A 144,179-nucleotide genomic window follows, 5' to 3' on the forward strand; every position below is an offset into this window, starting at 1 on the left:
TACTCTAACATCATAATTTCATCACATCTATGTAGATTATTTATATTGGGCATGATTCTTGTCCATTATTTGCTTGTCAAAGTTTGTAAAATTTGTCATGAGACATCTTGTGTTGGAAGTGATTGCATCAATTGACATATTGTTGTGCATATGATTGAACTATATTCATTCTAAGTCTTCATCTACCTTTATTGGATTTGATTTAAAACTTTGTTTTTTCAAATCGGTACTTTTATATATGAACTCACTTATTTGAAAATCAATTTCCGTGAGTATTTTTTGCCTTCTTTTGGCATTGTTTTTTGTCCATCATAGATTTTTCTAGGATGCGCCATTTATTTTTGGCCTTGTTGTTGGGTCAGAGTTAGCCGTTGAGGTGAGTTATGTGTGCACCTCATGTCATCTTACTAGTCTAGATTCCCAAAGGTTATGAGTGATGTGTTGTCACTTGTCTTGGGTTTGATTGGTATCTACATCCATGTTGCTTTTGTTGAACAAGAGATGCTTGTTGGGGTGAGTTGTGTGCACCTTGGTTTTCTTATCAGTATAGATTGTCGCCTTATAGTTTGGCTCTAATTGACGGTTGTTTGATCTCTAGTTCTATGAGTGTGTTATATCACTCATTTGTTTATTTGGACAATGTTATTATGAATACTTATAATTATGTTTATCTGTGATGGTTATCTATTTTGAAAATATGGTGTTTGAAAGATTGTTAAAATTGATACATTTATCCTTCTTGATGACATTAGTTTGTTTTTATTACAAGCTCTCTTACTTCGTGTCTTCCCCTATTATGTCTCTTATTTAAAAGATATTTTTGTGGTGAGTTATATGCACCCATTGGTTATTCACATTTTGTGTGTTTGTATTATACTCTTATTCTAGTAGCTGATGCATTTGAATATTGAGGTTTGTCTCTTATTTAAGTGTCATTTTACGTAGACAAGAAAGATTTGTTTGCAATGAGTTAGGTGCACCCATTGGTTATTCATACTTTTTGTGTGTTTGTATTATGCTCTTTTTCTAGTAGCTGAAACATTGAGGTTTGTCTCTTATTTAAGTGTTATTTTATATAGATGAGATGTTCACACTTTTTGTGTGTTTGTTAAGCTCATAAGTGGCATTGTCATTGATCTCTTGTTCTAGCAGCTATTACACTTGAATTTTGAGGTTTGAAGGTCAAGCGAGGTAAATTGTTTATGGTGGTCGAACTATTGTGAAGGTTTGCAAAATATCATTTCTTGATATTTGTGGGATTTTCAAATCTCTCCACAAAATTTCTAAAAACAATTCACTCATTTACCCTTGTCTGGGAAATGGTTATTGAAAATTCTTCATGCATTTTGCATTGAATATGTTTTAATTGCATGCTTAAAGATATTTTAAATGTGTTCCATGATTAGTTATCTTGGGTGATTTACATCATGATATGCCTTGGTTGCATAGGATGCAATATTTTGAGTGTATTTATAGATATTGTTTCTATTGTTGAGATTTAAATTGTTATTAATATTTGTCATTATTACAAAATATCTCTTGTTATGATTTGTACGTGGGATTTTGAACTTCCCCATTATTTCTGTTGTACATTTAATATGGCTACTTGTTTTGAAAAACCCTGCTTTATGAATATTTTTTGTGTGGGTTAAACTCTTTTGTGAGTTATTTATTCATGGTATTGATGTGGTTTGAAAATTCATATTTCATGCATTAATGTGCTTTTCGAGATAGATGTGTGTATTGACTTTCAATAATGCATGTTTTCATGAATGTTTAAAGTGATGAATGATTTATACGTTTATCTTTGAGATATTTTATGCATGCATCTCTTCTTTTGATAATATGCAATTGTGTTCTCTTATAAATCAAGAACTATGATTTCGTAAAATTATCTATTGAGGTGAGACTCTCAATGAATATTATGTATAAAAATTTAATGACTTTCAAAATTGATGTTGAAAAATTTTCTTACTATTAAAAGATTTTGAAAATTATTAAAATGTCTTATTAAATATGTATTGTATTTTTGGCGTGTTTGGTCATTTATATATATAAATATATATATATATATATATAGAGAGAGAGAGAGAGAGAGAGAGACAGAGAGATGGGTGTGTACGAAATGAAATATGCGAATGAAATGTGCTAAATGGGTTTTTCTGCTCTTTTGGTGTGGTTTTTTTTTTTTGCAGTTCTGACCCCATAAATGTGTTGGGCATGGTCAATTTACGAGGAATCCACACTTGGATCATGTGTTTTCGATGAAAAAAATGATATTTGGAGCCTAAAAATTAACAAAGATTTTGGAATGGTGATTTTTTAAACGTTATAAAAACCCGCTCATGTGTCAGAATCGAACACTTAAAGAGTTGAACCCTATAAAATCAAGTACATAGATCACATTTGTACGATTAGAATTTAAAAATAAAACAAAAAAACCCTGAAAAACTCATTTAGCATGTTTCATCTAGCATATTTTATTTAGCACGTACCCATTACTCTCTCTCTCTCTCTCTCTCTCTCTCTCTCTATATATATATATATATATATATATATATATATATAGTTATTTTTAGTTGGATTGCTCCTTTTGCACTCTTTAAAATATTGGCATTATTGATGATTCTAGAGACCTTTCGAGCATATCAAGGAAGATCTAGAAGCTCCTTCAAGAATTTGTATTATAGAAGAACATGTCGATATCTTGTGTAATGGGATTCCTTTTGTAATTGCAAACTTATAGTGAGTCAATGTAAGTTTGAGCGGGGGCGTTAACATATATCATGGTTGCCAGTCGAGGAAGCAAGAGCAGGAAGCGTGGCACTTTCAAAATTTTACGAAGCGAGAAACGTGAGACTACTTAAAAGCGAATCAAGAATCATCTTGGAAGCGACCTAGGAAGCGAACCGGAAGCGACCTACGAAGCGAGGGGGAAGCGAAAAAATAAAAATAAAAAAAAATGAAAAAAGGGAGGAAGCGCAGGAGAAGCGCGGGGTAAGCAACGGGAAAGCACACTTCTCAAAAAAAATGGTGCTTCCCAACGCGTTTCGGAAGCACAACATTTCGTGCTTCCACTAGGCTAGGTGCTTTCGGTAACTCTGATATATATACTTTAAAGTTAAGTCAACTTTGGTTGACTTGGACTAGTTGTTTGACTTATGGTCCAATGGTTAGTGTGGTCTCCCTTTTTCTCTCCTTTAATCTCTCTCTTCTTCCTTCTTTTCTCTATAAATATGGGTGGGTGGGTGCCTTTGTAAGGTGAGAGAGTGATGAGTAGTTTTAGGCAGAGTTACTGGAAGCACCTAGCCTAGTGGGGAAGCATGTTTCGGAAGCGTAAAACGTCGCGCTTCCAAAACGCACTGAGAAGCGCCAATTTTTTTGAAAAGCGCATTTCCCATTTATGGGAAGCGCATTTCTCTTTTATGGGAAACATGCTTCCCATTTATAGGAAACACACTTCCCATTTATGGGAAGCACGCTTCTCCTTCGCTTTCCCTGCATTTCCTTCCTTTTTTTGTATTTTTATTTTTATTTTATTTTTCGCTTCCCCCTCGCTTCCTAGGTCGCTTCCAGATTCGCTTCTGGTTCGCTTTCGAGACGATTCTTGATTCGCTTTTAAGTCGTCCCATGCTTCCCGCTTCCTAAAATTTTGAAAGTGCCACGCTTCCCGCTTCCACTTCACATATCGCTTCCCGCTTCCTCGACTAGCAACCATGGTATTAGGCTTCTTGTGTGTTTTTTAGTGTATTGTAATGAGGATTAAAATGTATTTTTTTTGTATTTTTACTGTTCTTTATTAATGAAGTTATTTACTCACATTCTATTGTGTTTCATTTTAGTTCTTATGTTTTTGTTCAAATGCATTATGTTTTGACCCTCGGAGTCCATTATGGAGGGTATTGGGATCCGTGCCATTTTGTGACAAATATAACCTCAACCAGGTTTATCCAACTGCACAGAAAATATGAAAGAATTTTCTATCAATACTAAAGTAAAGCAAACTAAAGCACACAATGAAACTTTGGATTAACACTTCCACTCACACCTGTAATACAGACAAGTACAGCCCCATCAGAACCAGTATGGTGTTGGAGACCATTAGAATATAGGTAAACCAGATTGTATAAAACTTTCATTCAACAGATAAATGAATGTGCTTCTTCGATCAACCAAAAAACAAAAAAGTAGAAGAAAAACTCTCCATTAGTCAGGCATTTGATTATATAAGTAACATTTAAATTTAATTGTGTTCCAATTAAAATGTTCATATTATCAATCTAAGAATCTGAAAAAGGAAAAAGTAGATATCATTCAATGTAGATATTTGCATCCTAAGTCCACCACTGGAAGTATAATTTTTAATCAATAATGAAAATAGCATAGGAATATCATAAATACCGCTTTACTGTCAGGACTCCAACTAACAGCATAGATGCTACCATTGTGACCTTCAGCAGATAGCTCCCCAATCTTTTCTCCTGTCCTCCCATCATATAGTATACCTTTCTTATCTGAACTTACACTGATAAACCTGCTTCCATCAGGAGAAAACCTTACGCAATTGACAAAGTTGGAATGTTCCCTGCACTTCAAACAATAATTTTTCCTTTACATACTACCTCTGTTCGGTAAGACACAATCAAGAACATCTTCCTCAGCACATTATATTTTATTATGGCCACAAGCCTACATTGCTACAATGCCATGAATGAGTTTTTTATCATTGACATAAAATTAAAATAATGACTACATTTCTCCTACAAGAAATTTTGAAAAAAAAAAAGAAAAAATACCAAGCACTCGATGTTAATTAATATGAACCCTAGAACATTTTTCCAGAAGTTTTGCATTGGACTCTGCAAATCAAGGACACGACTGTTGCTCCAAAATAAAGAGTATGCTTCAACAATTAATGGGGAAAGGCATCTTGTAAACAATGTAGCCAAATCACACCAATGCACAATATTTGATGGGCCAAACAAGCAATGCAAGGAAACTTGAATAAATGTTATGTTTCTGCGTTCTATCTTGAACCAAGAGGCTACCATGAATTAAAATCTTAGAAGGATGAAGACATCTAACACTCAATCCAATTGCATCGATCAGAAGATGGCAGGTTTAGTGGATACTTAAGGGAAGTTTTCCACTTTTTCACTTTTTCTGTTTTGGTTAGCTTAACTGGAGTGCAGACCAGTGAATTAATGAGGTAACAAAAATAAAGGGTTCATATACATCATGATGACCAGTTTAGAGGTTTATCCCAGGGTTACCGGAAGTACCATAGGACATGGGGAAGCATGCTTCTCCGAAGCGTATTTCGGAGGCGCGAAACGTGGCGCTTCCAAAATGTATCTTTTTTTCCTTTTTTTGTTTTTTCCTTTTTTCGCTTCCCCCTCACTTCCCGCTTCCGCTACCCGAATCGCTTCCCCAACTGGCAACTCTGGTTTATCCTTTGAAGTACAATATGTTATAAGGAAGCATTACATGAGAGTCAAAATTGATTGGCTAGTGAAGTCCTTTTTTGTATTCAAGACCCAATAGGTCAAAAGATATAGTTATGAAGGGCATTTTTGTAAACTGACTTAAATTACCTTTATAAGGGTCAATATGAGAGGGATAGGGCACGATTCCAGCCCCTATTCTCTTTCTCCCTTGTCTTTTCTCACTTCCTCTCTTTTCCTATATCTTCTTCTTCCTCCTCACTCACTCATTTCTCTCACCTTGTTTCACAGTTCACACACACCACATATTCTTTCACACATCAAAGGAACATAATCATGTTACCATCAATCTGAAGATGGTATCAGACCAGATGAAGATATGAAGGGAAATTTTGAAGCATACATCAACCACAAAATGACAAGGGGATTCATGACCTGCCACATGGGAGCTCCAATCAGTTTTGGTTGCATTCATGCAGATAATATTTCAGAAGATTTTGGTTAGGGAGCTCCAAAATCCAAAATTCAGTTTTTAAACATTATAACAAAAAGTATTCTTAGGTATTTCCAAAAAATCTATGTAGTATAAACCTCCTTCTTTACAGCCTTCTCCAATCAGCTTCCCTGAGAGACGATCCCGCACTCATAAACCAATAGAAGAGAAAGAAACATTATACCAAAGGTCACATAATTAAGAGACAAATAAAAGATTTAGGCTTAACTTGGGAATATATCTAATTTTTTGAATAAAAAATCTCTTTAAAATATTTTCAAAATTTCTTATTCCCTTTATCTCAAGAGATATTCTATCAACAATAAAAAACATTTGACTCGCTTAAGTTATGACATCCAGATAAAATATCACAATTTAGTGTCATATGAAATGAGGCACATGAGCCAAGAAGCCAAAGAGACTTACTGGGATCAAAGATGCCAACAGAAGAGACCGTAGCTTCGATTGGTGAAGCTCCTTTGAATAGAGGTTGAAGAGCTTCTACAATTTGAGTCAAGGACATGCTCTCAATAGTTGATTCTTGTGTAGCTTTGAATTCACTTGACTCTTGAGCAACGGAGGCTACCTTCTTCTCATAGAGTATCTTTAGTTTAGGACAATATATCTTGACATACCCTGGTTCACGACAATAATAGCAAATAATTTATTTTTTTTTCAAACTCATTGTCTTGCTTTCCATAGCTATCATTGTTTGGTCTCTTATAATGTGATAGTTATAATGTAGTAGTTGGTAAGCATGGACATGGTTTCTCAGCCTAGACACGGCTATGACCGAATTATCATCATCTTTAAATGTCTTTTTTTTAGTCTATTTTCTTTCATACTTAGCTCTTCAATAGAGAGAACTTCTCCTTTATGAAGAAAAGCCGATTTAGTAGACTCAAACTCCGGTCTTAGACAAATGTTTCACATCAATTTGTCTTTGACGGAGTTCTATGTCTTTGGGATAGTGTCATTGTGACTCAAGAAGAGCAAACTCATTCCAAAGGTCGAACAACTTACTAAAATATTCTCTAATACATTTTTCTCCTTTGAATCATAGTGTGTACCTTGTCTTACAAGTTGCAAATGTGGGTAATATCTTTAAGACTATGTCACAGGGACTCTTCAACTAGGTGCCACACTCACATCGCACCCGCACCCGATGCGATCTACCTGACCCTGGGTGCAGTCAGGGTCATTTATGTCCAACTTTTTGCCGCATCCCCGCACCCAAGTTTTTTTAAAGTGTCGCACCCCTGCCCCTGCACCTGCATCCATGTGACATAGATTTAAGAGAATACATTTTCTTAAGATAGTCTCATGCAAATATTTATTTGCATGTTCAAATTTAGCTAGACTCAAGCACTTCTTGATATCAAGACTACTAATGACCCAAGACATAATCTTGGCATGCCCCATTCTCCATTCTTTCCATTTTTTCTCATATGTGGCCATAGCCATAAAGATTCAAATAGAGATACATGTTTAAATTACTTTGAATAGAAAGCTAATCTAGTTTGATCTAATTTCAAATCTAACAAATATGTTAATCAAATCCTCAAACTGTATGAATCCATATGTATATATGAAACTTAAACCTTTATGAATGTGCAATTAGATTTTCTAGAGAAGCGTCATTTGTTAGTAGCCTTTTCCCTTATCGGTTAACTTACTCTTTTATCATTTATATATCCATAACCTATGTTAACTGTTAAGAAAAAGAAAGTTTGCCAAGCCCCTCATGTTCTTGTCATATTTTCTGCTTTTTGCCATTTTTATAACCTTCCAGCCTTAAACACAGAGGGAGAGAGACCTAAATTAGTAAGTATTCCTGATGTGCTCAGACTAGATTCATAACTATATCGCTCTCATGAAGGGGGCTTGGCAGTTATAATGTATTTTGAAGCAATATTATCAAGATATGAACTGTGATCTGGAAACCAGCAGGGCCCATCCTCTAGGACAGAAAAGCTCTCTAGTTATGGCTTGAAAAATCTGTTTAGATTTTTGGTAGAAAAAGTGGTAGTCCTGTCCCTACAAGAACAAAGATCAATTATATTAAAACATTTACCTAGACGGTGCAGTTAATTTAAACCTGTGTTGGCCATTTTAGGAATAATAGTTTAAATGTTATCTTCAATACCCTGATATATTCCCTTTGAATGTTATTAGTTAATTCTCTTACTAGTTTTAAACAGACTACACATCAGATAAAGGGCAGGTATACATCTCCCTCACTAGAGCACATAATTCCTTACAATTTGGAGAAAATATTATTTACATCATGTGCATTGCTTTTGGAAAATGTCATTCAAGCATGAAGATACTAGGAACACTTATTTATACCATGATTTTATATTCCATTGCAAGTTAAACGTTATAGTAATGTTTCAAGCCAGAGTGCACTCCTAAAGTTTGAGAATGGTCATTATTTACTTAAAAGCTAACACATCATATACTGAATAGCTATTAGAATTTCATTTGCTTCGACAGGCTAACATGTCACGCTTCAGTTCCTGCATTGGATCCTCATACCTTTACCAAAAAAGAAAGACAATGTACCAAAGGATTCTTCATACAAAACAATTATGTTAAAACAGCTGAACCTTTAGCAAATTTGCACTATCCTTGACCTAATATAGTATAAATCAATCTCTTAATACCATAAACAAGACTAACCTTTGTGACAGTTTGAACCTAAATGGTGGTCCCTCATAGAAATTCACCAAGTAATCTTCTCCACATGTAACAATACGAAAAGGTCTTGTAGGCTTGAATGCACAACTTAAGACACGTCTTGAATGACCGTCAAACTCACCAACAGTTGATCCTGAATCCCACCTACAAACAAAAACAAAAAATACAACAAAGAGAAGGAGATCACCATGACAGAGATGGATTAAACTATAAATTGTGCAAAGCACAAAATACAACCGAAACAAATTTAAATGTAAAATATCAAGGCAATCTCAATCAAACTTCACATATGGTAAATAATGCTAGAAAAAAAAAAGATATTATCTCTATCATAAACAGAATGTCAATGATAGAAAGACAAAAAAATCACCCTTTCCTTACTCTTTGAGGTATCAAAAGAAAATGGAATTAGCAACATTATGCATGCTTGCTTTGTCAATTTTTAATTGTGTGCAAATGATTCAATTATAAATAATAAAATAACTACATGTGACGTGCACTAAATGGAATTAGCAACATTAAACTGTTTAAGAGAAAAAAGTTTGTTCGGTTCTGAGTGCCAAACGTGTAAGCCTGTTAGGTTATTAGTGGACAGGGTCACACGCATTTACTTTTTTTTTCCCTTTTTTTCGACAGTACCATTGGGATTCGAACTTACAACCAACACAAGTGACGTGCACTAACTGCTCTTGCCAGATAAGCGGATCTCCCGTTGGTATCTATTTTTTTTAATTTTTTTTCTATTATATTTTTTTATAATCCAAAGAAGAATAAAAAATCATCACCGACGGCAGATTGTCGGTCCCTCATATTTTGCTTGCACTCTGAGACTAGGCCATGGGTTAGATTTAGATGGTGCATTCATTTATGTGAATCCATTGGCATTCATAAACGATAGGACGAACTCGGTCTGGATTCAAGTGGGTCCGGCGTCCTACTCTGTCCTTGAGGGACCTTTTACCAGACTGGCTTTTGAGAAAGCTACGATTCCGAGTCGACCAGACGTTTGCTGCATGGATTGTCAAAGTTGGGCCGCATTTAAAAAATGTGACGTCTCTTTTTCTAGTCTTTTGGCTACGATGAAACAAACATTTAGCGGCGTTTTCTTGTCAAGGAATAGGGTTCTGCGGCACTTCTTTAGTGGATTCCTCTGCGGCGGAAACTAAATGGGACCCACATGAGAACAGTTTTTCGAGAAAAATGAGAGTTAAGTGTGTAAAATGACACACCCGTCGAGGCATTTTTCCATACGCCATGTTTGTTTTGGCATTGTAAGTTCTGCAGAAACGCACGCCCATCGATGCATTTTTTGCGAAAAAACTTGAATTTTCCATGACACACAAACACCCCCTTAAACATCACAGTTAAAATTGTCATGTTGGCATCGGTGAGTCTCAGTTTTTTTTTTGTTACCTTTTCTTTCTTATTTTTAATAAGCAAGATGGGGTTAGGCCGACTCCACCCGTTACACTACATACCATTGGGTTTTGAACTTGCAACGTTCCATCACATGGTGACTTGCACTAACAGCTCCTACCAAACAAGCAGAGCCCCCGTTGGTTACCTTTTATTAATCCTTTCATACTTCTCTCAATTAAATTGAACTGGCAAGAGCTTTTAAAAATCGATGCCTATTTTTGTATGATAGATCATTCCCATCCATGAAAATGGAACAAACAGGTCTTTGAAATATAAAAAACATTATTTTTTGACAAAATATTATTATGTAATATATACAAATTGGGGTCTCAGGTTCATGGCGTTATCCCTCAACTTGCTCATCAAACAGCAAAAAAAAATAAAAAGAAAAAGACAATTCTCCCTCAATCAACACAGCTTATTTGTCTCTTCTGGTTCATTTTTTATGTTTGTAGATGTAGCTATGAGAAACTCAAAGTTAACCAAGCAATGGGTCAAGTCAAGCTAGATGATGGGTTCAGGGCTAGTCAAACTCTTCCTATTTATTTCTTGTCCTAAGTAAGATTATGTTAAGACGTTGCCAAAATACATATTTGCTCCTAATTAAGTGAGTCATTAGTAGCCAAAGCTGTGTTGTTGGTAGGAGCTGTCAGTGCATGTCTCCTTGTAGTGGGAAGTTGCAGGTTCAAAACCCAATGGTAGGTTGAATAACTGATGGGGTCTGCCAAACCCCACCTTGCCTTTCAAAAAAAAGAAGTGAGAGCCATTAGTCTCTTAGCCTAGTTGATCATGTCTCATTAATTTATAACCTTAGGGAGACTGGTCATGCCCTTCAACGGACAAGATGGCGTGGATGCCAATTCCTTGGGTGGTAAGTCATGGATACAAATATAGTAAGTAGCAAGTCATGGAGACGTGGATTGGTAGCCCCAAAGGGTTTTGTGTAATGGAAGGCCCCTTGGCTGCTAGGCGGGTGGTTAGAGTTTCTCACAAATGTCAGCCCCTTGCATTATGAAGGGTAAGGGTATCATGCCTTTAGCTCGTGCCGAAGCAAGACGACTCCCTAAAGACAAGGTGTGTCTCAGGGGGTTTACACCGTGGTATCAACGGCTGAATGTGCGATATGCATAGCCAGCGCAGGGTCTGATTTCGCAGGTGGTTTCAACATTCCTCATAAAAAAAAGACTTCTTGATGTTTAATAGAGTCTTCCTTTTATATATATATATATAGTTAGTTAGTTAGTTAGTTAGTGGAGATGTGCATACAATATATACATAGTTAGTTAGTTAGTTAGTGGGGATGTGCATACAATATTAATGAGTTGAAATGAGCAATATCTCATAGCTCGTGTTATTTTATGTGAATCTTTATAGATATGATCTACATGGTCTATTTGGTTGGGATCAAATTTTTTGTTTCATGGGAATCCAGTTTATGCAAGTGTTTTTTTTGGTGATTCAAAAATCAATGGTCACAAATGCTCAATTTTTTCATAGCTTAAAAAAAGTTTCTTTTGTTGAAAAAATGTGATCGATATAAAACTCGGTTGTTAGAAAAAGAACACTGTGGATTATCATGGGTTGTAGATTTTGGACCTTCTTTTAGTTGGACGGTCCCTCTTCCTATATATAGAGCACCTACTCCCATCTAGTAAAAGGTTTGGGTTTTCCAAATCTTGTAGTTTTTTTTTTGTTGATAAGACCTTATAAATGTGATCTATATGCATTTTTAAACAGAAAACAAGTTTTAGATCATGCGATTGTAATCATTGTATAGGTTTTTTAGGACCTTAAAAAAATCAACGGCCTAAAATGTAGCAAAGTTTCATGATTTAAAAAATCTTATTTTATGTCCAAAAACATGATCCGGACATGATTCTTATCAAATAACTATGTTGAACACGGAGTCCGATTGAGAAGATACTACATCTATGATTTTACTATGTGTGTAGGTAATCCCGAAGCAGCTTAGCATTACTTTATATATATATATATATATATATATATATAGGAAGATGGGTCCGTGCTAAACCCATTTGGTGCTAAACCGCATGCTAAATGGGTTTTTGGGCTTCTTCGGTGCTTTTTATGCAGTTTTAGCTCTATAAATGTGTTGGGCATGGTGGATTTACTAAGGATCCACACCTGGCTCTTGTGTTTTCGATAATGTTTGGAGCCTAAAAATTTTACAAAGATTTTGGACCGTTGTTTTTTTGAACCTTATAAAAACCCACCCATATATTGGAATCAAATGCTTCAAGAGCTGATCCCTATAAATCAAGTACATAGATCACATTACGGTCAGAATTTAAAAGTAAAATGAAAAAAAGGACAAAAAAACCCATTTAGCATGTGGTTTAGCATCAAATGAGTTTAGCACAAACTCATTAATATATATATATATATATATATATATATATATATATATATATATATATATATATATATATATATATATAACCTTGGTTCCATTCGCAGGTAGATCATAGATCAACCACCAATGGGGTAAAATTCTGAGGTCAAGACTTTCGCCCTCGCGCCTATGCTGGGCTTTGGCTTAAGTAATTCTTGTTTGATTAAATTTCACAATTTATCCCCTACTGTTTGGTGCACTGAAATCTATTGTCAAACAACCGAGGCATAGAAAGTAAGGTCGTAGCTCTAGATCATAGGGTTTTATTGTTGTTGTAACTTGCAATTAATGGGAAAAAATCACAATCACATTAGAAACGGTTGAAGGCATACATGTATACATTATGTTTACACTTTAAAGTGATAATTTCCTACTAAAATTCTAATATATGATACAAAAGGGCAGCCTTTAATTTTGCTCCCAATACATCACTAAGCCATGCCTGCGTATGTCAAATCGACCTCTTTCACTTTCTTACTAATATTATATTTCCATGCCTCTCTCTCTATTTGGTAGATTTTTTTTTCTATAAACTTGAGTAAGGCCCTGTTTGGAAGCTGTCAGTATGTGGCAGGAATGGAAATTTTTGTGTGTATATTGTTGGGGTTAAAACGGATGTACTGGGTCTCCCCACGAGTGTGAATTGATGGAAACAATACGACGATGACACTGGTAGAAAAATAAACCAAAACAAACCAGTAGCGAAAATAAAAACAGCACACAACGATTTACGTGATTCTCTCTCAACTGAGGTACGTCCACAGCGACCAATAGGTCAACAACTTTTACTATCTTCAAACAAAGATTACAGAGTGGCCAAAAGGCATAAGCCTTACAAATACACAAGGTGTAACGAAATGAACAAGAGGATATACCTCACTGAGGAACAAAGAACGAATGATCTGAAGAATCAGCTTGACAAAGTTGTCCTGAAAGAAGTATCGTAGCACTTCTTGCTTTTTGTTCCCTCCGCACCTTTTCGGTGCCCTAAAAGTGTTTCTCACACTCTCTCCCTAATGTTCTGCCTTTTTTGCTCTCTTCCGCTGCTTTTGTTCTCTCATCCATCCCCTAAATAGAGGACGAGACTTGCATTAAATGTGGAAGACTAAACGTCCTGCATAACTTACGATGTGCCTGAAGCGCCTTATCACAAATCGCTATCCAGTGATAACCACAATTCGTCATCCAGCTGAAGCACATAACGTTAACCACAAATCGCTATGCAGCTGAAGGCACTCACCACAAATTGCCATCGACAACTCGCTGAGCCTCAAACTCTGAACAACTAAAGCATCATTCAGCTGAGAGGACTTCTACAAATCACTATCCAACGAATACTCCAAATCGTCCTCGAAAAGATCAAGCATCGTGCTTAGAATTCTGCAGCGATACTGAATGTGCATCGAACCAATGGATCCCACAAAGGAGGAAACCGCAACAATTCTCCCCCTTCCCGACTTATGTGGAAGCTTCTTCCATTCCTGCTAGGAATCGACACTTCTCATGCTTGTCCTTGGTCAGCATATCTGATGTATTGTCATCAGTATGCACTTTCTCTAGTTGCAGCAATTTTTTATTCAAGACATATCGAATCCAGTGGTATCAAACATTAATATGTTTCGATCTTGAATGAAACGAGAAATTCTTACTCAAATGAATAGCACTTTGACTATCATAATGAAGAACATACTCTTCTTGCTTCAAGCCCAACTCTTGCAAGAATTTCTTCACCCACAACAATTCTTTACTGGCTTCTATAATGGCAATGAACTCAACTTCTATAGTGGAGAGAGCTAGACATTTCTGTAATTTCGACTGCCATACAACTGCTCCCCTGCAAAAGTAATCAAATACCCAGAAGTAGACTTTCTACTGTCTACATCACCAGCCATATCAGAATCTGTGAATCTATCAAGAATGGGTTCACCCTTTCCAAAACACAGACTCATCTTTAATGTGCCCTGAAGATACCTTAGAATCCATTTCACTGCTGCCCAATGTTCTTTCCCTGAATTTGACAGAAATCGACTAACAACTCCAACAGCATGAGCTATGTCTGGTCGAGTACAGACCATAGCATACATCAACGAACCTACTGCCGAAGCATAGGGAATTTTCTGCATCTTTGTTCCTTCTTCATCATTTGTAGGACATTGTCTTGAGCTAAGTTTGAAATGGCCTGCAAGTGGACAATTAACAGGCTTTGCTTTGTCCATGTTGAACCTCTCAAGAACCTTTCTGATATACTTTTCTTAAGATAACCATATCATCTCATGTGATCTGTCATGAACGATTCTCATCCCAAGAATCTGCTTTGCTGGACCTAAATCCTTCATGGCAAATGTCTCACTTAGCTCCAACTTTAACTTGCTAATCTTGCTGATGTCTTGGCTCACAATCAGTATATCATCCATATAAAGCAAGAGAATGATAAAATTACCATCTAGAAATTTCTTCACAAACACATAATGGTCTGTGGAGGTTCTTGAGTATCCATGCTCATTCATAAAGAAATCAAATTTCTTATACCACTGCCTTGGTCTTGCTTCAATCCATACAAGCTCTTCTTCAACTTGCAAACTAGGTGCTTTTTACCCTTGTCAATGAAACTCTCAGGTTGCTCCATATAAATTTCTTCTTCCAAGTCACCATATAGAAATGCAGTCTTCACATCAAGCTGCTCAACTTCCAAATTCATGCTTGCAGCTATATCAAGCACAGTTCAGATGGAGGGCATCTTCACAAGTGGTGAGAAGATCTCATCAAAGTCAACTCTTTTCTTCTGAGCAAAACCTTTCACAACAAGACGTGCCTTGTATCTAGGTTGAGAGTTGTTTTCATCAGTCTTCTACTTGAAGACCCATTTGTTCTTTAACACCTTCTTCCCTTTAATTGTCTTTACCAGATCAAAGGTGTGATTCGCATGCAATGAATCCATTTCTTCTTTCATTGCCTTAAACCACTCAGACTTGTTTTCATCCTCCAAAACTTCTTCAAAAGTTTCTGGCTCACCTTGATCTGTAATCATCACATACTCATTTGATGAGTATTTTTTGGATGACTGTTTTTCTCTAGTGGATCTCCTTATCGGAGTCTGAGGAAGTGACTCTTGGGGTGTTGGCTCCCCCTCAATTTCTGACTCAACACTTCCTTCCTTTGCATCATTGCGAGGAGGTGGAATCTCCTCCACGAAATCATGAACAGTCGGCGCATCTAGGGGATCTAAATCAATAAGATCACCTGTACTGGACTCTGATGGCTCAGACTCACCAATGTCTTCAATGGTCTAATCTTCCAATAAGACAACATCTTGACTTCTGACCACCTTTTTATCAATAGGGTCATACAGTCTGTAGCCAAATTCTTCATGTCCATAGCCAATGAATATGCATTGCTTGACTTTTGGATCAAGCTTGGACCTCTCTTCCTTCGGAATGTGAATAAATGCTCTACAGCCGAACACTCTTAAGTGTCCATAGAAAGGTTCTTTTCCTATCCAAACTTTCTCTGGAACATCTCCCTTCAAGGGAATAAAAGGAGACAAGTTGATAAGATCAATTGTTGTCCTCATTGTCTCACCCCAGAAAGATCTTGGCAATTTAGAGTGTGACAGCAAACATCTGACTCTCTTAAGAATGATGTGCTTCATCCTCTCAGCAACCCCATTCTGTTGAGGTGTCATCCTTATAGTTCTTTCATGCTTGATGCCATGATTGGTGCAATACTGATTAAATGGCCCAATGTATTTGCCACCATTATCCGAGCGAACACACTTTAACTGCCTGCCAGTTTCTTATTTAGCCATGGCCTGAAAGTGCTTGAATACATCTAGAACTTGGTCTTTAGTCCTCAGTGTATAAGCCCAGTCTTTCCTAGAGTGATCATCAATGAAAGTCATAAAGTACAATGCACCACCAAGTGTCTTGACCTTTAAAGGTCCACACACATCAGAATGTACAAGATTTAGAACATGAGATTTTCTAGATGCAATGCATCTATGGAAAGAAACTCTATTTTGTTTACCATGGAAGCAATGAACACAAGGTTCCAAAGATGTACCTGCTGTACCTGTCAGGAACTCTTTCTTAACTACGACTTGCAGCCCCTTCTTGCTCATATGCCCAAGCCTTCTATGCCATAATTTTATGGACGAGCCAGTCTCCACAACATTCACAACACTCTTCCAGATCTTCGCTTACAAAGTGTAAAGGGAACGAGCCTTTGTTCCTCTGGCTATCACCAATGAGCCTTTGGTTAGCTTCCACCTTCCATCACTTTAGGTGTTGTTATAGCCCTCATCATCTAACTTTTCAGCAGAGATCAGATTCAGTCGGATGTCTGGTACATGCCTCACATTTTTCAGCAACAACTTACAGCCAACACTTGTTTCCAAGCAAATGTCGTCCATGCCAACAATCTTTGACACATCTTCATTTCCCATTCAGACATTACCGAAATCACCTTGCGAGTAGGAAGTGAAGAAATCAACCCGTGAGGTAACATGAAATGAAGCTCCAGAGTCAATCACCCAATCGGTCTCCTGATCGATCAAATTTATGCTAGTGCCATCACAGACAACCATGAGCTCTCCATCTGTGACTGTGGCACCTTATTTTTCTTCTGAGCTCTTCTCTCTGTTCTACTCCTTAAGCTTGAGCTTCCTGCACTGTCGCTTCATATGCCCCTTCTTGTGGCAATAATAATACTCGACGTCTTTCTTTGAGCTCGAGTGTGAGTGGCCTCTGGATTTGCCATGGTAGTGCAGAGCCCTGCTCTTACTTCTGCTTCTCCCCCTGTTTTCAATCACAAGCGCCTTTGAGGTAGAAGGACCTAATGACTTTCTCCTGGACTCTTCATTCAACAGACTGCTGGTAACTTGGCTCATCGTTACCATTCCATCAGGTGCAGAGTTACTGACTGTGACCACCAAGGTTTCCCAACTCTCAGGAAGGGAAATAAGAGCAACAAAGTTTGTAACTCATCATCAAAAGTGATTTTCATTGTGGCCAACTGATTTACAATGCTTTTGATCTCATTCAAATGCTCTGCAATACAGCCGCCCTCTTTATACTTGAGGTTCACAAGCTTTCGAAATAGAAAGGCCTTATTCACTTCTGCCTTTCTATCATAAAGGCTCTCTAGTTTGGTTCAAAGACCATGCGTCAAAGTTTCTATGGATACATGATGAAAGACACTATCATCTATCCATTGTCGAATGAAACTGATCGCCTTTCGGTCTAGTTTTTTTCATTCGACATCTTTCATCTCTTCTTGTTTGCCTCTCACGCCGTCTATGGGTCCATCCAAATCTTTATAACCCAAGAGGTCTTCTATTTTAGTTTTCTATGCCATCCAATTTGTGCCATTCAAACTGATCATACGCCCAATGTTATTCTCCATGACTTCACACACAAATATACTAACCAAATCTCTGATACCATATGTTGGTGTTAAAATGGACGTACCGGGTCTCCCCACAAGTGTGAATTGATGAAAACAATACGATGATGATAGTGGTAGAAAAATAAACCAAAACAAACTAGCTGCGAAAATAAAAATAGCACACAACGATTTATGTGGTTCCCTCTCAACTGAGGTATGTCCACGACGACCAATAGGTCAACAACTTCCACTATCTTCAAACAAAGATTACAAAGTGGCCAAAAGGCATAAGCCTTACAAACACACAAGGTGTAACAAAATGAACAAGAGGATATGCCTCACTGAGGAACAAAGAACGAATGATTTGAAGAACTAGCTTGACGAAGCTGTCTTGAAAGAAGTGTCGCAACACTTCTTGTTTTTTTTTTCCTCCGCACCCTTTCGGTGCCCTAAAAGTGTTTCTCACACTCTCTCCCTAATATTCTGCCTTTTTTGCTCTCTCCCATTGCTTTTGCTCTCTCATCCATCCCTTAAATAGAAGACAAGACTCACATTAAATGCGGAAGACTAAATATCTTGCATAACTTACGATGCGCCTTATCACAAATCGCTATCCAGCGATACCACAAATCGCTATCCAACGATAACCACAAATCGTCATCCGACTGAAACACATAACGCTAACCACAAATCGCTATGCAACTGAAGGCACTCACCACAAATCGTCATCGACAACTCGCTGAACCTCAAACTCTGAACAGTTGAATAGTCATTTAGCTGAGAGGACTTCTACAAATCGCTATCCAGCAAATACTCCAAATCATCTTCGAAAAGATCAAGCATCGTGCTTGAAATTCTGCAGTGATACTGAATGTGCATCGAACCAATGGATCCCACAAAGGAGGGAAACCCAACATATATCTCATCAAAGGGTGTTATTCTATAATATCTGCCCAACAGGTCTCCCGCTAACTCGAGTGAGCATTCAAATATTTGTCCCACATTCGTTCGTGAAGGTACTCTTAATGGATTGAATGCCATATCAACTGGTGTCCCATTTTACAAATAAGACATATCCGGTCTAGGCAATTTTTTTGAAATGAAACCTTTTTTCCTATGACTTCCGACTACTTTATCGCCCACTTTGATTTTACGGGAGATTTACCACTTCACATGTGCATCTGTTTGGAATGCAACTAAAAAGTTGGAAATAATACTGAAAGAACGTTAGGAAGGTTGTTGAAGCAGTCACCTGTGTGAGATCTGGTGTAGTATTTGGTAACTACCACCTCATGTAAGTGGGATGTAAAATGTGGAATTGGACGTGTCAAATACCATCTCACTTGCATCATTTCTTACAACTCCATCCATCACCAACAATTCTGGTGTTGGTATTCCCACTCTGGCTACTTCTGACAACTAGTTTCCAAACATCGCCTAAATCTATGAAACCCATCCATTTGGATGGGCAAAATTTCATGTTTATGCATCCGCACAAATATACGTGTGGTGTTGTAGTTTCAGTTTGGGTTACAAACTCTGTAGCGCATGTACAAGAGAGAGAGAGAGAGAGAGAGAGAGAGAGAGAGAGAGAGAACATTCACCATTCAACATTACCAAAATACATCCAACAGAATATTGGATGGGAGAGACAAAAGAGAAACATAAGAGCAAAACAGCCACAATCTAGATGGCGATTGTACATAGTTTAGAGTACAAGCCGATCAGCCCCTCCCCCCTACTATGTAATTTAAGAGCCAGATACACATCAGACATGACCCGTTGTCGAAGCCTTCCGAAATCGAATTTGATGCCCCTGAAGAAGATGTCGTTTCTTTCAGTCCATATGACCCACCATGCTGAAAGCAACCAAACCCGCCACAGTAATCTCCATTTTTTTTGTGTCATACAATCCTGGGACCAAGCAAGAGGTCCCGAATAACGAAGCACGGACGAGTTTGAACAAGTGGCGCACCCCAAGTTTGAAAAAATAAGTCTAGAATGACCGGGCAGAGCCAAAATAGGTGAGTCGTGTCCTCTACAACCTTCTCGTAAAGAACACACATGCTTGGAAATTGAATCCCCCGTTTCCTGACATTAATTTGGGTTTGAACACGATCCAGAGCCACAAGTCACGCCAAAGCTTTTGCCCTTGGAGCTGGCCCCTTACCCCACATACAATCACTGGGAAACCAGTTCATCCCGGATGGCAACAAAGAATGGTAAACTTGCTTAATGGAGAACCTATCTCTGCTCGCCATGGCCCAGTGAAGCCATGTCATGCCATGGACAGGCCTAAAATCTCTGCCACTGAAGGATCGAAGTGTCTTCCGCCACTCTAGCCAGAGGGACGAATGACACACTGAACTGGGCGTGGAAAGAAGGGATTCATGTAGACTACCATATTTTTGCCTAACAATCATAGCCCAAGAAGATTGATATGTGGAAGCTTCCCAAGCCCACTTCAAGACTAAAACGATGTTCCTCTTTCTCATAGTTGGAATCTCTAAGCCACCTTGGTGCCTCGGAAGCACGATCTGTTGACAAGAAACAAGCAGGTACTTTTTGTGCGACACATTCCCAGACCAAAGGAAGTGCGAAAGTAAACGATTGATCGTCTGCTCTACTGTCGTCGGTATAATAGACATGCTCATTCGAAACTCTGGTAATCGGGCTAAAACATGGCGAATGAGCATCACTCGTCCCGCAAAAGATAAATATTGAGCCTTCCAAGCCTGCAATCTTCCTTGCACCCGCTCTATGGTAGACATCCAAGTAGAAGTTCCCGCTGATTGTAGAGAGTGCAACGATGGACCCAAGAAATTGACAGGAAGTCGGATATTGGGCAGTTAAAGATCCTTGCAGCAGCCGATTGGAGAAGAGGGTCAGCATTGAGTAAGACCAGAGCGCACTTACTCTCGTTCAGGCGAAGGTCTGAAATTGCAGCAAAGACTTTAATAATGAAGTATAACCTAGACATTTGATTAACATTCGCATGTCCAAATATTAAAGTATCGTCTGCATATTGAATTGTGTGACCAACAAAACTAGGAATGCCCAAGGATTCCAAGAAGCCTGTTTCTTCTGCCCTTTTCATGAGAATAGGTAAACCATCTACCGCGATATTAAAAATGATAGGTGCTAGAGGACAACCCTATCGTACACCTCTAGCCAACTTGAATTCTTCCCCTCTCATTCCATTGATGCAAACTGATGATACGGATTTTGTGACCAACTCCTTAACCCATGCTATAAATCGGCTGCCAAGCCCCATATTTGTTAGAGATTCAATCAGAAAATCCCATGCCATTCTGTCATAAGTCTTGTGAAAATCCAATTTTAGCATGAAGTGCGGTGATCCAGTCGACTGTAAAGAGTGAAGAAGCTCAGTTGCACAAATAAAGGATCCTTGCAAACTTCGACCTGGAATAAAAGCACCCTGGTTCGGACAAAACAAGTTGATCAATGACAGCGCGCAACCGATTAGCCAACACCTTAGATATAATGCGATACAGAGCACCCATCACCGAAATCGGCCTAAAGTTGGATATGTCTGATGCCCCTTGCCTCTTAGAAATCAAAGAGATGAATGCCACATGATATGGTTTAGGCAGCCTCACATTACAATAGAATTCATCGAACAAGTGGAGCAGGTCAGTTTTTACAGTTGACCAAAATGCTTTAAAGAAGTCAATGTGAAAACCATTAAGGCCTGGTGCCTTCCATCCCGATAGTTCGCTAATAGCATTCGAAATCTCCACTTCAGTGAATCTAACCTGCAAAGAAACAAATTGGTTTGCCGCCAACTGCTTATAGCCCATATCGCCGATGACCCCCCTGACGCCTAAGTCGGCCGAATACAACCTGGAGAAATAAGAAGTAATAGCTGGCAGGCAATTGTGCAGACCAAACTGGCATCCATCGATCTCGATAGAGAGCATACAGTTCTTACTGTATTTATTTGATGCGTTCATATGAAAAAATTGTGTATTATCATCGCTATTAGCCAACCATGCAACTCTAGCCCTCAACTTCCATCTAAGCTCATCTCGTGCTCTCCATTCTGCAACGAGAGTAGAGAGTACGACGATACGCTCCTGCAATTGAAGCACTTGACCCTTCGGCACACCAACAAGATCGACCTGACGTTGGTCCAAATCGGAGAGCTCAGCTTCCCACTGGCCGATGAACCTAAACTTGTTCAGGTTATTAAAACTTAGCCATTCCTTAATACGTTTCCGAAGACGAAGAAGCTTAACATGGATGCGGATGGCCACCCAAGATCCCGTAGCAGGTTGAGCCCATGATTGACCTACCAACTGCTGAAAGTCTGGCACCCGAAGCCACCATTCCTCAAAGAAGAACCTACGACATGCCTTGAAGCCTGCACCCCACGAAACAATCATTTGTCCATGATCGGACATGGTCCGTGGCAGCAGACAAGCAGTGACATCCGGAACTGCGTGAAATAGTTCTGGGGAGAGAAAAACGCGATCAAGTATCTGCAAGCAAGGGCGAGACCTCATATTTGACCACGAGAATTGCTCCCCTACAAGAGCGAGAGAGAGAGATCTAAAATGGTTTACAATTTAAGTACTTGATTGCCAAATTATTCGAGATCTAAAATGGTTTACAATTTAAGTATTTGATTGCCAAATTATTCTAATGGCTGGTTGACATGGTGAGTTGATTCACTTTCTGGGAAGCATATTGATTTTGTCAGTTATCAAGTTTGAACTGAAAAGTTTACTTTAACGATAGGGTCGCGAGATCGAAACTCAGAGGAATTGACAGGGGCCTGCACAAGATTTGAATTGCTTATCCGGTTCGGGCGTCAGGTGTACGGGGGACATAAAAACAATGAAAATATCAGATACAATATAATTGCACCAACATTAAGCACCTGATCACCCTCCATCTTGAGGACAGCCTGTCAGTTGTGGGGCCCAGGGCCTGATGGAGGGCAGTCAAGTGCATAATGCACAAATTTTGTGCCATGTGATTGCACCCGATCAGAATCCACAAAATAGGGTGGTTGTGTCTTAATCTTTGAGGGTCTTATATCGCAGTGGGCCGATCCCATTAAGCGACCTGGTCTTCGATACGGGTTTTCTTGTCATTAAAAAATAAAGTTTAGATTAAAATATTGTTAAATTGTAAAATAGATGCCGTCATTATCCTAAAGAATTAAACATTAAATTTTTTTAAATATTTTCTAAATAGTCACTTTTTGAGCACACAATGGTGAAATTTGTCCTTAGCGACCTGTTCCAGCACACAGAGACAAGGTCCTACCCCAGAACTACCCAACAATTAAGCGCACACTCTATCCTACTGAGAAAGTGGAAACTCACTATGACACTTTAGTGATTGGATGTCATCCAAGAAAGTTTGCTCACAAAAAAACCAGGACCGTTTTATGGGACAATATTTGCTACTCCTCGTGGGTAAGGAACCCCTCAGTGAAAAACTGTAATATTTTTATTATTTTTTGCACATTTGACACGATCTACATGTTTAGTTTAGTAGAAAAGGACCTTTGAAACATGTTATTATAACATGCATGTGAGATTTTTTTAGGGTTAAAAAATCAACGGCCTACAATGTACCAAACTTTCAACCTTCAAAAAATAATATTTTTACATAAAAAAATATGATCTAAGTGTTCATTCTTACGAATTCGACCATGTTGAATACATTTGCTCAAACCAACCTTCTCCTGTGAGTTCCAATTAGAGGGTCAAATGCTTTCCCCATCTTATATTGCCCTTCGTAATGATGCATCTACTCATTCAGGAATCATGTCAGCCTTTTACATTAATGTTAGACCGTGGTTGTTTTTACTTTAAGCTTACGACATTGTATGTAAGGGTGTCAATAGGTCGGCTTTGGTTCGACCTAGGTGGAACCAAACTTGGATCAGATTTTTGGGTAGGATACCGGGTCTAGACCCAGGTCTAATCGAGCCTACTATAAGATAAATCATACCTAGATCCAATAAGAACTACATGAACTAGACCCAGATCATACCTGATAAAATAATAATTTTTTATCATTTTTACATTGAAAATTTATGGTCTTAATCAAAGCTTGAGTCAAGCTTGGGTCTGGTATAAAATTTCACAAACTATACTCGGGTCCATATATTAATCGGTTCTTCAAGTCGGGACATGAGTCTTAATCGGGTATTCTTTTTTGTCACCAAACCCGAACCCTATAGGGTTTGGTCGAAGTAAACCCAACCCGTTGACACCCCTAATTATATATAGTCAAACATATTACTTTTCCCTAACAATTATGAGGGTGTGCTTGAGGGCCGAGATCTTGTAATATCGTGTATTAAATTTAGAGATATTTGAGGTTTTGGCTAAGTGCCATAAAAAAATCGATAAATCCTCGATTTTAGGTAGCGTCAATTGAGTTTGGGTTTGACCCATGGGTCATTGATAAGACCTAAATGAGCCAAACAAGATATGATAAAAACTTTTATTTTTGACCTTTAAAATCAAGCAAAATTTGAGCAAAATTCATGTTAAATTCAAGTTATACATCATTAGATGTACCTCAAAATGTTGAATTCAACTATATTTTATTTTTCTGAACTCAGGCTATGGTCTGCTCGAAAATCATATTTTTTAAAAAAGGGTCTGTCTCGATGGGACCGGGTCCAGATTGGATCAAACTGAATCCAATCTGTATGATCCAAGTTAATATGGATCTGAACTCAATCCAAAACCCATATTAATTAGGATCTGATCCAGTTCAAGATCCATATAAATATTGGATATGAATTTGCATCTTGGATCTGGACCCAGATCTAAAGTCTAGGTCCAACAAAATTAAAGCTTTCAATTCGGTATAAAGGTTTAATTTAAGGAAATTTAAGGTTAAAAAGACTCCAAGATGGATAAGGCACTCTATGAAATTTTCTAGATATTTATTAATTATTAATTAATTAATTCCAAATTTTAGTTATATATGGTAGTTACCAAATAGTGAGGTCTCTAAAAGAGTCCCTTTGATTGCTTTAAAAAAAAATTACTTTTCAATAGGGATGAGTTGGGGTCGCTACAGGTTTGGTATCAGAGTCGACCATAAAATATTATAATTTAATCATTTTTGTGTACCAGAATTTTCTTTTGATAATCAAGCCATGTCCAAATTTTATCAGAAAGTCATGACTTGTATTCTAGAGCAGTCTCCATCACTAGTAAGGGCTACCTGGTATTTTTTTTTACTAATATCAATTTATTTAAATTTCATATGATAGACTGTGAGAATGGCTTAATTTAATTCCTTTTTATGTGAATTAGGAATTTGATGTGAATATGCAATTATGATTGTTGAGGGGATCAATCCTAAGGGGGTAGGCTTGATAAGGGTGCAAATTTTTTAACTATTTTTCATGTTTTAGATGTATACCCGCTCCCGAGCTTTGACTTCTGGTGCTCCCGCTGATTGACAGGAGCAAAGGGACTTCATGTTGAATGCCCTGAACACCTTGACAACGATAGTGACCACATACGTCCAGGCACAGGTGGCGCAACAGATCATGTGTGTCTATCTTGCCGAGGTCACTCCAAACCCCACCGTGGTGATGTTCAAGAAGTTTCTTAGGTTGAATCTCCAACCTTCTCAGTGAAGGCCGACCCAGAGGCAGCTGAGAGTTGGGTTGAGGAGACTAAAAGGGCGTTTTGTATCCTGCCTGTGCCTGAGGATAGGCAGACTAATTTTGGCATGTTCCAATTGAAGGGTGATGCCAAGAAATTGTGGGACACCCTGTGATGAGTGAAATACGACAGAGTGGAGGTAATTCCTTGAGTGACTTTCAATGAGAATTTCTTAGATGCTTAGTTCCCTGCTTATGCACGAGAACGTATGTAGCAATATTTTTTTGGGTTTGTTCAGGGGAACATGAGTTTGGTGAACTATACCACCAAATTCAGGAGTTTGGAGCGCTACTACTTGAACCTTTTTACTAATGATAAGGCAAGGGCAACGAAGTATGTTCGTGGGCTGAAAGACGGACTCCAGGTTCGTGTGATGATGAGTTGTCCTACTATATTCAGTGATGTGATCAAGTCTGCATCCATCTTGAATGAGGAGTGGAAGAGGTTCAAGGATGAATCACAGAAGAGTGGGGGGTAACCAGGGCATCACCAGTGGCGAAGCGAGGAAGAACCCACCTGTGGGTGGCAGGGGGTAAGGTAAAGAGGCAGAGGACACAACAAGGGCATCAGAAGGGTCGACCCCAACAGAGGAAGCAATAGGGGAAGACTTTGTTCATGTGTCAAAGGTGCAACAAGAGTCATCATTAGGGCTCTTGTCCACTCTTTAAGGGAGTCTGCTACTAGTGCCAACAGCCCGAACATATCGTTATCTATTGTCCGAACAAGCCAACGACTCATGGAGGACAACAATAGTAGCAACATAGGCCTCAACAATAGGCGCAACAGAGGACCAACAGGAGAGTGTACGCTGCAACAACTGCCACACAGGGTAATCAAAATGACCTGCTCGAAGGTATTTTCGTAGTCTTTGAACACTATGCTCGTGTGATGTTTGATTTGGGTGCTACCCATTCTTTATATCCTCCTCCTTTGCGAGTTTGCTTGATCTTGTTACATCTAGCCTCGAGAAGGCTTTTTACGTGATGTCTCCGATGGGTACATCTTCTTCTTGCAAGAAATATTTTCCTACAGTCTGAGTGATCATCGAGGGGCATGAGTTGTTTGCTGACCTGATCATACTGAACATGACTTTCTATGATGTCATTTTGGGTATAGACTGGTTGTCTAAATACAATGCTACTCTTTAGTGTTGGAGAAATGAGGTTCCGTTAGAGCGCCCTGATTTGTCTGTATTGGTGTTTTAGGCGATTTGATCAACGAGCGAGGTGAAGATTGTCTCGACATTGAAGATCTCCAAGTACCATAAGCAAGGTTGTATGGTGTTCTTGGCCAGTGTGTCTGCGACAGACAGTAAGGTGACACATTTGGAGCAGTTGGACGCGGTTCATGAGTTTTTGAACGTCTTTCCCGAGGACTTGCCAGGTTTGCTACCTCACAGGAAGATCAAGTTCTCAATCGAGCTAATGCCTGGCATGACACCAGTTTCCTGAATACCGTATCACATGGCACTTGCAGAGCTGGTTGAGTTGAAGAAGGAGCTGGTTCTGTAAGATAGATCTTTGTTTCGGGTACCATCAGTTGTGAATCAGGGCAGAGGATGTTCTAAAGACCACATTCAGGTCCAGATACGGGGACTATAAGTTTTTGGTGATGTCTTTTAGACTTACCAATGCCCCTGCAACATTCATGGACCTGATGAATCGGGTCTTCAGTTTATGGTTGGATTCTTTTGTCATTATATTCACCGATGGCATTCTTATCTACTCTGAGAGCGTGGAGGAGCACTGAGAGCATCTGTGGATTGTGTTGCAGACACTGAGAGAACATCAACTTTATGTTAAGTTCTTGAAGTGTGAGTTTTGGCTCCACAGGGTGATGTTTCTCAGCCACGTGATCTCTAAGAAGGGCATTGAGGTCGATCCAGCCAAGGTGGAGGCAATGTTGTCTTGGAAGCAACCGAAGACAATTTTAGAGATCAAGAGTTTCTTGGGATTGGTGAGCTACTACTGTGAATTCATTGAGAACTTCTCTCGTATAGCGGCTCCAATGACTCGACTTTTATAGAAGAAGATAAAGTTGGTTTGGTCACCTCGATGTGAGGAGAGCTTTCAGAAGCTGAAGAGGAGGTTGACCACGGCCCCAATATTAACTTTACCTTTTGGGACAGGTAGATTCATTGTGTACAATGATGCTTCAGGGACCGGACTGGACTGTGTCTTGATGCAGCACAGAAAGGTGATCGCGTACGCTTCTCGACAACTAAAGGTGCATGAGAAGAATTACCCCACGTATGACTTGGAGTTAGCGGCAATTGTCTTTGCACTGAAGATCTTGTGTCACTACATGTATGCGAAATAGTTTGAGGTCCTCTCTGATCATAAGAGCCTCAAGTACATATTCACACAATGTGATTTTAATTTGAGGCAACACAAGTGTTTGGAGTTCCTGAAGGACTACAAGTTCTCCATCACCTACCACCCTGGTAAGGCAAATGTAGTGGCAGACACGCTTAGCAGAAGGCTTTAGTCATGATACTTAGCTTAATAGGGCATATTTGGGATATGATCAAAGAGTTTGTGAGATGACAACCATTTGCAGATGATTCTGGATGCATCCTTTATGCGGGGATGCAGGCGTAACCTAAGATTATAGACCACATTGAGGAGCTTTAGTCAATCGATCTAGAGTTTGAGAGGTTGTGCATGAGTGCCCAGAAGCATGATGCATAGTTTTTTCGTGAGGAGGATGAAACCATCATGTTCAAAGACAGATGGTGGGTTCCAAAGGCACTGCAGGAGGAGCTGATGAGTGAGGCATACCGGTCGAGGTATTTTGTTCACCCAAGTTCTACTAAGATGTTCAAGGACCTCCAACGGATGTATTGGTGGAACAAGATAAAGCAGGACGTAGCAGAGTTTGTGTCTCGGTGTCTACCTACCAGTAGGTGAAGATCAAGCATTAGAGACCTGGTGGACTTCCTCAGTCATTAAACATTCCAGAGTGAAAGTGGGATGACAACTTAATGGACTTCATCATAGGGTTGCCGTGGACCCATTGTCAACACGATGCCATCTAGGTGATAGTGAACATGTTAACGAAGAGTGCCCACTTTCTACCGATCAAGATCAGTCAAAGCTTGGAGAGTCTAGCAGACCTCTATGTGGATGAGATAGTCTGGCTTCACGGGGTGCCACATTCGATCATGTCAGATCGATACCCTCATTTTATGTCTCATTTTTGGCACCAGTTGTAGAAGGCCCTTGGTGCCACATTGAAGTTCAACACGACTTTTCACCCACAAACTGATGGTCAGACAAAGCGCATGATACAAACACTAGAGGATATGCTTAGAGCATGCGCGTTAGATTGGGCAGGAGAGTGAGATAGGCTGTAAAGCTTGTAGAGTTTTCATACAACAATAGTTACCCTGCCAGCATTGGTATGGCCTCATACAAAGCTCTGTATGGCAGACCATGTAGATCCCCAGTGTGCTGAAATAAGGTTGGAGTGAGAGCAGTGGAGTCACCAGAGGCCATCAAGCACTACTCAGACCAGGTACGGTTGATCCGACAGAGGTTGGTCGCAGCACAAAGCAGGCAGAAGAGCTATGCCAATCAGCGGCGTAGGAAGCTCAACTTTGCCATGGGTGACCACGTGTTTATACAGATCTCGCCCACGAAGAGTGTCTTCCGGTTCGGGAAGAAGGGGAAGTTGAGTCCTCAATATGTTGGACCCTTAGAGATCCTTGAGAGTGTTGGGTAGACCGCATACCGTGTGACACTTCTCCCTTAGTTTTCTTAGATTCATAATGTCTTTCACGTCTCGATCTTGAAGAAGTATGTGACTGACCCCTCACATGTGATCCACTATGAGGCGGTTGATGTACAACCTGACTTGATGACATAGGAGAAGCTGATGAAAATTGTGGATCGCCAGGAGAGGACACTGCACAGTAGGACGATTCTATTCGTGAAGGTGTGTTGGCAACATCACAGATTGGACGAGTGCACTTGGGAGCCCAAGGTCGATATGCGTGAGCACTACCCACACCTATTCAGTACGTTCTAATTTTGTGAATGAAATTCTTTTAAGAAGGTAGGGATGTAATATCGTGTGTTTTTACACAGTCAAATTCAAAGATTTTGGTTGTGTTGCAGAAAAATTGATAAATCCTCAATTTTAGGTGGTGTCAATTGAGTTTGGGTTTGGCTCAAGTCTCATTGACAAGACCTGAACGAGCTAAACAAGATATGATAAAAACTTTTATTTTTTACCTTTAAAATCAAGTAAAATTTAAGCAAAATTTGAGTTAAATTCATGTGAAAATCGAAGGCAAAATTCAAGTTATACATCATTGGATGCACCTTGAAATATTGAATTCAATGATATTTTATTTTCCTGAATTCGAACTATAGTTCGCCCAAAAATTACATGTTTTTAAAAAGTGCCCATCTCGATAGGATCGGGTTCGGGTTGGATCAGACTAGATCCGATCCGCATGATCCAAGTTAATATAGATCTAGACTCAGTCGAAGACCTATATTAATTAGGATCTGATTCAATTCAAGATCCATATGAATATTGAATATGGATTTGGATCTTGGATCCAAATTCAGATCCAAAATCTAGGTCCAACGAAATCAAAGCTTTAAATTTAGTATAAAGGTTTAATTTAAGAAAATTTAAGGTTAAAAAGACTCCTAGAGGGATAAGACACCCTCTAGATTTTTTGAATAATTATTAATTATTAATTATTAATTATTAATTATTAATTATTAATTATTAATTAATTAATTAATTATTAAAAAATAATTAATTTGAAATTTCAGTTAGATATGGTAGTTACCAAATAGTGGGGTCTCTATAAGAGCCCCTTTGGTTGCTTTAAAAAAAAAGTAAGTAATTAGAAAGAGGAAGGAGTTGGAAAAGTCAACAAAAAAAATCTAGAAAGATTAGGAAAGGAGGTTGGAGATAGAATCCCATATGGAAAATTCTGTCTCCTGTCCATGTGAGGAAGCCCTAGAGGGGCGTCACCCTCTAGAGGCCCCCTCTGATATAAAACTTGAAAAAGAAAGAAAGAAGAAACAAAGAGAGAGAGAGAGAAATCATGGGAGAGAAAGAAAGAGAAGAAAAAATAAGAAGAAAAGAAGAAGGAGAAGAAGGCTCTTTTTCTCTCCGATCATTCGATCTTTCTCCTGGTCTCTTTTGAGCTTCAAAAAAAGGTACAGGCTTCCTTCTTGATTCAAATGCAGAGAAATAGCACAGATGAGGTTTATGTAATGTTTTTGGTGGAATGAAAAAAGAAGAAAAAAATGAGAATATGATTTTACTAGGTATATATATATATAGAGAGAGATTGATAGATAACATTACATTAGTTTTATATATATATATGGTTATAATATATATATATATATATATATTATAACCATCCATAAATTTTATTCTTTTAGCCTATGCATGCTGTTTCGATTTTCGGTGCATATAGTTAGATTTGTTCCACTATTCACAAGGATAAATCTGTCCTACCATGTGTATGGACAAATGTGGATAGATCTGCCTATTGTAATGGTGGACAGATCTGACAAGCCTCATAAACGTGCAAATTTGGTCCGGATCTACGGATGTCAATGATTGTTTTTTTTTTTTTGGCCTGTTATGCGATAGATTTTCAGCATGTTACATAACTAGATTTTTGGTCTGTTACATGATTAAGATATTGGTCTATTATATGGCTGGTTCTTGGTCTGTACATGATCAGTTCTCGGCCTGTGGCATGATAAGTGTTCAGACTGGTCATAACATACTAATATAATTGTTTAATGCATTATATAAGACTGTTCATGTTTTACATTATGTCACCAAAACCCAAATTTCGTAAATTATGGTTTTAAGATTGATTTTCAAATTTATTTCATTTTTTTTATAAACTGTGAACAACCTAGCTGACAAAAGTCGGCTGAGCAGTTTCTCTAGTACACAGGCCCATCCAAGTGTTGTTAGCTGAGCAGGGTTCAAAAAATAATACGAGACACTAATATGCCCAACCAACTGCAGTCGACTAAGTATAATTCAAATACTTCTGTGCCCAACCAACTACAGTTGGCTGATCATATTTTATAATCTGTCATGCCCAGCCAACTGTAGTCGGCTGAGCAGTTTCTAAGCCTGTCAAGCCCAACTGACTGTAGTCAGCTGAGCAGATCTCATGTGTTACACTCCAGCTGACTGCAGTCAGCTGGGATAGACTCAAACAAAAAAAATGATGAAATGGAGTTGATGTCAGTGGGTTTTAGCCCAGTCGATTATCATCGTTTAGGACCCATATCCAACTTTGTTTGATGCTGCCATTTAGGCCAGCATCAAAACAACCTTTAAAGTTTCATCTTGAACTCTAAGTTAAGATCAGGTATGCTGCCACTGTTAGATTGAATATGGCTTGTTTTGTTGCTGCCACATGAACTGTAGTAAGTCTGATTTTTTTTGGCCTATTATATAGTTGATTTTTTGCATGTACATTACCGAATTCTTGGCCTGATATATGACATATTTTCAGCCTGTCATATAGTCAATTTATGGCCTGTTACATAATAAAAATTTCAACCTATTATATAGTCAGTTTATGGCCTGTTTCATAACAAAAATTTCAGCCTGTCATATAGTTGATTTTCAGCTGGTTACATGACAAATTATCGGACTGGTTAAATACATAATCATGTGACTGTTCATGTATGTCATGATAAGACTGTTCATGCTTTATAAAACGTTACATAATGTGTGCTTCTATATGACTGTTATGCACACTTTTACAGGATTGTCATGCCTTATGAATATTACTAAAAATATGTTATGTGACTGATTATGCATGCTTTTATGTGACTGTTCTTGTATCAAAAAATGTCACAAAATTTTTATATGGTTGTGTCGTAAAGAGACACCACATACGTGGAGAAATTAATATGAGACTGCATATGGTTATCGGTTGAGGCTGTGATGGTTTTGCCTAAGCCTAACCGATTGCCAATGAGGTCTTAGTGTTATGCCGTGTATGATTAACATACCTTCGGGCTCAGTATGTTTTGATTGGTAACCCGAGCATACTCGAATTTGGTAAAGATGTGGTTGTTTACATATGCTCATGAACTTGAGTTTTGTGTTGGCTTAAATATGCATATAGTGAACACGTGAATTCTGAAATTACATTGTTGTTGCATCAGCATGATCATGTGTACGTCTGTATATTATGCATGAGATGAATCATGAAAATAAAAATGTATATTGAAAGCATGTGTTCATATGCATATGTAAATTGTTTATTCATGCACATTCGTATTGTGTGTGAATGAATGTGCATTTGTGAACATGTTTGGATAATTATGTGATCACATGTTCACTTTGCATAAGATGCACCAGTGGTCAGATGTGATCCACTATAGGCCATGTGGACCATGAGCAGGTGTTGCTCTAAGTTTATTCTATGCATTGCAAAAATCCATTTGAAACTATTGATTTCTGAATTAATTGCACTGTTAAATTTTGTAACGGGCCAAGGTCACATGTTGTATTTTGCATGTTGATTTGTAAAATAAATCTTTTGAAAAGAATGTCTTTTGATAAAAGATAAAAAAGATAAAATAGTGTAATTAATGTTTCTTCTTGAATGTTCCTTTTACATTATGGGAATCCTAGATGGCGGTTTTGGAGAACCGTAAGGATACTAAAACTCTGTGTGCGATTGTGCTCCTAAATATGATATGGTGGTTCACCTCTCAGCCACGATTTAGGGAGTTTCTGTCACTTTGCCTGAGGGTGGTGTGCAGACATAGTTATTATTGGTATACCAAGAAAGTGATATCAGTAGATGTTGATTTTCCTGGTGTTCCGACATTAAATGTTGATTTCTAATGTTCTGATGTATGACATTGATTTTTGATATCGGTCGAGGGCCAAATCTGAAACCCATTAATAAAACACAAATTATGTGTTAAGCTATAACTAGGATATCTTGAACTTCGAGAATTGTTGTGCCCATTTTTTCATATCCGCAGGTTTTAATGAAAAGTGAAACTAAAATTGTGTACATTTAATAGCGACATGCATACAAAAGAAAACTCTGACAAGAATTTAATAAGCTATTCATGCATGTGCATTGATATCATGCATATTTACTATTCTGAAATTAGTTTATGCACCTTTACCTATTTTCATTTCATGTGAGATATTGTTGTTGCATGCTAATTGTTATTAAATGCATGATTGGTTGTTTGGATTATGAGATAGTTGTAGTCATGTTCCTCTAAAAATGTTATATGAATTGATTTATACTTCTCTTGCCTATTTGTATCTTTAGAAAAATTCGTACACAGGATCTTTAATTTTGACCCTGTGCTCTTTATGTTTTTCATAGGTCCTGAAGCCCAATGATGAGGACATCTACTATATGGGGCTTATGAGGCTTCATGACTACTTTCTGATATTTTGTTTGGGACAGTGTGGCTCTATAATTAAGGACATTTATTTGATTATGTTCTTAAACTTTAATTATTGATGAATAAAGTTAATTAGTCGATTTTTGGGTTAATGTAAGATCCCTTGTGGTTTGGATTGTGTTATATCTGTAAGGCTCCGGATCTCTGGGTAGAGTTTCCACAATTATAAAAAAAAAAATCCACTTTTCAATAGGGATGAGTTTGGTTTGTTACAGATCTCTGGATTGAAGTCAAATTCGACAGATGCCAAATCCTTTTTTTTAGAAAGGCAAGATGGGGTTAGGCATAACCCCACCAGTTATTGTTCAATGTACCACTAAGGTTTTTTAACCTGCAACATCCCACCACAAGGAGACGTACACTGATAGCTCTTACCAACCACGCCGAGCCCCATTGGTAACTCATGCCAAATCCTCCAATTACTAAAATGAGAGATCTCAAATCCGTGGATCTAAAATCTTCAAAACTGCCAAAAATGCAAGGCTTTTTGGCAAGGGGGTCAAGCTAAAAATCCTTTGAGGATCCCAATTTCATAAGATGTTAGAGCAGTATTTCAAAGAATGGCTAAGTGCCATGGCTATTTGACACAGGCAAACACATGACAACATTTCACGTGGGGTCTAAACTTTGTAGTTGTGGGCCCCATGCAATGCTGTCGTGTGATTGGCTAGTGTCATATAGTCATGGTTGTTAGCTGCTCCTTTAATCTCAAACTCAAAGAGACTTGTGCACACTTACATATTTTTATTAGTTTTTTTACACCTAATGGTGGGTTTGACCGATTAGATTGTGCCTTGCTGGTGACTGATTAGATCTTGGTACTAGCCCTTGTGTGTGGATGTAGAATTATTATGGACCAGCAACTCGAAAAATGATTTTGTGGATGTGCAATCATGTTAAGGGGGTGTTTGATTCACCGAAGAATCTCTTGGAGGGACACCACACTCCCTGCTGAGGTGTTGTCCCGCATTTGATTCACCTATCATGTGTGTTCTGTGCTCAATTTAATTGAGGGGATGCAAAAGTCCAAAACATTTGTCTCTCACTCAAGATTCTTATATCCAGAACATTTGTCGCTTTGCTTGTTCGACCGACAAATGTTCTACATGGCAAACACTTTTTAAGAGTGCATTGATGCCAATATGTTTTAAGAGGGGCAGAAAGGGAGATAATAAAAGTATGAAAAATTATCATAAGTATTGTACGACAAAAATGATGCATTTCACGAAAAACCTTATAATTTTCAAAAATTTGTTTGATGTCCAAAATTGCAAATATCTGTCATTAAAAAGACCATTTTAACCTTTGCATGAGTGGTTTTCTTTCAGATATGCAAATTTTCCCCCAAACATGTTCCCAAGTATTGCATCAAAGATTTATGACAGACCTTATCACTGATTTTTTACCTAAAAAATAAATGATTTCAAAAACACACACAAAAGAACAAAGAAATTAGACATAAATACCATTTCAACGATACCTAATTCGCTGAAAAATTGTGAACAAATGTTGAGATACAACCCTTACAACATTTCTAAACAGGAGATGAAAAGGCACGACTGTGGTTATCCTTATTATTCTATGCTAATGACCACCTGCAGTAGAAATCTGAAAAAACAACAAAAGGGACAAAGACAAATCGAGGCATTAACTTTCCAATACCATAAAGATCACCTTAATCTAATGAGTGGTTGGGGAGAAATATCCTTTGAAAGATAGACTGTTTGGTTATTCTAGTCTGCAGAGCATGTTTTTGTTTCAGTTTTAGAACTCAAAAACGAGAATCCTAAAGGGGTTTTTAGTTGTTACACAAAACAAGAAAGTTACATGCATGTATCTCATTTTCAACAACTATAAAAATGTAAATTTTCAACATCATATCAGAGAGATACATATCAGAGAACAAAGACTGTCATGCAAAAAATATGCAAATTTTCTTTAAAATATGTGAATTTTCTCCCAAATATATGAATTTCCTCCTAAATATGTGATTTTCTCCTACATATGTGATTTTTTTTCTAAATATGTGTCAAAGTATTGCATTTAAGATATGTGTTAGAATTTGCCATTAATTTTTTACTTAGAAAATGAAGGATTTTTGAAAAATACATAAAAAAACAAAGAAACTTGACAAAACACATTTTCAACGATTCCTAATTCGCTAAAAAACAATGAACAAGCATTAAGAAACAACCCTGACATGATTCCTAAAATAAGAGATGAATAGGTGTGATTGTGTTTATCCAGATTATTCTATATTATTTTCTGCCCACCTGCATCAAAAATCCAAAAAAATAATAAAAAGAAAAGAGACAGATTGAGGCCTTAGCTTTCCAACACCACCAAGATCACCTTAATCTGATGAAAGGTTGGAGAAAAATATCCACTAGAAGATAGATTGTTTGGTTGTTTCAGTCTGCAGAATATATTTCTGTTCTGATTTTGAAACTGAGAAAGGGGAACCCTAAAGGGCTTTTCGGTTCTGACTTAAAACAGAAAAGTTACAGTCTTGTGTTTTCGCTTTCCAACTATTATAAAAATATAGGTTTTCAACTTCGGATATGAGAAATAAAGATTTGAGAACAAAAATTATTCTGCAAAAAATATGTGAATATGCGAATTTCATCCTAAATATGTAAATTTCCTTCTAAACATATGAATTTCCTCTTATATATATGATATTTTTCTCTTAAATATACAAATTTCCTTCTAAATATATAAATTTTCTTCCAAATATATGCATTTTTTCTCAAATATACAAATTTTTTTCCAAATATGTGAATTTTCTCTTAAATATGTGATTTCTCCTAAATATTTGAGAAGAAAATCATATATTTAAGCAAAAAATCGCATATTTGAAAGAAACCCACATATTTATGAAGAAATTCACATATTTAGGAGGAAAATCATATATTTGAGAGGACATTCACATATTTGGTAGGAAATTTGCATATTTAGGAAGAAATTCATATATTTGAGAGAAAAAATAAATATTTAGGAGAAAATTTATATATTTGGAAAAAAAATTGCATATATAAGAGAAAATTCACATATTTAAGAGAAATTTCTCATATTTAAGAAGAAATTCACATATTTAGGAGAATATTTTCATATTTGAGAGAAAAAAATACATATATAGGAGAAAATTCACATGTTTAAGAGAAATTTGCATATTCACGTATTTTCTGCAAAACCATTTTTTTTTCATATCTGTATCTCTCTGATCTAATAATGAAAACCTATATTTTTATAGTCGTTAGAAGAAGATATAGGCCTGTAACTTTCCTGCTTTTAGTAAGAACTGAAAACCCTTCTAAGGTTTATGTTTTCGAGTTTAAAAAATAGAACAGAAATATGCCCTACAAACTAGAATAATTGAACAATCTATCTTTCAAAGAATGTTTCTTCCCCACCACTAATCTGATCAAGCTGATCTTAGTGGCATTAAAAAGCGAACAACATGATCTCTCTGCACTTTTTATTATTTTTTTAGATTTTTGGCACGTGGCTAGAAAATAGCATAGAATAATCAGGATAGGCACAATCACATTTGTTCATCTTTTATTTTAAAAATGTTATCAGGGTTGTATCCCTGCATCCGTTTATCATTTTCTAGCAAATCAAGTATCGTTGGTAATGTATTTATGCCTAGTTTGTTTGTTCTTCTTTATATTTTTTCATAATCTTTCATTTTTTGGGTAAAAAATAAGTGGTAAAGTCTGTAGCAAATCTTGGATGCAATACTTAGACACATATTTAAGAGAAAATTTAAATATTTGAGAGAAAAATCACATATTCAGGAGGAATTTTGCATATTTAAGAGGAAGATCGTGTATTTAGGAGAAAATTCGCATATTCGCATATTTACAAATTTTTGTTGAACATTCATTGTTCTCAGATATGTATCTCTCTGATTCAACGTTGAAAACATATATTTTTAAGTTGTTGGAAAGTTAAGATACATGTCAATAAGTTTTCTATTTTGAGTCAGAACTGAAAACCCCTCTAAGGTTCTCGTTGGAGTTACAAAATTGGAAACGAAACATGCTTTGTAGACTGGAACAACCAAATAGTCTAACTTTTAAAGGATATTTCTCTCCAACCACTCATTAGATCATGGTAACCTTGGTGGCATTGAAAATATAACACCTCGATATGCCTCTATTCTTTTTATTATGTTTTTGGGTTTCTAGTATAAATGGCTAAAAAATAGTATAGAATAATTGGGATAGGAATAACCATGCTTGTTCAGCTCTTGTTTTAAGAATGTTGTCAGGGTTGTATCTCGTTCGTAGTTTTTCTGCAAATCAGGTATCGTTGAAAAGGTATTTTTGTGTAGTTTCTTTATCCTTTTATTTAGTTTTATGGAATATGGTGCACACCGACAATAAGTCAGTTCGTGATCAAGACATCGAAATAAAATTCTATTGCAAAAGCAGTCAAAGTGAAATTTTATGGAATATGACAATGACTGATACTACTAGAATTTGACTTAGTAGGTCACTAAATTTGAAAAAACTGATTAACAGAGAAAACACAGAAAACAAAAATATCTTTCCAACGAATCAATAATTGTAATTTTTTGATATCGGGGTGCCATGATATGGTATGAATAACCGGTCTGAATGATGCACCAGAAATACAGTCACTCGAATGACTGTACTCTTTGTTCAGATCTATTTTTGGTGACTGCAAATACAAAATCTGTCAGCGGACTGAACACTGGAAATATAGGAGAGTTCATTAGATTTTCAACAAATCTAAGTAAGCACAAAATAGACCTATATCTACGAAGATTGTAACGCCCCGGATTTCCAAAACAAAGCTAAGTTAAAATTTTCATGAATTTCTTTTTTTTTTTCATTGCAGCGGAACTTAGAAAAGCTTTTAGCAGCGGAATAAGACGATAATGAGTCGTCAGTTTTAGAAAACCCCGAGCACGTTGCAGGTATGTGGCCAAGCAACTCATTGACCACCAAAGTGTTCCATTTTATCGAAAACCCCTTGTTTATTACAACATCACTGCTTGGAAAAGCAGTATAGGTTCAATAAAAGGAAGCAGTACAACTCTGTCTAGAGAAACCCTGGAACTCGATGCCGCCTTGCTCCGCATATCGCCACGCAGGTACAACACCTGAAATCCCCATTTAAACGGGGTTAGAACCACTGATGGTCTGGTAAGCATGCAATCATGTAACCATTCAACTCAAGCACGATAATGACCACTCATGGTCGCAATGCGCAATAACGACGCTCAAGCCTCCAAGACTTAGCGTATATCGCAAGAGCCTCCTCAGGGCTATGAGTTGAGCATCCGCTCGAGTCCTCATGACTTAGAGCAAGCCTTTTCAGGGCTGTGATTTGAATAGCCGCTTAAGTCTCCACGACTTAGCCATGACCTCTTCCGGGTCTCAAAGTGATGTCTAGCTCAAGTCTTCATACTTGGCACATCCGTATCCCACGCATCTAAGGACAACTCCTCGAGCTTCGCTTAGTCGTGCGGATACAACACGGGTCTTTGCCCAGTCGGTCCAGTAGTATACCGAACATGACACCTTCACAAAGGTTATGCAGGACTGACTCAACACGTCATCCACTCATACATTCAAAGTAGCGCTGTACCTAAGCTAATGCTTTGTTTCGATAATTGCACCTCCCCCTAGGCTTAGAGGACTCATATCTGGGTGACAACGCGACGATCTGGGGGTTGATTATTCTATGTATTTTAGATACCCCAGAGGCCTGTTGACCCCATCCCCCTAGTAGGACGGTACAACATACCGGAAGAGATCCTTACTAGGTATCCGAATGCATTCTGCTACTGCAGTAGTTGGGTTCAATCCTTAGATATTTAAGGATAACCACGACCTCCATACCTCTGAGTGACGAAGGCCATCAATGAACTCTATCAGGTTCGGGTGAAATATATGTCACTCAAGGCTGCGCCATCACCGTCTTCCTCGGTGAGAAATTCTGAAAGGGGCCTGCCGGTCTTACAATTACTTGACGAGCATTGCATGCCTATAGGGCAGCCTTTGAGAAGTATGTACCCGACCCCAATCAACCACACGGTTTTCACCGTGGAACAAAGGTTTTATTCATATGCATGCTTAACTCTGCTCTCGGCACTTCGGCCTTGACGAGCACTTCACCTCTTTCGGTGGAAACAACACACTCCGGCTCAGCGGCCCTTACGAGTCTGGTTGTCTGATAATTCTCAATGAGCATGCACATGACTCGATCTCTACGGATCGGCTACTCGGCGTATTTTTACGCAACGAGCTCAGGACCTCGTCAAGGCGCTACCACTACTTTGGCGCAACGGCTCTTACAAGTATGATGCCCTTGCAGGTGTCAGGGAGACGAGTCATTCTGACATCGTTCCAACAAAGGACATCATTGTGCCACTTAACTGGTTTTGGCAGCTCTTCTGCCAACCATTCTGTCAACACCTTCTCTGCTCTACCGGCAGTGGTGCGACGAACCTTTCTACATTGTAGAAGGCGTTTCATAACTGGGTAGCACTTCTGCTACGTTCTTTCTGAGCCATTCTTAGCTCCTTCAGGAATTTCAGCAGCACTTCCTCTCTTTTACGGAGAAAGCGTGCGTTTCTTTTATCCATTTCAGCGGCATCTCCCCTCTTTGGTGGGAAATCGCTACGCTTAACTCGGGAAATGGATGCGCACCGTTGTGCGTACTTTGCATCCATCAAGGTTGCAGGAACCTTGGGCCATAGCTAGGCCATACGTAATTGATTTAGTCTTTACGTAAAGAGCATTTTGCCAAAAGGCGAAGCCTTTCCAATAGGGGCTTCATTCGTCAAGCAGAATCTTGTACGAGGAGCGGTAAGGGAATCGCATGGGCGATTTTGGAGTTGATCTCCGTTTGAACGCTCTCTTACGCGCCATATATGTAATATAAGCAGAAGCCTGTGCTTTATACAGCGGCGGCGTAAAGGAAATGCATATACTATTGTTCAGGGTGTGTAACTGAACGAAATATTCTACATATATAACAAAGCAGAAGCCTTGGCATCGTTCGACGCGACGGCGTAAGTAAATACATTGCAGAAAGCAGGAGCCTTGGCATCGTTCGACGCGACGGCGTAAGTAAATGCATAATCGGAAGTGCAGTAATCGGAAGTACAGAAAGCAGGGAGCCTTGGCATCATACGACGCGACGGCAAAGGTAAATTACATGGCCTGTGCGATATAAGACGCGTCGGCAGTATCAGCAGATATACACCTAGATCTGTATCCAACGATAGTTACGAGGCGAGCGAGTGAACACCGAAGTGTCCTAGAGGGCTCAACCAAGAACTAGGGTGAGATACTATTTTGAAGAACGCATATACTGCGTGTTTGAACATATATATCCGACGATAGTTACGAGGCGAGCGCGTGAACACCGAAGTGTCCTAGAGGGCTCAACCAAGAACTAAAGCAAGATACTACTTCAGAAAGTATATTCTATATACAAACAGTCAAATACTTGAGAGAGATGGATCAACGAAGCGAACTTACTTCAAATCGTGGAAGAAACGGCTCCGGGTTGCTTCTTTGGCTTCGAGCCTTCCTTCGAGAGGTCAGACTAAGTCAGATGAAGCTGACTTAGTTGAGAAAGAGGTAGAGCAGGTCAAGCTACTCAACCTAAGTGGTTTGAACCTAACAGGGTTCAATCCAAGTCAACTGGTGTAAGACCCGCAATTTTTCAGTATCTTTCTGAAGAAATTCACGAGGCATTTTCAAGTAAAAATAACATCTGAACCCGAAATACAAATCAGATCGATTTGTACGAACCAGTTATACTTGAGATATTCGTCGCTTTGCGAATATATGCTCAAACACTCTGGAAGCCATAACCTCTTAACTAAACAAAAACAAAGGATTTCCTCGAGCCAACTTTTTTAGTTACGTCAATACGAAGAGAATGGCGTACTCAGAATTTTTCGGAAAAAAATCGCCGAAAACCCAAAATTCTTGCGGGACCCACGGAAATATTGGTGGGACCCACAGAAATATTCCTCAGAAAATATCTTGTGGGACCCACAAAATATCCTATGGAAATATCTAGTGGGCCCCACCTCAAAAGGAACCTCCTGGAATTAAAATAAAGCTCAGGGGCAAAAGGGGGATAAAAATTCCCAAGAGGAGGTGGGCTTGGGCTATAAATAGCCCTCCCCACTCTCTCTCTTCTCATAATTTCGACCCCCCCTCTCTCTCTTGCCTCCTCTCTCTCTCCTAAACCTCCCCTAGTGAGCCCAAGTGAGTCTGAGCCCACCTGACCTGGCCTGAACCCACCTGACCTGGTCTGAGCCTGCCTGACCTGGTCCTAGCTCACCTGACCTGGGTCTGAACCCACTTGACCTAGTCCAAACCTAGTTGACTTGACTTGAACCTAGTTGGGTTTAAAGTCAAAGTCAAAGTCCGTTTTGGTCCAGATTCCGGTTTGGATTTCTGAACCCAGACTTAGCCTACTTGAGCTGAGTTCGAACCTGCTGAACCCAGTTGACTTGGATCGAACCCTGTTTGGTTCAAACCACTTAGGTTGAGTAGCTTGACCTACTCTCCCTCTTTCTCAACTAAGTCAGCTTCATCTGACTTAGTCTGACCTCTCGAAGGAAGGCTCGAAGCCAAAGAAGCAACCCGGAGCCGTTTCTTCCACGATTTGAAGTAAGTTCGCTTCGTTGATCCATCTCTCTCAAGTATTTGACTGTTTGTATATAGAATATACTTTCTGAAGTAGTATCTTGCTTTAGTTCTTGATTGAGCCCTTTTTGGACACTTCGGTGTTCACCCGCTCGTCTCGTAACTATCGTCGGATATATCTATGTTCAAACACGCAGTATATGCGTTCTTCAAAATGGTATCTCGCTTTAGTTCTTGGTTGAGCCCTTTAGGACACTTCGGTGTTCACCCGCTCGCCTCGTAACTATCGTTGGATGCGGATCTAGGTGTATATCTGCTGATTCTGCCGACGCGTCTTATATCGCACAGGCTATGTAATTTACTTATGCCGTCGCGTCGAACGATGCCAAGGCTCCCTGTTTTCTGCACTTCCGATTACTGCACTTCCGATTATGCATTTACTTACGCCATCGCGTCGAACGATGCCAAGGCTCCTGCTTTCTGCAATGTCTTTACTTACGCCGTCGCGTCGAACGATGCCAAGGCTTCTGCTTTGTTATATATGTAGAATATTTCGTTCAGTTACACACCCTGAACAATAGTATATGCATTTCTTTACGCCGCCGCTGTATAAAGCACAGGCTTCTGCTTATACTACATATATAGCGCATAAATGAGCGTTCAAATGGAGATCAAACTCCAAATCGCCCATGCGATTCCTTGACCGCTCCTCGTTCAAGATTCTGCTTGACGAATGAAGCCCCTATTGGAAAGGCTTCGGTTTTTGGCAAAATGCTCTTTACGTAATGACTAAGTCAATTTCGTATGGCCTGGCTATGGCCAAGGGTTCCTGCAACCTTGATGGATGCAAAGTACGCACAACGGTGCGCATCCATTTCCCGAGTTAAGCGTAGCGATTTCCCACCAAAGAGGGGAGATGCCGCGGAAACGGATAAAAGAAACGCACGCTTTCTCCATAAAAGAGAGGAAGTGCTGCTAAAATTCCTGAAGGAGCTAAGAATGGCTCAGAAAGAACGTAGCAGAAGTGCTACCCAGTTATGGAACGCCTTCTACAATGTAGAAAGTTTCGTCGCACCACTGCCGGTAGAGCAGAGAAGGTGTTGACAGAATGGTTGGCAGAAGAGCTGCCAAAACCCGTTAAGTGGCACAATGATGTCCTTTGTTGGAACGATGTCAGAATGACTCGTCTCCCTGACACCTGCAAGGGCATCATACTTGTAAGAGCCGTTGCGCCAAAGTAGTGGTAGCGCCTTGACGAGGTCCTGAGCTCATTGCGTAAAAATACGCCGAGTAGCCAATCCGTAGAGATCGAGTCATGTGCATGCTCATTGAGAATTATCAGACAACCAGACTCGTAAGGGCCGCTGAGCCGGAGTGTGTTGTTTCCACCGAAAGAGGTGAAGTGCTCGTCAAGGCCGAAGTGCCGTGAGCAGAGTTAAGCATGCATATGAATAAAACCTTTGTTCCACGGTGAAAACCGTGTGGTTGATTGGGGTCGGGTACATACTTCTCAAAGGTTGCCCTATAGGCATGCAATGCTCGTCAAGTAATTGTAAGACCAGCAGGCCCCTTTCAGAATTTCTCACCGAGGAAGACGGTGATGGCGCAGCCTTGAGTGACATATATTTCACCCGAACCTGATAGAGTTCATTGATGGCCTTCGTCACTCAGAGGTATGGAGGTCGTGGTTATCCTTAAATATCTAAGGATTGAACCCAACTACTGCAGTAGCAGAATGCATTCGGATACCTAGTAAGGATCTCTTCCGGTATGCTGTACCGTCCTACTAGGGGGATGGGGTCAACAGGCCTCTGGGGTATCTAAAATACATAGAATAATCAACCCCCAGATCGTCGCGTTGTCGCCCAGATATGAGTCCTCTAAGCCCAGGGGGAGGTGCAATTATCGAAACAAAGCATTAGCTTAGGTACAGCGCTACTTTGAATGTATGAGTGGATGACGTTGTTGAGTCAGTCCTGCATAACCTTTGTGAAGGTGTCATGGTCGGTATACTACTGGATCGATTGGGAAAGAACCCCACTGATATCCGTACGGCTAAGTGAAGCTCGGAGAGCTGTCCTTAGATTCGTAGGATACGGATGTGCCAAGCATAAAGGCTTGAGCTAGACATCCATTCGTGACTCTAAGGAAGTCAAGGCTAAGTCGTAGAGACTTGAGAGGTTATTCTAACTCACAGCCCTGAAGAGGCTTATGCGAAGTCATGACGACTTGCGTGGATGTTCAACTCATAGCCCTGATGAGGCTTTTGCGATATACGCTAAGTCATGGAGGCTTGAGCGTCGTATTACGAACTGCGACCCTGAGTGGTCTATGCATTTACTTGAGTTGAATAGATAGGTATTTGCCTACTTACCAGACCATCAGTGGTTCTGACCCCGTTTAATGGGGATTTCAGGTGTTGAACCTGCGTGGCGATATGTGGAGCAAGGCGGCATCAAGTTCCAGGGTTTCTCTAGACAGAGTTGTACTGCTTCCTTTTTATTGAACCTACACTGCTCTCCAAAGCAGTAGTGTTGTAATAAACATATGTTTTCGATAAAATGGAACACTTTGGTGGTCAATGAGTTGCTTGGCCACATACCTGCAACGTGCTCGGAGTTTTCTAAAACTGACGACTCATTATCGTCTTATTCCGCTGCTAAAAGCTTTTGTAAGTTCCGCTGCAAAGAAAAAAAAAGAAAGAAATTCATGAAAATTTTAACTTAGCTTTGTTTTGGAAATCCGGGGCGTTACAACTGGGTTCAGCAGGTTCGAACTCGGCTCAAGTAGGCTAAGTCTGGGTTCAGAAACCCAAACCGGAATTAGGACTAAAAAGGACTTTGACTTTGACTTTAAACCCAACTAGGTTCAAGTCAAGTCAACTGGGTTTGGACCAGGTCAAGTGGGTTCAGACCCAGGTCAGGTGGGTTAGGACCAGGTCAGGCAGGCTCAGGCTAAGTCAGGCAGGCTCAGACCAGGTCAGGTGGGCTCAGGTGGGCTAGGCTAGGTAGGGGAGGTTTAGGAGAGAGAGAGAAGGCAAGAGAGAGAGGGGGGGTCGAAATTATGAGAAGAGAGAGAGTGGGGAGGGCTATTTATAGCCCAAACCCACCTCCTCTTGGGTTTTTCCATGCCCAAACTACCCCCTTGGCTTCTTTTTAATTCCAAGAGGTTCCTTGGTGTGGGGCCCACTTGGATATTCCATGGGATATTTTTGTGGGTCCCACCAGATATTTTCTGAGGAATATTTCTGTGGGTCCCACCAATATTTCCGTGGGTCCCGCAAGAATTTCGGGTTTTCGGCGATTTTTTTCCGAAAAATTCTGAGTACGCCATTCTCTTCGTATTGACGTAACTAAGAAAGTTGGCTCGTACGAATCTATTGATTTCGTTTAGTTAGGAAGTTATGGCTTCCCGAGTGTTTGAGCATATATTCGCGATTCGACGAATATCCTAAGTATAACTGGTTCGTACAAATCGATCTGATTTGTATTTCGGGTTCAGATGTTATTTTTACTTGAAAATGCCTCGTGAATTTCTTCAGAAAGATACTGAAAAATTGCGGGTCTTACAAAGATACACTCTGATTATCAGGACTGGGTCAGACAAACCAAAATGCATAAACACACATCAAGCACAAATGCACAAGTTTTGATTTTCGATTTTAATTTTTTGGTGGTTAAAATTTGACCTGCACAAAAAATATACTTCCAATGGTGATTTATCAAATTTTCAACTGCCCTTTCTCTGAAACCCAACTCCGGTTAGACAATGCTCAACTCAAACACGAAAGATAATCAGCCACACAAGCTTTCAAGAAAATAACTTAACAAATCTGTATTCATTCAAAAGACATGCATGTTTCAAATATGGTGCAACACAATCCAACTCTAACAATGAGATGACAGATTTAAGAAGCAATAACAACATCCACAACACAAATTTAATAGAGCAATTGGGTTTTAGCCAAACTGATGGAGACAAAAATTGGCCAGTTCAAGCCACAAACATGTTTCTTCAATCCTAGTGGTCACAAGATAAGAAGTGTAATCTAAAATTGCCACCAAGGAACACATGCAACATTATGGGTCACGAACAGTAGCAGAGATGCACTTAAAACAACAATGGTGGATGCCCTTCATGTCCATCATGATACCATGAGGATGGAAGGCATCCTACTCGGTTCCTCCAAGCTCGAATACTCCAAGTTTGGCTCAAAACACAAAAATTGCCATTCTTTCTCCAAGTTTCTTATCAAAACTTTTGCAAAATTCTTCAAATTGTTGTACATATATTGTATTTGAATCGTTATACCAGATAATGTCCTTAAGTGATTTACACAATGACATCTATGTCGGAGACAACGATTTACCTTTGCTACAAATAACAGTCCAACTTATTGACGTGTTTAGTAAAATTAATTTTTATTTCAACCCAGAGAGATTTACATAATTTGTTTGTTATATGTTCAAACCACAAACTCATCATTTATAAAGGAAATGTCACTTCGTCTATTCTTTACTGACGAAGCAAAGCGAAGCGACACCCTCCTAAACTTGTGCGACCTGTCATTCATTTATAAAGGAAACATCGTTTCACATACCGCTCATTTTAAAAAAGCGCACACAAATAAATTGCATTGCACATTAATTAAAAAACATCATTTCATTTGCCTTTTGCAAAAATGAATTATAATTGATTGCAAGTCAATCAATATCAAGCAACAATATGCCTTTGTTTGTCTTTCTCAATGAAATCGATTTGTATTTATGAAGTTACCTCGATTTGTATCGCTGAAGTTACCTCAATTTATACTTTACTAAGTCTAAACATTGTGTCGATTTGTTTGTTGTTTTTCTTTTCTGCCTTTTATGAATCAGTCATTTTGTAAATCGCGATAGGACATATCATTCATATAGACAAAGCTCGTAAAGGCAAATCGTAATAGGATATTCAAATGGATTTGGTGGGATGAGATGTATTTGATTGTCATATGGGTTTAGGTAGGGGAGTGATTGGATTGGGTTGGATGTGAGACCTATTTAGCTCTCATCAAATTTAAACCCAATCTAAACTATTATATATAGAGAGAGATACAAATTTACATATATATATTTTAATTAAATTTATTTGGGTCTCAAATGAACCCAAAAGTTATTATATTTAAGTATGATCCATTTGGAATTTAGATAGATCAAAAACTTATTATATTTTAGTAAAATTCACAGTACACTAAAATGATTCATTTAGATCATAAGTGAATCCAATTCTTTTTTTCTTAAGTAGGAGTTATTTGGACCTCGAATTGAATTCAGATTTAAACAAATTCATTTTACCTTCATGAGAACCATTTAGGTCTCAGGTAGATCCAAAAGCCTTATTTACTTACTGGAATCCAATTGGATCTCCAAATGGGTCTAAATGTTAATATACATAATGAGATCAAATTGAGTCTTTAAGTAGATTCGATATCTTATTTTCTTAGTAGGATCCAATTTGGTCTCTAAATGGATCTAAAATACTTTTACATTAGATTAGATTTATTTGGGTCTTAAACGGATCCAAATCTCTTATAGGTCCAGTCCAAACCCTGATCTGAGTCTAAACTATTTCCATATCCATGATGGTCATGTATTGTATCTAAGCCAAACCATTGATTATGATGTATTATAACTAAATACTCATATTTTTTGTAAATGAATGTGGTTGTAAATCACATCGATTTGTAGTTATGAAGTTACCGCGACAATGATATGTCTTTGTGAACGAAATCAATTTGTATTTATAAAGTTACATTGATTTGTATCATTGAAGTTAACTCGATTTGTTCTTTACTAAGTCTAAACATCGTCTCGATTTGTTTATTGTTTTTCTTTTTTTACCTTTTATGAATCAGTCATTGTGTAAATCGCGATATGACGTGTCGTTCACTTAGACAAAGCTCGTAAAGGCAAACCCAATCTAAACTATTATATATATATATATATATATATATATACACATTTACATATATATTTTTTAATTAAATTTATTTGGGTATCAAATAAACCCAATTTTTTTTTATTTAAGATGATCCATTTGAAATATAGATAGATCCAAAACTTAAACCCTAAACCCCAAACCCCAAACCCAAACCCCAAACCCTAAAGCCTAAACTACAAACCCTAAAACCTAAAACCCTAAACCCTAAAACACTAAACACCAAACCCTAAACCCTAGACCCTAAACCCTAAACCTTAAATTCTAAAACCCTAAACCCTTAAAACACAAAAACCTAAACCCTAATCGTGATAGGGCATATCATTCTTATAGACAAAGCTCGTAAACACAAATCACGATAGGACAAATCATTTTTGCTTTATGTTCATGGGTGTACAGATCGTGATAGAACACTTCTTCTATAAAAAACAAATCGCGATCTCTTATAGAACTGATTGCAAGCCAATCGGTATCAAGCAAATCGCGATAACATGTAGCCTTTATACGTACAAATCCTTTCAGCCTTTTATCATTTTTTGTGTAAATCACGATAGGAAGAAAGGTCGTAAAAGTAAATCATAATTTCTGTAGTACACAACGCTAAATGCTTCTTCAATTTTTTTTTATGAAGGCCGAACATTACAACAATTTATTCAGTAGCACTTGTGTGTTGAACTTATTAAAAAAAGAATTATATATTTATAGAATGTCACATTACAAAAAAGAATTATAGAATTACAACAAAGAATTATAGAATTACAATAAATAATTATCGGGATACAAAAATCACATAATGTTTATTCAGTAGCACTTGACGACTCAGATGGACTATGATATACAAATCGTCTCTTTCTTTTCCTTGGTGGACTCTCTTTTCTCGGTGGCCTCTTGGTTTCCTCGAACTTATTCAAACCACTGGTAATCATCTCTACCAGTGTACCATATTGTGATCGCATTTATCTCTCCAAATTCTGCACCTACTTCCGTAACTCCTTATTCTCTCTCTCCAACATCTCTAACCTTGTGACAGAGACTACCTTCTTTTTTATGAGTTGTGTTTGCTCCTCACCGTGTACTACAACTGAGGGAATCGTTGTTGTAGGCAGAGGGACACGATGAACATTTTTTCTATGCTGGGAGATGACATGTTGGGGGACGGGAGGGATGCATGGGTTCCCAATATTTTCACGTTGCTTCTTCTCAATCTCCAGATTTTGATGCATGGGTTCCTAATATTTTTTAAAATAGTTGAGGTCATATTGTCGTTCTTTATAATCATATGCTATGTTACAAACACCTCATTTGTTCCAGCTATCCAATTGTTTCCTAAAGCGTTCGTGCTAATTCTCGTTCCTGACCCCACCACTATTCATCTTCCTTCTCACTTCCACAAGCTGCTTTGGGGTAGACTGTCCCAAGCTAGCTTACAGGAGAACTTGACTACCATGCTGCAACTTGGCTTCAGATTTGCTAAATAGCCAAATATTGCAGCCAGACAGTCTCGCAGCCTCAGCAATAACCTCTTGGTCCTCGTCCTCCCCATCTTCATACAGTCTCCACACAACCTGTACATTGGAGATTATGGTTTAGGTATAGGCATAATTATTCATGCTAATGAATGCTAAATATTAAAATGATTTATAATAACGAGTGCTAAATATATTACAACGATTGTTGCTAATGAATGTTTTGTATTAAAATGATTTACACTAATGAATGCTACATATTACAACAATTTACAATAATGAATGCTAAAACGATACCGCTTTGTACTAACGAAGACAAAATCATTCAACGATCATTACTTAAGAATGCTAAAGATTATAACGATTTACACTAATAAAAGTTAAATGCTAAAGCGATAACGATTTATACTAAGGAATACAAAATCCTGCAACGATCATTACTTAATAATGTTAAACATTAGAACGATTTATACTAATGAATGCTAAATGCTAATACGATAATGATTTGTACTAACGAAGACTAAATCCTACAGTGATGATTACTTAAAAATGCTAAACATTTCAAAGATTTACACTAATAAAAGTTAAATGCTAAAGCAATAACGATTTGTACTAAGGAATACAAAATCTTATAAGCAATCATTACTTTAGAATGTTAAACATTAGAACGATTTATACTAATGAATGCTAAATGCTAATGCGATAATGATTTGTACTAACGAAGACAAATTCTTGCAGCGATGATTACTTAAGAATGCTTAACATTTCAACAATTTATACTAATGAATGATAAATGCTGAAACGATTATAAACGATTTTAAACCATTTACCTCATTTAATTGCAGACCATCTAAAATGAACTTAGCATTATCCTCCTTGACATTTATTGTAGCCTATCGGTCGATCTTGGAAAAACCATAAATCGCAGGGCCACACTGAGGACAAAAGGCGACAATATGCTCTCATGCTCAGGCCTACAAAAATAATATATTAGTAAGACTATAACCTTCAACGACATTAGTCTATAACTACCAAATATGTAATAAATAATTACCTTAACAAATGGCTAAAACCCTTCGACGGTTTTTGTACCCTTACTCACACGGTAAAGTTGACTGCATAAGAATGCAAGAATAGTAGCACCCCATGCATAGTTGTCTACTTCATCGAAGTCTTTCAAGAACTGCAGCCACAGGTAACTTAACCTCGAACCAGACAAATCCGAAAATAGAGTAAGTCCAAAAAAATAAAGAAGGAAGCTGCGCAACTCTTGGTCAGCTCTTTCAGATGCACATGTAGCAGACCGCCCTTCCCATTTATTACGAAAAGAAGAAACTTTCATTAATGTGAAATTGCTTTCACCAAAAATACATTGACCCCAATCCTCCATCGACATTCCTAGAAGGGTCGTGCACTTGTCCCTTGCATTATAGTTTGAATCTCATGCTAGGACAACAATTCTATGGCACTTAAGACCCGTAATTTGTGGCACATCTTCTAGGGTCATGGTGATCTCAAAAGAATCAAACTGGAATGTGTTCATCTTATGATTTCACTTATTGACCGGGTGGGTCATAGTGTTCCAACACGAGAAAGCCACTGAAGTGCATATTTCATAATTGATCATTCTGATATTCACTCAGATGTCCATATTACGACAGAACTGCAGGCCACTGACACCGCCCTTTGAGCTTTTCACCTGGCGCTCTACTTATCTTCTGACCTCTGTGTAGCACAAAATAACATATTATTTGTATCAAATCAAAATTACTCTCATTTGTACTTTTACATGTCGCTATACACAGTAATTCCTATATATAATAATCGTTGCACACTCGCTATCACTGTAATCATATACACAATAATCAATATCAAAGTAATCGCTATACGTACTAATCGCTATACATAGGTCACAATAATCACTATACATAGTAATCGCTAGCACGGTAATCACTGTACATAATAATACCTATCACAATAAATCATTACGTAATCGCTATATGTTACATATTAACAGATTCAGATATCCTTCAAATTTGGATATTTATCAGATTTGATAGCAAAATCAGAATCGAATTATACTCGAATAGTTTTAGCTTATCAAATGCAACTGAACAATCAAATTTGGTCGGATATAGGATCAAAAATATGATTCACTGAGTGGCAGTTGTGCCAGAGAATGATGTTAAGGCACTTTATGCATTTGAGAAAGGAGGTGAGACGGCCTTTGTATTTGCATTGAAAACTGGATTTAGCAACTACCACCTCATAAAATGGTAGATGCCAAATCCAGAAATGGACTGCTGCCACTTTGTCAAATGCATAAACTCCCTCCAACTACCAGTTCCCATATGGAGACTTATTTCACATTCTTAAGATCGAAATATCATCAAGAGGGCATTTATTGCATCCCCACCCAAGGGAAGCCACTTCTTGAAGGGACGCATAAGAAAAAGTTCTTTCCCATGGGAGGAAGGTGTGAACCAGTGTTGTCGATATTGGCCTGAATGTCGATGCACCACAAAATACTAACCTGAATTGGCTATTTTTTAATAAAATGTAAAAAATAGATTAAAATTAATTTTTTATATTATTTTAATGGCTTTAACATGTGTCACGTTCTGATTGACACAATATTTTTTAATTATTTTTTGGCCAATTCAGAATAATTCACTTGAGAATGGATATTGGAGGATTCACCTGAATCATTGGGCCAAACGATACAAGTCCGATTCCGATACAGACAACAGTGGTGTGAACCCATTTTGACAGGAAAGATGCTTGTTTGCCTTTATTATGTAAACACCACCACATGTTTTCCATGGAGATGTTTGTTTCACCTCCCTTAGTAAAAGTTCTCTTTATTACGAAAGAGTGTCTCTTTCATCCCCCCCCCGAAAAGAAAGCAATATCCATGCTTGAACAAAGAAGAGAGTGCGAATAGGCCAAGGGATTAAGCATTCTATTATTTCATCACAATTCCAGCAATGAACATTGCATACACAAATATGATCATGGAAAATATTTAGGTGTATGCATGGCTGATCAGACCGACAAAAGGAGAAGGAAAAAAAAAACACCCAATATAACCCAAAAAAGGCGAAAAACTCACATCAGCAAAATCATATCAAAACACGAGCCATTCTGCTATGTTCTTCTAGTCTTCAATCAAAGACAAACTGGAAAGGGTTTTCCTATAAACAAAACAGAGAATTCTTTTGACGAAGACTGCACAGAGCAAGAAATGTAAGGCCACACAACTTGCTTCTAAAACCAAATCAACCACCAATTGCAGTTACGATCCCGTTACTGCTGCACTAATCTCCACACACGAATGCATGCATCTTCACCAGAGCTTACAACAGTGCAATCATCATTGAAAACTAATCCATAAACACCTCCCAAGTGAGCACCCTTTATGGTTATACGACTTGAAGCTGGCTTATCAACTTCATATATAATTATGCTTGTGTCTAGAGATCCCGTAGCAACCATTGTGCTATCAGGAGACCAAGCCACACAATTTATACGAGCAGTATGGTACAACATGTTCTTAAGCTTAACCTGCAGAAGATAGTCAACTGGTTAGTGAGACAAATGTTCAGGAAGTTAAAAATCAAACCTTGGTAATTAACATTACATTTCTAAAAAGGATTAATGCGGAAGGGAAAGGAAGAAAGAGAGATGGACTATGCAAATGGGAACCAAAAGTTAGAAGTATGAACAACTTAAATATAGTGACAAAATCTATCAAAAATAAAGAAAAAAAAAACATGGATGAAGCATGACAACCTTCCACTACTTTAATGTGTGTAAAAAGAATTTAGGAAACAAAAAGAAAATTAAAAAACCATATAGGATTTACATTGTGCCTGATAAATTGAACCATGGCATTTTGCTATGTCACATGGGTGCGGGTGCAGGTGCGGGTGCGACACGGGTGCGGCGCAATTTCAAAAATTTTGGACACGGGGACTCGGCTATATATATATATATATAATTCTAGTAAACAATTAAAATTAAGTAGCCAAAACTATGACCTTAATTTTTTCGAAAGTTTCAATTTGGCATTCCCATTTCTTTATGGTAGTTCTTAAGCTAGCTTTTCTAATACTTGTGAAACTAGTATTTTTTTAAACTGGAAAAGCATTTATTTAGCTATCTCAAATGGTTGGGTTACCTTTTATCGTGTTTTATACATATTTTTACATAAGTTGTGACTTGTGAAATAGTCACACAAACTGTGCACACAGTCTGTGCAATGCAGTCTGTGACTGTGCAGACTGTGCACAGTCACACAGACTGTGTGCAATGACTGTGCAGTTGCAGTTGCACAGTCTGTGACTGTGCAACTACATTGCACAGTCTGGTTATATATTAAAAAAAAAGATATATAAAAATTGTTTTTTTTTGTTTTTTGTCTTAAAAATGGATATTTTTGGACTCGGTCAAAGTTGACCGAGTCCAAAATGTGGACGGACGCAGCCTGGACTCGTTGACCGAGTCTGACTCGGCGTTGACCGAGTCCGGGCCGAGTCCGAAGCCGCACCCGTGTCCGCACCCGTGTCGGGGCGTGTCGACTCGGGTGCGGCACCTCCCTAGCCGAGTCCGTGTGACATAGGCATTTTGTAGTCTAGGAAAACAAGGGTAATTATAATACCGCACACAAGGCCATAAATGCTTAAGAATTTTCAAGGTTTTTGGATCTAGAATGCCATTGACATACAATAGAATGAATGTCTACTACATTTTTCATAACAGGGATATTGCGCCGAATCAATTCATTCTAGGTCTTGATTGCTTTGTCACCTTCTCATGAAAATCCAGAACATGCAATTAATAGCAAAGTACACCATTATTATCAAAACTGGTATTTGTCTTATGCACCACAATTTGCTTTGTAATCCCATTGTTGCTTAAAGCTAAACTTATGGTCCCCAATAGTAATATTCCTGCTTATTGCTGATCTCCAATCTTTACTGGGCTCCTCCTTTTCCCAGTTCCTTCAACTTGCTTCATGTCAAATTTTTTGTGTTCTGTAATTTCGGACAGCTTGAAACATGCCCATTCTATCCTTGACAATGCTCATCTTTCTGTTTAATTAACTCTTAAGGACAAGATGTAAGGATACGTGGCATTTCTTCAATATGTGTTTTTATTTTTGCTTTACATAACATGCATTAGTATTGTATCATTGTCATCAATGGCTCGGGTAATTGATTTGTAGTACCAGTTGGAGTCACACTATCTCAACCGGGCCATATTCAGGCAAACCTAGCTTGACTAATAAAAAAAAATTAACTCAATCCTAGTGAGGATTAATCTATTATGAGAGATCATCCCATGTGATTAATGAGTTGGGACATCAACCTGTTGTAGTTGGAATATTCATTTTCTCTTTCCTATTTCATTGAGTCAAATTGAAATGACAAAAATTGACACAGAATTAGAGCAGCCATGACGAAGTGATCTATTAATCTCATCTTCATGCTTTTTCCTCTAATCTTCTAACCTCTTTCTTCTCTATGGATTTAATATTTTTCAGAAGATTTCTTTGTTTTGAATGTTAAATTTTAAAACACTTACTGGAATCATAGGCAGATCTGACTGTTAGCTTTGAACAAATCTAGAATCTAACTTGTTTTTTGGTCCCATAGGCTTGGGTGAAGGGGATAAATGGATTGGTACGTGGAAATGGTAGCTCTATCTCAGCTTGTGGTGTGGTTGGCTGGAACCAAATAATCAAATCTTCAAGGGAGTACGACCTTGCAAAGGGGGGTGATTGAATTGGTAATTAAGTTTATGATTCAAATCAAGCTTGCAAAGGGGTCAAGATGAGGTTCCAGACTGACTGATGGTCCAGGGATGTAACTCTTGCTGAAAGATATCCACCGTTTTTTCACATAAACAGAGATAACAGCATACTTGTAAGTGAATGTTGGAAAGGAAGAGCTAGTTAGTTCACTGAATTCAGAAGGAATTTCAAGGAGCAAGAGGTAGAAGATTGGTTTTGGTTATGGCTATTGGATTTTTAGGCCCATGGAAAATTTCTGACAGCGAGAATTCCTTATATGGAAATATGACGGATGTGTTATGTTCTCTATAGCTTCATTTAGCCATGCTTTTGGCTGTAAAGATGTAGACCACTTTCCAAATGACACCGTCCAGGGTTTCCATCCCTCTCCTACAGCCAAGATATTTGTGTGGCTCTTAGCACTTGATAAGGTTAATAACCAGTGCAAATTGAAAGACAAAAGTTTCCAGCTTGCAAGTACTTGCTACTTCTGTTTCGATGAGAACGAAACAATTGAGCATTTGTTTTGGTTTTATCCAGCATTTCAGTGGTTGTTCAAATAAGCTTTGGATTGTGCCAATAAAATGGCCAGATGGGGATTTAGCTTGGATTGGTTGGAATAGGACTGGTGGTTAAGAATCTTAATTTGATCTATTCTGTAAGCTTGTTGAGAGATTTCTTATCCCCTGGATTAAATTATTTCTCTTAGACAAAAAAAAGGATTTACATGGTTTGCAAAGTGTTATAATGTGCATCTCCCTCGCATACTGTCTGTAGACTCTGTACATACACCAATTCTTGTTTTCTTTTTGTTATGTGTGTGTGTGCTTGTGTTCAAGGATTGATACACACACACACACACACACACACACACACACACATATATATATATATATATATATATATATATATATATATATATATATATAGAGAGAGAGAGAGAGAGAGAGAGAGAGATGGTACCTCTCGAGTGACATGGTCCCATACAACAGCTTCTCGATTGAGATCACCAGAAATAAACATAGAGGCATCTGGGGAGAAACGAATGACGTTAATAGCACCACGATGCTTCTCAAGGACTGACTCTTCAGTGAGAGTGTCCCCATTGACAGAATAGACGTGGAGTTTCCCATCTTGGCCACCAACAATGGCCTCACTTCCATCAGGTGAAATTGCAGATGCCGTCACAACAAACCCAAGATTCAGAGTTGACAACACTTTGGATCCACGAAGCATGATTACTCCTGAATCAGTTGAAAGCAATGCCAGCTCGGGCTTATCAAGTGCAATATTTAAGTCCTTTTGTTGTGCACCAATATCAATTTGTTCTTCATCACCACACTGATCAGCATGCAGCGGAATTCTCCTTACCTGTAAAATTTTGGGAAAAGGATCATCTCTTGTAGCAAAAGCAAGTTGAACATATTGTACATAGCTACAGTTGTTGTACAGTCAGCAAAATATAAGCCCCACAGCAGGATATCATCAATTGGAATTTGGTAGGTAGATTAAGAAATTGTTCCTTATTAAAGGAATATGCTATTCATCAGACTTGGTGAGCAATACTACCGTGTATTGAACTTTTATAATTGGCTGGAAAGCTTTCCAGACAAGAATATATGGACTATCCCTGATATTTACTATCCGAACATCAAAGAAGAGGACCAAATATTTGGAGAACACCTGATAAAATCATCAAATTGGACTAGGACAATATAACTTAAAAACGAGGAGAAAATCTCCAACCGAATAGCCTTTGGAAATCTTTCACATGTTATTGCCATTAGACATACTAGCGAGCACAGACATGCTCCCAGTCTATGTCACAGGGACTCACCAAAGAGGCCTCTGCACCCACGTCGACGCGACGCGGGTGTGGCACCCAATTCGGTCAACCCGCACCCAAGGTTATCATTGTCCAAAATGGACTTGGTTAACTTTGTCCATTAAAAAAAGGGACAGGGCTCGATAATGGGTAAGGGTACCTCGAGCACCCCCCTCCCCCCCCAATTAAAAAAATAAGGGGGTACCTCGAGAAGGGGTAAAGAGGGATGGGGCTTGAGAATGGGGTACCACGAGAAAGGGTAAAGGGGTGGTGTTAAAATATATATATATATATATATATATATATATACCCTCCCGCACCCCCACACCCAAGTTCTTTTAAAGTGCCGCATCGCCGCCCCCGCATCTGCACCCGTACCTATGTGACATAGCTCCCAGTTTATCCAATACATATATGCACATGTATGAATACAAATTGTAGTTAGTTGCCTGTTTATAGAGAGCGTGAGAGAGGTTGACTATACCATGCACGTGCGAAAATCAAATTCCACTTGTACAACTTACATAATGAATAACAAATAGTGTCAACTGTCACATACAAATCAATTCCTTATGTTGTGAACATTGGATCAAGAGAATTTCTGCTCATGACATTTTATATGTCAAAATTACAACTGGCACGGTAACAATGTCAGAACAAAACAATATCCATAGTGCTATGATTAGGCCAATGAAGAACTGCTCGTCATATTATATCATTACATGGCAAGGTATACCTTTCAAAAGGTATATGTGTAATTAGGTTAACCTAAAGTTAGACATAACATACAAGAGAGTTGACTGCGACATCACCCACCATATGAGGCACTTTACAGCCCTGTGGTACCTCCTGTTATCTCTTCTCTATTCTTCGTCTTCACCACATGAACATAAAGTTGAATTACTTGCTTAAAAGATGTAGTACTGCTCATTTCAAGCATGGGCGTGAACAAATCTCAATTCATTTTTTATTTCTTCTCAAGGAGTATTGAAAATGATATTACTTGCATATTTTGGTCAAACTATTTCAATGGAATATTATATAGAATTTCAAAGGCTATTTAAGTTTCTAATTCAAGAATTTGACATCAAGAAATTGGTCTCATTTACGTACCTCTTAGAGATTGAAGTTACAAGAACAACAAAGAGTATATTTATCTTTTAGAGATAATATGTTGGAAGATACTGTTATTAGTCAGTTTGGAGCCTTGTGAATTAACTAACATATCTGTTATCCGATTAGCCTGATTAATCAATTCATGCACAATGAAATGATACTGAGATGGGCCATGAATATTAAAAAAATTGAAGGCTACTCATCAAAAAGGAATCTTCTATGCCAATTCCTTTGAAGTACAAAATAGATGACCTGCATGTATGTGCATAAAAGAACCGCCTCTGGTTTTATTTTCTTTGAGAGTGAATTCCGTACCATTGAATAGAAAAGAGACAAATGATCATAAGCTTAAATGTTGAAGCCAAATTATAAAGCCATGTCTTTTGGGCCATTTGAAAAGAATTCATGTAAAAGCAATATTACAAAAGGCAGAGATTCAGGTGAAACTTCTAGGAAGCTTTATGGTGATAAATAATATCTATGAAAAGAAGCAACCATATATTGGTGACTTGCCACTTTAATAAGAAAGAGTTGCATTCAAGATGTTTAGCACTTCAAATTTTCTGAACAGAATTGCAAATTCTCCAAGAGAGTTCAAGGCTTGACTTCATAAATCAATTCGATAGATATCTTTGCAACACCTCAAGATGGAGCATTGTTGCCTATCTCAATTAGGGGTGGCAATCGGGTCGGGTTGGCAGGTCGACCCGGCGGGTTGGCTGGTCAGCATACCTCAACCCGACCCGTTTATTAAACGGGTCGGCTGTGGCAAACACGAACCCGACCCGTTTATTAAACGGGTAACCCGACACGACCCGCCAACCCGTTTATAAACTGGTTGGGTCGGGTAAACGGATTGGCAGGTTAGTAGGTTGACCCGCCCGCCGAACCCGTTTATTAAACGGGTCAGCTGGGTTGGCATACCCCTAACACGAACCCGACCCGTTTAATAAACGGGTTAGGCGTGAAAAGATACTGTCATTTAGTATAAAGTCTGGATCTCAGGATCCAGACCCAATTCCTTTCATTTTAAACACATGCTCATTAATGTTTCATTAATGACATGCTATAATTTTATCATAACATGTAATGGGTATTTTCGTACCCTAGCTATTGTATCTGTGTGTATTTAATCAGAGAAGCAAAAATGAATACCCTGATTAGGGATTTTTGCTGCAGCCTCGTTCTCTCTCCCCATGCTGTGTTGTTGCTTGTAGATGAAGAAAGGAACCCATGATTTCTATCATGGTATCAGAGCAGCAGGTTCAATATTGAAGATCGGTTCCTTCTATGACTGATTTGTCTCCTTCTAAGGTACCTGTTTTCTCATTTTTCCTATCGATTTCTCTTGTATTTAAATCTGCAGTCCGGACTGAAATCTCTTCTTCGTACTCTCCTCTTTCTTTTTGCTCTTTTGAAATACATCATTAATCTGCTTATTGTCTTCTTCAAGTACCTCCTTTTGATTCCCCTTTTTTATTTAAGCCAACGTGTTTCTCTTATTTCCAAAATCCAAAACTGAAATTTGGTCACGTTGGCATATTTCCTCCTTCTTTCATTCCCTGTTGTTCTTCTGTCATATCTACTACTTCTTTCACATTGCTGCACGTGATCTTACCCATCCATAAGCAAAATAATCAAGCAAGATCAATTTTTTTGATCTATGTGTGATTACAAGAGTTGAAAAGGATCACTCCAAACTCATTTGCATATTGACGTCAGATCAGATTGTGATCTGCACGCCCAGATCTATCTTGATTAAAATAATTTCATCTTCGAATTCATTTTCATCTCTGTTTTGCCTGTTTTCTCATTATTCTAAAAGGAAAACACATTATTTTCAAAATAACGTACCTATTACTGATTGAATTTTATTCAGAACAGATTCTTTACTGTGCAGTCCTGTTTTTCTGCCTCGTGTTCATCAGTTAAAAAAAAAAAACTAGTCTGGTCTTTAGACTTCTCTGATATTAAAATTTATGTTCTGAATTATACTAGAATTCAATTGTGGTTGGGTCTTTGTCGTAAGGCCATTTCTTATTTTTTATTCCTTCTCTTGGTTGGATCTTATTCCTTCTTGTTTTTGGCTTCAAAAGAATATGGACTCATTCCCTCATTCTCAGTCTGGTCTTTCCTCAAACTTTCTCAGCCAACTCGTGTCTGAGAAACTGAACAATTCCAATTTCCTAACTTGGAAGCAACAAATTAACCATTCATAAGAAGTCAGGACCTTTCTGGACATCTGGATGGTTCTGTTCCTGTTCCTCCAGAATTCATACCACAAGAAGAAAAGAATGGTGAGAAAGATCTTTCTATTACCTATGTTAGAAATCCTGAGTATGTATCCTGGATGAAGTGAGATCAGGCGTTGGTTGCCTATATCACTTCTACATTGTCACAAGAAGTGCTTGTGGCAATTCCAGATGACTGCTCTGTTAAAATGTAAAACTGTGCAAATGTTTCATATTTACTGACAAAAATGATAAACTTTCTCCTCGTGTGATTCCCTGTGCCTTTTTAGGATATGCTGAAAACCAGAAAGGTTATAGATGTTTTGACTTCAAAAATAATAAACTATATGTGTCTAGAAATGTTTCCTTTCTTGAAAAGGAGAGCTTCTTTGATTTTAGAAAATTAAAAGACGTCACTGAGTACTCCTTTTTGCTAGATCTAATATCAACATCTGATGAATATGACCTTGATTGTAACTTTGATGATGATCAAAGAATTATTGATCTTAATGTTGAAAATGAAGAAGTTCATAGAGATACTAGTATTCAATATTCCAGGCGACAAGAGTCTAATCCTCCATGTGCACTTGAAAAATATTCTAACATTCCAACTAGACAATCATCCCGAATCTCGAGGCCTCCAGGAAAGTTTATATCAGTGGCGGAGCCAGGGGTGGGCATGGGTGGGCGGCCGCCCACCCTAAAATTTGAAACCGAGTCGACTCATGACTCGGAAAACCGAGTCGAATCGGGACTCGTGAAACCGAGTCGACCGAGACCCGGGCTCTCGATGAGTCTAGAGCCTGCCAAAAGAGGCGAGGGGTAAAACCCTAGCCAGTTTTCTAAAGCTCTGCCCCTCCGTTCCAGCGTTCCCCTTCAGTCACAGGCAAGACGACAACCCCATTCGTCGGCAACCCTTGTGCTCTGCAGTGCCGCCGGCCTCCCTTCGGTGAACCCGTGGTGGCGGTGCCCCCCTCCAAGCTTCTCCCTCTCGGCTGCAATCTCCGGCGACGCGAGGCACCGGTGTCGCAGTCAGTCGGACCTTTGCCAATCTCCGGCAACCATCGCTAGCAGTTTGAAGAAGACCCTCTTATCTCCTAAATTTGAGGGTGGGTTTTGTTCATGTTCAGTGGCTCTGGTGATACAGTATCCAGTTATCCATTCTACAGGAGCAATACAGGCCAATCCTTCAATTTGGTTCTTGATCCTTTCTTTTTGGGGCACAACTGAACGTGGGTCTAGTTTCTTTCCTCCTTTTTGGGTGCAACCTCATTGGAAGAGTCAATCTTGCTATCCTTTCTTGGTCATCGTGCGTGCATAGGACTCTCCTTTTGTGCCTGCTGCTAAAACAAGGTATGGATGTCTATCAATGTAACGAAGGCAACGGATAACGTATCTTTATCTACCAGATAGTTGGTGAGTGAATTGCTTGTTCTCGATTGTCTAGGATTCTTGTAGTGAGTAACTGTGGCCATTGACAGATTTTAATAATTGGGCGTCTGTATTTTTTGTCTAACAGGCATTTTTATACTCTTTTTGCTTGAATTCTGCATATGGTGCATGTTGGTCATCATCAGTGTCATAAAAAATGTATTCATTTTTTAGCTTAAAGCTTTTTCGGGGTTCTACGGCCAATCTTGGTGGTCAGAGGGGGAGCTGGGGGGGGCGGGGGCAGAAATGGGCTGTAGCCCAGTCCTGCCTCTCGAAACAGTTAATTTTTTTTTTTTTTTAAAAGCCCAGTTCTAGCCCAGCTCAGCCCTGACTGCAGCAAATAGTTTGATTTGTCCATATAAAATAGATTTTTATTAATAATTGTAGCCATTTTTTATTTTATCTCAATTTTTTTTTTCGGGGGCGCTGCCCCCGAGCCCCCGACTATCACGCAATTTTTTTTTTGCTACACCTCTGTTTGCCCATCCCCCACGTCAATCCTAGCTACGCCACTGGTTTGTATCATACGAGTCTTTCTCACCCACATATAGGGCAGTTATTGCATTAATTCACTCATATGAAGAACCATCCACATATTTTCAAGCAAAAAATGATATCAAATGGATAGAAGCCATGAAAGCTGAATTAGATGCACTTGAAAAGGCTTCTACATGGAATATTCAAGATCTTCCTTCAGGGAAGAAAACTAAAGGATGTCGATGGGTTTATAAAATTAAAACCAAGAGTGATGGTACTCTTGAAAGATATAAAGCCCGTTTAGTAGCCAAAGGTTATGCCCAAGAATATGGGATTGATTATGAAGAAACCTTTGCTCCGATGGCTCGTATGACTACTGTCCGAACCTTAATTGCCTTAGCTTCTATCAAAAAATGGTCTATTTTTCAAATGGATGTCAAAAATGTTTTTTTAAATGGAAAGCTAGTTGAAGAAGTATACATGGAACCCCCTCCTGGTCTAAGTATTCCTAAGGGTAAAGTCCTTCGCTTAGAAAAAACTCTTTACGGACTTAAACAAGCACCAAAAGCTTGGTATGATAGGTTTAGTCGTGTTATGATTGATATTGGTTTTCAATTCTGTTTAACTGACACTGCTTTGTTTATTAAGAATTCTGATGCAGTGATCATTGTGCTTCTTCTCTATGTGGATGATATGATCATCACCGGAAGCGATAAACAGGGAGTTGAAACAATCAAAACACTTCTTAAATCTCATTTTGAAATGACTGATTTGGGCTTGTTGAGATACTTTTTAGGCATTGAAGTTGCTTATTCTCCTAGAGGATATTTATTATCTCAGACTAAATTTGCTTTTGATATTGTTTTCAGGTCTGGTATTACTGATGATAAGAAAGTTGACACTCCAGAAGTTGTTAATGTTAAAATGAAGATTGATGATGGAGAACTTCTTGCAGACCCTACTCCTTATAGACAGCTTGTCGGGGCACTTTCCTATCTATCCATTACCAGACCAGATATAGCACATGTTGTTCATACAGCAAGTCAATTTCAACATGCTCCTACTTCTGTTCATATGGGAGCAGTCATGCGTATTATCATATACATCAAGTCCTCTCTTTCACAAGGACTTTTCTTATCTTCCTCCTCTTCTCTTGATTTAATTGCATATACTGATGCTGATTGGGGAGGTGATCCCAATAACAGACACTCAACCACTGGCTTTTGTGTCTTTTTAGGGGAATCATTGATCTCGTGGAGGTGTAAAAAGCAGCAGAAGGTATCTCTCTCATCCACCGAAGATGAATACAGAGCCATGGCAACCACGACCATGGAAGTAGTTTGGCTCCGACGACTGCTTGCTGACATGGGAGCTGAAGCAACAAAGGCTTCACAAATGTGTTGTGACAACAAAAGTGCGATCTACATTGCCAGTAACAGAACATTCCACGAACGCACCAAACACATCGAAATGGATTGTCACTACGTCAGAGAGGAATATCTACACAGGATAATTGATCTGCCATATGTCACTTCAGAATATCAGTTAGCAGACTTCTTTACAAAGCCTCTCACTGCTCCCCGATTTCACTTTCTCTTAGACAAACTTTCGCTCATTGTACCGTAAGTTTGAGGGGGAGTGTTAAAATGTAAAACTGTACACATATGTATATATAATAATATTATATTATTATTATATATATATAAATACATTTTTCATTTCTTTCTTTTCTGTATTTTTTTTCCTTTATTTTTATTTTTTGTCTTTATGTCATCTAGTTCAGTTTGAACTAGAATGACTGTTGCTAGTCAAGTCCTGTCCAGACTTGACTAGCAATAGAGCTGTTGGACTGACACATTCCAACAACTCTTAATAGAGCTGTTGGACTGACACATTCCAACAACTCTAAATAGAGTTGTTGGACTGTGTCCAACAGCTCTATTGAGTCCTCTTTCAGCTGTGTATATAAAGGGGTGCAGCCCCTCTTGTATTTCATTCCAATGCTTCTTAAGCAATTGGTTTTTCATATCAATAAATAATACATTTTTGTTTTTATTTTGTTTCTGGTTATACCTTTTTTAAGGGTTATGCTTTAGTGTCATTCTTGACACTTGCCCTTGTTAATCTAAGCTCGTGTTTCGAAGATCCCCATTTCATTTCATGCTCAACAATGCAATTATGGCATCGACTGGTTCAGACATTTTCTCAAGTTTCTCAGGCCAGAGTATTATTTTTAAAGAAAGAGTTTCAAATGCTAAGAAAGGACTCCATGACTATTATGGAGTATTTGAACAAAATGAAGACTATTACAGATCAATTGGCCATTGTGGGATGCCCTGTTAGTGACAAAGATATGGTGCGACAAACTTTGAGTAGGCTGGGGTCGGACTATCATATGATGGTTACTTCCTTATTGTGTTTGCCAGATTTACCTACATTTGAAGATCTTCGTGTCAAGCTTTTACAGTATGAGATGACGTTGAAAGGATTTTCTGAAGATACTCATGCTCATGTTGGAGCACACAATGTTCTTGCCACAGGAGTTGCCTATGGGCGAGGACGTGGTAGGTATGATTTTCGAGACAAATGGGGTCAAGAAAGAAATGGACAAGGAAGTCGTGGAATACTACCTACACCCAATGTTCCTCCCAATAGGCAAAGGCAAAGGACAATACCTACCTGCTTTCTCTGCAACAAAAAGGGACACATAAAGGCAAATTGCTGGTTTAACCCGCAAAATAGAGGAAAGCAATTTGAGACAAGAAAGGGAACAGATACATTGAAAAATAGTGGAGAAGTCAAAGAGTTACTATTATTTGCCTTGGCTGAATTGAATATCAAACAGAATAATCAAGGTACTTGGTATGTTGATTCGGGTGCAGCCACTCATGTCACTGGTGATGCTGGTAAGCTCCTAAATCTTGTTTCTTATGTTGGTAGAAATAGTATAGTCACTGGAGATGGGTCTCACCACCATATTTCGCACATTGAAAATTTTGTAATCCCCATGTCCAACTATTCTCTTGCACTTTCAAATGTCATTCATGCTCCTAATATCAAGAAAAATATTGTTTCTGTCTCTAAACTTGTAGATGGCATTAATGCTTCAGTTGAGTTTACTCCTTTTTCTGTTTGTGTTAAGGACCTTCAAACGAGAGAAACATTCACTGAAGGAAAACGTCAAGGAAATATGTACGTGTTCCAAGAGAATCCTTTCTCTCGTGTTCAACCTGTTGATTCCATCTTGAAGCTCACATCATCATCTTCAGTTTCTACTGAGGGTGTTTTTAATCTTTCTGAATGTATTGAGTCGAATCTTTGGCATGGTCGTCTGGGTCATTGTAGTAGTCGCTTTATTGATAAGCTTGTTTCAAGTAGTCTTATTCCCAAGTCAAGTCTAGACTTAAGTGTCGATAATAAAAAGTGTTCTAGTTGTCTTCAGTGTAAGAGTCATGTTCTTCCTTTTCATTCCATTAATAAAAGAGCTTCAAGACCATTTGAAATTATATGTTCTGATGTTTGGGGCCCGGCTCCAGTTCCTTCCATGTATGGCACTAGATATTATCTCATATTTGTTGACAGTTATTCTCGATATACAAGGATCTTCTTTATGAAAAGTAAATCTAAAACCTTCAAGTTATTTCAGAATTTTCATTCTTTTGTTCAAAACCAATTCTCTCAGAATATTATTTGTTTCCAATGTGATGGAGGGGGTGAATTCTCTTCAAATGACTTCATAAATTTCCTCCAAACAAATGGAATAAGTAGATATGTGTCTTGCCCTCACACACCTCAACAGAATGGGATTACTCAACGGAAGCATTGTCATATTGTCAAGAGTGCAATGAGCATGATGCATGATAGTAACCTTCCAGTTACCTTCTGGGCAGAGGCTTTTCACACAACTGTCTATGTCATAAATTGATTGCCTATGAACATCTTAGAGAACAAATCACCCTATTTCTCTTTGCATGGTGTGCATCCAAATTATCACGATTTGCGTGTATTCGGGTGTATGTTATGTTCATGTTGACAGTTCAATGCGGCACAAGTTTCAGGATAAGGCCTTAAAGTGCAGATTTGTGGGGTATGCTGATGATTACAAAGGCTACAAATGCTATGATCCCGTGAGCAAGCGCATAAAAATATCCAGAAATGTTGTGTTTGACGAATCAAATTTTGGTCATAATGCTAGCACTCCTCCTGAAATTGAAGTTTATCACCCTTGGTTGAACTCAGATCTCTTTTCTAGTATTGATAATGTATGTTCTTCTTAATGTAATCAAAGAGACTAGGGAAACGTATCTACTGTTGCGCAAAGAACTCAAGAAAGTGTAACGTCTGAATCACTATTGGCCCCCGAAAGGTATAAAGGCATTGGTTACTCTCGACGTGAGAAGGAGATACCTCCCAGCTTTAATCAGGAGCATAATTCTCCTTATGTTTCCACTCAATCACTTGCTCACAGAAGGTCTACCCGACCTCGGCATCCTATTGATAGGTGGGTCAGTTATGAGAACTTCACGATGGATTTTCAACTTTTCTTAACCTCTTTGGGCAAGGAAGATCAACCGACAACATTTTATCAAGCAATAAATTCTAAGAGATGAATTGAAGCTATGAACAACGAAATGGCGGCTCTTCATGAGTCTGGCACTTGGGATATTGTTCCCAGACCACATAATCGGAATGTGGTTGGGTCAAAATGGGTCTATAAGATAAAGTATAAGCTAGATGGTGCTATCGAGCGATATAAGGCAAGGCTGGTTGCCAAAGGATTCACACAGGAGCAAGGACAAGACTATGATGAGACCTTTATTCTAGTTGTGAAAATGGGAACTATCCGCATCATAGTACCATTGGCTATTGAGCACCAGTGGACTCTCAACCAATTGGATGTGAAGAATGTGTTTCTACATGGAACTCCGAAGGAAGAAGTATACATGGAGCAGCCCACTGGGTATGCAAAAGGGAATTCTAAAGAATACGTGTGCAGGTTAAAGATAGCTATATATGGTCTAAAGCAGGCATCTCGATCTTGGTTTGACAGTTTCGCTCTTGAAGTAGAAAAATATGGGTTTAGTCGGTCTCTTCTTGACCATTCTCTTTTCATATTTAAATGCAAAGATATAATTACCCTGTTATTGATATATGTTGATGACATTATCATTACAGGTAACTCTAATGAACATATTGAACAGGTTAAAGAACTTTTGAATCATAAATTCAAGATGAAGGATCTTGGTAAACTGCGATACTTTCTTGGAGTAGAAGTTGACAGGACTCCTTAAGGCATGACGCTTACTCAGCATAAGTATACCATTGATGTTCTTAGCAAGGCAGGTATGACAGATTGTAAGCCCCTCAGCACACCCAATGTACTTCATCAGAAACTCAGTTGCTAAGATGGAGATTTGTACGAGGATCCTACAGGATATCGCAGGATAGTAGGAATGCTTCAATATCTTACATTCACTCGGCCTGACATTGTCTATTCTGTCAATCAGGTATCTCAGTTCATGCATGAACCACATATTGGGCATATGAAAACCGTTAAACGCATTCTTCGATATTTGAAGGGTACTATTGGAGATGGTCTTCTGTACAGAAAGAGTATGCCTGGTCATCACATGCATGAACTCCTTACTTACACAGATGTAGATTGGGCAGGAGATCCAGATGAACGTAGGTCTGTCTCAGGATACTGTGTTTTCATTGGGCTAAATCTTGTCTCTTGGAGCAGTAGAAAACAAAAAGCCATAGCCAGGTCGAGCACAGAAGATGAATATAGATCAATGTCAGCTACTACAGCCGAAGTAACATGGATCAGACACCTGTTGACAGAAGAGAATCGATTTCTAAAAGTATTCTCTTGTGTGACAATCAAAGTGCTATCAACATGTCATTCAATCCTATCTACCACAGTCGTGCCAAACATATTGAAATTGATCAACATTTTGTAAGACAAAAGGTTGAAGAGAAGGAAATTGAACCAGAATACGTGCGGACTGCTGATCAAGTTGTTGACTTGTTTACAAAAGGACTTATCAAGGACAGATTTTGGATGTTCATGGTCCAAAACTATGTACAACTGGAGGGGGGGTGAAAAGATACTGTCATTTAGTATAAGGTCTGGAACTCAGAATCCAGACCCAATTCCTTTCATTTTAAACACATGCTCATTAATGTTTCATTAATGGCATGCTGTAATTTTATCATAACATGTAATGGGTATTTTCATACCCTAGCTATTGTATTTGTGTGTATTTAATCAGAGAAGCAAAAATGAATACCCTGATTAGGGATTTTTGCTGCAGCCACGTTCTCTCTCCCCATGTTGTGCTGTTGCTTGTAGATGAAGAAAGGAACCCATGATTTCTATCAAGGCGGGTCGACCCATTTATTAAACGGGTTAGTTTAAGCCCAACCTGAACCCGCCTAAAAGGCGGGTTGGCGGGTCGGGTTGGGAGGTCGTGTCAGGTTTTGCCACCCCTAATCTCAATATTTGTCATATTTTATGACAAAATCTTTGCAGTTTGTAGTTCTACTTTTAAAGGCAGTGACATTTTTTATTGATAAAAATATAATTTACAATCAAGCTCCTTTACCACCGGAGAAAATTATTAACACTATCACAGTTCACTATACATGGAGTTCACAAAACTATACTAGTCATCAATAACTTCACTTTTCATATTCTTTATATATTTTATATTTTTCACTCCATTGTTCTCTAAAATGCCAAAATTACTTCTGTAATATCACATAAGGGCATTTTGTGAAGCACATTCTTGTACCATTTCTATATTGAGGGATCTAACATTTCTCCATCAACGCAAGATTTCATTTTCTTGTTATTCAATTGCAATGAACATCTAGTCAGTCTTTTCCCTCAAGACATGTTTTATTTAGAACACAAGATCTTGTTGGCTTACTATGCCGGACTCAACATTGAGTAGTAATTTTAGCTAGTGTGTAAATTGCCTACCCCATCAAGGTGCAAGATTGAATTGAAATATATTCATTTCAGTGATCATATTGGATAATAAAAAGACACATCATCATGTTCTCCAGCCTAGTTGCAATCATAAGTCATCAAGAAAATCAGCTTCAAAAAGATGGTGCAAGCACACAAACCACAAGATATAAAAATAAAGGCAACTACTACATGTACATGAAGAAATGGTGCTACCTTGTTATCAAAGGCAAATGTGGTGAGCTCTCCTTCCACCACTGCAAAACATTTAATTTGAGAGTTCTCCCTTCTCTGTAACCTTCCTGCACATCCAACTCCTTGCATCCATCGGACAATCACCCCATCATAACTGCTAGATAGAATAATATTCTGGCTGCCTTCAGAGGTGACTGCCAAACCAGTGACGCTCTTCATGTGCCCAGAAAATGATACTGGCATCTTTTCTAGGTCATTGGTTGAATATATACTAATAGTGCCACCAAGGGAAACAGTGACAAGATGATTATTCTGCCACAGGCAACCAACTAGCATTCCATCCAGTCCAGAATCAGATGAAGTAAGTGTCTTCTTCACCTTACCGTTTCCATTTTCATCAATCTCCCACACTTTTGCAGTTTTATCTGCAGACACTGTTAGCACCTGAAACAGCAGGATAAGCTTTCGCAGTAAGATATGAGAGTTGGCTACTAGAGAAATAAATATATAAAACAAAGAATGAATAGGTATCTTTCTGTTGAGTCACACCAAAAGAAAAAATCATAATCAGCAAGTGCATTCTCTTTGAAGACCTAAAAATAAGAAAAAATAATGTATCAAATATTGCATTAACACTTTCCTTTAATCCACCTGTAAAATTGCAACAGGCAATTCAGTCTAAACCAGAAATCCAGCAGTAGCCGATGTGATTCGAAGCTAACAAGGAAAATGAAGGGCTTTTCACAATCTCTATTTCTCATAGTGACATAATCACTTCAACAGATTAAGTTTGCAAACTAAAGGCTATTAAGATACAACATACAATGCAAACTACTTGTCTTAGATGTTCAAATGATATAACCCAAATATTGTTAAGATATATATATATACATATATATATACTTGTATATATATTATATACTTTAAAGTTAAGTCAACTGTGGTTGACTTAGACTAGTTGTTGGACTGCTGGTCCAACGGCTAGAAATCTAGCCATTGGACTAGGTCCAACAGCTAGTCAAACTAATGTGGACTCCCTTTTTCTCTCCTTTAATCTCTTTTCTTCCTCCGTTTCTCTATAAATATGGGTGCCTTTGTAAGGTAAGAGAGTGATGGGTAGTTTTAAGCTTCTTGTGTGTTTTTGAGTGTATTGTAATGATGATTAAAATGTATTTTTCTTTGTATTTTTAATGTTCTTTATTAATGAAGTTATTCATTCACATTCTATTGTGTTTTATTTTAGTTATTATGTTTTTATCCAAATGCATTGTGTTTTTATTCTTGGAGTTCATTATAGAGTGCATTGAGGTCCATGCCATTTTGTGACATGGTATCAGAGCAAGGCATCATGGTCTTGAAAAAGATTCGTATTAATGAATAGCATGGATTCAAGGATTTTGCATTCCGGTATGTATCTTTAGCTTTTCTATCTTCATATGTATGGTAGGTGTTTTGAAAGGGTTATATTAAAAATGAATGTCTTCTTTTGAAATTAGAATATGTAGAAATTGTTAGAAGTCAAGCACCTTCGACCAGATCTTCATCCACAGCAGAAGAGAAAGGGATTTGCAAGAAGGAGAGGCGGCAATGACTGACACGATTCTCAATGAGAGGTTGTGCCCTATATTCAATGTTATATATATGATACAAGTTGGATTGGGTCTGTCAACCCAGACCCGATAATACCAACCATGTAAATACAATACAAAAGAATCATTTTGGGTCTAGAACTAGACCTGTACACTACATTCTCAATACCCTCCTTCAAGTTGTGCATGGTTTTGCAACATGGACAACTTGTTCTTCAAGAACCAAAAACGCATATTGGTACGGCCCTTAGTGAACAAATCTGCCACTTGGTCAGCCGTAGGAACATAAGTAGGTGCAACTTCTCTATCTTCAATCTTTTGCCGAATGAAGTATTGATCAATCTCTATATGCTTTGTGCGACTATGGTGAATAGGATTAAAAGCAATTTGTATGACACCTTGATTTTCGTGCAAGAGAGTGGTGGGTAGCATAGATTCTCCAACTTCAGTCAAAAGATGTCTCAGCCATGTGGCCTTTATTGTAGCAGCCACCATAGATCGATACTCAGCTTCAATACTAGATCGTGCAAATGCACGTTGTTTCTTGTTACTCTACGCCATCAAGTTCCCATCAAGAAAAGCACAATATCCAGAAACCGACTGCCTGTCATCTGGAACTCCAGCCCAATCTGCATTTGTGTATACATCCAGTCGATGTTGCTCCCCTTTAGTCTTGGATTGATGATAAACTAGACCATCTCCAAGAGTTCCTTTTAAATATCAAAGGATTCTCTTGACAACATTCATATGCTTTGTTCGTGGGTCATGCATGAATTGTGAAACTTGATTCACTGCATACACAATGTCTGGTCTAGTGAAGGTGAGATATTGGAACATACCCACAAGACTCCGATATTTCTTGGAATCTTCATATGCTTCCCCATCCCGGGATCCGAGTTTATGATTAAGGACACTAGGGGTGGATAGAGGTTTATAATCCTTCATGCCTGCCTTATCCAACAAATCCAAAGTATATTTGTGTTGGGTTAGTGAAGTGTTTCATCCTGTCGATCCACCTCAACCCCTAAGAAATAACACAAAACCCCCAAATCTTTCATCTTAAACTGTCGACTCAATAAGATCTTGGTAGCTTCTATGTGTTCATCGGAGTTCCCAGTAATAATAATATCATCCACATATATAAGAATTAAGGTGCGTACCTGACAATCTCGAAAAATAAAAAGCGAATGATCAAGATGAGATCGAACCCATGTCTCTGAACTTCAATAGAGAAACTATCAAACCATGAGCGGGAGGCCTGCTTTAGCCCATAGATGGCTCTTTGTAGCTTGCAAACATGTGTGTTGGGGCTATGTTTGGTATAACTAGACGGTTGCTCCATATACACCTCTTCCTTGAGAGTGCCATGCAAAAAATACATTTTTGACATCAAATTGACTTAGAGTCCATCCATACTGAACTGACAAGGACAGAACTAATCGAATAGTTTCCATCTTGATCACAGAACTAAATGTTTCGGCATAATCTTGCCCGTATTCTTGAGTGAACCCTTTCGCTACTAGCCTCACCTTATAGCGTTCAATGGATTCATCGAGTTTATACTTGATTTTATAGACCTATTTAGATCCTACAACATTCTTGTTCGATGGTCTAGGAACAATCTCCCAAGTCCCACACTCATGTAAAGCTTTCATTTCCTCATTCATGACCTCAACCCATTTGATTGACATAGATGCTTGTGAGAAACTGATAGGTTCATCATGCTTTTCAATCTGGGAGATGAACAGTTGTAAGTCTGTAGAGAAGTTGTCATAACTTACCCATCTTTCAATAGGATGGTGAATCCTCTCAAGCCTCCTGGGTTGCACAATAGGTCGTTGAACTTTGTCTTTGTTTCACTGCACATAGGTAATCCCTTAAAACTTTGTAACATCTGAAATGACAGGCATAGTAATATCTTGTGTGTTTGTCGACATTTCCTTTTCTGGGTGTACAACTGTACTATTTTGTTCTGCAGATAGTGTATGACATGAGGGTACGTCATGCATCACCATTTGATCAAGCACCTCAGCAACAAGCCATGGCTGATAACTTTTAGCATCCTTACAGTGTCCCTCTGTACTTCCTGAATCATCAGTATGAGTCTCGTCAAACACGACATTCCATGAAACTCTGATGCGACTGGTAGTGGAGTCATAGCAGTGATATCCTCTATATTGATCAACATATCCAACAAACCTACACCTGCATGCCTTTTTCTGAAACTTATCACGTTAAGAACTGTCAATATGAACATAGCATATGCAGCCAAACACTCACAACTCATTATAGTCAGGATGAACCCCAAATAGTGTAAATAGCGTAAAATAAGGGGATTGATCTGCTAACAATTTCATTGGCAGTCGATTTATGACATAGACAGCTGAATGAAAAACTTTCATCCACAAGTTTAAAGGAATGTGAGTGTTATGCAACATACTCAGCGGACTCTCTACAATGTGCCAGTATTTTCTTTCAGCCGCACCATTTTGTTGTGGTGTGTGTGGACAAGATATTCGACGACCTATTCCACTATCTTAGAGAAATTCAGTAAATTCCTTTGATAAGTACTCTCATCTACCGTCATAATGAAAATATTGAATTTTAGTTGAAAATTGATTACAAACTAAAGCACAGAATGAGCAAAAAAGCTTGAAAACTTCAGATTTATATTTGATAAAATAAATACAGGTGTATCTAGAGTAACTATCAATGAAAGTAATGTAATAATGATTGCCCAATAAAGAAGACTGCAGGGCATGTCTCCAGACATCAGAATAGACAATTTCAAAAAGCACAAAATCTCTTTGATTTATTGAATGAAATGGAAGAACATGACTTTTACATAATTGACAACGGAAACAAAGAAGAAAATCAGCCTCGACATTCAAACTAGACTGCGGAACAAGTCCACTAGACACAAGCTTCTCAATAAATGAATGATTACAATGACTAAGATGACGATGCCAAATCTCTGGCTTATTACATTGAGATAGACTAAAACAAACTTTGAATGACACTGGACGAACTGGTTGTGAATTTATTGATGCATCATGAACTAGAAGAGACTCCTTGAAGACATACATGTTTCCCTGTCGTTCTTCTTCAATGAGTGTCTTCTTCGTGAGAAGATCCTTGACACATACAGAAAGAGTAAATTCGACAAAAGAATTAGTATCATCGACAAGTTTAGAAACAGAAACAATGTTTTTAACAATACTAGGAGAATGGTAAACATCAGATAAAGGTAATGAGGAATTGGGGAGTAGAAGGAAAATATTTCCAACATGAGAGATAGGATGAAGAACACCATCTCCGGTTTTAATAAATCTTACCAATATCACATGTCACATGTGAAGCAGCCCGGAGTTAATGTACCAAGTCTCTTACTCAGTTTGCTTGAAGCTCAATTCTGAAAGAGCGAAAATCAAAAGATTCTTCACATTTTTCTTTTCATCTCCTTTACGGTCGTCTCCTGCTTGTCCCCTAGTAGAAGGCCCAGCACCATTAAACTTGCCTTTGTTTTGCGGATTATGCCAGCAATTTGCTTTAATGTGCTCCATTTTATTACACTGAAAACATGTCGGGATGTTTATAGGGTTCCCTGGATACAAGTTAGGTGACATGTAGGGTATGAGAAAAAGCCCACGGCCTCCTTGATTACCTCTTCTATGTCCACGCCCGCCTCAAAAGCCCCCACGTCCTCGCCCTAATACTACTCATGTGACAAGTACCTCATGGTTGTTGGAATTCAGGGTCATCTTCTCGCCCCTAATGGTAACTTCATATTGTAGTAGCTTAGTCCGTAGATCTTCAAAACTGGGCAATGAAGGGAGGCATAGAAGAGAGGTGACTAACATGTGGTAGTCAGAACCCAGACCATTCAGTGCCTGTTGAACCTTTTCTTTGTTAAGAATTACGCAACCCACCATGGCTAGTTGATATGTAATACTCTTGATTTTGTTCATGTATTATGTCACTGATAAACTCTATTTCTTCAAAAGCTGAAATTCTCTCTTTAAATGCAAAATCCTAGCTTATGAAATCTATGAATAAGTCTGCGCCAATATTTGCCACAACTCTCTGGCTGAACATTCATCTAGGATGGCCACTAATATCTCATGGGAAAGCATAGAGGTAATGTAAGCCACAACTGCCTGATCTTTTCTTCTTCATGTTACAAATTTTGAATTATGAATCAATTTGTTGGAAACCTCCCCTTTATCATCTCGCTCTTCTTGCAGGACGAATTCTAGTGGTGCATGGATCGTTCCATCAAGATATCCAGAGAGATCCAGACTCTTAATAAAAGGAAAACTTTGTCGCTTCCAGGTCAAGTAGTTATATGAGTTGTCCAAGGAAACTGGAAGGGAGAATCCATGTGAAAGGACAACAAAAGAACACTCTGACCAACAGTTTGATTTACCAACAATGTAAATCTTTTTTTTTTTCTTTTTGCTACGAAAATAATATTGCAGGGAAACAAATAATCAGTAGAACACGACAAATTAATGATCTGAAATTTTTTTTTGTATGGACCGAAACTTTGATTTGGTTTTGGAGAATAAGATTTGACTTGAAAGACAAAAGAGAGATCTAAGTTTAAATGGAAACACAAATCTGATCTGATACGATCAGATTTGATTTAACGCTACTGAAGGGAAGAATCAATATGCCATGGCCAGATCTAATTTAGTCTGGCTTGGAACGAAAACACTAGATCTGGAACGATCCGATCCAGCATCAAAGAGGAAAAAAAATAATCAAGATTTAAGAAAACAGATCTGGTTTGACGTGACCAGACTGTTTGACGTGAACAGATTCAGTTTTAAGAGATCGAAAACTTAGAGAGGAAGAAAGATGTTTAAAAATTTTAAGAAAGAGATTTTTAACCTAATATGATAAGATCAATTTTCAGAACAGAAGGAGAATAGAATCTGATCTGATAAGATCAGATCTTGGATCAAAGAAAGGAAGAAGAGAACTCGACCTAGTATTTACTTCTCAGCCTGCTCTGATACCATGTTAGAAGTCACGCACCTTCGACCAGATCTTCATCCACAGCAGAAGAGAAAGGGATTTGCAAGAAGGAGAGGCAGCAATGACTGGCACGATTCTCAATGAGAGGTTGTGCCCTATATTCAATGTAATATATATGATACAAGTTGGATCGGGTCTGTCAACCCAGACCCGATAACACCAACCATGTAAATACAATACAAAAGAATCATTTTGGGTCTAGAACTAGACCCGTACCCTACATTCTCAATAGAAATTATTGTCTTTTAATATATTTTTTAGATTATGGATATGTATATTGAAAAAATTATATTTTGCAAAAATATGTAGTTTCTTAAAATCTTATGTGTTTCATGTTTTGCAAAATATTAATTTTTTATATTTTTTTTTGTGTCTCTTAATGTATGTATTTACATAGATTATCTTTGGGATTTTTAATATATAGTGATGTTTCTTTGGTGATTCTAACTATGTGACCATGCATGATTTTAATTATGTAGCCTTTGTGATTATTATTGGATGGCATAAGCATGATTTGTCATCATGAACTCGAATGCATATTTTAATTTCTCTATTATGCATTATATTTTTTAGTGGGTTCTTGTGTATGCTTCTTGAGCATTTTATGAATAAAACTTATATTTTTTAAAAGACTCTTGTATGATTGTTGCTTAGCCCTTAGTAGTTTTATGTGCTTTTTGGTAGCTTAGTGACTTGAGTGTTTGTGCACTTTTGTAACCCTTAGTGGTTTCTTTCTTGTGCATTGATACTTCATTGCATGTTTCTTAAAGATTTTATATTTGTTACATTGTGATAAAATTCTTTGTATGATATATATGAGTTCATGGTTGTTGATAGTTATATAGCTCTTTTTGAATCTCTATATGTTTGTCATCAATTGTCTAATAGTAGACTAATGATTTAGATCTAGCTTCTTAGAAGCTTTTCTTTAATAAAATCATATACTTTTGTCTTTTTATTGAGATTTATTGGATCTTTTGTATATGATGTGCCTTAGTGCACTTGTTTCTTGATTGGTGGATTCATGATTCCATTATCTTTTGAAAGATACTCTAACATCATAATTTCATCACATCTATGTAGATTATTTATATTGGGCATGATTCTTGTCCATTATTTGCTTGTCAAAGTTTGTAAAATTTGTCATGAGACATCTTGTGTTGGAAGTGATTGCATCAATTGACATATTGTTGTGCATATGATTGAACTATATTCATTCTAAGTCTTCATCTACCTTTATTGGATTTGATTTAAAACTTTGTTTTTTCAAATCGGTACTTTTATATATGAACTCACTTATTTGAAAATCAATTTCCGTGAGTATTTTTTGCCTTCTTTTGGCATTGTTTTTTGTCCATCATAGATTTTTCTAGGATGCGCCATTTATTTTTGGCCTTGTTGTTGGGTCAGAGTTAGCCGTTGAGGTGAGTTATGTGTGCACCTCATGTCATCTTACTAGTCTAGATTCCCAAAGGTTATGAGTGATGTGTTGTCACTTGTCTTGGGTTTGATTGGTATCTACATCCATGTTGCTTTTGTTGAACAAGAGATGCTTGTTGGGGTGAGTTGTGTGCACCTTGGTTTTCTTATCAGTATAGATTGTCGCCTTATAGTTTGGCTCTAATTGACGGTTGTTTGATCTCTAGTTCTATGAGTGTGTTATATCACTCATTTGTTTATTTGGACAATGTTATTATGAATACTTATAATTATGTTTATCTGTGATGGTTATCTATTTTGAAAATATGGTGTTTGAAAGATTGTTAAAATTGATACATTTATCCTTCTTGATGACATTAGTTTGTTTTTATTACAAGCTCTCTTACTTCGTGTCTTCTCCTATTATGTCTCTTATTTAAAAGATATTTTTGTGGTGAGTTATATGCACCCATTGGTTATTCACATTTTGTGTGTTTGTATTATACTCTTATTCTAGTAGCTGATGCACTTGAATATTGAGGTTTGTCTCTTATTTAAGTGTCATTTTACGTAGACAAGAAAGATTTGTTTGCAATGAGTTAGGTGCACCCATTGGTTATTCATACTTTTTGTGTGTTTGTATTATGCTCTTTTTCTAGTAGCTGAAACATTGAGGTTTGTCTCTTATTTAAGTGTTATTTTATATAGATGAGATGTTCACACTTTTTGTGTGTTTGTTAAGCTCATAAGTGGCATTGTCATTGATCTCTTGTTCTAGCAGCTATTACACTTGAATTTTGAGGTTTGAAGGTCAAGCGAGGTAAATTGCTTATGGTGGTCGAACTATTGTGAAGGTTTGCAAAATATCATTTCTTGATATTTGTGGGATTTTCAAATCTCTCCACAAAATTTCTAAAAAAAAATCACTCATTTACCCTTGTCTGGGAAATGGTTATTGAAAATTCTTCATGCATTTTGCATTGAATATGTTTTAATTGCATGCTTAAAGATATTTTAAATGTGTTCCATGATTAGTTATCTTGGGTGATTTACATCATGATATGCCTTGGTTGCATAGGATGCAATATTTTGAGTGTATTTATAGATATTGTTTCTATTGTTGAGATTTAAATTGTTATTAATATTTGTCATTATTACAAAATATCTCTTGTTATGATTTGTACGTGGGATTTTGAACTTCCCCATTATTTCTGTTGTACATTTAATATGGCTACTTGTTTTGAAAAACCCTGCTTTATGAATATTTTTTGTGTGGGTTAAACTCTTTTGTGAGTTATTTATTCATGGTATTGATGTGGTTTGAAAATTCATATTTCATGCATTAATGTGCTTTTCGAGATAGATGTGTGTATTGACTTTCAATAATGCATGTTTTCATGAATGTTTAAAGTGATGAATGATTTATACGTTTATCTTTGAGATATTTTATGCATGCATCTCTTCTTTTGATAATATGCAGTTGTGTTCTCTTATAAATCAAGAACTATGATTTCGTAAAATTATCTATTGAGGTGAGACTCTCAATGAATATTGTGTATAAAAATTTAATGACTTTCAAAATTGATGTTGAAAAATTTTCTTACTATTAAAAGATTTTGAAAATTATTAAAATGTCTTATTAAATATGTATTGTATTTTTGGCGTGTTTGGTCATTTATATATATATATATATATATATATATATATAGAGAGAGAGAGAGACAGAGAGATGGGTGTGTACGAAATGAAATATGCGAATGAAATGTGCTAAATGGGTTTTTCTGCTCTTTTGGTGTGGGTTTTTTTTTGCAGTTCTGACCCCATAAATGTGTTGGGCATGGTCAATTTACGAGGAATCCACACTTGGATCATGTGTTTTCGATGAAAAAAATGATATTTGGAGCCTAAAAATTAACAAAGATTTTGGAATGGTGATTTTTTAAACGTTATAAAAACCCGCTCATGTGTCAGAATCGAACACTTAAAGAGTTGAACCCTATAAAATCAAGTACATAGATCACATTTGTACGATTAGAATTTAAAAATAAAACAAAAAAACCCTGAAAAACTCATTTAGCATGTTTCATCTAGCATATTTTATTTAGCACGTACCCATTACTCTCTCTCTCTCTCTCTCTCTCTCTATATATATATATATATATATATATATATATATATATATATATATAGTTATTTTAAGTTGGATTGCTCCTTTTGCACTCTTTAAAATATTGGCATTATTGATGATTCTAGAGACCTTTCGAGCATATCAAGGAAGATCTAGAAGCTCCTTCAAGAATTTGTATTATAGAAGAACATGTCGATATCTTGTGTAATGGGATTCCTTTTGTAATTGCAAACTTATAGTGAGTCAATGTAAGTTTGAGCGGGGGCGTTAACATATATCATGGTTGCCAGTCGAGGAAGCAGGAGCAGGAAGCGTGGCACTTTCAAAATTTTAGGAAGCGAGAAACGTGAGACTACTTAAAAGCGAATCAAGAATCATCTTGGAAGCGACCTAGGAAGCGAACCGGAAGCGACCTACGAAGCGAGGGGGAAGCGAAAAAATAAAAATAAAAAAAAATGAAAAAAGGGAGGAAGCGCGGGATAAGCAACGGGAAAGCACGCTTCTCAAAAAAAATGGCGCTTCCCAACGCGTTTCGGAAGCACAACATTTCGTGCTTCCACTAGGCTAGGTGCTTTCGGTAACTCTGATATATATACTTTAAAGTTAAGTCAACTTTGGTTGACTTGGACTAGTTGTTTGACTTATGGTCCAATGGTTAGTGTGGTCTCCCTTTTTCTTTCCTTTAATCTCTCTCTTCTTCCTTCTTTTCTCTATAAATATGGGTGGGTGGGTGCCTTTGTAAGGTGAGGGAGTGATGAGTAGTTTTAGGCAGAGTTACTGGAAGCACCTAGCCTAGTGGGGAAGCATGTTTCGGAAGCGTAAAACGTCGCGCTTCCAAAACGCACTGAGAAGCGCCAATTTTTTTGAAAAGCGCATTTCCCATTTATGGGAAGCGCGTTTCTCTTTTATGGAAAACATGCTTCCCATTTATAGGAAACACACTTCCCATTTATGGGAAGCACGCTTCTCCTTCGCTTTCCCTGCATTTCCTCCCTTTTTTTTTATTTTTATTTTTATTTTATTTTTCGCTTCCCCCTCGCTTCCTAGGTCGCTTCCAGATTCGCTTCTGGTTCGCTTTCGAGACGATTCTTGATTCGCTTTTAAGTCGTCCCTTGCTTCCCGCTTCCTAAAATTTTGAAAGTGCCACGCTTCCCGCTTCCACTTCACATATCGCTTCCCGCTTCCTCGACTAGCAACCATGGTTTTAGGCTTCTTGTGTGTTTTTTAGTGTATTGTAATGAGGATTAAAATGTATTTTTTTTGTATTTTTACTGTTCTTTATTAATGAAGTTATTTACTCACATTCTATTGTGTTTCATTTTAGTTCTTATGTTTTTGTTCAAATGCATTATGTTTTGACCCTCGGAGTCCATTATGGAGGGTATTGGGATCCGTGCCATTTTGTGACAAATATAACCTCAACCAGGTTTATCCAACTGCACAGAAAATATGAAAGAATTTTCTATCAATACCAAAGTAAAGCAGACTAAAGCACACAATGAAACTTTGGATTAACACTTCCACTCACACCTGTAATACAGACAAGTACAGCCCCATCAGAACCAGTATGGTGCTGGAGACCATTAGAATATAGGTAAACCAGATTGTATAAAACTTATTCAACAGATAAATGAATGTGCTTCTTCGATCAACCAAAAAACAAAAAAGTAGAAGAAAAACTCTCCATTAGTCAGGCATTTGATTATATAAGTAACATTTAAATTTAATTGTGTTTCAATTAAAATGTTCATATTATCAATCTAAGAATCTGAAAAAGGAAAAAGTAGATATCATTCAATGTAGATATTTGCATCCTAAGTCCACCACTGGAAGTACAATTATTAATCAATAATGAAAATAGCATAGGAATATCATAAATACCGCTTTACTGTCAGGACTCCAACTAACAACATAGATGCTACCATTGTGACCTTCAGCAGATAGCTCCCCAATCTTTTCTCCTGTCCTCCCATCATATAGTATACCTTTCTTATCTGAACTTACACTGATAAACCTGCTTCCATCAGGAGAAAACCTTACGCAATTGACAAAGTTGGAATGTTCCCTGCACTTCAAACAATAATTTTTCCTTTACATACTACCTCTGTTCGGTAAGACACAATCAAGAACATCTTCCTCAGCACATTATATTTTATTATGGCCACAAGCCTACATTGCTACAATGCCATGAATGAGTTTTTTATCATTGACATAAAATTAAAATAATGACTACATTTCTCCTACAAGAAATTTTGAAAAAAAAAAAGAAAAAATACCAAGCACTCGATGTTAATTAATATGAACCCTAGAACATTTTTCCAGAAGTTTTGCATTGGACTCTGCAAATCAAGGACACGACTGTTGCTCCAAAATAAAGAGTATGCTTCAACAATTAATGGGGAAAGGCATCTTGTAAACAATGTAGCCAAATCACACCAATGCACAATATTTGATGGGCCAAACAAGCAATGCAAGGAAACTTGAATAAATGTTATGTTTCTGCGTTCTATCTTGAACCAAGAGGCTACCATGAATTAAAATCTTAGAAGGATGAAGACATCTAAATGAATGATTACAATGACTAAGACGACGATGCCAAATCAGCCTCGACATTCAAACTAGACTGCGGAACAAGTCTACTAGACACAAGCTTCTCAATAAATGAATGATTACAATGACTAAGACGACGATGCCAAATCTCTGGCTTATTACATTGAGATAGACTAAAACAAACTTTGAATGACACTGGACGAACTGGTTGTGAATTTATTGATGCATCATGAACTAGAAGAGACTCCTTGAAGACATACATGTTTCCCTGTCGTTCTCCTTCAACGAGGGTCTTCTTCGTGAGAAGATCCTTGACACATACAGAAAGAGTAAATTCGACAAAAGAATTAGTATCATTGACAAGTTTAGAAACAGAAACAATGTTTTTAACAATACTAGGAGAATGGTAAACATCAGATAAAGGTAATGAGGAATTGGGGAGTAGAAGGAAAATATTTCCAACATGAGAGATAGGATGAAGAACACCATCTCCGGTTTTAATAAATCTTACCAATATCACATGTCACATGTGCAGCAGCCCGGAGTTAATGTACCAAGTCTCCTACTCAGTTTGCTTGAAGCTCAATTCTGAAAGAGCGAAAATCAAAAGATTCTTCACATTTTTCTTTTCATCTCCTTTACGGTCGTCTCCTGCTTGTCCCCTAGTAGAAGGCCCAGCACCATTAAACTTGCCTTTGTTTTGCGGATTATGCCAGCAATTTGCTTTAATGTGCTCCATTTTATTACACTGAAAACATGTCGGGATGTTTATAGGGTTCCGTGGATACAAGTTAGGTGACATGTAGGGTATGGGAAAAAGCCCACGGCCTCCTTGATTACCTCTTCTATGTCCACGCCCGCCTCAAAAGCCCCCACGTCCTCGCCCTAATACTACTCATGTGACAAGTACCTCATGGTTGTTGGAATTTCGGGTCATCTTCTCGCCCCTAATGGTAACTTCATATTGTAGTAGCTTAGTCCGTAGATCTTCAAAACTGGGCAATGAAGGGAGGCATAGAAGAGAGGTGACTAACATGTGGTAGTCAGAACCCAGACCATTCAGTGCCTGTTGAACCTTTTCTTTGTTAAGAATTACGCAACCCACCATGGCTAGTTGATATGTAATACTCTTGATTTTGTTCATGTATTATGTCACTGATAAGGCGTAGTAGTTGTTGTTGTTGTATTATGTCACTGATAAACTCTATTTCTTCAAAAGCTGAAATTCTCTCTTTAAATGCAAAATCCTAGCTTATGAAATCTGTGAATAAGTCTGCGCCAATATTTGCCACAACTCTCTGGCTGAACATTCATCTAGGATGGCCACTAATATCTCATGGGAAAGCATAGAGGTAATGTAAGCCACAACTGCCTGATCTTTTCTTCTTCATGTTACAAATTTTGAATTATGAATCAATTTGTTGGAAACCTCCCCTTTATCATCTCGCTCTTCTTGCAGGACGAATTCTAGTGGTGCATGGATCGTTCCATCAAGATATCCAGAGAGATCCAGACTCTTAATAAAAGGAAAACTTTGTCGCTTCCAGGTCAAGTAGTTATATGAGTTGTCCAAGGAAACTGGAAGGGAGAATCCATGTGAAAGGACAACAAAAGAACACTCTGACCAGCAGTTTGATTTACCAGCAATGTAAATCTATTTTTTTTTCTTTTTGCTACGAAAATAATATTGTAGGGAAACAAATAATCAGTAGAACACGACAAATTAATGATCTGAATTTTTTTTTTGTATGGACCGAAACTTTGATTTGGTTTTGGAGAATAAGATTTGACTTGAAAGACAAAAGAGAGATCTAAGTTTAAATGGAAACACAAATCTGATCTGATACGATCAGATTTGATTTAACGCTGCTGAAGGGAAGAATCAATATGCCATGGCCAGATCTAATTTAGTCTGGCTTGGAAAGAAAACACTAGATCTGGAACGATCCGATCCAGTATCAAAGAGGAAAAAAAAAATCAAGATTTAAGAAAACAGATCTGGTTTGACGTGACCAGACTGTTTGACATGAACAGATTCAGTTTTAAGAGATCGAAAACTTAGAGAGGAAGAAAGATGTTTAAAAATTTTAAGAGAGAGATTTTTAACCCAATATGATAAGATCAATTTTCAAGACAGAAGGAGAATAGAATCTGATCTGATAAGATCAGATCTTGGATCAAAGAAAGGAAGAAGAGAACTCGACCTAGTATTTACTTCTCAGCCTGCTCTGATACCATGTTAGAAGTCACGCACCTTCGACCAGATCTTCATCCACAGCAGAAGAGAAAGGGATTTGCAAGAAGGAGAGGCAGCAATGACTGGCACGATTCTCAATGAGAGGTTGTGCCCTATATTCAATGTAATATATATGATACAAGTTGGATCGGGTCTGTCAACCCAGACCCGATAACACCAACCATGTAAATACAATACAAAAGAATCATTTTGGGTCTAGAACCAGACCCGTACCCTACATTCTCAATAGAAATTATTGTCTTTTAATATATTTTTTAGATTATGGATATGTATATTGAAAAAATTATATTTTGCAAAAATATGTGGTTTCTTAAAATCTTGTGTTTCATGTTTTGCAAAATATTAATTTTTTACATTTTTTTTTTGTGTCTCTTAATGTATGTATTTACATAGATTATCTTTGGGATTTTTAATATATAGTGATGTTTCTTTGGTGATTCTAACTATGTGACCATGCATGATTTTAATTATGTAGCCTTTGTGATTATTATTGGATGGCATAAGCATGATTTGTCATCATGAACTCGAATGCATATTTTAATTTCTCTATTATGCATTATATTTTTTAGTGGGTTCTTGTGTATGCTTCTTGAGCATTTTATGAATAAAACTTATATTTTTTAAAAGACTCTTGTATGATTGTTGCTTAGCCCTTAGTAGTTTTATGTGCTTTTTGGTAGCTTAGTGACTTGAGTGTTTGTGCACTTTTGTAACCCTTAGTGGTTTCTTTCTTGTGCATTGATACTTCATTGCATGTTTCTTAAAGATTTTATATTTGTTACATTGTGATAAAATTCTTTGTATGATATATATGAGTTCATGGTTGTTGATAGTTATATAGCTCTTTGTGAATCTCTATATGTTTGTCATCAATTGTCTAATAGTAGACTAATGATTTAGATCTAGCTTCTTAGAAGCTTTTCTTTAATAAAATCATATACTTTTGTCTTTTTATTGAGATTCATTGGATCTTTTGTATATGATGTGCCTTAGTGCACTTGTTTCTTGATTGGTGGATTCATGATTCCATTATCTTTTGAAAGATACTCTAACATCATAATTTCATCACATCTATGTAGATTATTTATATTGGGCATGATTCTTGTCCATTATTTGCTTGTCAAAGTTTGTAAAATTTGTCATGAGACATCTTGTGTTGGAAGTGATTGCATCAATTGACATATTGTTGTGCATATGATTGAACTATATTCATTCTAAGTCTTCATCTACCTTTATTGGATTTGATTTAAAACTTTGTTTTTTCAAATCGGTACTTTTATATATGAACTCACTTATTTGAAAATCAATTTCCGTGAGTATTTTTTGCCTTCTTTTGGCATTGTTTTTTGTCCATCATAGATTTTTCTAGGATGCGCCATTTATTTTTGGCCTTGTTGTTGGGTCAGAGTTAGCCGTTGAGGTGAGTTATGTGTGCACCTCATGTCATCTTACTAGTCTAGATTCCCAAAGGTTATGAGTGATGTGTTGTCACTTGTCTTGGGTTTGATTGGTATCTACATCCATGTTGCTTTTGTTGAACAAGAGATGCTTGTTGGGGTGAGTTGTGTGCACCTTGGTTTTCTTATCAGTATAGATTGTCGCCTTATAGTTTGGCTCTAATTGACGGTTGTTTGATCTCTAGTTCTATGAGTGTGTTATATCACTCATTTGTTTATTTGGACAATGTTATTATGAATACTTATAATTATGTTTATCTGTGATGGTTATCTATTTTGAAAATATGGTGTTTGAAAGATTGTTAAAATTGATACATTTATCCTTCTTGATGACATTAGTTTGTTTTTATTACAAGCTCTCTTACTTCGTGTCTTCTCCTATTATGTCTCTTATTTAAAAGATATTTTTGTGGTGAGTTATATGCACCCATTGGTTATTCACATTTTGTGTGTTTGTATTATACTCTTATTCTAGTAGCTGATGCACTTGAATATTGAGGTTTGTCTCTTATTTAAGTGTCATTTTACGTAGACAAGAAAGATTTGTTTGCAATGAGTTAGGTGCACCCATTGGTTATTCATACTTTTTGTGTGTTTGTATTATGCTCTTTTTCTAGTAGCTGAAACATTGAGGTTTGTCTCTTATTTAAGTGTTATTTTATATAGATGAGATGTTCACACTTTTTGTGTGTTTGTTAAGCTCATAAGTGGCATTGTCATTGATCTCTTGTTCTAGCAGCTATTACACTTGAATTTTGAGGTTTGAAGGTCAAGCGAGGTAAATTGCTTATGGTGGTCGAACTATTGTGAAGGTTTGCAAAATATCATTTCTTGATATTTGTGGGATTTTCAAATCTCTCCACAAAATTTCTAAAAAAAAATCACTCATTTACCCTTGTCTGGGAAATGGTTATTGAAAATTCTTCATGCATTTTGCATTGAATATGTTTTAATTGCATGCTTAAAGATATTTTAAATGTGTTCCATGATTAGTTATCTTGGGTGATTTACATCATGATATGCCTTGGTTGCATAGGATGCAATATTTTGAGTGTATTTATAGATATTGTTTCTATTGTTGAGATTTAAATTGTTATTAATATTTGTCATTATTACAAAATATCTCTTGTTATGATTTGTACGTGGGATTTTGAACTTCCCCATTATTTCTGTTGTACATTTAATATGGCTACTTGTTTTGAAAAACCCTGCTTTATGAATATTTTTTGTGTGGGTTAAACTCTTTTGTGAGTTATTTATTCATGGTATTGATGTGGTTTGAAAATTCATATTTCATGCATTAATGTGCTTTTCGAGATAGATGTGTGTATTGACTTTCAATAATGCATGTTTTCATGAATGTTTAAAGTGATGAATGATTTATACGTTTATCTTTGAGATATTTTATGCATGCATCTCTTCTTTTGATAATATGCAATTGTGTTCTCTTATAAATCAAGAACTATGATTTCGTAAAATTATCTATTGAGGTGAGACTCTCAATGAATATTGTGTATAAAAATTTAATGACTTTCAAAATTGATGTTGAAAAATTTTCTTACTATTAAAAGATTTTGAAAATTATTAAAATGTCTTATTAAATATGTATTGTATTTTTGGCGTGTTTGGTCATTTATATATATATATATATATATATATATATATATATATATATATATATAGAGAGAGAGAGAGAGAGAGAGAGAGAGAGAGAGAGACAGAGAGATGGGTGTGTACGAAATGAAATATGCGAATGAAATGTGCTAAATGGGTTTTTCTGCTCTTTTGGTGTGGGTTTTTTTTTTTGCAGTTCTGACCCCATAAATGTGTTGGGCATGGTCAATTTACGAGGAATCCACACTTGGATCATGTGTTTTCGATGAAAAAAATGATATTTGGAGCCTAAAAATTAACAAAGATTTTGGAATGGTGATTTTTTAAACGTTATAAAAACCCGCTCATGTGTCAGAATCGAACACTTAAAGAGTTGAACCCTATAAAATCAAGTACATAGATCACATTTGTACGATTAGAATTTAAAAATAAAACAAAAAAACCCTGAAAAACTCATTTAGCATGTTTCATCTAGCATATTTTATTTAGCACGTACCCATTACTCTCTCTCTCTCTCTCTCTCTGTCTCTATATATATATATATATAGTTATTTTTAGTTGGATTGCTCCTTTTGCACTCTTTAAAATATTGGCATTATTGATGATTCTAGAGACCTTTCGAGCATATCAAGGAAGATCTAGAAGCTCCTTCAAGAATTTGTATTATAGAAGAACATGTCGATATCTTGTGTAATGGGATTCCTTTTGTAATTGCAAACTTATAGTGAGTCAATGTAAGTTTGAGCCGGGGCGTTAACATATATCATGGTTGCCAGTCGAGGAAGCAGGAGCAGGAAGCGTGGCACTTTCAAAATTTTAGGAAGCGAGAAACGTGAGACTACTTAAAAGCGAATCAAGAATCATCTTGGAAGCGACCTAGGAAGCGAACCGGAAGTGACCTACGAAGCGAGGGGGAAGCGAAAAAATAAAAATAAAAAAAAATGAAAAAAGGGAGGAAGCGCAGGAGAAGCGCGGGGTAAGCAACGGGAAAGCACGCTTCTCAAAAAAAATGGTGCTTCCCAACGCGTTTTGGAAGCACAACATTTCGTGCTTCCACTAGGCTAGGTGCTTTCGGTAACTCTGATATATATACTTTAAAGTTAAGTCAACTTTGGTTGACTTGGACTAGTTGTTTGACTTATGGTCCAATGGTTAGTGTGGTCTCCCTTTTTCTCTCCTTTAATCTCTCTCTTCTTCCTTCTTTTCTCTATAAATATGGGTGGGTGGGTGCCTTTGTAAGGTGAGGGAGTGATGAGTAGTTTTAGGCAGAGTTACTGGAAGCACCTAGCCTAGTGGGGAAGCATGTTTCGGAAGCGTAAAACGTCGCGCTTCCAAAACGCACTGAGAAGCGCCAATTTTTTTGAAAAGCGCATTTCCCATTTATGGGAAGCACGTTTCTCTTTTATGGGAAACATGCTTCCCATTTATAGGAAACACACTTCCCATTTATGGGAAGCACGCTTCTCCTTCGCTTTCCCTGCATTTCCTCCATTTTTTTGTATTTTTATTTTTATTTTATTTTTCGCTTCCCCCTCGCTTCCTAGGTCGCTTCCAGATTCGCTTCTGGTTTGCTTTCGAGACGATTCTTGATTCGCTTTTAAGTCGTCCCATGCTTCCCGCTTCCTAAAATTTTGAAAGTGCCACGCTTCCCGCTTCCACTTCACATATCGCTTCCCGCTTCCTCGACTAGCAACCATGGTTTTAGGCTTCTTGTGTGTTTTTTAGTGTATTGTAATGAGGATTAAAATGTATTTTTTTTGTATTTTTACTGTTCTTTATTAATGAAGTTATTTACTCACATTCTATTGTGTTTCATTTTAGTTCTTATGTTTTTGTTCAAATGCATTATGTTTTGACCCTCGGAGTCCATTATGGAGGGTATTGGGATCCGTGCCATTTTGTGACAAATATAACCTCAACCAGGTTTATCCAACTGCACAGAAAATATGAAAGAATTTTCTATCAATACCAAAGTAAAGCAGACTAAAGCACACAATGAAACTTTGGATTAACACTTCCACTCACACCTGTAATACAGACAAGTACAGCCCCATCAGAACCAGTATGGTGCTGGAGACCATTAGAATATAGGTAAACCAGATTGTATAAAACTTATTCAACAGATAAATGAATGTGCTTCTTCGATCAACCAAAAAACAAAAAAGTAGAAGAAAAACTCTCCATTAGTCAGGCATTTGATTATATAAGTAACATTTAAATTTAATTGTGTTCCAATTAAAATGTTCATATTATCAATCTAAGAATATGAAAAAGGAAAAAGTAGATATCATTCAATGTAGATATTTGCACCCTAAGTCCACCACTGGAAGTATAATTATTAATCAATAATGAAAATAGCATATGAATATCATAAATACCGCTTTACTGTCAGGACTCCAACTAACAGCATAGATGCTACCATTGTGACCTTCAGCAGATAGCTCCCCAATCTTTTCTCCTGTCCTCCCATCATATAGTATACCTTTCTTATCTGAACTTACACTGATAAACTTGCTTCCATCAGGAGAAAACCTTACGCAATTGACAAAGTTGGAATGTTCCCTGCACTTCAAACAATAATTTTTCCTTTACATACTACCTCTGTTCGGTAAGACACAATCAAGAACATCTTCCTCAGCACATTATATTTTATTATGGCCACAAGCCTACATTGCTACAATGCCATGAATGAGTTTTTTATCATTGACATAAAATTAAAATAATGACTACATTTCTCCTACAAGAAATTTTGAATATTTTAGTCTTTTATTTTTCTCCCTTCAAAAAGGAGGAAATAAGGGATTAGAAAGGAAAAGAGAAGGAAGAGAGAGAACATTACGAGAGGAAAAACTTTGCGATGATCACAGGTTTTCTTTCAAAAACTATTTCCTCTCGTAAAACCCCCAAAACCTGTGATCATCGCAAAAATTTTTCCTCTCGTAATGTTCTCTCTCTTCATTCTCTTTTCCTTTCTAATCCCTTATTTCCTCCTTTTTGAAGGGAGAAAAATAAAAGACAGAAAAGAAGAGAGAAGAGAAAAGAAAGAAGAGAAGAGAAGAGGAATTATTTTGCGGGTCTCACTTGACCTTAATTTAGAAAATATTTGAAATAACTCGCCTCCGTTTTTGAAATATTTTGCGGGAAAACTGGGAGACGGGATCCGCTCGTCGGTACGAGGTTCGACCGTTCTTGGCGCCTTTACCAGGGGTAATCGAACCAAGGGTCGAATTAATGCCTTTTGCTTTGCTCAGAAATTATCTAAGAAATCATTCTAAGTCTAGATGCACAAAGAATCATGCTTGTGCAAATGCAAAGATGTATGCTCTTTTTGAAATATTTTTGAAGAATTCCCAAGTGTTTCTGAGGTAAATCGGATAAAGTGAAGAAATGATTTTAACTTAGAACTTAGGATTAAAGCTCTAAGTTTTTAGAATAATCAAGAGCTTGGGAATATGAATCTGGATTTGGAAAATGCTCTTTGAAACTTTGAGATAAAAGGAATTTTCAAAGTCATAAATAAACTTTGAATCAGAATAGAAATGAAAATGAAATTGAATCAGGAGAAGAGGTGGAATTTTGGGAAATTTGAATAAAATTGAGAAATGGAATTGATTTTAGAAGTTTGGATTTTCAAGATGAAATCTGAATCCAAGATCTGGACTCTGAATAGAGTTCAAAGCTGAATTTTGAATTTAGGATCTGAAATGGAAGCTTGATTTGAAATCTGGAATGAAAATGGAATTGGTTTTAAGAATTAGAATTAAAGTGGGATTTTAGATTTGGAATTTTTGAAGGGAATTGGATTCAAGATTTGGAATCCAAGATGGTATTTGGATCCGAAATCTAAGATCCAAGGTAAGGTTGGACTCTGGATCCTAAGATGGAATTGGATCTGAAGTCTAAGATCCAAAGTAGAATCGGATTCTGGATCTTAGAATAGATTTGGATCTAAAGTCTGAGATCCAATGTAGGATTGGGTTCTGGATCCAAAAATGGATTTGGATCTGAAGTCTAAGATCCAATGTAGAATTGGGTTCTGGATCCTAAGATGGATTTGGATCTTAAGTCTGAGATCCAAAGTGAAGTTGGATTCATATCTGGATCCAAGCTGAGATTAACTTTGGATTTTGGGTTTTGAAAGTCCAAATGGGACTTTTGAAGATGGATCTGGGTTTTGAAAACCCAGATTGAACTTTTGGATTTTGAGATTCAGAGTCAATCTCAACTTTGATTTAAAACTTGAAGAAAACTTGATTTCAAAAGCTAACTTCGGATCTGTGAACACCCCAAATTTTTTTAAAGTCTTGTAAAAATGACCTTTTTGCCCCTGACTCCATCTTCTGAGAAATCAAAGCAAATTTCTCAGATTTTCTGAGTTAAATTCCATATTGGTATATTCAAAGTTAACTTCGGATCCGAATCCAGAACTTTAAATCTATATTTCCCCAAAAACCGGATCCAAACCCATTTCTGAAGAAATTTTCTAAAAATGGCTTTAAAATTCCCAGAAAAGTTCTCTTTTGTAAATATTTTACAAAAACACCAAAAAAATTAGTTTTAAATCTTCGATTTCTCGTAAAACTTTAGGATTCTATTCTAAAAAATACAAAAAAAAAAAAAATAATAATATAGAAAAATCACATAAAAAAAACCAAAAAAATTGAAAAAAAAAATTATTACCAGAAAAGCAAAAGATTCTCGAGGTTTTAAAAAGCTTCTTGCTGAAAACCTCAAATTTCAACTATTTTACAAAAAATTCTTTTTAAGGGAGCCTCTTTTAGGAAATATCACAAAAGATCCAACAAACTCTTCCCGCGCCTTCTTCCTTCTCCTCTCCACCGTCCGATTTGCAACAGCCGGCTTGTTCCTCCATCCTCCATCTCCAACGAACCACCTTCGGGAGCCTTCCACACCCTCCTTAAAAAGAGGAGCCCGTCTTCTATTGAAGGGCATCCATTATCTTCCTGGAGGTCGACTCTTCCTTCTTTCAGATCCATCTCTTACAATCCATCATCGGTCTTTCTGCAAGAGCGCCCATTCACCCATTATCGATCAATCTTTTTCCCTTGCGAATATCCATTATAAATCCACCTTCGTCCATTTTTTTGGTCTCTCGCATCCATTTTCATCGATCTCTTTGAGATACGTTCATCTTCGTCCCCAACCTCTGCAGCTACAGAGCCTTTGTAGCATTCCAAGCTCCAGCCCTCCTCTGGACTTCCAAACTAGTCAAAGAAAGAAGATCATTTTTTTCAGTCAGATCACGCAGAAGCCGATCCACTGAAAAGCAAAAAGGAAGTCTCCCTTTCCTTCCCTTCTTCAAAACCCCTGCAAGCCAGGTAAGGATCTTTGTCTTTTGTCACCCATGAATCTGTCTTGATTTTCATGAAATATTAAATGCTGGTTTAGAATTCGATCCCTTCTGTTTTATCTATAGTTCTATATTTTAGTCTTCGATGTTTGTCTCTGTTCTGAATCTATGAAGGCTTTTGATTCTCTTTAATGTCTTTCCATTCATACTGATAACCGACGATGCCTCGCAATGGCATCGTCTGTTCATCTGAATTTCGAACTCTAAGTCTTATCTTCGCCTTTTTAGCATTTTTTTTTTTTTTGATGCTATGATTCCGCTTTCAAAGCCTCTTTGGTGATGTCAAAATTGCTTACGGCAGTATTGATCCACCAATGTGCTACAATGACTGGAATGTTTCATTCCAACATGGCTCCCCTTTTCAAATTTTCTTTTGTTTCCTGCATCTTATTCTCTTTTTTTTTTTTTCTTTTTCCTCTCTCTTTCCTGTCATATTTTGCAGAGGGTTGTGTTTCTAAATCCCTTTAACATCTCGATTTTCCTAATTATTCTGTTGAATAGGTGTATCCTGATTCTATCTTTAGTTTATCTGCTTTTAGTGTTTTCTTATCTTTGATTCACCCCAACACCCATCCGATCTGGTTGGTTTCATAGTGTCACGCTATGCTAATCCCAGCATATTTTTCATATCACATTTTTTTTATTATTATTTTTTTATTCACTCGCATCATCTGCTTGATGAATCTGAACCCATTAAGTTCACTTGTATTTTATATTACCCTGCAGCGTTCGCACCAGCCCATTTTCACCCCACACGGTGTTCCCATCTGGTTCCCCATTAATCCATTTTTTTTTTATTTATTTTATCTCTATCATTCTGTTCCAGTAGTACGATTACTTCATCTCATTATAGGTTTTATTCGGATGTAATCATCAATATAAGAGTCAACAAGGAAGGGTTCGACTGATAGTCTCTGTGGCTATACTGTGTTTGGGTTGTAGCATCACAGCCCTACAGCATTTCATTCCCCTGTCTCAAGCTGTGTAAACCTCCCCTTCTGGATTTTTTTTTTTTTTTGAGTTACGTTCCAGCCATTTTATTTTCAGTCTATTGATGATTTCACTAATGAATATTTTGCTGTTTCTGAAACTTTATTGATATATGCGCCTTCCTGTTTCCTATTCTTAAGAAATGTACAATGTCAACCCTGTGCATTCAAACATCCTGGTTGTGTTATTGTTTAAGATCACATTGGGATTCAGCTTTCAAAAAGAAGAAGGTAAGGACAAAAAGCTACATGAATGTCAAGAGCTTGACGTATTTATCAATAAGGAAGGGGTCTTAAATTCTAATTCTCTCTGTTTGATGTTATGCCTTCAGTAACATCCATGACCATTTTTTTTTTTTGAAGCTCTAATTGAGCATTATCTACAAGACATCAGCCGATGGATGGACTTCTGAATCTGCCATTTACTTTTTGCTTATGCAGATTATGACATGTCTGGACCTCATTAAGTATCTTTCAATAGGACATACCTCCTATTCGAAACCCATTTAAAATCCTTTTCTCACTCCAGATCTGGGTTTCCAAACAGGGTTCAGTGGTTGATCCCGACTCAGAACATGGCTGATGGAAGATAAACCAATGATCTTCCTTTAACCATGACAGATAATAGCACTATGGGTGAAAAGTTGTAAAAGCATTATAATAGCAGATATGTTTCCAGATTCCGATTACCCTCTAAGTACAGGATCTACATGTGATTCTAGCATTATGTCTTACCAGCTATCCACAATTTTTCACTCTCCAGCTTTGAGTATGTCACCAGGAACCGATTGCTGTAGTTGAAAAGGGGTTTAAGGACGTCTCTTGTTTCTTCTCCATTTTAACAAGGGCTTAGGTAATCATCAATAAAATGTCACACTAAGGAGTTTCCCTTTTTTTTTTATCGATTTCATACCACTTCAGTTTGCTGAAAAGGATTGATGTAAGTGTTTAGATATTTCCTGAAATACCAGACACATTAGAAGAGTCGACAGGCTTTGTTTATGGTCCCTGTAAGAAGAGGTTTTATGCTCTTAATAGTGAAGAAACCATATGGTAACCTGGAATTGCCACGGGTATCTGTTAATGTATCCAAAGCTAATCTACAAGCCCAAGATACCAGGTGCTGAAAGATGCGAAAGAAGTTTTAACTGGTAAAACATGTCTCTGGAAGGGTTGCGCTCAAGACAAGCAACTGAGATAAAATCACTTGGTTATGCAATGCAAATAGGAGAAACACTCTTTCCCCTGTCATCTTCTTATAGTATGCATCCATCTACATTTTACAATTGTTGTAGGCTCCATTATACTTTCACATAACTACACACTGCAGCATCATTGCCTCAAACTACAGCAAAGCCTGGCATTGTTGTAGCACTATAGGCATATGTTTTCATCACTCTTGGTGTCATCCTATCATCCAGCTCCACCATTTGCAAACCATTAATCCATCTCATTTTTTTTTAAGCCATATATATCCATATATATAGATACATATATATACCTATGTATATAACATATATGTGTATATATATATGTGTATGAGTATATGTAGCATTCTCTCCGTCTTGTCAATATTCATATGAATATTTTATAGATATCCACATGATATGTGTAAATTTTCCTTCATTTCTCGTACTAACCCAATGGTTTCGCAGGAAATATGTGGATAAAGTTATCATTTGAAGTTGTAAAATTAATTTCACATGTTGTAATAGCTAGATTTGAATGAAAATTTACATTTTCCTGTCTTAGATAGAATGAATGAGCATTGTAAATATCATGAATTACTTGTTTTTTTCATGCATTTTTGCCTTTATTTTTCAAATTCTCACAAATGGGAATACGAATGGCACGTGCACCATTTCGTAAGAGTTAATAAGTGCTAAGTTGATGATCCACATCAATGGCCATAGTCAGGGTGTGGACAAAACTTAACATTTTTATCTCTTACAAAATAACACTGGATCTACACTGGATCCACTTTCAAAATTCATCATGTTTTCTCAAAATATTTTCTTTCTTTTATCAGAATTTAACTTAGGATTAACTTAAAATATATACCAATGGCCATAGTCAGGGTATATTGAGGGTTAATTTCATTTTAAATTCTATAAAAGCACAAAAAAATATATTTTATTTTTCTTTTGAATTTAAATATAGATTATAATATAATACATTCAATGACCATAGTCAAGGATGTATTATATTTTCAATCTTATTTTAATTCATTTGAAGAATGAAATAACTTTTCAAATTTTAAATCTCAAACTTATTCAAAATTCATTCATCATGTAGGGCAGAATTGCATCATATTTTCAAAACTTCTTTTTCAAAATCCCAAGTGTTTCTTCTTCTTCATCAGATCTCATTCAAATCCAATTCTATCTCATTTTTAAGATTCAAAATTTCAATTTCAAAGTCCAATTTGACTTTGAAACTCCAAAATCACTTTATATTCAAAACTTCAAATTTCCAACTCAATTCAAAATTCAAAGTTCAAAGTTCAATTTAACTTCGAAGTTTCTGATTCAAAAATCAAGTTTTCTTCAAGTTTTAAATCAAAGTTGAGATTGACTCTGAATCTCAAAATCCAAAAGTTCAATCTGGGTTTTCAAAACCCAGATCCATCTTCAAAAGTCCCATTTGGACTTTCAAAACCCAAAATCCAAAGTTAATCTCAGCTTGGATCCAGATATGAATCCAACTTCACTTTGGATCTCAGACTTCAGATCCAAATCCATCTTAGGATCCAGAACCCAATTCTACATTGGATCTTAGACTTCAGATCCAAATCCATTTTCGGATCCAGAACCCAATCCTACATTGGATCTCAGACTTTAGATCCAAATCTATTCTAAGATCCAGAATCCGATTCTACTTTGGATCTCAGACTTCAGATCCAATTCCATCTTAGGATCCAGAGTCCAACCTTACCTTGGATCTTAGATTTCGGATCCAAATACCATCTTGGATTCCAAATCTTGAATCCAATTCCCTTCAAAAATTCCAAATCTAAAATCCCACTTTAATTCCAATTCTTAAAACCAATTCCATTTTCATTCCAGATTTCAAATCAAGCTTCCATTTCAGATCCTAAATTTAAATTCAGCTTTGAACTCTATTCAGAGTCCAGATCTTGGATTCAGATTTCATCTTGAAAATCCAAACTTCTAAAATCAATTCCATTTCTCAATTTTATTCAAATTTCCCAAAATTCCACCTCTTCTCCTGATTCAATTTCATTTTCATTTCTATTCTGATTCAAAGTTTATTTATGACTTTGAAAATTCCTTTTATCTCAAAGTTTCAAAGAGCATTTTCCAAATCCAGATTCATATTCCCAAGCTCTTGATTATTCTAAAAACTTAGAGCTTTAATCCTAAGTTCTAAGTTAAAATCATTTCTTCACTTTATCAGATTCACCTCAGAAACACTTGGGAATTCTTCAAAAATATTTCAAAAAGAGCATACATCTTTGCATTTGCACAAGCATGATTCTTTGTGCATCTAGACTTAGAATGATTTCTTAGATAATTTCTGAGCAAAGCAAAAGGCATTAATTCGACCCTTGGTTCGATTACCCCTGGTAAAGGCGCCAGGAACGGTCGAACCTCGTACCGACGAGCGGATCCCGTCTCCCAGTTTTCCCGCAAAATATTTCAAAAACGGAGGTGAGTTATTTCAAATATTTTCTAAATTAAGGTCAAGTGAGACCCGCAAAATAATTCCTCTTCTCTTCTCTTCTTTCTTTTCTCTTCTCTCTTCTTTTCTGTCTTTTATTTTTCTCCCTTCAAAAAGGAGGAAATAAGGGATTAGAAAGGAAAAGAGAATGAAGAGAGAGAACATTACGAGAGGAAAAATTTTTGCGATGATCACAGGTTTGGCGACCGTGATGGGACTTGTCTCCGTCCGGTCGAATTTATTGCCTTTTACTTTGCTTTGATATTATCTAAGTCTTTATTCTACAGATGTCAACTTCATTTCCATGCAAACCTTAGGGGCCTAGAATTTGTCCTAAGCTGACATCATTGCATATAGGATTTAAGTATGGTTTGGTAGGACCATATTGAGGAGATTATTCCATGCTCACATTAGACTTAGGTCTGAAAATACGACTCTCCTCAATTCTAGGGATTGAATGCAAAACAATGTATGCTTCTCTTCATTTTAATCTATCTCTTTAGGACTTGCATTAGAGCCTTCTGATTTCTTGCATGTTGAGCATATTTTGAAAACCTCCTTACCTATATTGTCCCGGTCTTCACGTTGCTGGGCTGTCTCACTGAACCATAGTTCGGGAGAGAGCCTCACAACTGGACCACTTATTTGGGTTCGCGCCCCCCTACCACGTACCTAAGGGCCATAGTCCGAGGTATATCGGTAGGTGCTCAAGGATGTTGGGAAGCCATTACCTTAGAACCGGAGAAATATTTCTATGCCACGTACTTCGAGCTTCGGCTTGGGTATATCGGCGTATCTTGATTGGAATCAGATGATCTGAACCCTAGAGTTAGGATTAAGGTCCTACAAGCCATTTCAAATATTGCATTTAGAGTCAGCCTTTAGGGAGTGCTGTGTGCGCATCCTTGTTTGTGCAGCTTTAGTTGTATGATAGTTCTCTTATTCTCTCATATATGTATCAAACCTTTTTCAAAACCCTGGGTGTATTATTCAAAACTTACCCTTATTTTCAAAAACCCCAGGTGTATATTTCTATCTACCTACATTTCTTTTCTATTTTAGATCAAATTTTTCTTCAAAACCCTGGAAAATTTCTTTAAAAATTTCCTCAACCTTTTCACAAAAACTCCAGGATTTGATTCTTTAAAAGAGTCTATCCGTAAGTCCTGCATTCTATCTAATTCTCCTTATTGCTCATTTTCCTCAGTATCATTCCTATGGCGTCCAATTCTCTCGACGCTATCTTTCCCTAAGATCATGTCTTCTATCAGATTCAGGATGGGTCTCCGGATTTGCGGGTCATCCAGTCTCGTCCCTTCTTCCCTCGGTGGTATTATTCTTGGTTCGCCACCTTCTCACGTATGTTCCCAGACCACTTGGATGACTGTGGGTTGGAGATGGCATCGGCAGTAGGCAAGCGAACCATCAATGGGGCTTTAATTCAGGCCATGGCAGAACGGTGGAATCCACGTACCTGCACATTCTGGTTTCCTTGGGGAGAGATGACTCTGCTTATGGATGAGTTCAATGATATTATGGGATTGCTCGAACCAGCTGGTCAGCCAGATGATCCTGTCGAGCAGCAGTTTTTGATCAACATCAAAGGGGTGGATGTTCGAGAAGCCTTGGCCAGAGCAACAGGGAGCCGATCCTGGCCCCTTATTGAGATTAGTGGGAATCAGTTCATCGACCTGTTCAAACTATATCAAAAGTATGGGGCCTACGAGGAGGTTGTCACTCTGTCTCGAGCAGCGAGAGACAGAATTCAGCATGCCATGATCCTGTGCACAGTGGGGTTAGCTTTCTTCCAAGATGGCCAGAATTTTATAGATATCAGAGTTGCTCAGCTCTTTCGAAGATGGGGAAGCAAGCAGACCCGTCAGCTTTCAGTTTCCATGGCCGCATTAGCCTTTCTTTACAGAGGCTTGGCTCGATTTGCCCTCGAAGAGACCATTCTGGTAGAAGGATGCACTTACGCCCTGCAGTCGTGGTTCCTGCGACACGTTCCCTCGAAGGCCAGTTCTTTCAGGTTCAACAGTAAGCAGCCAAAGACAGTCATCCAATGCCGAGCCCTGATCAAGAAGTTGCAACAGGAGGAGATCACCTGGGATTTCTTTGATAGAAGAGAGACTATTCCTCGATACACTTATGCCCGTGACAAGCGCTACAAGTTGATGGGCCCTTTCTTTTGTGTTGATTATCAGCCAGAACGATGTCTGAGGCAGTTTTCGCAGCGGCAGGTTCGTGCCAACACCCGCTTCCCGACAGGCAACATGCCAGAATTCAACCTGCAGTCGGATCAGTGGTCTGGGGCATATCATGTCGCTAAATATACCTGGAACTCCTTTATTTCTCTATCTGTATTTCCTGGACCAAATATATCATCTGAATATCAAGAATGGTGGCCAACTGTCTGCCCACCTTCTCTCTGTCTCTGAATGTTAAAAATATCAATAAAAATTTTTACTTTTTGGCCAAAAAAATGTTGTTTTTCGTGTTTTTTGCACAAATAAAAGTCACAAATTTTGGGTGACGACCTAGATCCTGGGTAAAAGGGATATTCCTTCCGCATTTCTTCAATATATTTTATCATGGTTGACGACCTCGCCTAGGTAACAAGGCATATTTTTCTGTTATCATCAAAATGGTAACATAATTATCACAAATCGTGTGATGACCCAAATCCCGGGTAATGGGATAATCTCTTGAAATTGTCTACCAAATCCCTTCATTTCTTGCTTTTTCTCAAAGAAATTGTGATTTTCAAAAAAGCTTCTCCATACTCTAACCATTCCCATTATTCTGCAGAAAACTTTGGCATCTGAAAATGGTTCAGACAAGGGCTGGTAAGCAGGCTGTTCAAAGGCACAGTGACAGCGAGCCAGAGGAGATGAATTCTCCCCGATTATCCAAAAAGCATGACTCAGGAGATGAAAGTGATGTTGATCCGGCCATGTACCGGGTTTTCCAGAAAATGATGACTAAGATGATGGCCGAGCAGGCTAAGGCAGCTCCAAAGAAGGCAGCTTCTAAGACCAGGGCTAAGAAAAAGCCCATAAAAAAGCCAATCAAAATCAGCAAGCAGAAAGTACAGCGTGATAGTACTTCTGAGGATTCCGGGTCAGCAGGAGAAGTCTCTGAAGAAGAAGAGCAGTTGATCTACATTCCAAAGCACCTGCGGCAGTCCAAGAGGCCAGTGGAAGAGCCAGTATCAGTAAACAAACCCAAGTATGGGGCCCCTGCAGAAGATTCGATTCAAGTTTTAACCAAGATAGTCAAGGACCTGCAAATCTGTGACAAAGGAAAGAGGTCATACACCAGGCAGGACTTCTATCTCGGCTTAGAAGGGGACAAGGATCTGGAGAACCTCCCCCGGAAATTCATCAAGTTTGATGGGACTGGCGACCCGAAAGCCCATTTAGCAATGTTTTTCGCAGAATGTGCCCGGTTCAGTGAAGATAATCGCGCCCTTTTCCTTTGTTTTCCCCGCAGCCTGGACGGGATAGCAGCGAAGTGGTACGCTGAACATGTCAATCTCATCGAATTGAGGGATTTCGACAAAGTTGTTAATATGTTTGTTGAACGCTTCCTGTTCAACACAGAGGCTTTGCCTACCCTGAACCACCTATGCAACTTAAAGCAAGAGCCAAATGAAAAGGCCAGGGATTTTATCCACAAGTGGAGAAGCCTGTGCAACAAAATGAGGAACCCTATTTCTGAGGAGCATGCTCTCCAAGTCATTCTCAATAATTTCTCCCAACCCCTAAAAAGCCTCCTCTTCCCATACCCTCCAAATCCTTTATCGAACTGACAGAGCGAGCAGAATGGCTCGAGATGGGTGTGGAAAACGGGATGTATGAGGGGGTTGGCTTGGCCAAAAATATCCCAGACCCAAAGAAGAAGGCACACTTCACCTACTCCGCCGAGGTTCCAGGGGATGATCAAGGCAGTAGCAGCAAACAGGGCAGTGGCAGTGGCACAAAGCCCGAGCAGAACAAAGGAAGGAAAGGGAAATTCTTCAAGAACAATGACAAGCCTCTCCCGACCGGTCCTCAACAAAAAGGGGACCTTCAGGACAAACCTAAACACATAAACTGGAGCAGGGATCGAAAATTCACTCCCCTCGACCAGCCTCTGGAGAAAATTTTGGAATACTTGTTGTCCCACGGGATGGTAAAACTTCCCAAGGTTGCAGATCCACTAGTGCTCATGGGAAGATTTAAGGAACAGTACTGCAAGTTCCACAGAGCGATGGGCCATGACACTGAATATTGCTTCGTTCTGAAGCATCTAATCCAGGACTGCATCGATAAAAGCATCCTCATCGAGGATGAAGAAGAGGGCAAAATGGACATCCTGTCCGCCCCATTCCCAAAGCATTCCACATCAACCGTTTCTGAACATTCCTTCCTATCGCAGAGTCACATACATCCTTGTTCCGAAGAGGATATGAGTCTGCAGCATCAGGTAATGGTTCTACGTCAGGATCAGCCGGCATCTCGGAGAGGGGATATCCTCTCATTTTTGAACATCAGAAACATGTCAGTAGAGAATGGAAAAACCCAAGTTTTTCCAAAGAGATTTCTGAAAAAGGAGACCTGCACAGAGGAAGCAGAAACCTTAGAAGAAGCAGAAGAGCGGGTCAAAAGCCTTCAGAAGCCAATTACCGTGCTCTCCAACATCTCCATTTTCAAGTTGACTCACGATTCTCCCCAGCATCAGGAAAAATTGAATGATCTACTGAGAAAGATCAAGGTAAAGCCAGGCACCACGCCCGAAGACATGGCGCAAATAGTAAATCAAGCAATGACAAACGCGCCTATTACCTTTTCAGATGAGGACTTGCCAAAGCCTCATTAATTCCACAACAATGCATTATACATTGTGGTCAGAACCAGGGGCATGACGGTCCCACATGTTCTTGTTGATGGGGGCAGCAGTTTGAACATCTGCCCAGAAATGACAGCAAAGGCCCTGGGATTAAAAGAAGAAGAGTACGTGCCCGATCCCATTACCATCTATGGCTTCGATAATCACGGGCAGACTGCCAAGGGCAAGATCTTCCTGGAAATTTTTATTAACTACTCAGTGCATACCGTCCTATTCCATGTCGTCAATGTGCCGCCGACTTACAATCTGTTGTTGGGACGAACATGGATCCACAATGCCAATGCCGTTCCATCAACTCTCCACCAGTGCATCAAGTGGTCCAAGGGTGGAATGATTACTACTGTTTTGGGCGAAGACCCTCAAGAAAGGCTGCCACAGCCTATGATTCCTCGTCCCACATTTACAGCAGATATCCCCAGCATCCGAGAGGCAGATGAGATCAATCTTAGTGATAGCCTGGAGATGCTAAAACTAAAAGATGTCATGGAAGAGGAAAACGTTGCAGCCACGGTCCAATGGCAGGGACCTTGTTTCTTCAAGTTAGGAGGACGCATTGATTACGCCTCCTTCAAAGATCGTCCTTTATTCCCTCAGTTCTCCAAAGTCAGAAAGGGATTTGGTCTGCTGATAAAACATGGATATCTGCCATTCCGAGGTATGGGGAAAGATGAAGACGGCATGATAGAGCCCATCATTCCAGTTCGACATGCGGACAGTTCAGGGTTGGGGTTCACCGGCTAGGATTCCAGCAGGAAGACAGTTTTTGTCAGAGGAAGCCAGTGAAGAGATGATGCCTTAGTTTTCCTGCTTTTCCTGCTCTTGTTTCTTTGTTTAAATCTTGTAGGGACAACACGATCCCATCTTTTGTCAAATGCCTTGTAAATACTTCATTCCCAATAAATGAAAGATCAACTTTCTCTTCATATTTTGAGCATCTATCATTTCTTCTTATATTTTGTCTACATCATTGTTCTTTACTTTATACAAAAATTTGATTTGGCTCATACTTTCACTTAAAAGACCTCTTTTTGGCATTTTCAGTTGGCCATTAACTCTTGAATCAATGACAAAATTCGTTATCAATCCCAAATATCTAAAATTGGCAAGGTTTCCTGAGATGAAAGACAGAGCAGAAGTCAGTCAGGCAGCAAAACAGACTGAAGAGCCAGCCGAGTTTGATTCCACTATTCAGGGATTGCCAGAATTTGCTCACATTCAGAAGCAGGATGAACCATCAGTTTTGGTTCAAGATCCAACTGAGGATATCGACATTGGGTCGGAAGATGATCCGAAAATTCTCAAAATTGGGTCAAGTCTAAGCGAAATTGAAAAAGCAAGACTCATCCAATTCCTCAAAAAGCATCAGGAAGTATTCGCCTGGACTTATGAAGATATGCCAGGATTGGATATCAAGCTGGTTGAGCATCGACTTAAGTTGAAACCAGAAGCCAGACCAATCAAGCAGAGATTGAGGAAATTAGACCCTCGAATCGAGCAGCAAGTCAAAGAAGAACTTGAAGATTTATTGAAAGCAGGCTTCATCCGAGCCATTGATTATCCAGATTGGTTAGCAAACATCGTAGCAGTCCCTAAAAAGAACGGAAAAGTTCGGATCTGCATTGATTTCAGGGACCTCAATAAGGCCACCCCGAAAGATGATTATCCACTTCCTAATATTGACCTGTTGATCGATAGCACAGCAGGTCACGCCATGTTTTCCTTCATGGACGGATATTCAGGTTATAATCAGATCAAGCTGGCCGTGCGTGATCAGTCGAAGACTTCATTTACTACTCCATGGGGAACCTTTTGCTACACTGTAATGCCATTTGGGCTCAAGAATGCCGGGGCAACCTATCAAAGGGCAATGGCCGTTATTTTCCACAATCAAATGCACAAGAATATGGATGCGTATGTGGATGACATTTTAGTTAAGTCTAAAGAAGAAGAGGATCACCTCGATGCTCTTGGTCAAGTTTTTGAAAGACTTATTCTTTACAAATTAAGGCTTAACCCTCAGAAATGTGTCTTTGGAGTTGAGTCTGGCAAATTACTCGGATTCATCATCAGCAAGAAAGGGATCGAAGTGGATCCAGCTAAGGCAAAAGCCATTATTGACATGCCGCCTCCAACTAATCTCAGAGAACTGCGAAGCCTTCAGGGGCGTATTCAGTCCATTCGCAGATTCATCTCTAATCTGGCCATGAAATGCGAGCCTTTCAATCATTTGCTAAGAAAAGGAGTTAAATTTGAATGGGGATTAGAATGTCAGCTCTCGTTTGAGCGCATCAAGCAGTATCTCCTCAATCCACCAATCTTGAAGCCGCCAAAGTTGGGGAAACCTCTCCTACTATATATTTCAGTCAATCAGAATGCTTGTGGTGGGTTCCTCGCGCAGTATGAAGAAGGCAGCTTGATAGAGCACGCCATCTACTACGTGAGCAAAACTTTCATTGATATTGAAAAGAAATATTCTCAAATGGAGAAAACTTGCCTAGCCCTGGTCTGGATGTGCCAGAAGTTAAGACATTACCTATTGGCTTCTGAAATCAAATTTCTGTCAAAACTTAATCCGCTTAGATATATTCTTGAGCAACCCTTTCTCACTAGACGAATTGCGAAGTGGCAAGTCCTTCTGATGCAATATGACTTAGAGTATGTCTCTCAAAAGTCGATTAAAGGCCAAGCGATCGCAGATCAGTTGGCAGACTTTCCCCTAACGGAAGAGATTAAAGCAGAAGATGATTTTCCTGATGAGCACATCTATAATATCCAACAACCCCCAGTTTGGAACATGTTCTTTGATGGCTCTAAAAACATGTCTGGCATCGGGATTGGAGTCTTGCTAATCACTCCAGAAAAAGAAATGATCCCTTATTCTCTTAAGCTTGGTTTCCAATGCACTCATAATATGGCCGAGTATGAAGCCTTAATACAAGGCCTCAAAGTCTTGCAAAATTTTGATGTCAAGAGAGTGCACGCCTTTGGTGATTCCCTACTTGTTGTCAGTCAAGTTAACGCTGAATGGCAAGTAAGAGATTCCAAATTGATTCCATATCAGAAGATTGTCCTCGCTCTTGTGGACAGCTTCGAAGAATTTCAGCTCAGTCATATCAAAAGAGAGCATAATCAAATAGCTGATGGTTTAGCCAGTCTGGGCTCTATTCTATCCTTTAAAGATGATGAGTCGTGTCGTTCTTTCGAAGTTGGCAGGCTCGAGCAACCTGCTTTCTATTCAATTATGCAAGTAAACCAGGTTAACCAGAAGGAGAAGCCTTGGTATCAAAGTATCAAGAATTTCATTGAGTCTGGTGAATTTCCGCCAGAAATGCCAAAAAGGGAACAACGTGCGATTCAGCGCATGTCTATCAGATATTTCATTCTTGCCAATGTCCTTTACCGCCGTGGTTTCAGCTCTGAGTATGCAAGATGCTTAGACAAAGAAGAAGCTATGGAAGTTATCCAAGAGGCGCATGAAGGGATTTGTGGTGGCCATGTCGGTTATCAGACTCTCGTCAAGCAGATCGTTCGTGCAGGGTACTATTGGAATACCATGCAGCAAGACTGTCATAGATTTGTGAAGAAATGCGTCAAGTGCCAATTACACGCGCCTTATATTCATGCTCCGGCCGCATATCTACAATCAGTTGTTTCTCCTTGGCCATTTTCTATGTGGGCATTCGACGTCGTCGGCCCGATTACTCCTTTTGCTTCTAACGGCCACAAATACTTTCTGGCTGCGACAGAGTACTTCACGAAATGGGTTGAAACTGTTACTCTACGCACAGTAGAAGGCCGCCATGTGGTTTCTTTCATTCACAAGAACATTCTTTGCCGCTTCGGCATACCACATGATATTGTCTCAGATAATGGAATCCATTTAAAAAATGAGAGGATGAAAACCTTCTGTTCTAAATTCAGAATTTCCCATCATTTCTCAGCTCCCTATTATCCTCAAGGGAACGGCCAAGCAGAGGCTACCAATAAGATCTTGATTCGTATCCTGGAAAGGACTGTGAAAACAGGACGGGATTGGCAGGAGCAAATTCATGACGCACTTTGGGCATATCGGACCACCATTCGGACCCCGACTAATGCCACTCCTTCAGAACTTGTTTACGGAACTGAAGTGGTGTTGCCTCTCCATGTCCAAAAGCCCGCTCTCAAATTTGCTTCACTTATAGAATTGCCACTTGATCAGTATCAGCAGCAGAGATTGGTGCAGCTAGATTTACTGGATGAAAAGAGGCTCAAAGCAGCAGAGCACGCTCAAGCTTATCGGCAGAGGATAGCTCGACATTATGCCAAATCCGTCATTGAGAGAAAATTTCGAGTTAACAATTTGGTGCTCAGATCAACGGCTCATCTCAAGCATCGACCACGGGGTAAGTGGTCACCCAATTGGGAAGGCCCTTATGTGGTTAAAGAAGCACTTCCTCACAATTCATATCGGCTGATTAACGCAGATGGTGTGGAAATGCCAGATCCCATCAATGCTCTGCATTTGAAGAAATTTTTTACTTAGAATTTTCGTTCTAAAACCTTTTGTACTATTCAAAGAGCCATTTCAATAAAAACAATGATCTTCTATCAATTCTTACATTCTTCTCCATGATACTGGGGCATTTTATTTTAATTCATAAAAATCTTTCCATCATATGCAGGCAGGATTAGACGAAAGTTCTTTTCCTTAAAATTCTGTTAACTCTTAATTGATCTTGTGATCTTTATTTTTCATTTGATTCATTTTGCTTTGATCAGATTTACATCGAGCTAACACTCGTTTATGTCAAATGTTAAATTTTCCAATCTTATTAAAATTTCCTCTACTTTTATCTTCAAAATACCCTTTCAGGATAAGGGATAAACCTGATGCCTCCTTTCAATGAGGTATTCTTTTTATTATTTCCCCCGTTCAGAATAAGGGGATAAATCCTGAATTATCTTCTAAAAACTCATTTTGAAAATCTAAGCTCATCTTCAAAACTCAGTTCTTGCACTGGTTGCTTTCCAGACTTTTCAATCATATATAGAGCACATTTGAAAAACCCGGTTCTCACACCGGTAACCTTTTTAAATCAGTCTTCTGACCGAAGACCTTTCTCCTTCTAAAAATTCAAGTTCTGACTTAAATCTCTCAAAATTTCATGTATTTCCAAAAGATCCAACACTCGTTGGTCATATATTTCCAAAAGATCCAGCATCTCGCTGGTCATGAATTTCCAAAAGGATCCAACACTCGTTGGTCATATCTTCCAAAAGATCCAGCTCCCGCTGGTCATGTATTCCAAAAAATCCAGCCCTTAGGGTGCGACTCCTCAATTCTATCATTTCCAAGATCTTCAATCTCACAATTCTATCAGTTTCCCAACCTCCGGTTGTAATATCCTCAAAATCTTATCATTTTCTCAACCCTCGGGTTATAATCTCCCAAATTCAATCACTTTCAAACCATTAGATTAAATCCTTCATTTTTAAAATCCAGTATTTTTCACTGGTCGGGATTTAAAATCCAGTATTTTTCACTGGTCGAGATTCGAAATCCAGTTTTCATAACTGGTCGGGATTTGAAATCCAGTTGTCATAACTGGTCGGGATTTGAAATCCAGTATTTTCCACTGGTCGAGATATGAAATCCAGTTGTCATAACTGGTTGGGATTTGAAATCCAGTATTTTTCACTGGTCGAGATTTGAAATCCAGTTTTCATAACTGGTCGGGATTTGAAATCCAGTGTTTTCACTGGTCGGGATTATCAAAAATCCAGTTTCTCATAAACTGGTCGGGACTTCCAAAACCTCATGTATTTCATCAAATCCAGTTTTCTAAAGTCTGATTTCTTACGCCATTTCTTTAAATTACAGCTCAAGGTCTCATCAAAATCTATATTGAGTGATTATTTCACAAAGAATTCATGAAAATTTTGCCAATTTACTAAAAACAATTTGTTGATTCTAAATATTCTTACTACATAAAAGGAATTTCCTTAGATTACCTCCTGTATTTACTTCCAAGAAGGTGAAACTCTTTGCGAAAAAGAGGTAAAATTCAAATCTTTTCCTGTTGATCAACCAATAGGATGTAAGAAATATCCTCGATATAATCAATGAAAGAAATCTTCAATGATATTGAAAAGCCAGAAGTGAATTTATATTGATCTTGGCTATGGCGCATGTTTTAAAATGACGTTCTGGCAATCAGGTAGTGGAAATATCTTGAGCCATAAGAAGAATCCACTCAACCCAATATCTTCTCATTTTCGTTTAAAAGTTGCAATCAAATATCTGCAAAAGGGATCTCTCAATTGTCGTCAAGATGAAGGCGAATTAAGCGAGTAGACCCCCAGGACCAAAGAAGATTTGAAACATCTCCAAGATGACGGAGTTTGTGACGGATCCTTCCAGGGAAAGTTCGGATCACCGTTAAGATGAAGGCGAGTGTGAGGAACCTACCGACAAACCCTAAAAGATATTTGATTCCAGCTATTATCTAAAGACCTTTTTAGCCAACATCATCAATAGAATCCCTGAGATAAAAGAAGGATCAGAACATCTCCGAGATGAAGGAGTTTGTGACGTCCCCTTCCCTGAAAAAGAAAGAAAAGTCAGAACCCATCCAAATGAAGGATGATGTGAAAAACCGAGAAAGCCCAACGACTCAAAAGAGTGCAAAAAGATCATCGTGGGAAAACACCCAGATATCAAACTGCCGAAGCTGCCAGAAGTCATCTTTTCTCATGCAAAATTCTTTTATCAATATCTCTTCATTTCCTGCTTTTAAGAAATTAAGAATATTTCTTCTATTCTCATATCAGGGAAATGAATAGCTTCCTTGAAGAAAATCATCAGCGCTAAAATTTTGAATTTGACTCTTAGAACTGAAGGGTTAACCTCATTTGGGGGAAAATACTCTAGGTAAAAGAGGGAATATCTTTTGCACATACATGCACATTTCCAAGCTTTTGAATCAACTACAAATTTATCTTATTGGCAAAATTTTCTAGCTATTCCAAAAATGAAATAAATGTTCAATATCCATTTTGATGCAACCTAGCGTTGTTTATATTTCCCAGAAGAGTTGCCTCCTTCGAGAGGAAGTATCTCTTCCTGTCCCATCACGGTTTTTCTCATTGAAGAATTCCGTATGGACGACCCACTCAGGATAAGGGTTAAACCTGAATCATTTGCGAAAGATTCTTTGATTTCAAAAGCTATTTCAGTCTCAACAATGAGACGCCCAATTTCTTTCCCTTTTCGAAGCTTTAGGGAACTCTATATTTCCTCCTTTCGCAAAAACCCCTTTCGGATTTGTTCGTCCAAATTTCGAAGGTCCCATCGTGCTTTCTCCATTTTGAGAAACATGTATGGTAGATTTCCCCCACTCAGGATAAGGGTTAAACCTGAACCATTTGCGAAAGATCATATATTTCAAAAGCTATTTCAGTCTCAGCAATGAGACGCTCAATTTCTTCCCCTTTTTTCAAAGCTTTAGGGACTCTATATTTCCTCCTTTCGCAAAAACCCCTCTCGGATTTGTTCGTCCAAATTCCGAAGGTCCCATCGTGCTTTCTCCATTTTTGAGAAACCTGTATGGTAGATTTTCCCAACTCAGGATAAGGGTCAAACCTGAACCATTTGCGAAAGATCATATATTTCAAAAGCTATTTCAGTCTCAGCAATGAGACGCTCAATTTCTTCCCCTTTTTTCAAAGCTTTAGGGACTCTATATTTCCTCCTTTCGCAAAAACCCCTCTCGGATTTGTTCGTCCAAATTCCGAAGGTCCCATCGTGCTTTCTCCATTTTGAGAAACCTGTATGGTAGATTTCCCCCACTCAGGATAAGGGTTAAACCTGAACCATTTGCGAAAGATCATATATTTCAAAAGCTATTTCAGTCTCAGCAATGAGACGCTCAATTTCTTCCCCTTTTTTCAAAGCTTTAGGGACTCTATATTTCCTCCTTTCGCAAAAACCCCTCTCGGATTTGTTCGTCCAAATTCCGAAGGTCCCATCGTGCTTTCTCCATTTTGAGAAACCTGTATGGTAGATTTTCCCCCACTCAGGATAAGGGTTAAACCTGAACCATTTGCGAAAGATCATATATTTCAAAAGCTATTTCAGTCTCAGCAATGAGACGCTCAATTTCTTCCCCTTTTTTCAAAGCTTTAGGGACTCTATATTTCCTCCTTTCGCAAAAACCCCTCTCGGATTTGTTCGTCCAAATTCCGAAGGTCCCATCGTGCTTTTTCCATTTTTGAGAAACCTGTATGGTAGATTTCCCCCACTCAGGATAAGGGTCAAACCTGAACCATTTGCGAAAGATTCTTTGATTTCAAAAGCTATTTCAGTCTCAGCAATGAGACGCCCAATTTTTTCCCTTTTTCAAAGCTTTAGGGACTCTATATTTCCTCCTTTCGCAAAAACCCCTCTCGGATTTGTTCGTCCAAATTCCGAAGGTCCCATTTATGGTTTTCTCCATTTTCTTGAGAAACCGGTATGGTAGATTTCCCCCACTCAGGATAAGGGTCAAACCTGAACCATTTGCGAAAGATTCTTTGATTTCAAAAGCTATTTCAGTCTCAGCAATGAGACGCCCAATTTCTTCCCTTTTTCAAAGCTTTAGGGACTCTATATTTCCTCCTTTCGCAAAAAACCCTCTCGGATTTGTTCGTCCAAATTCCGAAGGTCCCATTTATGGTTTTCTCCATTTTCTTGAGAAACCGGTATGGTAGATTTCCCCCGCTCAGGATAAGGGTCAAACCTGAACCCCCTACGAGAGGTCATAGATTTCAAAAGCTATTTCAGTCTCAACAATGAGACGCCCAATTTCTTTCCCTTTTCGAAGCTTTAGGGAACTCTATATTTTCTCCTTTCGCAAAAACCCCTTTCGGATTTGTTCGTCCAAATTTCGAAGGTCCCATTGTGCTTTCTCCATTTTTGAGAAACCCGTATGGTAGATTTCCTATCCAAAATTAAGAGTTAACCTGGAACCTCGCTTCGCGAGGTATCTTCCTTACAGGTTTGGGTAAAACCTGAGTCACATTCCAATGAGATTCCTCGTTTTGACGAGAAGTTTTCTTCCAGTCCCATCATGGCTCTTCCCATCAAGGAACCCATGCTTTGTATATCCATCCATGATAAGGATTCCACTTGAGCTTCAATTCATGAGGCATCTCCAAAATGTCCCATCAAGGTACTCATGTATTCCTTTCCTCACTTCAAAATTCATCTTGATATATTTTCGCCCCATCCAGGTTAAGGGCTAAACCTGAATCATTCCAAAGAGAATATCTCGTCTCACCCATGAGACCTGACCAAGATTCTCATTTCCCACCATTTCCGAATTTCCATCTAAAGTCTCATCACGATTTCCTCATTTTCCACTCAATCATATCATCTTCGAGGATTTCGTCTCCCCAAAACCATTCAGGGTAAGGTTTCAAGCCGGAAAAATCATATTTTCAAAATAATTCTTCCACACCCAGTTCAGACCTACTGACTGGGGTATTTTCCAAATTTGGAGTGTTGTTTTTGCCACTAAGCTCGGCTCTCAACCGGCTTAGTAGCAAAGAGGGGCATCTGTGAACACCCCAAATTTTTTTAAAGTCTTGTAAAAATGACCTTTTTGCCCCTGACTCCATCTTCTGAGAAATCAAAGCAAATTTCTCAGATTTTCTGAGTTAAATTCCATATTGGTATATTCAAAGTTAACTTCGGATCCGAATCCAGAACTTTAAATCTATATTTCCCCAAAAACCGGATCCAAACCCATTTTTGAAGAAATTTTCTAAAAATGGCTTTAAAATTCCCAGAAAAGTTCTCTTTTGTAAATATTTTACAAAAACACCAAAAAAATTAGTTTTAAATCTTCGATTTCTCGTAAAACTTTAGGATTCTATTCTAAAAAATACAAAAAAAAAAAAATAATAATATAGAAAAATCACATAAAAAAAACCAAAAAAATTGAAAAAAAAATTATTACCAGAAAAGCAAAAGATTCTCGAGGTCTTAAAAAGCTTCTTGCTAAAAACCTCAAATTTCAACTATTTTACAAAAAATTCTTTTTAAGGGAGCCTCTTTTAGGAAATATCACAAAAGATCCAACAAACTCTTCCCGCGCCTTCTTCCTTCTCCTCTCCACCGTCCGATTTGCAACAGCCGGCTTGTTCCTCCATCCTCCATCTCCAACGAACCACCTTCGGGAGCCTTCCACACCCTCCTTAAAAAGAGGAGCCCGTCTTCTATTGAAGGGCATCCATTATCTTCCTGGAGGTCGACTCTTCCTTCTTTCAGATCCATCTCTTACAATCCATCATCGGTCTTTCTGCAAGAGCGCCCATTCACCCATTATCGATCAATCTTTTTCCCTTGCGAATATCCATTATAAATCCACCTTCGTCCATTTTTTTGGTCTCTCGCATCCATTTTCATCGATCTCTTTGAGATACGTTCATCTTCGTCCCCAACCTCTGCAGCTACAGAGCCTTTGTAGCATTCCAAGCTCCAGCCCTCCTCTGGACTTCCAAACTAGTCAAAGAAAGAAGATCATTTTTTTCAGTCAGATCACGCAGAAGCCGATCCACTGAAAAGCAAAAAGGAAGTCTCCCTTTCCTTCCCTTCTTCAAAACCCCTGCAAGCCAGGTAAGGATCTTTGTCTTTTGTCACCCATGAATCTGTCTTGATTTTCATGAAATATTAAATGCTGGTTTAGAATTCGATCCCTTCTGTTTTATCTATAGTTCTATATTTTAGTCTTCGATGTTTGTCTCTGTTCTGAATCTATGAAGGCTTTTGATTCTCTTTAATGTCTTTCCATTCATACTGATAACCGACGATGCCTCGCAATGGCATCGTCTGTTCATCTGAATTTCGAACTCTAAGTCTTATCTTCGCCTTTTTAGCATTTTTTTTTTTTTTTGATGCTATGATTCCGCTTTCAAAGCCTCTTTGGTGATGTCAAAATTGCTTACGGCAGTATTGATCCACCAATGTGCTACAATGACTGGAATGTTTCATTCCAACATGGCTCCCCTTTTCAAATTTTCTTTTGTTTCCTGCATCTTATTCTCTTTTTTTTTTTTTCTTTTTCCTCTCTCTTTCCTGTCATATTTTGCAGAGGGTTGTGTTTCTAAATCCCTTTAACATCTCGATTTTCCTAATTATTCTGTTGAATAGGTGTATCCTGATTCTATCTTTAGTTTATCTGCTTTTAGTGTTTTCTTATCTTTGATTCACCCCAACACCCATCCGATCTGGTTGGTTTCATAGTGTCACGCTATGCTAATCCCAGCATATTTTTCATATCACATTTTTTTTATTATTATTTTTTTATTCACTCGCATCATCTGCTTGATGAATCTGAACCCATTAAGTTCACTTGTATTTTATATTACCCTGCAGCGTTCGCACCAGCCCATTTTCACCCCACACGGTGTTCCCATCTGGTTCCCCATTAATCCATTTTTTTTTTATTTATTTTATCTCTATCATTCTGTTCCAGTAGTACGATTACTTCATCTCATTATAGGTTTTATTCGGATGTAATCATCAATATAAGAGTCAACAAGGAAGGGTTCGACTGATAGTCTCTGTGGCTATACTGTGTTTGGGTTGTAGCATCACAGCCCTACAGCATTTCATTCCCCTGTCTCAAGCTGTGTAAACCTCCCCTTCTGGATTTTTTTTTTTTTTTGAGTTACGTTCCAGCCATTTTATTTTCAGTCTATTGATGATTTCACTAATGAATATTTTGCTGTTTCTGAAACTTTATTGATATATGCGCCTTCCTGTTTCCTATTCTTAAGAAATGTACAATGTCAACCCTGTGCATTCAAACATCCTGGTTGTGTTATTGTTTAAGATCACATTGGGATTCAGCTTTCAAAAAGAAGAAGGTAAGGACAAAAAGCTACATGAATGTCAAGAGCTTGACGTATTTATCAATAAGGAAGGGGTCTTAAATTCTAATTCTCTCTGTTTGATGTTATGCCTTCAGTAACATCCATGACCATTTTTTTTTTTTGAAGCTCTAATTGAGCATTATCTACAAGACATCAGCCGATGGATGGACTTCTGAATCTGCCATTTACTTTTTGCTTATGCAGATTATGACATGTCTGGACCTCATTAAGTATCTTTCAATAGGACATACCTCCTATTCTAAACCCATTTAAAATCCTTTTCTCACTCCAGATCTGGGTTTCCAAACAGGGTTCAGTGGTTGATCCCGACTCAGAACATGGCTGATGGAAGATAAACCAATGATCTTCCTTTAACCATGACAGATAATAGCACTATGGGTGAAAAGTTGTAAAAGCATTATAATAGCAGATATGTTTCCAGATTCCGATTACCCTCTAAGTACAGGATCTACATGTGATTCTAGCATTATGTCTTACCAGCTATCCACAATTTTTCACTCTCCAGCTTTGAGTATGTCACCAGGAACCGATTGCTGTAGTTGAAAAGGGGTTTAAGGACGTCTCCTGTTTCTTCTCCATTTTAACAAGGGCTTAGGTAATCATCAATAAAATGTCACACTAAGGAGTTTCCCTTTTTTTTTTATCGATTTCATACCACTTCAGTTTGCTGAAAAGGATTGATGTAAGTGTTTAGATATTTCCTGAAATACCAGACACATTAGAAGAGTCGACAGGCTTTGTTTATGGTCCCTGTAAGAAGAGGTTTTATGCTCTTAATAGTGAAGAAACCATATGGTAACCTGGAATTGCCACGGGTATCTGTTAATGTATCCAAAGCTAATCTACAAGCCCAAGATACCAGGTGCTGAAAGATGCGAAAGAAGTTTTAACTGGTAAAACATGTCTCTGGAAGGGTTGCGCTCAAGACAAGCAACTGAGATAAAATCACTTGGTTATGCAATGCAAATAGGAGAAACACTCTTTCCCCTGTCATCTTCTTATAGTATGCATCCATCTACATTTTACAATTGTTGTAGGCTCCATTATACTTTCACATAACTACACACTGCAGCATCATTGCCTCAAACTACAGCAAAGCCTGGCATTGTTGTAGCACTATAGGCATATGTTTTCATCACTCTTGGTGTCATCCTATCATCCAGCTCCACCATTTGCAAACCATTAATCCATCTCATTTTTTTTAAGCCATATATATCCATATATATAGATACATATATATACCTATGTATATAACATATATGTGTATATATATATGTGTATGAGTATATGTAGCATTCTCTCCGTCTTGTCAATATTCATATGAATATTTTATAGATATCCACATGATATGTGTAAATTTTCCTTCATTTCTCGTACTAACCCAATGGTTTCGCCGGAAATATGTGGATAAAGTTATCATTTGAAGTTGTAAAATTAATTTCACATGTTGTAATAGCTAGATTTGAATGAAAATTTACATTTTCCTGTCTTAGATAGAATGAATGAGCATTGTAAATATCATGAATTACTTGTTTTTTTCATGCATTTTTGCCTTTATTTTTCAAATTCTCACAAATGGGAATACGAATGGCACGTGCACCATTTCGTAAGAGTTAATAAGTGCTAAGTTGATGATCCACATCAATGGCCATAGTCAGGGTGTGGACAAAACTTAACATTTTTATCTCTTACAAAATAACACTGGATCTACACTGGATCCACTTTCAAAATTCATCATGTTTTCTCAAAATATTTTCTTTCTTTTATCAGAATTTAACTTAGGATTAACTTAAAATATATACCAATGGCCATAGTCAGGGTATATTGAGGGTTAATTTTATTTTAAATTCTATAAAAGCACAAAAAATATATTTTATTTTTCTTTTGAATTTAAATATAGATTATAATATAATACATTCAATGACCATAGTCAAGGATGTATTATATTTTCAATCTTATTTTAATTCATTTGAAGAATGAAATAACTTTTCAAATTTTAAATCTCAAACTTATTCAAAATTCATTCATCATGTAGGGCAGAATTGCATCATATTTTCAAAACTTCTTTTTCAAAATCCCAAGTGTTTCTTCTTCTTCATCAGATCTCATTCAAATCCAATTCTATCTCATTTTTAAGATTCAAAATTTCAATTTCAAAGTCCAATTTGACTTTGAAACTCCAAAATCACTTTATATTCAAAACTTCAAATTTCCAACTCAATTCAAAATTCAAAGTTCAAAGTTCAATTTAACTTCGAAGTTTCTGATTCATCTTCTGATTCAAAAATCAAGTTTTCTTCAAGTTTTAAATCAAAGTTGAGATTGACTCTGAATCTCAAAATCCAAAAGTTCAATCTGGGTTTTCAAAACCCAGATCCATCTTCAAAAGTCCCATTTGGACTTTCAAAACCCAAAATCCAAAGTTAATCTCAGCTTGGATCCAGATATGAATCCAACTTCACTTTGGATCTCAGACTTCAGATCCAAATCCATCTTAGGATCCAGAACCCAATTCTACATTGGATCTTAGACTTCAGATCCAAATCCATTTTCGGATCCAGAACCCAATCTTACATTGGATCTCAGACTTTAGATCCAAATCTATTCTAAGATCCAGAATCCGATTCTACTTTGGATCTCAGACTTCAGATCCAATTCCATCTTAGGATCCAGAGTCCAACCTTACCTTGGATCTTAGATTTCGGATCCAAATACCATCTTGGATTCCAAATCTTGAATCCAATTCCCTTCAAAAATTCCAAATCTAAAATCCCACTTTAATTCCAATTCTTAAAACCAATTCCATTTTCATTCCAGATTTCAAATCAAGCTTCCATTTCAGATCCTAAATTCAAAATTCAGCTTTGAACTCTATTCAGAGTCCAGATCTTGGATTCAGATTTCATCTTGAAAATCCAAACTTCTAAAATCAATTCCATTTCTCAATTTTATTCAAATTTCCCAAAATTCCACCTCTTCTCCTGATTCAATTTCATTTTCATTTCTATTCTGATTCAAAGTTTATTTATGACTTTGAAAATTCCTTTTATCTCAAAGTTTCAAAGAGCATTTTCCAAATCCAGATTCATATTCCCAAGCTCTTGATTATTCTAAAAACTTAGAGCTTTAATCCTAAGTTCTAAGTTAAAATCATTTCTTCACTTTATCAGATTCACCTCAGAAACACTTGGGAATTCTTCAAAAATATTTCAAAAAGAGCATACATCTTTGCATTTGCACAAGCATGATTCTTTGTGCATCTAGACTTAGAATGATTTCTTAGATAATTTCTGAGCAAAGCAAAAGGCATTAATTCGACCCTTGGTTCGATTACCCCTGGTAAAGGCGCCAGGAACGGTCGAACCTCGTACCGACGAGCGGATCCCGTCTCCCAGTTTTCCCGCAAAATATTTCAAAAACGGAGGCGAGTTATTTCAAATATTTTCTAAATTAAGGTCAAGTGAGACCCGCAAAATAATTCCTCTTCTCTTCTCTTCTTTCTTTTCTCTTCTCTCTTCTTTTCTGTCTTTTATTTTTCTCCCTTCAAAAAGGAGGAAATAAGGGATTAGAAAGGAAAAGAGAATGAAGAGAGAGAACATTACGAGAGGAAAAATTTTTGCGATGATCACAGGTTTGGCGACCGTGATGGGACCTTGAGCTGTAATTGAAAGAAATGGCGTAAGAAATCAGACTTTAGAAAACTGGATTTGATGAAATACATGAGGTTTTGGAAGTCCCGACCAGTTTATGAGAAACTGGATTTTTGATAATCCCGACCAGTGAAAACACTGGATTTCAAATCCCGACCAGTTATGAAAACTGGATTTCAAATCTCGACCAGTGAAAAATACTGGATTTCAAATCCCGACCAGTTATGACAACTGGATTTCAAATCTCGACCAGTGGAAAATACTGGATTTCAAATCCCGACCAGTTATGACAACTGGATTTCAAATCCCGACCAGTTATGAAAACTGGATTTCAAATCTCGACCAGTGAAAAATACTGGATTTTAAATCCCGACCAGTGAAAAATACTGGATTTTAAAAATGAAGGATTTAATCTAATGGTTTGAAAGTGATTGAATTTGGGAGATTATAACCCGAGGGTTGAGAAAATGATAAGATTTTGAGGATATTACAACCGGAGGTTGGGAAACTGATAGAATTGTGAGATTGAAGATCTTGGAAATGATAGAATTGAGGAGTCGCACCCTAAGGGCTGGATTTTTTGGAATACATGACCAGCGGGAGCTGGATCTTTTGGAAGATATGACCAACGAGTGTTGGATCCTTTTGGAAATTCATGACCAGCGAGATGCTGGATCTTTTGGAAATATATGACCAACGAGTGTTGGATCTTTTGGAAATACATGAAATTTTGAGAGATTTAAGTCAGAACTTGCATTTTTAGAAGGAGAAAGGTCTTCGGTCAGAAGACTGATTTAAAAAGGTTACCGGTGTGAGAACCGGGTTTTTCAAAGGTGCTCTATATATGATTGAAAAGTCTGGAAAGCAACCAGTGCAAGAACTGAGTTTTGAAGATGAGCTTAGATTTTCAAAATGAGTTTTTAGAAGATAATTCAGGATTTATCCCCTTATTCTGAACGGGGGAAATAATAAAAAGAATACCTCATTGAAAGGAGGCATCAGGTTTATCCCTTATCCTGAAAGGGTATTTTGAAGATAAAAGTAAAGGAAATTTTAATAAGATTGTAAAATTTAACATTTGACATAAACGAGTGTTAGCTCGATGTAAATCTGATCAAAGCAAAATGAATCAAATAAAAAATAAAGATCACAAGATCAATTAAGAGTTAACAGAATTTTAAGGAAAAGAACTTTCGTCTAATCCTACCTGCATATGATGGAAAGATTTTTATGAATTAAAATAAAATGCCCCAGTATCATGGAGAAGAATGTAAGAATTGATAGAAGATCATTGTTTTTATTGAAATGGCTCTTTGAATAGTACAAAAGGTTTTAGAACGAAAATTCTAAGTAAAAAATTTCTTCAAATGCAGAGCATTGATGGGATCTGGCATTTCCACACCATCTGCGTTAATCAGCCGATATGAATTGCGAGGAAGTGCTTCTTTAACCACATAAGGGCCTTCCCAATTGGGTGACCACTTACCCCGTGGTCGATGCTTGAGATGAGCCGTTGATCTGAGCACCAAATCGTTAACTCGAAATTTTCTCTCAATGACAGATTTGGCATAATGTCGAGCTATCCTCTGCCGATAAGCTTGAGTGTGCTCTGCTGCTTTGAGCCTCTTTTCATCCAGTAAATCTAGCTGCACCAATCTCTGCTGCTGATACTGATCAAGTGGCAATTCTATAAGTGAAGCAAATTTGAGAGCGGGCTTTTGGACATGGAGAGGCAACACCACTTCAGTTCCGTAAACAAGTTCTGAAGGAGTGGCATTAGTCGGGGTCCGAATGGTGGTCCGATATGCCCAAAGTGCGTCATGAATTTGCTCATGCCAATCCCGTCCTGTTTTCACAGTCCTTTCCAGGATACGAATCAAGATCTTATTGGTAGCCTCTGCTTGGCCGTTCCCTTGAGGATAATAGGGAGCTGAGAAATGATGGGAAAATCTGAATTTAGAACAGAAGGTTTTCATCCTCTCATTTTTTAAATGGGTTCCATTATCTGAGACAATATCATGTGGTATGCCGAAGCGGCAAAGAATGTTCTTGTAAATGAAAGAAACCACATGGCGGCCTTCTACTGTGCGTAGAGTAACAGTTTCAACCCATTTCGTGAAGTACTCTGTCGCAGCCAGAAAGTATTTGTGGCCGTTAGAAGCAGAAGGAGTAATCGGGCCGACGACGTCGAATGCCCACATAGAAAATGGCCAAGGAGAAACAACTGATTGTAGATATGCGGCCGGAGCATGAATATAAGGCGCGTGTAATTGGCACTTGACGCATTTCTTCACAAATCTATGACAGTCTTGCTGCATGGTATTCCAATAGTACCCTGCTTGAACGATCTGCTTGACGAGAGTCTGATAACCGACATGGCCACCACAAATCCCTTCATGCGCCTCTTGGATAACTTCCATAGCTTCTTCTTTGTCTAAGCATCTTGCATACTCAGAGCTGAAACCACGGCGGTAAAGGACATTGGCAAGAATGAAATATCTGATAGACATGCGCTGAATCGCACGTTGTTCCCTTTTTGGCATTTCTGGCGGAAATTCACCAGACTCAATGAAATTCTTGATACTTTGATACCAAGGCTTCTCCTTCTAGTTAACCTGGTTTACTTGCATAATTGAATAGAAAGCAGGTTGCTCGAGCCTGCCAACTTCGAAAGAACGACACGACTCATCATCTTTAAAGGATAGAATAGAGCCCAGACTGGTTAAACCATCAGCTATTTGATTATGCTCTCTTTTGATATGACTGAGCTGAAATTCTTCGAAGCTGTCCACAAGAGCGAGGACAATCTTCTGATATGGAATCAATTTGGAATCTCTTACTTGCCATTCAGCGTTAACTTGACTGACAACAAGTAGGGAATCACCAAAGGCGTGCACTCTCTTGACATCAAAATTTTGCAAGACTTTGAGGCCTTGTATTAAGGCTTCATACTCGGCCATATTATGAGTGCATTGGAAACCAAGCTTAAGAGAATAAGGGATCATTTCTTTTTCTGGAGTGATTAGCAAGACTCCAATCCCGATGCTAGACATGTTTTTAGAGCCATCAAAGAACATGTTCCAAACTGGGGGTTGTTGGATATTATAGATGTGCTCATCAGGAAAATCATCTTCTGCTTTAATCTCTTCCGTTAGGGGAAAGTCTGCCAACTGATCTGCGATCGCTTGGCCTTTAATCGACTTTTGAGAGACATACTCTAAGTCATATTGCATCAGAAGGACTTGCCACTTCGCAATTCGTCTAGTGAGAAAGGGTTGCTCAAGAATATATCTAAGCGGATTAAGTTTTGACAGAAATTTGATTTCAGAAGCCAATAGGTAATGTCTTAACTTCTGGCACATCCAGACCAGGGCTAGGCAAGTTTTCTCCATTTGAGAATATTTCTTTTCAATATCAATGAAAGTTTTGCTCACGTAGTAGATGGCGTGCTCTATCAAGCTGCCTTCTTCATACTGCGCGAGGAACCCACCACAAGCATTCTGATTGACTGAAATATATAGTAGGAGAGGTTTCCCCAACTTTGGCGGCTTCAAGATTGGTGGATTGAGGAGATACTGCTTGATGCGCTCAAACGAGAGCTGACATTCTAATCCCCATTCAAATTTAACTCCTTTTCTTAGCAAATGATTGAAAGGCTCGCATCTCATGGCCAGATTAGAGATGAATCTGCGAATGGACTGAATACGCCCCTGAAGGCTTCGCAGTTCTCTGAGATTAGTTGGAGGCGGCATGTCAATAATGGCTTTTGCCTTAGCTGGATCCACTTCGATCCCTTTCTTGCTGATGATGAATCCGAGTAATTTGCCAGACTCAACTCCAAAGACACATTTCTGAGGGTTAAGCCTTAATTTGTAAAGAATAAGTCTTTCAAAAACTTGACCAAGAGCATCGAGGTGATCCTCTTCTTCTTTAGACTTAACTAAAATGTCATCCACATACGCATCCATATTCTTGTGCATTTGATCGTGGAAAATAACGGCCATTGCCCTTTGATAGGTTGCCCCAGCATTCTTGAGCCCAAATGGCATTACAGTGTAGCAAAAGGTTCCCCATGGAGTAGTAAATGAAGTCTTCGACTGATCACGCACGGCCAGCTTGATCTGATTATAACCTGAATATCCGTCCATGAAGGAAAACATGGCGTGACCTGCTGTGCTATCGATCAACAGGTCAATATTAGGAAGTGGATAATCATCTTTCGGGGTGGCCTTATTGAGGTCCCTGAAATCAATGCAGATCCAAACTTTTCCGTTCTTTTTAGGGACTGCTACGATGTTTGCTAACCAATCTGGATAATCAATGGCTCGGATGAAGCCTGCTTTCAATAAATCTTCAAGTCCTTCTTTGACTTGCTGCTCGATTCGAGGGTCTAATTTCCTCAATCTCTGCTTGATTGGTCTGGCTTCTGGTTTCAACTTAAGTCGATGCTCAACCAGCTTGATATCCAATCCTGGCATATCTTCATAAGTCCAAGCGAATACTTCCTGATGCTTTTTAAGGAATTGGATGAGTCTTGCTTTTTCAATTTCGCTTAGACTCGACCCGATTTTGAGAATTTTCGGATCATCTTCCGACCCAATGTCGATATCCTCAGTTGGATCTTGAACCAAAACTGATGGTTCATCCTGCTTCTGAATGTGAGCAAATTCTGGCAATCCCTGAATAGTGGAATCAAACTCGGCTGGCTCTTCAGTCTGTTTTGCTGCCTGACTGACTTCTGCTCTGTCTTTCATCTCAGGAAACCTTGCCAATTTTAGATATTTGGGATTGATAACGAATTTTGTCATTGATTCAAGAGTTAATGGCCAACTGAAAATGCCAAAAAGAGGTTGTTTTAAGAGAAAGTATGAGCCAAATCAAATTTTTGTATAAAGTAAAGAACAATGATGTAGACAAAATATAAGAAGAAATGATAGATGCTCAAAATATGAAGAGAAAGTTGATCTTTCATTGATTGGGAATGAAGTATTTACAAGGCATTTGACAAAAGATGGGATCATGTTGTCCCTACAAGATTTAAACAAAGAAACAAGAGCAGAAAAAGCAGGAAAACTAAGGCATCATCTCTTCACTGGCTTCCTCTGACAAAAACTGTCTTCCTGCTGGAATCCTGGCCGGTGAACCCAAACCCTGAACTGTCCGCATGTCGAACTGAAATGATGGGCTCTATCATGCCGTCTTCATCTTTCCCCATACCTCGGAATGGCAGATATCCATGTTTTATCAGCAGACCAAATCCCTTTCTGACTTTGGAGAACTGAGGGAATAAAGGACGATCTTTGAAGGAGGCGTAATCAATGCGTCCTCCTAACTTGAAGAAACAAGGTCCCTGCCATTGGACCGTAGCTGTGACATTTTCTTCGTTCATGACATCTTTCAGTTTCAGCATCTCTAGACTGTCACTGAGATTGATCTCATCTGCTTCTCGGATGCTTGGAATATCAGCCGTGAATGTTGGACGGGGAATCATAGGCTGTGGCAGCCTTTCTTCAGGATCTTCGCCCAAAATGGTTGTGATCATTCCACCCTTGGACCACTTGATGCACTGGTGGAGGGTCGACGGAACTGCGTTTGCATTGTGGATCCATGTTCGTCCCAATAATAGATTATAAGTTGGCGGCACATTGACGACATGGAATAGCACCGTATGCACTGAGTAGTTAATAAAAATTTCCAGGAAGATCTTGCCCTTGGCAGTCTGCCCATGATTATCAAAGCCGTAGATGGTAATGGGATCGGGCACGTATTCTTCTTCCTTCAGCCCCAAGGCTCTCGCCGTCATTTCTGGGCAAATATTCAAGTTGCTGCCCCCATCAACAAGAACATGTGGGACTGTCATGCCCCTGGTCCTGACCACAATGTACAGCGCATTGTTATGAAATGAATGAGGTTTAGGCAAATCCTCATCAGAGAAGGTGATAGGTGCATTAGTCATTGCTTGATTTACGATTTGAGCCATATCCTCGAGCGTGGTGCCTGGTTTCACCTTGATCTTTCTCAGTAGATCATTCAATTTTTCCTGATGCTGGGGAGAATCGTGAGTCAACTTGAAAATGGAGATGTTGGAGAGCACGGTAATTGGCTTCTGAAGGCTTTTGACCCGCTCTTCTGCTTCTTCTGAGGTTTCTGCTTCCTCTGTGCAGGTCTCCTTTTTCAGAAATCTCTTTGGAAAAACTTGGGTTTTTCCACTCTCTACTGACATGTTTCTGATGTTCAAAAATGAGAGGATATCCCCTCTCCGAGATGCCGGCTGATCCTGACGTAGAACCATTACCTGATGCTGCAGACTCATATCCTCTTCGGAACAAGGATGTATGTGACTCTGCGATAGGAAGGAATGTTCAAAAACGGTTGATGTGGAATGCTTTGGGAATGGCGCGGACAGGATGTCCATTTTGCCCTCTTCTTCATCCTCGATGAGGATGCTTTTATCGATGCAGTCCTGGATCAGATGCTTCAGAACGAAGCAATATTCAGTGTCATGGCCCATTGTCCTGTGGAACTTGCAATACTGTTCCTTGAATCTTCCCATGAGCACTGGTGGATCTGCAACCTTGGGAAGTTTTACCATCCCGTGGGACAACAAGTATTCCAAAATTTTCTCCAGAGGCTTGTCGAGGGGAGTGAATTTTCGATCCCTGCTCCAGTTTATGTGTTTAGGTTTGTCCTGAAGGTCCCCTTTTTGTTGAGGACCGGTCGGGAGAGGCTTGTCATTGTTCTTGAAGAATTTCCCTTTCCTTCCTTTGTTCTGCCCGGGCTTTGTGCCACTGCCACTGCCCTGTTTGCTGCTACTGCCTTGATCATCCCCTGGAACCTCGGCGGAGTAGGTGAAGTGTGCCTTCTTCTTTGGGTCTGGGATATTTTTGGCCAAGCCAACCCCCTCATACATCCCGTTTTCCATACCCATCTCGAGCCATTCTGCTCGCTCTGTCAGTTCGATAAAGGATTTGGAGGGGTATGGGAAGAGGAGGCTTTTTAGGGGTTGGGAGAAATTATTGAGAATGACTTGGAGAGCATGCTCCTCAGAAATAGGGTTCCTCATTTTGTTGCACAGGCTTCTCCACTTGTGGATAAAATCCCTGGCCTTTTCATTTGGCTCTTGCTTTAAGTTGCATAGGTGGTTCAGGGTAGGCAAAGCCTCTGTGTTGAACAGGAAGCGTTCAACAAACATATTAACAACTTTGTCGAAATCCCTCAATTCGATGGGATTGACATGTTCAGCGTACCACTTCGCTGCTATCCCGTCCAGGCTGCGGGGAAAACAAAGGAAAAGGGCGCGGTTATCTTCACTGAACCGGGCACATTCTGCGAAGAACATTGCTAAATGGGCTTTCGGGTCGCCAGTCCCATCAAACTTGATGAATTTCCGGGGGAGGTTCTCCAGATCCTTGTCCCCTTCTAAGCCGAGATAGAAGTCCTGCCTGGTGTATGACCTCTTTCCTTTGTCACGGATTTGCAGGTCCTTGACTATCTTGGTTAAAACTTGAATCGAATCTTCTGCAGGGGCCCCATACTTGGGTTTGTTTACTGATACTGGCTCTTTCACTGGCCTCTTGGACTGCCGCAGGTGCTTTGGAATGTAGATCAACTGCTCTTCTTCTTCAGAGACTTCTCCTGCTGACCCGGAATCCTCAGAAGTACTATCACGCTGTACTTTCTGCTTGCTGATTTTGATTGGCTTTTTTATGGGTTTCTTCTTAGCCCTGGTCTTAGAAGCTGCCTTCTTTGGAGCTGCCTTAGCCTGCTCGGCCATCATCTTAGTCATCATTTTCTGGAAAACCCGGTACATGGCCGGATCAACATCACTTTCATCTCCTGAGTCATGCTTTTTGGATAATCGGGGAGAATTCATCTCCTCTGGCTCGCTGTCACTGTGCCTTTGAACAGCCTGCTTACCAGCCCTTGTCTGAACCATTTTCAGATGCCAAAGTTTTCTGCAGAATAATGGGAATGGTTAGAGTATGGAGAAGCTTTTTTGAAAATCACAATTTCTTTGAGAAAAAGCAAAAAATGAAGGGATTTGGTAGACAATTTCAAGAGATTATCCCATTACCCGGGATTTGGGTCATCACACGATTTGTGATAATTATGTTACCATTTTGATGATAACAGAAAAATATGCCTTGTTACCTAGGCGAGGTCGTCAACCATGATAAAATATATTGAAGAAATGCGGAAGGAATATCCCTTTTACCCAGGATCTAGGTCGTCACCCAAAATTTGTGACTTTTATTTGTGCAAAAAACATGAAAAACAACATTTTTTTGGCCAAAAAGTAAAAATTTTTATTGATATTTTTAACATTCAGAGACAGAGAGAAGGTGGGCAGACAGTTTGCCACCATTCTTGATATTCAGATGATATATTTGGTCCAGGAAATACAGATAGAGAAATAAAGGAGTTCCAGGTATATTTAGCGACATGATATGCCCCAGACCACTGATCCGACTGCAGGTTGAATTCTGGCATGTTGCCTGTCGGGAAGCGGGTGTTGGCACGAACCTGCCGCTGCGAAAACTGCCTCAGACATCGTTCTGGCTGATAATCAACACAAAAGAAAGGGCCCATCAACTTGTAGCGCTTGTCACGGGCATAAGTGTATCGAGGAATAGTCTCTCTTCTATCAAAGAAATCCCAGGTGATCTCCTCCTGTTGCAACTTCTTGATCAGGGCTCGGCATTGGATGACTGTCTTTGGCTGCTTACTGTTGAACCTGAAAGAACTGGCCTTCGAGGGAACGTGTCGCAGGAACCACGACTGCAGGGCGTAAGTGCATCCTTGTACCAGAATGGTCTCTCCGAGGGCAAATCGAGCCAAGCCTCTGTAAAGAAAGGCTAATGCGGCCATGGAAACTGAAAGCTGACGGGTCTGCTTGCTTCCCCATCTTCGAAAGAGCTGAGCAACTCTGATATCTATAAAATTCTGGCCATCTTGGAAGAAAGCTAACCCCACTGTGCACAGGATCATGGCATGCTGAATTCTGTCTCTCGCTGCTCGAGACAGAGTGACAACCTCCTCGTAGGCCCCATACTTTTGATATAGTTTGAACAGGTCGATGAACTGATTCCCACTAATCTCAATAAGGGGCCAGGATTGGCTGCCTGTTGCTCTGGCCAAGGCTTCTCGAACATCCACCCCTTTGATGTTGATCAAAAACTGCTGCTCGACAGGATCATCTGGCTGACCAGCTGGTTCGGGCAATCCCATAATATCATTGAACTCATCCATAAGCAGAGTCATCTCTCCCCAAGGAAACCAGAATGTGCAGGTACGTGGATTCCACCGTTCTGCCATGGCCTGAATTAAAGCCCCATTGATGGTTCGCTTGCCTACTGCCGATGCCATCTCCAACCCACAGTCATCCAAGTGGTCTGGGAATATACGTGAGAAGGTGGCGAACCAAGAATAATACCACCGAGGGAAGAAGGGACGAGACTGGATGACCCGCAAATCCGGGGACCCATCCTGAATCTGATAGAAGACATGATCTTGGGGAAAGATAGCGTCGAGAGAATTGGACGCCATAGGAATGATACTGAGGAAAATGAGCAATAAGGAGAATTAGATAGAATGCAGGACTTACGGATAGACTCTTTTAAAGAATCAAATCCTGGAGTTTTTGTGAAAAGGTTGAGGAAATTTTTAAAGAAATTTTCCAGGGTTTTTGAAGAAAAATTTGATCTAAAATAGAAAAGAAATGTAGGTAGATAGAAATATACACCTGGGGTTTTTGAAAATAAGGGTAAGTTTTGAATAATACACCCAGGGTTTTGAAAAAGGTTTGATACATATATGAGAGAATAAGAGAACTATCATACAACTAAAGCTGCACAAACAAGGATGCGCACACAGCACTCCCTAAAGGCTGACTCTAAATGCAATATTTGAAATGGCTTGTAGGACCTTAATCCTAACTCTAGGGTTCAGATCATCTGATTCCAATCAAGATACGCCGATATACCCAAGCCGAAGCTCGAAGTACGTGGCATAGAAATATTTCTCCGGTTCTAAGGTAATGGCTTCCCAACATCCTTGAGCACCTACCGATATACCTCGGACTATGGCCCTTAGGTACGTGGTAGGGGGGCGCGAACCCAAATAAGTGGTCCAGTTGTGAGGCTCTCTCCCGAACTATGGTTCAGTGAGACAGCCCAGCAACGTGAAGACCGGGACAATATAGGTAAGGAGGTTTTCAAAATATGCTCCACATGCAAGAAATCAGAAGGCTCTAATGCAAGTCCTAAAGAGATAGATTAAAATGAAGAGAAGCATACATTGTTTTGCATTCAATCCCTAGAATTGAGGAGAGTCGTATTTTCAGACCTAAGTCTAATGTGAGCATGGAATAATCTCCTCAATATGGTCCTACCAAACCATACTTAAATCCTATATGCAATGATGTCAGCTTAGGACAAATTCTAGGCCCCTAAGGTTTGCATGGAAATGAAGCTGACATCTGTAGAATAAAGACTTAGATAATATCAAAGCAAAGTAAAAGGCAATAAATTCGACCGGACGGAGACATGTCCCATCTCGGTCGCTGTGAACACCCCAAATTTTTTTTCAAAGTCTTGTAAAAATGTCCCTTTTGCCCCTAGCCCCGTTTTTCTGAGAAAATCAAGTTATTTATTCAGATTTCTGGATTAAATTCCGCATTAATATATTCAAATTCGGCTTCGGGTCTGAACTCAGTATTTTAAATCCAAATCTGAGCCCCATTGTCCGATTTCCAAAATAAAATCACAAAATGAGTTTGAAAGGCTCGGGCAGCTCATCCGGCACTCTGTTGGACCCTCGACCCTATATTTCTCGGTCCAAAGTTATAAACCTCGATTATTTCTCAAAAATTCGGACATAAACCCATTTTTGAAGAAATTGTCTCAAACTAGTTTCTAAAATTCTCAGAAAAACTCTTGTTGTAAACATTTTACAAAAACATCAAAAAATTAGTTTCAATCTTTGATTTCTTGTAAAGCTTTAGGATTTTATTCTTAAAAAAAAAAAAAAATACAAAAAAATAGAAAAATAAACTAGAAACCAAAAAAAAAATATATATATATATATATACAATCGAGAAAAGCTACAAAGGAAAAGGATGATTTTTCAAGCTTTTCAAGACATTTTTACCAAAAACCTCATTCCCTAACCATCTTTCAGAAAACTCTTGAAAAGGGAACCACCTTTTTGAAATAGGGAAAATTTCCAACAACCCCTTCCGGTGCATGCTCTCTCTTGATTCACGATCGTCCGATTTTCAACAGCCTTTCTCGTTCTCCTCCATTCATCTGCAACAGTTTTCACTCTTGAACCATCCTTTTCCCTTTAAGAGGAGACCCCCCATCTGATGATCGAGGATCCATCCCTAGGCATTGCGTACAACAATCCATCACTCCCCCTTTTGCTCCCCTCTTCCGGAGTCCCTACAATCAAAGTGAAGCCACCAGATTTCTCTCTGATTCCCCCTTGAAGGAGAATTGACCTCCCCCTTCTTTCAGAAACCCCTGCAAACGAAGAGTCAGATTGACTCTCTACTTCAGAATTCCAGCAATCCTACTGGAAGTTCCCCTTCAACATCCATCTTTGCGAACCAGGCTCACATTGAAGGAAGCCTATCAAGCCCCGGCAGTAATCGACTTCTGAATATCCCTCATTCTGTGCATATTGATCTGGTCTTTTCTCCAACCGACGGAAGAAAGTGCATCTCGCTACAGGAATTTCCGGTAACCAGGTAAGAGCTCCTTTCATTTCCTATTGTAGTTTCGAGTTCTTCACTTCGGGCCCCTTTTATTGACATTATTTTCTTTAAACAAAGCATACCTGTGACCCTGATGCTGCTTATAGTAAGATCGGGTCACATATCGTGCGATAATGAATGGAATTTACAAATTCCAACATTTGTTTTCTTGTTTTCCGTCGTATTTTGTTATTCCGATCTATAGGTGGTTTTGCTTCTGATTTCCTTTCCATATATCGGCTCCCTACTTGCTTCGGGATTTTTGTTTTGTTATGATTGACTTGTATTTTCGGCTCTTTGTTTTGCTTTTCTAGTAATTGTGATTATCCGCTGGCATATGATTTCTTGCTTTGATAATGCATGATTCATTGTTTTTATTCCTTATCGTATTTATGTTTAAATACCATCTCCACTTAAATTTCCGCATTCTGTCGACATCTCTTGATTTTTTTTTGGAGTCTGCATTATTAGCATATGACCATCGTCCCTAGGTTTCTACTAGGGCATTCCATCATCCGATCGTGATTACTTGTTATGTCTTTGGGTTCAGCAAGTGGATCTAGTACATCATCTGTTTACCTGGTCGTTTATTCGTTGGGTCATATATCAGGTGTTTTGATCTCATCGTTTGCAATCTGTTTCTCCTGTCATTCAGTATCCGTGTGTCTTGCTGAAGGTTTTGCATCCCCTGCTTTAGGGTCCAAGCTATATGAAAGTAACCAACGGTTCTAATAATCAACGAGTTTGTGAAAAAGAAAGTCTGTGTATCGCATTTCCCACAAATTCTGATTAGAAGCATGGGCATATCCCCTATAGCTACAGTCTTTATAAATATAGATATTAGTTTCATGTCTCTGTTGTTGAATTCATGATATCAACCTCTCGTTCATCTGACCTTATGTATCATGTTCATCGTATCTTTTTTTTATTTTATTATTATTTTGTTTGCTTTTACCCCTTTTACAGCTAATTTTCTGTCTCATTGTAATGATTGGTTTGTATTTTTACCTCTGCCAATTTTCGATACCTTGTTTTCCTCTTTTTGATCTTGATTGCCTGTATGCGTCCTGATGACCCATGTACAAAAAAATAAAGGGGGTCGGTGGTGTTCTGCTCACTACTACCTTCAGTTTGCTGGACTTTCAATATCCTATCCTTTTATTATTTATCATTTTGTTTCCATGACAAGAGGTGACTTGCCTAAATTTGTGTTATCAGCATTTTATTGATCTGTTAGAAGTCCCATAGCTTGTGTACCAAACATTACACAAACCTCTACCTGTGTTTCTTGCTTCCATCGCATTCCCCTTTCTATTCCCAGTTTCAAATGCACAAATTTCACCCTTCATGCACCACCTTGGATATGCATGTCATATTATCCATATGTCTCTGGTTTATTCATCATTTATAGTAATATTTCGTTCATCATGGCATAGCATACTGTTGAATCATCATAATTATATGGCATTTGGTGTTTACATATAGTACCCCTCCATTTTCACTATCTCCCGTTGCTCCAAATGATGAAATCAATACTACTGAAGAAAAGGTTCCTACTGAAGTCATTGAGTTTATGGATTTCAGTTCAACAGAACTAAGGCATATGGGGGAAGAAGGTGACATTCCCAAGTCAGACGATGGCCTATTTGGAAAAGTGCCACTTATATATGGTAACGAAAGTTATAGATCAAGTGGTACAGAAGCTGAAGCTACACTCGATGGCTAACTAGGCTTGAAGTGGAAGGAGGAACGCCAGATGTGACTCAAGATACTATGGTAGTGAAGCAAGATGTAGTTGCATATAATCTCAGTTCAGACTCAGTACTAAACATTTTTTTTAGAGAGGAAGAAATAGTTAAAAAGGATGATAATCGTGTGAAGAAAGACATTAAAATTCCCAAATTTGATGCCCTAAAGTAAAACTGATTTGTAAATATACTGATCTACTGATGTGATGATCTATTGTCACTAGGATCCACGTACTCGTTAGAACCAATGCTTTTGTTGTTGTCAAGGAAAGCTCATCAAATTATCAAGCTGCGATAGATCAATATAAGAAGCCAAATGGTGGTGCAAGGTTGTTTGTTTAAAATTAATTCACAGTCGTAGTAATGGCTGTTGTTGACACTTGTACCGATACCTTCCCACAGCACATCACTGAAAGGTCCCCTTTTATAATATATTGCTTGCACACCATTTTCTCGCTGCCTGCACTAATTCCCTACTGCACATATACAACAACTGTTCATTTTTTTTTATTGTTTTATTACATTTCATAATACTTGCCTCCATTCCATTTCCTGTAATGCATTTTATCATTAGTCTTCATATCACTACACCACTCATTTCACTACATTTTGCACTACATCCCACAGCATGGTCTCAACATAGTACCTGTGTTGCCCATTCTCTGTGCTCCCTAAACTCGTCCCTGTGGCAATTGTACAGCTGCTATATCCCTTATTTCAGGTCACCTGTAACGTTCCACAGTATTGTCACATCTTTCTTAATTGTAAGTTTCAGCAGTCATTTGTGTGTAATTGTGTTGTAAGCATCATTATCATGTAAAAACTGAGAGGTTTGGGTCCTTCCAGACCTGCTTTTGGGTATTCTGTATACATCATTGTGTGTTTTGCCATGGTTTGAGAGTCCCTAGAGGAGCTATTGGCTATCCTGGGGACAGATTATGTAACGAGGGAATTTGCAGAAGCTATGTCCAGGAATATTATCAGCAACCAATTTTCTTTTGAGTCACTTTGCTGGGATCGATTTTGCAGCAAATCGAATCATTACAAAATCAATTCTTCATTAAAATAGTCCATCATTTGGCAGTTGCTGAGAGGGAAATCCTTTGATTTACAATGTTGAAACCTTCTTGCTTGGTTAAAAGGGTACCTGGAAATGCTAAATAAAATCATCCTGATCCAGAAGGTGCTCTGTACTGATAAAAGCCAATTGGTCATATTATGTATCATCAGCTTGAGTAAGCAGTTTCAAGAATCGGCTTGGTAATCAATTTACTGTTATGACTTACAACTTATATGTTTATTCTGGTGACTGTATAGCATCTCTACTAGCCCCTATAATATACTTCACCCCATTGCACCTATGTATTGCTACTTTTATGCCATATTTTGCTTGTCCTTGATGCTTTATTACCCTATAACTGTTTGCCTGTCACTATTCATCTTCACAACCTATCCCTTTAGAATTTTTTTTTATTTTCACCAACACTTGCTTCACTGCATACTTTATTTTGTTGTATATTCTACAACCATCCACATTTCAGCACATTTGCTTCGGTCCTTCACCATATCATCCCATCTCACAGGTTATTGTATATACCTTACATATATATATATATATATGTATATGTACACATCCATATATACATATATATATATATATATATATATATATATATATATATATATATATATATATATATATATATATATATATATATATGTCTATGCATATATGAGCATACATATGTATATATTTGTATATATAAGTATGTATATAAGTATATACATCATCTTCTATCTTTTCATCATAAAGGTTTTGACCTATGAGCAATTTCTCTTGACATTAACATCCTTTTGACATATGTAACTCTCTTCCATTCTTCATACTAACTAAGTTTTTTTTTTAGGAAATATATGGAAGACATCATTACTTGGGGTTGTAAATTTGATTCTACATGTTGTAATAGCTAGATTTAAATGAGAATTTACATTTTCCTGCTTTAGGTAGAATGGATGAGCATTGTAAACATCATGAATTGCTTGTTTTCATGCATTTTTGCCTTCATCTCTCAAATTCTCACAATGGTGAAACACGAATGGCACGTGCACCATTTCGTAAGAGGTAAGTTAATTCTAAGTTAACGATTTACATCAACGGCCATAGCCGGGGTGTGAACAAAACTTAGAATTCCTATCTCTTACAAAATAACATTGGATCCACACTGGATCCACTTTCAAAATTCATTATATTTTTCTCAAAATATTTTCTTTCTTTTATCAGAATTTAACTTAGGATTAACTCAAAATATATGCCAATGGCCATAGTCAGGGCATATTGAGGGTTAATTTCATTTTAATTCTATAAAAGCACCAAAAGGTATTTTATCCTTCATTTGAATTTAGATATGACTATTATATAATACATTCAATGACCATAGTCAGGAGTGTATTATATCATTAGTCTTGTTTAAATTCATTTGAAGAATGAAATATGATTTTCAAATCCAATTTCAAACTTATTCAAATTCATTCATCATATAGGATAGAATTGCATCATATTTTCAAAATTTACTTTTCAAAAATTCCAAGTGATTCTCCTTCTTCATTTCTCAGATCAGATCTTATTCAAATCCAATTATATTTCATTTCAAGATTCAAAAATTCAATTTCAAAGTCCAATTTGACGTTGAAAATCCAAAATCACTTTATATTCAAAACTTCAAATTTCCAACTCAATTCGACATCCAATTTCAAAGTTCAATTTAACTTTGAAGTTTCTGATCCCTCTTCTGATTCAAAATCAAGTTTTTAATCAAAGTTGAGATTGACTCTGAATCTCAAAATCCAAACATTACTAAGTTCCATCTGGGTTTTCAAAACCCAAATCCATCTTCAAAAGTCCCGTTTGGACTTTCAAAACCCAAATCCAAAGTCAAATCCTAGTCTCAACTTGGATCCAGATTTCCAAGTATAAACTCCATTCCACTTTGGATCTCCAATTACAGATCCAAAATTCATTTAGGATCCAAATCCTCATTCCTCTTTTCGGATCTCAGATTACCGATCCAAATTCTATTTAGGATCCAGATCCTTATTCCATCTCGGATCTCCAATTATAGGTCCAAAATTCATTTAGGATCCAAATCCTCAATTCCAACTTGGATCTCAGATCCAGATCCAAAATTCATTCTAGGATCCAGAACCCAATCCTACATCGGATCTCAGACTTCAGATCCAATTCCATTTAGGATCCAGAGTCCAACCCTATCTTGGATCTCAGGTTTCAGATCCAAATACCATCTTGGATTCCAAGTCTTGAATCCAATTCCCTTCAAAATTCCAAATCCAAAATTCCACTTTAATTCCAAATTCTTAAAGCCAATTCCATTTCATTCAAAACAAGATCCTATTTCGGATCTTAAATCCAAAAAACAACTCAAAACTCTATTCAAAATCCAGAACTTGGATTCGGATTTCATCTTGAAATTCCAACTTTTGCAAATCCCATTTCTCAATTCCTTTAGATTTTCCACATTTTCTTCTAAAATGCAAAACTTCAAAATTAGAATTCAATTCCATTCCAAATATTCATCCAAGTTCAAACTTCTAAATTTAAAGTCCATTTGTGACTTTGAAAATTTCCTTCTCTTTTTATCTCAAAAACTTCAAAATCAATTTCCGAATTCCGGATTTATTTTTCCAAGCTCTTGATTGTTCTAAAAGCTTAGAACTTTAATCTTAAGTTCTAAGTTAGGAATCATTTCTTCACTTTATCTGATTCACTTGGAAATTCTTCAAAATATTTTCAAAAAGAGCATACATCTTTGCATTTGCACAAGCATGATGCATTTTAGACTTAGGATAAATACTTAGATAATTTCTTAGCAAAGCAAAAGGCATTAATTCGACCCTTGGTTCGATTACCCCTGGTAAAGGCGCCAGGAACGGTCGAACCTCGTACCGACGAGCGGATCCCGTCTCCCAGTTTTCCCGCAAATATTTCAAAAACGGAGGCGAGTTATTTCAAAAATCTTCAAAATTAAGGTCAAGTGAGACCCGCAAAAGAATTTCCTCTTCCCTTCCCTTCTTTCTTTTCTCTTCTCTCTTTCTTTTCCTTCTTTTATCTTTTCTCCCTTCAAAAGGAGGAAAATAAGAGGTTGGAAAGGAAAAGAGAAGGAAGAGAGAGAACATTATGAGAGGAAAAATTTTGCGATGATCACAGTTCTGGCGACCGTGATGGGACTCGTCTCCGTCCGTTCGAATTATGCCTTTTTTTCCTTGCTTTGATATTATCTAAGTCTTTATTCTTCATATGTCAGCTTCATTTCCTTGCAAACCTTAGGAAGCCTAGATTTTGTCCTAAGCTGACATCATTGCATATAGGATTTAAGTATGGTTTGGTAGGACCGTATTGAGGAGATTATTCCATGCTCACATTAGACTTAGGTCTTAAATACAACTCTCCTCAATTTTAGGGATTGAATACAAAACAATGTATGCAAGTGTATGCTTCTCTTCATTTTAATCTATCTCTTTAGGACTTGCATTAGAGCCTTCTGATTTTATTGCATGTTGATCATATTTTGAAAAACATCCCTTACCTACATTGTCTCGGTCTTCATGTTGCTGGGCTGCCTCACTGAACCATAGTTCGGGAGAGAGCCTCACAACTGGACCACCTATTTGGGTTCGTGCCCCCCTACCACGTACCTAAGGGCCATAGTCCGAGGTATATCGGTAGGTGCTCAAGGATGTTGGGAAGCCATTACCTTAGAACCGGAGAAATATTTCTATGCCACGTACTTCGAGCTTCGGCTTGGGTATATCGGCATATCTTGATTGGAATCAGATGATCTGAACCCTAGAGTTAGGATTAAGGTCCTACAAGCCATTTCAAATATTGCATTTAGAGTCAGCCTTTAGGGAGTGCTGTATGTGCATCCTTGTTTGTGCAGCTTTGGTTGTGTGATATTTTATTCTCTCATATATATGTATCAGACCCTTTTCAAAAACCTTGGGTGTATTATTCAAAACTTGCCCTTATTTCTAAAAACCCCAGGTGTATATTTCTCTCTACCTACATTTTCTTTTTCTCTTCTAGATCAAATTTTCTTCAAAACCCTGGAAAATTTCTTTAAAATTTTATCAACCTTTTCAAAAAAAATTTCCAGGTTGATTCTTTAAAGAGTCTATCCATAAGTCCTGCATCCTATCTAATCCTCCATGTTTTCTTCTTTTCCCCAGTATCATCTCAAATGGCGTCAAATTTCCTCGATGCTGTCTTTCCCCGGGATCATGTCTTTTATCAGATTCAGGATGGACCCCCAGATTTGCGGGTCATCCAGTCTTGTCCTTTCTTCCCACGGTGGTATTATTCTTGGTTCGCCACCTTCTCACGTATGTTCCCAGACCACTTGGATGACTGCGGGTTGGAGATGGCATCAGCGGTAGGCAAGCGAGTCATCAATGGAGCGTTGATTCAGGCCATGGCAGAACGATGGAATCCACGTACCTGCACATTCTGGTTTCCATGGGGAGAGATGACTCTACTGATGGACGAGTTCAACGATATTATGGGATTGCCCGAACCAGCTGGTCAGCCAGATGATCCTGTCGAGCAGCTGTTTTTGATCAACATCAAAGGGGTGGATGTTCGGGAAGCCTTAGCAAGAGCAACCGGGAGCAGATCCTGGCCTCTCACCGAAATTAGTGGGAATCAGTTCATCGACCTATTTGAGTTATATCAAAAATACGGAGCCTACAAAGAGGTTGACACTCTGTCTCGAGCAGCGAAGGACAGAATTCAGCACGCCATGATCCTGTGTACAGTGGGGTTAACTTTCTTCCAAGATGGTCAGAATTTCATAGACATCAGAGTTGCTCAGCTCTTTCGAAGATGGGGAAGCAAGCAGACCCGTCAGCTTTCAGTCTCCATGGCCGCATTAGCCTTCCTTTACAAAGGCTTAGCTCGATTTACTCTTGGGGAGACTATTTTGGTAGAAGGATGCACTTATGCCTTGCAGTCGTGGTTCCTACGCCACGTTCCCTCGAAGGCCAGTTCTTTCAGAATCAACAGTAAGCAGCCGAAGACAGTCATCCAATGTCGAGCTCTGATCGAGAAGCTGCATCAGGAGGAGATCACCTGGGATTTCTTTGATAGAAGAGAAACTATTCCTCGATACACTTATGCCCGTGACAAGCGCTACAAGTTGATGGGCCCTTTCTTTTGTATTGATTATCAGCCGGAGTGATGTCTGAGGCAGTTTTCGCAGCGGCAGGTCCGTGCCAACATCCGTTTCCCGACAGACAATGTGTCAGAATTCAACCTGCAGTCGGATCAGTGGTCTGGGGCATATCATGTCGCAAAGTATACCTGGAACTCCTTTATTCCTCTGTCTATATTTCCTGGGCCAAATGTATCATCTGAATATCAAGAGTGGTGGCAAACTGTCTGCCCACCCTCTCTTTGTCCTTGAAAGTTAAAAATATCAATAAAATTTTACTTTTTGGCCAAAAATGTTGTTTTCTATATTTTGTTTATAGCGCAAATAAAAGTCACAAATTTTGGATGACGACCTAATCCCGGGTAAAAGGGATATTCCTTCCGCATTTTCTCAATATATCTTATCATGGTTGACGACCTCGCCTAGGTAACAAGGCACATTTCTCTGTTATCATCAAATGGTAACACAATTATCACAAATCATGTGATGACCCAATCCCGGGTAATGGGATAATCTCTTGAAATTGTCTACCAAATCCCTTCATTTCTTGCTTTTTCTCAAAGAAATTGTGATTTTCAAAAAGCTTCTCCATACTCTATCCATTCCCATATTCTGCAGGGAAGCTTAGGCATCTGAAAATGGTTCAGACAAGGGCTGACAAGAGGGCTGCTCAACAACACAGCGACAACGAGTCAGAGGAGATGAATTCTCCTAGATTGTCCAAGAAGCATGACTCCGGAGATGAGAGTGATGTTGATCCGGCCATGTACCGGGTTTTTCAGAAAATGATGACTAAAATGATGGCCGAGCAGGCTAAGGCAGCTCCAAAGAAGGCGGCTTCTAAAACCAAGGCTAAGAAGAAGCCCATGAAAAAGCCAGTCAAAATCAGCAAGCAAAAGGTACAGCGTGACAGTACCTCTGAAGATTCCGAGTCAGCGGAAGAGAATTCTGAAGAAGAGCAGCCGATCTACATCCCGAAACATCTGCGGCAGCCCAAGAGACCGGTAGAAGAGCCAGTGTCAGTGAACAAGCCCACGCATGGGGCCCTTGCAGAAGACTCTATCCAGGCACTGACCAAAATCGTCAAAGACCTGCAGGTCCGGGATAAAGGAAAAAGGGCATACACCAGGCAAGATTTCTACCTTGGTTTGGAAGGAGATATCAATTTGGAAAATCTCCCCCGAAAATTCATTAAATTCGATGGATCCGGAGATCCCAAGGCCCACCTTGCCATGTTCTTCGCGGAATGCGCCCGGTTCAGCGAAGACAACCGTGCCCTATTTCTCTGTTTTCCCCGCAGTCTGGAGGGGATAGCTGCCAAATGGTATGCCGAGCATGTCAATCCCATCGAGCTAAGGGATTTTGACAAAGTCGTCAACATGTTCGTTGAACGCTTCCTATTCAACACGGAAGCTCTGCCCACCCTGAACCACCTGTGCAATCTGAAGCAAGAGCCCAATGAAAAGGCTAGGGATTTTATCCACAAGTGGAGAAGCCTGTGCAACAAAATGAGGAACCCTATTTCTGAGGAGCATGCCCTCCAAGTCATCCTCAATAATTTCTCCCAACCCCTTAAAGGTCTCCTCTTCCCATATCCCTCCAAGTCCTTTATCGAACTGACAGAGCGAGCAGAATGGCTCGAGATGGGGGTAGAGAACGGAATGTATGAAGGTGTTGCCTTGGCCAAAAATATCCCAGACCCAAAGAAGAAGGCACACTTCACCTACTCCGCCGAGGTCCCAGAGGATGATCAGGGCAGTAGCAGCAAACAGGGCAGTGGCAGTGGCACAAAGCCCGAGCAGAACAGAGGAAGGAAAGGGAAATTCTTCAAGAACAATGATAAGCCTCTCCCGACCGGTCCTCAACAAAAGGGGGACCTTCAAGAAAAACCTAAACATATAAACTGGAGCAGGGATCGGAAGTTTACTCCCCTCGACCAGCCACTGGAGAAAATTTTGGAGTATTTGCTGTCTCACGGGATGGTAAAACTTCCCAAGGTGGCAGATCCACCAGTGCTCATGGGAAGATTTAAGGAACAATATTGCAAGTTCCACAGAGCAATGGGCCACGACACCGAGTATTGCTTCGTCCTGAAGCATCTGATTCAGGATTGTATTGATAAAAGCATCCTCGTCGAGGATGAAGAAGAAGGCAAAATGGACATTCTGTCTGCTCCATTCCCAAAACATTCTGTGTCAACCGTTTCAGAAGGTTCTTTTCTCCCGCAGAGTCACATACATCCTTGTTCCGAAGAGGAGATGAGTCTGCAGCATCAGGTAATGGTTCTACGCCAGGACCAGCCTGCATCTCGGAGAGGGGATATCCTCTCATTTTTGAACATCAGGAACACGTCAGTTGAGAGTGGAAAAATCCAAGTTTTTCCAAAGAGATTTCTGAAAAAGGAGACCTGCACAGAGGAAGCAGAAACCTCAGAAGCAGCAGAAGAGCGGGCCAAAAACCTTCAAAAGCCTATTACAGCGCTCTCCAATATCTCTATTTTTGAATTAACCCACGATTCTCCTAAGCATCAAGAAAAGTTAGATGACTTATTGAGGAAGATCAAGGTGAAGCCGGGCACCACGCCCGAAGACATGGCACAAATAGTGAATCAGGCGATGACAAATGCGCCTATCACCTTCTCTGATGAGGATTTGCCTAAGCCTCATTCATTTCATAACAATGCGCTGTACATTGTGGTCAGAACCAGAGGCATGACTGTCCCGCACGTACTTGTTGATGGAGGCAGCAGCCTCAATATTTGCCCAGAGATGACAGCGAAAGCACTGGGTTTGAAGGAAGAAGAATACGTGCCTGATCCCATCACCATCTACGGTTTTGACAATCACGGGCAGACTGCCAAAGGCAAGATCTTCCTAGAAATCTTCATCAATTACTCAGTGCACACGGTGCTATTCCATGTCGTCAATGTGCCACCGACTTACAATCTTCTGCTGGGACGAACGTGGATCCACAATGCCAATGCCGTTCCATCAACTCTCCACCAGTGCATCAAGTGGTCCAAGGGTGGAATGATTACTACTGTTTTGGGCGAAGACCCTGAAGAAAGGCTGCCACAGCCTATGATTCCTCGTCCCACATTCACAGCAGATATCCCCAGCATCCGAGAGGCAGATGAGATCAATCTTAGTGATAGCCTGGAGATGCTAAAACTAAAAGATGTCATGGAAGAGGAAAACGTTGCAGCCACGGTCCAATGGCAGGGACCTTGTTTCTTCAAGTTAGGAGGACGCATTGATTACGCCTCCTTCAAAGATCACCCTTTATTCCCTCAGTTCTCCAAAGCCAGAAAGGGATTTGATCTGCTGATAAAACATGGATACCAGCCATTCCGAGGCATGGGGAAAGATGAAGACGGCATGATAGAGCCCATCATTCCAGTTCGGCATGCGGACAGTTCAGGGTTGGGGTTCACCGGCCAAGATTCCAGCAAAAGGACAGTTTTTGTCAAAGGAAACAAGTGAAGATGATGCCTTAGTTTTCCTGCTTTCTTTTATTCTCTTTTTATCTTGTAGGGACAATACAGTCCCATCTTTTGTTAAAGTCTTGTAAATACTTTACTTCAATCAATGAAAGATCAAAATTTTCTCTTCAAATATCCATCAATTCCTTCTTATACTTTGTCTATGTCATTGCTCTTGCTTTATACAAAATTTTTGATTTGGCTCATACTTTCTCTTAAGAAAAACCTCTTTTTGGCATTTTCAGGACCATTAACTCCTGAATCAATGACAAGATTCGTTATCAATCCCAAATATCTGAAATTGGCAAGGTTCCCTGAGATGAAAGACAGAGCAGAGGTCAGTCAGGCAACAGAGCAGACTGAAGAGCCAGCTGAATTTGATTCCACTATTCAGGATTTACCAGAATTTGCTCACATTCAGAAGCAGGATGAACCATCAGCCTTGGTTCAAGATCCAACTGAGGATATCAACATTGGGTCGGAAGATGATCCGAAGATTCTCAAAATCGGGTCAAGTCTAAGCGAAACTGAAAAGGTTAGACTCATCCAATTCCTCAAAAGGCATCAGGAAGTATTCGCCTGGACTTACGAAGATATGCCAGGATTGGATATCAAGCTGGTTGAGCATCGGCTCAAGTTGAAACCAGAAGCCAGACCAATCAAACAGAAATTGAGGAAGTTAGACCCTCGAATCGAGCAGCAAGTCAAGGAAGGACTGGAAGATTTATTAAAGGCTGGCTTCATCCGGGCCATTGATTATCCAGATTGGTTGGCAAATATCGTAGCCGTCCCTAAAAAGAACGGAAAAGTTCGGATTTGCATTGATTTCAGGGATCTTAATAAAGCCACCCCGAAAGATGATTATCCGCTTCCTAATATAGACCTGTTGATCGATAACACAGCAGGTCATGCCATGTTTTCTTTCATGGACGGATATTCAGGTTATAATCAGATTAAGTTGGCCGTTCGTGATCAGTCAAAGACTTCATTTACTACCCCATGGGGAACCTTCTGCTATACAGTGATGCCATTTGGGCTCAAGAATGCCGGGGCAACTTATCAAAGGGCGATGGCCGTTATTTTCCACGATCAAATGCACAAGAATATGGATGCATATGTGGATGACATTTTGGTTAAGTCTAAAGAAGAAGAGGATCACCTCGATGCTCTTAGTCAAGTTTTTGAAAGACTCATTCTTTACAAGTTAAGACTTAACCCTCAGAAATGTGTTTTTGGAGTAGAGTCTGGCAAACTGCTCGGCTTCATCATCAGCAAGAAAGGGATCGAGGTGGATCCAGCTAAGGCAAAAGCCATTATTGATATGCCGCCTCCAACTAATCTCAGGGAACTGCGAAGCCTTCAAGGGCGTATTCAGTCTATTCGCAGATTCATCTCTAATCTGGCCATGAGATGCGAGCCTTTCAACCATTTGCTAAGAAAAGGAGTTAAATTCGAATGGGGGTCAGAATGTCAACTCTCGTTTGAGCGCATCAAGCAGTATCTCCTCAATCCACCAGTTTTGAAGCCACCAAAGCTAGGGAAACCTCTCTTGCTATATATTTCAGTCAATCAGAATGCCTGTGGTGGATTCCTCGCTCAGTATGAAGAAGGCAGCCTGATAGAGCACGCCATCTACTACGTGAGCAAAACGTTCATTGACTATGAAAAGAAGTATTCTCAGATGGAGAAAACTTGTCTAGCTCTCGTCTGGATGTGCCAGAAGTTGAGACATTACTTGTTGGCTTCTGAAATTAAGTTTCTTTCAAAACTTAACCCTCTCAGATACATTTTGGAACAACCGTTTCTCACTGGACGGATTGCGAAGTGGCAAGTCCTTCTAATGCAATATGACTTAGAATATGTTTCTCAAAAGTCGATTAAGGGCCAAGCGAGCACATCTGTAATGTCCAACAGCCCCCAGTTTGGAACATGTTCTTCGATGGCTCTAAAAACATTTCTGGCATAGGGATTGGAGTCTTGTTAATCACTCCAGAAAAAGAAATGATCCCTTATTCTCTCAAGCTTGGTTTCCAATGCACTCATAATATGGCTGAATATGAAGCTTTAATACAAGGCCTCAAAATTCTGCAAAGTTTCAATGTCAAAAGAGTACGTGCCTTTGGTGATTCCCTACTTGTTGTCAGTCAAGTTAACACTGAATGGCAAGTGAAGGATCCCAAATTGATTCCATATCAGAAGATTGTCTTAGCTCTTGTGGACAGCTTCGAAGAATTTCAGCTCAGTCACATCAGAAGAGAGCATAATCAGATAGCCGATGGCTTAGCCAGTTTGGGCTCCATTTTATCATTCA

The 144,179-nt window shown here is 38.4% G+C and overlaps 1 long non-coding RNA gene across 1 annotated transcript; it reads right to left on the reverse strand.

The window, feature by feature from the left end:
• Positions 1 to 8,448: 8,448 nt before the first annotated feature.
• Positions 8,449 to 70,355, reverse strand: LOC149829660 (uncharacterized). The gene is made up of 2 exons (XR_016433740.1): positions 70,128 to 70,355; positions 8,449 to 8,781 (listed from the first exon to the last, which is right to left on the reverse strand). It is a non-coding gene; the product is annotated as an uncharacterized LOC149829660 (long non-coding RNA).
• Positions 70,356 to 144,179: the final 73,824 nt, after the last annotated feature.

Source organism: Nuphar pumila, chromosome 8, assembly GCF_984573655.1.
Source record: "Nuphar pumila chromosome 8, dmNupPumi1.hap1.1, whole genome shotgun sequence".
In the NCBI taxonomy this organism is placed as follows: Eukaryota; Viridiplantae; Streptophyta; class Magnoliopsida; order Nymphaeales; family Nymphaeaceae; genus Nuphar; species Nuphar pumila.